The sequence below is a fragment of the Sciurus vulgaris genome (assembly GCF_902686455.1).
Source record: "Sciurus vulgaris genome assembly, chromosome: 5".
NCBI lineage: Eukaryota > Metazoa > Chordata > Mammalia > Rodentia > Sciuridae > Sciurus > Sciurus vulgaris.
In genome coordinates, this window is record NC_136465.1 from 66,339,059 (window position 1) to 66,476,227 (window position 137,169).

Here is a 137,169-nt window from a genome sequence, read left to right on the forward strand (position 1 = left end):
CTGAACCTGGCATTGAATGACAAAAACATGATATACCATGACCAAGTTGGGTTTATCCCAGGAATGAAAGGATAGTTTAAAATATTAGAAACATTTAGCCAAGCGTGGTGGTGCATGCCTGTAATCTCAGCGGCTTGGGAGACTGAGGCAGGAGGATCACAAGTTCAAAGCCAGCCTCAGCAACAAGGCACTAAGCAACTCAGTGAGACCTTGTCTCTAAATTAAATATAAAAAAGGGCTGTGGATGTGGCTCAGTGGTCAAGTGCCCTGAGTTCAATCTCCGGTACCTAAAAATAAAAAAGAAAGAAAGTAAAACGCCTGAAAGAATTTTTTAAAAAATTATATATATATATATATATATATATATATATATTAGAATTAATACAGAAGAAGAGGCTGCAGACAGGGAACCCAGGTATCCTGACAGCTGGCTGCCCACCAGCTGTCCTGGTGGCTCCATCCTTGTCCCCACTCTCCTCCTGGAATCCTTCTCTTTACAATATACCCAAATGTCAACTACTCTTGTTGAGGACCAACTCTGGCCAGGCATGGTGCAGGACACCTCTGCTTAGTCTGGAGGGGTTGGTGTCTTGCTGGGAGGGAATTTCCCACTACTGGTTGGGGTGTTGCTGATGTGGAGCATGGAATTGTCCTCAGAGTCAGGCCCTTTGATTCAGCTATAGCTGTCCTCCACTGGTGAGAGGCGTGTGGGCAGAGAAAACCTCAGAATGCAACTGCGTCAGAATTCTTGACCGGATTCTTGTTACAGCAGTGGGATTGGACACGGACCCTCCAGGTGGGGCAGGGAAGGAGCTCTGGGATTTCTGACTGTGCTCACCTCCCTCACCTGTCTGACAGGCTCTTCACACCAGACAAGCAAACTGACCCTGCCAGGGGACAGCCTGGAAGCAGAGAGAGTTGGAATGCAGAGCATCAGGGCCCAGGGCACCGACCCACCTCAACCCCACACGCCTTACCAGGCTTGGTTCCTGTCAGTTTCCCTCTGTCTTCCCCCAGCCCACATGTCCTTCCTTGGTCTCTCTGTATTGATGGCTAGTTAGCAAGTTTTTCATCCCTGTCAGATCCAATCAACACTGGTTACTTCACTGAGCAACTAAACCCGCAGGGAAGCCACATAGGCTCAGTAACCAGGGAACAGGGCATGTGAGGATAGAGGGCAGCAGGGACAGAGGCAACCAGTTCTTACCTGCCTCTGAGCAAGGAGAGGAGGGTGAGTGGGAGTCAGGAGAAGGCTCTGGAGGGGCCAGAGGAGGTAGAGATAAGGAGAAGGGCAAAAGGCTTGGGAACCAGAAAAACATGGGAGTCATCCTTCTTCCCAGCATGCTCAGAGACCCTCAGATGAGGGGCTATGCCTGCCCCTCAAAGTGGTTGCCTCTTGTACCCTGGAAGCCAAGGACAGTGTTAGTTATTTACTGCTGCTTAACACATTACTCCAAAATGTCATGGCTTAAAACCACAATATACATTTCTGATTCTTCACTTTGAACCAGGGCCCTCCTGGCTGGAGGTTTGTAGCACAGGACTTCTCATGAGGTCTCAGGCCCTATGTCAGCCAGCTACAGTCACCTGAAGGCTTGCCTGGGACCAGTGGATCCACTTTCACAGTGACTCATTCAGCTGGTCCACAAGTTGGTGATGGCCATTGGCAGGAGGCCTCAGTTCCCCCCACATGGTCCTCTCTGTGGGTTGCATGAGTGTCCACATGGATAGTTCCACTCTGGAGTCTACTCTGCCATATAGGAGCTGCTGTGGTCTGATACTTCCAATCTACCTTTGAATTTAAAGTTGGCCACCAGCCTTCTCTGGGAAAGGGAAGAGTCTGAGTGGGAAAGGGAATCATTCCAGGGTTAATGAAGTCCACACATGAACCAGACATCCAGGGACCACCACTCACAAGGTACCTGCAGCCACTGTCCTGTTTTTCCCCTCCTGCTCAAGACAGAATCTAGCTTCCGCCACTGCCCATCCAGGTTAGGAATTCAGATGCACTCGGACATGAAAGTGTAAAAAGTTCAGGTTTCACAGGAGGGAGTGGTAGAACCCGTGGCAAACCAGAGAGTGATTAAAGGCATTTATTTAAAACAATTTTCTAGGGCTGGGACTGTAGCTCAGTGGTAGAGCACTTGCTTAGCACGTGTGAGGCACTGGGTTCAATCCTTAGCATCGCATAAAAATAAATAAATAAAATAAAGGTATTGTGTCCATCTATAACTAATATATTTTTTAAAAAATTTTTTCTAAATGTTACACTGGCCAAATAAACCAGAAACTGGCCAATAACTGCCAGATTAGGCCTTTGACCACCAATCTAAAACTCAAACAGCCATAGGAGATGAGATGAAAAGAGACCCCAAATCACAACCCACAGCTGCTCCTTGTGCACACATGTGCACACACACACACACACACATACACACACCTGTATTAGTGTTCTGGCTGCTTTAAAGAGTAAAGTCATTGCTCCTTGCCCTTGCTTTTATCAAGGACTCATGATAGGTGGTTTTCCATGAGCTGTGACATTGGTCTGAAGTCCCTCCTGCTAGCTCCTGGTTCTCTCCAACTCCCTTTGAACTGGCTCAGGGAGTGCAGGAGGTAGAGGGACCAAATGTTGCAGACCCTTGCCTCCTACAGTGACATGCACAGGAACTTTCCCAGGCAGCTATGAACTTCAAACCAGAGATCTGGGGCAGCTCCACTACTGGGTGAGGGAAAATGGGTAAGGGAAATGAGTGTCTACAAAGACCCGAGACTGTGAGGGATGGAGAGAACGGGGTTCCATCCACGTGCAGAACTGCCCTTGTGGCCTACCATGAAAAGTGTAGCATTCCAAGGAGAGGCTCAAGAAGGTGGTGCAGCGGCGGGAGGCTGGCCTCTGCCCCTATCCTTACTCTCTTGGGAAGCCCACTTCCATCACTTCCCACCAGGGCCAAGGGGAGATGGACATAGGAAGCCTTTGACTTCTACAGCTTCTACAGGGAAGGATAGTCATCATCACCTTTCCTGTCTCAGCTGATCCATCGTTCTGCAAGGGAGCAGGTGGGAGTATTGTCCTGCTTGTAGGGCATGCCAGAGGGCTGGGCACAAGCAGGATGCAGCCCTACTCTCCTGTGCCACCAGGCGGCAGCAGAGAACACCATGTCAGCCTCGCAGTTGGTTTTCACAAGGACTGTGGACTCAGCAGTGGAGCATCTGGCTGGAGTAGTCTCTCCATACCCCTTTCTCTTGGACCTCCTTCTTTCCCCACTACCAGGTCCAAGAAGGATGAGTACAGGTGCACAGAGCAGGCCAGAGGAAGAGGAATGCAGAAGGGGGCTGCAAGAAGCCAGAAGCTGGGGCATCTGCTGTGCCCACTATACCAATGGACTCACCCTCTTGAACAGGAAAGCACTCACAAACCTGGGTGAAGAGTGGGGGGTGCTGTGAGGATGGCCTGGGGACTATCATGGATGGAACTCGCCCGGGCCAGACCATAGGTTATTACTCTGGCCACTAAACAGTGGCTCTGGGTGACATCTGTCTATGCATTGCTCCCCCAAGTGGCTTCCTGTGCCCCAGGACACTATCCTGAAGTGTCCCATCCAACTCCCTCTCTTCCATTCCTTTTTGAACACAGGAACATGAACTTATCCACACCCTACATTCCTACGCAAGAAGCCTCCCTGGCCAGGGAAGGAGCAGGAGTGATTAGGTAGGGGTGTGGGGAGGGGAAGGAAAGGGGGGAAGAAGGGAAGGAGCTGTGTAGGGGCAAAGAAGAGGACCCCACCATGCTCCTGTCTCAGTGAGATCCCATGACACCCTCAGGGCAGAGAACATGGAGAGCAGCAAAACGCCCTAGAGGAATCCGGTCAGTGGGTATGGGCTGGCAGAGGGGATTCCAAGGCAGGACACAGTCCAGAGAAGGGCCCTCCCTTCCTCCCTCCCAGCCCAAGGCAGCGTGACTGAGCAAATATGGGGCAAGGCAAAGAAGACCAGCGGGTGACAGAAGGTGGTCTATACATGCTTGTTAATTAAGGCAGGGCATGGAGGGAGGGACGCCGGCCTGCTCACACGGACGCCAGGTCTGAGTCATGACTCTGGCTCTAAGAAGCTGTACAAACTTGAAAGTCACTTTGCCTCTGGTCCTCAGTCTCCTCATCCGTGAAGTCGGCAGGTTGGGTCAGAAGCAGATGGCAAGCATAGCTGCCTGGAGCACTGCTGAGAGGACAGTGGGTGGCCTCCAGGTGCAGATGCCCGCAGTACCCTCAGAGGTTCTCAGCAGGACTGTGGCAGGGGTCAGAGGAGAGGGCTGTTCCCTCTGGGTGGAGGGTGGCCCTGACCTAGGCTCTGGTCACTTCCTACAAGGGGGTCTCCTTCTCCCCAGCAATGAGTCCTTCCTTCGTTAGGGAGGGCCTGCAGCCCCGGTTGGTGCCTCCATCCAGACGTGTGTGCTGCTTGGGCTGTGGCAGGCTGGAGTCCGGGGTGACAAGCTGTCGCAGGCGCTGCGGAGATAAGAAGCGGTGAGGGCATGCTTTTGGTGAGGGAGGAAAGGATGGCTCCTCCTGGGTGTACCTGGGCTCAGCACAGAGCCAGGCATTCAGGGATGAAGGAGTGTTTCGAGAGAAGAGAAGAGGCAAGAACACAGGGATGAAGAGTGCACTGCCTGGGTTCCAGTCCAGGCCCTGCTACAGCCACCTGCACAACCTTAGGCAACTCCCTTCATACCTCTGTTCACACTGTCACCTCAGTTTCCTCATCTGTAAAATGAGGATAACAGTAGGACACACCTCACGAAAGTTTCCTGGCACAGTGTAACTGTATATTTTTGTAATTATTATCACTGCTATTCTTTTTATTACTATTGTTATATGCTCAGTAAGTATCTATTGTTTTTCTTGTTATTAGTGGTATGACGGTTACTATTGCTATTGGCCCTGATACTGTTTCCTCCCTGCTTCTTGCCTTGAATGCAGATGTAATGACTGGAATCATGACTGCTTTTGTGCAACCATGAAGTGATAAACATGATGAAATGACAATGTGCTCAGGATGGAAACAAAGAAATAAAGGAAGAGTCTGGTCCCTGATGTCCTCTTTAAGCAGCCACACCAAATACCAGCAGCCCCTAGATTGATTTTCTTGATATGAAAAAGAACAAATAAACGTGTTTGCTTAAACTATTGTAGGGTGAATTTTCTATTACTTGGAGACCAGACAGACTTTGACAGATGGAATGTCTTTGTGGGTCATGGGCCACAGCCTCTTCCAGGAAGGCATATTCCAAACTCCAAATAGGGATCCTTTTTTGGTATATCTAAGCAGACTTAAGACAAGAAAAGAAGTCCGGAGCCCGTGTGTGGAGTGAACCATGCTTACCAGTTTTCTAAGAACTAGGTATCAATGCTTTTTAAGCTTTTGTGTCTGGGTCTCTCTATGTTCTTGTAACTTGGCTTCCCCTTAACCCTTTACAGTTTACCCTTGAATGATCCAGCAGAGGTCAAGAATGTTTCTGAAAGTAAAGTCATTGGACTGGTCAATATCCCTCTCTTGAAGATTCTGTGAGGCCGCAGGGCCATCCCCCACACAGAGCCCATGTGTGCTTCTGGCCCATCATCTCTCATACCTGGCACCTACCTTCTTGAAGGAACCCTGGGTTTTCAGGAGGGTGATGACAATGAAAAGTGGGACACAGGCCATGGAGGAGAAGGCCAAGAACCAGCCAATGGAGTACCCCCAGGGAGGGTACACGTAGACGTTGTTGTATTTGAGAGGCGTGTACTTGGTCAAGGAGAAGAGGAAAGTGGCCTGGAAAGAGGAAGGGGCAAACGCAGATGAGACAAAGGGCCATTCAAAGTCCCTCCCTGGCTACTTGAACAGCCCAAGACAGAAGACAAGCAAGATGCAAATGTGCATTCCAGGTGGGACAGGAAAAGCCACTGCAAATTGTGACCCGAGGCATCACTCTCAAGAACTGAGGCAGGAGGAGACAGAGAGGCGGGACAGGAGAGTGGGTATCATAAGTCAGGCATGGCCCCTCACCCCCCACAAGTCTTCTAGGGGCAGGAGAGAGGAAGGGGAAACAGAGAAGGCACATACCAGGCAAAGCCCTGGGGTCAGGAAGAGCCAGGAGATCTTCACCAGCGGCCATGGCCGGTAGCCAATCATGTCCTCAATGTTGTCATAGAAACGGTTCGCCCCTGACCAGGTAGTGTGAGGAAAGAGGATGAGAACAACTACATGGGTCTCTGGTAAAGATTGCTTGCATCCTTCCCCCACCCAGCACCCCCGGGATAGGAAACTGGAACAGCTGTGTGACTGAGATGTGCCCCTGGCACCCCAGTCACAGGGCAGGGTGAGCAGGGGCTGGTACCATCTCTGGCTTCCTGTCTAAGGATGGCATGGAGACCCCTACCATCTTCATCACACAGGAAAGTGTGAGCCTGCCTGAAATGAGCCCAGTGCTGACACAAATGCTTGTTGATCTCTGTAGCAGAAATCAATCTGACTCAGGTCAAAGCAGCAAGGAGCCCCATGCTCACACATACCATACCAAACTCAGGGTTAGAAAACCACAAGCTAATGGTCAGGATCCTGGACTCAAGGGAACCACCTCTGAGTTCCAAGGAAAGCATGATAAGGTTGGTTTATACTTAGGGAAAACACTGGTTTTGTTTTTGTTTTGTTTTGCTTTGTTTTGTTTTGTTTTGTTTTAATGTCCTTAGGTTTCTACATTTGTAGGCAGAGCTGGTCTTCACACAGGAAGAACCACTCCTTGGTAAAGCTATTTGGAGGACTCGTCTCCCCATGCCCCAGGACCTTCCACTCATCACTGTGGCATGAAATCCCACCATTAAAGAGTCATTGCTTTCACTTCCAAAAGCTGAAGTTAAAAGCCAGATGTTGTCAGGGTGGGTATAACATATTAAGGCTCATCAGGCATCTACACTTCACTGTGACTGAGTTTATCAGATCCTCTCTGAGAACAAGATTTGGAAAGAGGTAGAACAAAAACCAGAAAACATCAGAGGCTTGAAGGGAGAGGGTAAGCGACATCTCTAAGGAGAGGAAAGGACACCAAATAGGAAGAGACTTAGGGCAGCAAAATAATAAACCTTCCTGCTTGTAGTTTCACCTGTATCTTTTGACATTGGTACTGTGTCCCCAACCTGGTGCAGTGAAGCCAGCAGACCTGGGGTATGATGATGGCCCTTCCACTTTCTAACTGTGTGAGGTTAGGCAAGAGATGCAACCTCTCTGTGCCTCCCTTTCGCCTGCAAAAAACTGTTGTAGAGATTGTGAGATAGAAAGTGGCATGACCAGCACAGTGCCCAGCACAAAACATACAGCTCAATCAAAAAAGGTTTATTCTCCCGGTTGTCAGGTACGGTGATGGGAAGGCGTTAATGCAATCTGCAGCACTTCTGTTTATTCCAGGGCTAAGGGGCCCCAGGATGTTGGTGGAAATCCATGGAAGGCAGAATTCACTTCAGTACAAGAAAGAAATGTATAACACCCACAATGGAAGAGAACTGTTTCAAAAACACAAGAAAGAGCTTCCCGTCTGTGGAAGTATTCAAGCAAAATCGAGGTGACAACCTGGTTGTTGGAAAGGGACTATGGGAATTTGTGAAGGGTCAGACCAAGTGAGCCTTGGAGTCCCTTCTGATTGGGGTTCCACTGGCAAAGGCCTCGGGCAGCCTCTGCATCCAGAGCACTCTACATGGCTATTGATCATTCCTCTCTCTGTTCGAGGAAATCTGTTTTGTCTTTGTCCCAGCTCTCACTGCCCTCATGAAAGATGCCAGGTTGTCTGGCCATGGTTAACCTTCCCAAGAAAGAGGATCAGGATAGTGATGGAAAGGCTCACAGGAAGCACCCCACCTCCTGGCCCAGGCGGATCCTGTCCTTCGCTGGGCCCCTGGAATTTCCTCCCACCCAGTCCTCAGCCTCTCTGTCCTCTTACCATACACCCAGCTGATGCAGATAACTTCAAACACGGAGAGGAAGAGCAGGCATGTGCCACTGGAGGCATAGTAGTCAAACAGCTGGAAGATATACATCCCGCCCTGTGGAGAAGGGAGCAGAGCTGAGGCCTGGGGCTGCGTACTGGATGCGCACTCCACCAAGTGGCAACTCCCCACCAGGGGCGTCCTGCCCAGCCCATGGAAGTTCCTCCTTGCATCTGAAAGGATGCTGGCCCTACCTTCAGGTCCTTCATGCAACATCACAGCAGCCCATCTTCGGGGAATGGGCACCCACCTTGTTCTGTTCCTTTTGGGTTGGGGTGCACCATTCCCTGCTGCAGGCCTGAGTAAGTCATGACCCTGACCCTTGCTACACTCAGGAAAAAGCCCATTCTTTCCACTGTGGTTGGTTGGATAGGAAAAGGTAAGCTGGAAGTGGTACCAGCCTTCCTTGATATCACAGGAAGAAAACCTGCCTGAGAACAAAGTTACCAGAGGAAAGGGGAGCCAGGACATAGACTATGGCATTAGAGCAGCTAGATCCAACCATGCCTGAAACCCAAGTATCTCTAGACTTTGCGGTCACCCAACTCCATACATTCTCCTTTCTGCTTAACCCAACTTGTATTTGGTTTATGTCACCTGCAAACAAGGGAGACCTGACTAATAGAGACAGTTCCAATCAAGTAGTCCCTCCACCCAAGCCCTGCAAGGGATCTAGACAGGTGTTATGCCCCCACTCAGTAAGAGTGGCTCTGAGAGGGACCAGCAGTGAGCCCAAGTCGCCCTGTGATGAGTCTAAAGCAAGCCACCCATCCTGCTCACCTCTGTGACCAACAGGAGCCCTATCAGGTAGCATGCCGCTGCAATGGCGAGGATCAGCAGCTCGCGCCGCCTGCTCTTCCGGAGCTGCCTGGGGAACATGTCCATGGAGGCCGTCACCAGGCACTCCATGCAGACAAACTGTGGGCCAGGAGGGGAGGTGGGGTGAGGGGGTGTGTGGGAGGCCACCAGCCCCTGCCCTGGCCCCTCTCATCCCATTAGTCACACTGATGCATGAGAAGGAGTGAGACAGCCCTGCCCTTGGGCACAAGAAGGGGTCCCAGCAGGGAGAACTGGAAGGGGAGATCTATTCTGCCACCAAGGTAGGAGGCTGAGGCTGGGGCTGAGCATCTGGGAGAAGGCTGGAGGGCATTTGGGGGAGCACCTGTGTGTGGAAGGCTCCAGCCTTGAGAACAAAATGGGCAGCTGCCCCCAACACCCACACAGAAGAGGGTCTCAAGGTCTGGGGCCACCATACCAACCACAAGCATGAGCCCTGGGCAGTAGAGGAGGCCTCAGATCCATGGGTAGGAGGAAAGGAGCGAACACAGTGATGACAAGACAAGCAGAAGCTGGAAAGGGGGTCACCAGTGCAGGGCAGGGCTGGACCGGGTGACATACCTGGCTGTCCAGTCCCAGGAATATGAGCATGATGAAGAAAAGGCAGGACCACAGCTGGGATAAGGGCATCATAGTCACAGCCTTGGGGAATGCGATGAAGGCCAGACCAGGACCTGCCAGGCACAGAGCATGATCAGCAGAGCCCTCTCCCCCTGCACTGTCCTGTGTGTGTGCATGTGCATGGGCGTGGCACGCAGGCCTCATTCAAGAGGGCAGGGTGAAACCGTTATTCCACTCCCTGGGGACAAAGTCATTCCTTCATTCATGCATGCACAGGTCAGTCCATCCACTCATCTGTTCCCCACTCCCTCTTCCCTCCCATGGGCCTTGCTTTGGGCCAAGGTTCATGTCACTCAGTTTCTAGGGATCCTGCCCCCTCTCCTTCCCTCAGGTCCAAAGCAACACAGGGCACCTACCTGACTCAGCCACTTCAGAAATGGGCACCCCCTGCTCTCGGGACATGAAGCCTAGGATGGAGAAGACAACAAAGCCCGCCACAAAGCTGGTGGCACTGTTGAGGAAGCAGAGGGCGATGGAGTCCCTGTGGGAGTAGGATGATGCAGACAAAGATGGGGAGAAAGAGAGGAAGAATCCAAGAAGGGAGGAGAGGAGAGAGGACAAAGGCAGGGGGAAGCACAGAGATGAGCGATGGGAGAGAGAACAGAGAGAAAGACATAGGTCAGGTGTCAGAGGAAGAAGAGAGGAAAGTGAGAGAGGCAGTGGGGGAGAAAGAAATTTAGCCTGGCAAAGGAACCCATAGTGTCAATTTGACACAATATGCCACTCCCTGGGCCCAGGTTGGTGGGTCTTGGTCTCGAAGCCCACCTCTAGGACCATGACCCTCTTCAGCTCCCAGAGAAACAGCAGTCACTCTCTCCCTGCCCCAGCCCCAGCCCCAGGCCCACCAGTTCTCACCTGTAGCAGTTGTTGTGATACTTGTTGTAGCTGCCCAGGGCAGTGAGGCAGCCCTGGCAGATGGCAAAGGAGAAGAAGATCTGGGTGCCCGCGTCCATCCACACCTGCATGGGACCCCAAGAAAGTGGTGGAGTCGTGAGGGGGTGGCCAGGGCCTGGAGCCAGGGAAAACAGAACCCAGACCCCTGGCCCAGCACCAGCCCCGCTCAGCATCCCCGAGAATGTCACACCCATGTCCCACTTCCACTAGTGTCCTCCCTTCTCCCTCAGTGGCCTTCTCATAGGCAGGGTCCATTTTCAGTAGGCACTTAGGAAGCACAAAATACGTGTGAGTCACTTGAATTTCTCAGGTGTAATCCATAAACTCAAACTGTACCCAAGATGGGTGAGGTCCTCCTGCAGGGCAGAGCTAAGAGTCACTTGTACTCATTCAACTAGTATATATACAACATGCTTTAGGCAGCTGTGACCTGGAGCAAAGAGGCCACTTCATGAAAATAAAAAGAAAAACCACCAAGACTTCATGGATATGCAAAAATGTGCTCAGACAAGTCCTAGAGGAGGAAATGCTTGTAACCATGCAGGAGATGTCCAACCTTGTCCATAGTTCAAAGAAAAAAGTTAAATTAAAACCATAAAATAATACTGTTTGGATCTATCAAGTTACAAAAGATTAAAATAAATATTAATCAAATCTTGCAAAGGCCCTACAGGAGGAAACACTGGTAGAAGAAATCTACTTTTCTCTAAAGCCAGTACCAGCCCAAGTGCAGTGGCACACGCCTATAATCCCAGCAGCTTGGGAGGCTGAGGCAGGAGGATCACAAGTTCAAAGCCAGCCTCAGTAACTTAGTACGGCCCTAAGCAATTCAGCAAGACCTTGGCTCTAAATAAAATATTTCCCTGGTACCAAAAAAAAAAAAAAAACTCTCTAAAGCCAGTACCATTCACAGACTCAACCAACTATAGAGCAAAAATGTTCTCCCCAAAATGCACCTCTACTGAATATGAACAGATTTTTTTTCTAGTGGTTGTTTTTTAAATTTGTTTATTTGTAAGTGGACACAATATCTTTTTATGTGTTTATTTTTATGTGGTGTTGAGGATCTAACCCAGTGCCTCATACATGTGAGGCAAGTGCTATACCACTGAGCTACAGCCCCAGTCCTGGTCATTGTTTCTTAAACAATACAGCGTAACAACTAATTGTATAACACTGATGTTATATTAAGTACGTAAATTATCTAGAGATTATTTAAAGTATACAGGAAAATTGCATAGACTATATGCAAACCCTATGCCATTTTACATGACACTTAAGCATCCAAAGAATTTGGTTTCCATGGAGGTCTTTAAATCAGTATCCCATGGATACTAAGGGATGACCATATATTAAAACAGATATCACCACCAGGTGCAGTGGCACATGCCTGAAATCCCAGCAACTCAGAAGGCTGAGGCAGGAGGCTCAAAGGTTTGCAGCCAGCCTCAGCAATTTAGTTAGACCCTTCCTCAAAATAAAAATAAAAAAAAAAAAAAAGGACTGGGGATGTAGCCAGTGGTAGAGTTTCTCTGGATTCAAATCCCAGTACTGGGGGTTAAAAATAGATATCACCTAAATGTCCAAGGGTAGGGTATGAGCTCTAAGAGGGCAGAAAGGCTGATCTGTTCTCTCCACTGCCCTATGCCCAGCACTAGAACAGTACTCAGCATTTAATGAGTCCTCAGTACATTTTTGCTGAATAAATAAATAAATAATAAATGGATGAAATATTATGCAGGTGCTAAAAAGGACATTTACAGGTGAATTTAATAGCATGGAAAAGTCTCATAAGTAAAAAAGGGTATATTTAAATATAATTATCTCAACTATGTTAAAACATACACATACACCAAACAGTAAAAAAGGTTGAAAGGAAATATACCAAAATGCCAACAGAAATTATATCTGAGTGGTGGGATTATTAAGAGATTTTAAATCTTTTTCAGTTTTCTTCCAAGTTATCTAATTTTTCTCTAGTAAGCATCTATTGCTTTTTACCAAAGGAAAAGTAATAGAAGAGTTTCAACAACTGACTGGTTTGGGGTGGGAAACATCTGGGTAAAGGGTACCACATGGGGCCCACCTGGGGGTCCTTGAGGCGAAGCAGGTCTGGTCTCAGGTAGTAGATGATGCCCTCATAGGCTCCAGGAAGGGTGACACCTCGGATCAGTAGGATGATCAGCATCAGGTAGGGAAATGTGGCTGTGAAATAAACTACCTGGAGAAGAAGCAGGCCAAGGTCACTCCTGGTGGGGACCCTGCAGCCAAGAGGAGGCAGAGACTCCAGTGGTCCCCCACCCTCGGGCAGCGCCAGTCACAGGAAGCTCGCTGCCAGGCTCCAACAGCATAGAAACAGCCTGGAGGAGAGCACATGAAACTTTCCACACCTCCTCTACACATTCCAGTGGCTCTTACTCCCCAGCCCAGTATGAGATACACATCAGTAGGGCAAGAGGGGAGGAGGTAAAGAGGAGGAGGGGTACAGGCATGGGTGCAAGTTTCCTGCCCACAATCCTTCAAAGACTCATCTGAAATCCAGAAACTGATCGGCCTTAATCCCTCAACCTGGCTGCTCTCCCATGGCCCATGATGAGGGTTGGACTGCCCCTCACAGGAGAAGGAGCCATATTTGCACAGTGATTTGCAGGGAGATTCAGACTGTACTTTTCCTGGCTTAAGGGTAGGGAAGCAGCAGTGGCCTAAGCTCAGCAATCCTGGAGACACCACACAAAAGGCGTTCCACTCTGTCCCTGACCATGCTTGACTCTTCCAAGGTAACAGCCTCATCTGTGTGGTTAGGACTACTATTATTCTTATCATTAGTATTGCTTTTATTTTTACAACAACTAAGAGAAGGGGAGGCTGCTATGGGAACAGCCTAATGTAGGACTGATCGAAACAGTCAGCATCCTGCTTCCTGGCTTTAAAAAACATGAAGCAGCACCTTAGGCTCTCTGTGTTGGAAATCAAGCTCAAACCCCAATTCTCTATATATAATAAGCCCACTATTGTCCAGTTTTGACTTGAACCCCATCAGCAACTGGCAACTCACCAACCCAAAGACAGTTCTGTTCGTGACTTGTGCTAAAATTTTCTTGATGTTATTAAATTCAACAAGCAAGTCTTAAGAGTGTGTGATCCTAATTGTGCAATATATACACATAATGGATATAGACACACACCTACATACCTATGAAAAAGAACTAGGAGGCAACACAGAGAAAGTCAACAGGAATTAGCAGATCCCACTGCCATCATGCTGGTGGCTCGTACAGTGATAAGCTCCAACAGTGGGACTTTTATGGTTCTTATTTTGCTCTGAATATTGCTTATGTAAACAGGTCTTTTAAAGTCTGTTGGGGAAAAAAAGTGTTTCCTTGTATTGAGCTAAACTCTGTCTTCCTACGACTTTCCTTATTCTCACCATGCATCTCCCTTTTACTACTCTTTCAGTTCTCCAGAGGGACCCCCAAGTGTCTTGTGGACTTTGGAGGCGAACAAGAGCCAGAACATCTCACCTTGCCTGTGGACTTGATCCCCTTCCAGATGCAGAAGTAGCAGATGATCCAGGCAAGCAAGAGACACAGGGCCAACTCCCAGCGCAGGGTTCCCAGGTCATGGATGCCTGAGGTGATGCCCAGAACCCGTCTCCTAATGGATTGGGAAAAATTAAAAACCAGGTGAAAGGCTATTTGGTGATTTGCCTATCACCACATGTGCTGATTCTTAGAGCTGACCCCACAGGCCTTATATCCAGGGCTTCCTCCACTCCCAACCCTCCCCACCTCCCCTGTGGCCATGCCATGTTCCCACCTGTGATCTTTAGGCCCTGGCTGTTAGAAGACCAAATCATCATAATCCCATAGGTATCTGTGTCTTTCTAACTCATCCAGATTTCTCTGTCGTACAGAGAGAGAAAAAGAGAGCAAGGGTAGTGAGGAATGTATGAACAATACATTCATGGAGAGTAGATATTTGTATATGTAGAGTGATTGACAAGAATGTGAGTATCACAGGGAGGGGCTGAACTCTAAAGATGTGGGGCTCTGAAGATGCATATGGGCTGATAGAGATGTGGGTATGCCTGAGAGAGAACTTTGGGTAATCAAGGGCCTGCATATGAGAGGGCGTGGGCAGACACAGAATGTTGGCGAGCATGTGTGGGGTGAGGTTGGTGGGAGGGTGTAGCTGGATCTGTGAGAGAATGCAGATGGACACAGGTGGCATGGTAGAGGTGGAGGTGTGCATAATCACATGGGAAGGTGAAGGTGTGAGTGGAGGGCCTGCCCATTTCTGTAGTGTAAATACTCCCACGTTAGCCAATGTCAGGCTGCCAATGTGAATTGGTGCATACAGAGTTGGGAAGAGATGGACACAGTTGGCTCTCCTGAGGCTGTGGAGGCTGTTTCCAGAACACCATTGGACATGTGTAAGGTGGATATAAGGGAGTAGGTGGATATTCGTGAAATTTTAAATGGAAGTGGATAGAAAAATGTGAGTTTATGTGGACTCATGTGGGTTTGGGGTGAGTGTAAGGGTACAGAAGGACAAGCGTGGGTGGATGTGAGATTGTTCCCTCATCCCTCAGTGATGTGGAGTTGGGGGGTAGGAGGTACATGAGTGCTAGAAAGCATGCACAGAAAGTCTTACACTTGCACCCCAGATATCTGAATTTGCACCCCAGACTTTCAAATTTACACAATTCAGACATGTGGGCTTTCTCTGCTTAGGGGCCCCTAGCATGTGACAACCAAGCCCAGCACCTACTCCCAAAATTCCATGACAGGCGAGGTGAAATTCTCAGAATGGGTCTCTGCACTGGGGGCTCCAGAGTGGTTCAGAAAGTCCATGCAATGCTCTGTTAGAGACAAGGTGGGGTGCATGTCAGTTAGGAACATGATGGGGAGAGATGTTCCCACATCCTATTCCCTCCAGCCCTAGTGGTCCCTAACATTCTAGTCTACCTTTGAACCCCCTATTTTCCAGAGTGTGAGAGGTGGACTTCTGAGGAGGTTCTTGGGACCAGTTACTCTTCCTCGTGTGACCTGTGCTCACTGCTCTTGTTCCCAGTTAGCCTGGCCACTCATCTGGCCACTCTGCCAACCTCTGACACCATCCAGATGGAAGATGATGTGGAAGTTCACAAGGGTAACACTCCTGACTTCCTCACACTATCACCACTGTCTATAGACAAGGGACCAAGGCCAGGTGCTGCTCTTCCTGGCTTGGGATGATGCTCCCATGGTGGGCTCTTTTATTCTTCACTTCTTCCTCCCACTGTTACACAATTAACTGTCTGTTTCTTCAAACCATAATGCTTTGTCCTTGTTAAATTGCTTCTACAGCTCTACAGAAAGCTCAGAGAGGGCTGGGTCCAGGTTGCCCTGGGTTGACCTTGGATCAGTGTTTGGCACATAATAGGTGCCCAGCAAATATTTGTTAAATGATGAATGATAACCTCTTACTACAGCCCCACTTGGTTTCCACAACTGTACTCAGTTTTCCCAGGGGCTAGTCTAAGGGCCCACAGAAGGGTCAACCAGCAGAACCAAAGCCCACATGACTTGACTTTGAGGCAAGTTCTGCCATATGCTGACCATCACCAGCCACCATGTCCCAACCTCAAGGAAGAGGTTTCCCAGGGGCTGAAAGGATGGATACCTGTGTTCCAGGAATTGGTGCAGGTTGTCCACGGTAGCTCAGAGGTGAAGGAGCTGAACAGGTAGAAGAGGGCCCAAGCAAGGATGATGATGTAATAGATATTCAAATAGGACTCGATGACCACAGATGCCAGGCCAATACCTTCCAGAGTGAGTGTTGGTGGGGCGGGGAGAATCCAAGAGATAAATGTTAGCAAAAAAAAAAAAAAAGGTCACATAGATACTGCCAAATGTGGCTACAAGAGTTTTCTTAGAGTTAGGGTTATTCATTGACATGAGAAGCCATTCATAGCATTTTTTCTAAGAAAAGCAGATTACAAATCATTGTCCTATATATTCTCCCATTTTTGTAATATATATTTGAGAGTATCTATTTTTGCTTATTAGAAAACTCTGGAAAGATTTTCACCCAAAAGTTAGCAAGAAGTTCTTAAAGTGATAGGATTTGGTTTACTTTTTCAGGTGTTCTTTTTTCATTTTGCTTATTGCATTTTCCATTTTTCTGATATAATTGTGTATTACTTGTAAAATGAAAAGGACAGAGAGAATAAAAGAACAAGAAGAGGGAAATGGTAAGACTCCATTAGTAAGAAATCAACTCTGTACCTCTTACAGTCAGAGGAATGAGAAGTTATGCTCCATTTGTGTACCATGTGTCAAAATGCATTCTACTGTCATGTATAACTAATTAGAATGAATTTTTTTACAATAAATAAAAATAAATTTTAAAAAATGTTACTTTAAAAAGAGAGAAAGAAACCAGCCAGGAAGAGAGAAGTAGCCCTAGTCGAGATGTGGAGATGTGCCTAACCCCTTGTCCAGAGCCCCTCACTGCAAAAGGTGGGAACTTGAGCTTCCATTTTAACACTTGTCATGCAAGCTCCGGTTGGTGGGGTACACTTGGTCTCCTCAATGGAAACGTGCTATAGAAGTGGAATCTTGCCAGGCGTGTTGGTGCACACCTGTAATTCACTCCAGAGGCTGAGGCAGGAGGACAACAAGTTCCAAGGCCAGCCTCAGCAATTTAGTGAGGCCCTAAAGAACTTGAGGAGACTCTGTCTCAAAATAAAAAATAAAAAGGGCTGGAGATGTGGTTCAATGGTTAAGCACCCCTGGGTTCAATCCCCAGTACCCAAATAAATTAATTTAATTAAAGTGTTTCTCATAGTCATTTTAGAAGCAGCATGTTGCCAGGCAGAGTGAAAGCCCGCTGGGGAGGGGTTGGGAGTGGGGCTCCCCTAAGCCAGAGCCCACGCGCACTTTCCCCACTGGATCGAGTTCTGGTGAACAGAGGACACATCCTAGTCAATGCTGTTTAATGAAGAGCTGCGGCCTATCGAGGGCGGCTGAGAAATCAGTGCTGACTGGGAGACAAACTGCCCCTCTAGGGTAAGAGCACACTCGCGGTTGTTTTGTACCATCCTGTAAAAGGACAGTTTGCAGGCGTGGTGGTCTCCCCGCGTCTGCGGCCAGGGTGTGGCGCTGCGGGGGCTGAGGAGCCGCGGCTGCCGGTGGCCGAGGGATCCCCTGGGAGCGGTGGGCCAGCCTGTGGGATATTTCCAGCACACACAGACACCCACTCAGACAACGAAAACACAAACAAGTGGCCACTGTGCGGGCCTCCCGAACGCCCTGTGCTCCCAATGGCTTGGCGGAACCTAACAGGGCGGGGATCAGCGGGTAAACACCGTGGGCGGGAGCTAGGGGAAGGGCGGACCTGGGCGCGGGGGTGCGGGTGGTGCCAGCTGAGAGAGAAGGCCGGGCCGCAGGAGCGACCTGCGGTGAATCAGAAGCTTGAGCAGACTGGGTCGGGGGGTGTGAGCAATGGGTGTGTTTCCATGTGTCCTTTGTGCGCAAGCTGCTGGGAGCTTGGGCGGGGGGCGGGGCGGGAGGGGGAGTGGGAGGGGACAGTTAGGCAGGGAATGAGCAGGCAGTGAGCAGCTTGCACTTCCACCAGAGGAGGGGCACACACTTTGAATCAGCCTCTTACTGAGTACTCAGGCCTGGGGAAGCTCTGTAACTTGGAGGAGGGAAGGAGCAGCAGTCTCCTCTCCTACCGCATCCAATGCCCACCTGCCAGGGTACCCCCCATAAGAGTGTTCTGCAGTGGCCCGGCTCCGTTGGGGCTGCCCAGGAGCTTGTTTAGACCTGGGGATAGAACTCAGCTGGGTGGGACAGTTATTACACTACTGCTGCAGTCCAGAGCAGAACACCCGGAAACTCCTGCAGCACCCAGAACTTATGAGTAGAAACATGATAGGTCAAGCTTCACTCTGCTCTGCCCCTCACTGCAGACCCCACTGGGGTCCCCTGGATATTCTGAGAGGCACAGTATGAAACGGGTCTCACTCTCCCCCAATGTGGTCAGGCATTCAGCCTTCCCAGGAACCAAGATGTTCCCCATGACACTCACCTCTATCCAGTTTGAACTGTGCCCAGGAAACCCAAGAACGCCTAGTCCCCAGCCCTCCCTTAGGCACTGACATGAGGGAAAGAGTCTTCTCTGCATTTCAAATGTGAAAGGAACCTCTGAAGGACAGGAAGACCCCTTGGGAATCCCACTATCCCCCAGGGGACTGACCCAATCAACTAAATAGGGGTTGTTCACATTAGTGCCCACAGATATTCATTGAGAGAGGAATAGAAGCTGCTCCTGGTATAGTCAAGAGGGAAAGTGTAGGTAGACCTGAGCTCAAATTCTTTGTGAATTACCTCATTTTCTTCATCTACAAAATGAAACCAATAGTTTCTGGAGAATTAGGTAAGAAAAGTGCTTACAAGAGACCTGACACAGGGTAGGGCTCAGTAGATGCTGGATATCACCATCAGCATCATTCCTATCACTGTATATGTTGTGAGTCCATTTGGGACCATGCCATACACTCAGAAATATTCTCCATGAGGCTGATGAAGATCAAACTTCAGGGTTCCTCGCTTGCAGGGTTTCTCACTTCCAAGCTCTGCACCTAATTTGGTATTTGTAATTTTGTCTTGTTTTTCTTGAAGTATGCCCTCCTCCCCAAGCTTTATAAGCTTTGGACCCTGAAAAGCCTGATTTAGCACTTAGCACAGGATGAGAGTGGATAAGCAAATGAGGCAGTGAACAGGTAAAGGATGATGACAGTGAAGGGAGGGATGATGGAAGGATGGAGGCATGAGGATGTCCCTGTGGACTGGAAGGAGGAGGGAGAATACTCACCCTGGAAGAGGGGGCAGATCTTCCTCCAGGCAGTGACGCTCCCTTGGCTGGTGTACTGGCCCAGGGCTACCTCTAGGAAGAATACGGGGATGCCGCAGCTGAAGAAGAAGATGAAGTAGGGAACAAAGAAGGCTCCTGCAGGAGAGGAGAGGTAGGGGCTGAGCCAACTTTGCTCCCTTCAGCCTTGGGACCCTCCCAGAGAACTGTCCTCCAACACCCTCCTCCTTAGTGCCTTCCTCCCAGGGCCGGAGATGGCCTCCTTCTTTCTCATGCTGTCAGGGGTGGTGGGTAGAAATGTTCCAAACTAAACCCTTCGTGAGGTGGGCAAGAACTTTGAAAGGAAATGAATGAATTAGGATTAGGAAATCCTAATGGATGCACTATTTATTTTCTTAGTGTGCTTCATAAATTTCATCAGTGTATTTATTTTTGGAACCCAAACATGTGTTCTGTATAATTTGATATGCTTATTAAATTATCACATTTGGCACATTTCAGAGAAAAACAAACAAACAAAAACACCTTAGGAACATTATTTTCACACTAATAATTTTCAGAGTGTTCCCCCACCCCCATCAGGCTCTAGGCTGCACACAGCAAGAAAGCTATCACATGATTAGGCACTGACCAACAGGTACTGAGGGAGGCCAGGCTAAGAGAGGTTCAGCAAATTATGTGGTGGAATTGAAGACAACCCTAAACGCAGTGCCCACTTTGGTAGGAATCACCAAGGCAGCAACCTCACCTCAGAGGTTCATCTAGGGGCAAGTGGATTCTGGTTCATCACCCAATAATGACATTTATTTGGTGCTGCATGTCAGACCCTCTTCTAAATGCTTCACCAACATCAAAATCCTCACAAAAAAACTCCCATGGGGTAGGTACTGTTGCTATCCCCTTTCACAGAAGAGAAAACTAAGGCTGGGTAAAAAATGCAAAAACTGAGGCATACATGAGGAAACAGAGGTACCAACCCAGGGGTTCTGATGCTGATCTTAACCACTACATTAAAATGCCCCTAAAGTAATTTCTCTCATGAGTAGAAAAAAATTGAAAGGAAAAAGGAAAAAGCTTTGTCTATCCTTCCGGATTTCTTTTAACCACACACATTCATTTCTCCTTTGTAAAAGGAGAATCTACTATAGATTATTTGATAACCATTTTAAAAATCTTTATCATGAACCTATTCATATCAATGAATCTATCATTTGATTGGCTATGTAGTATTCCAGTCCATGGAATTCTAGAATATTTCAAGCACTTTTTTTTTTCAAGTACCTTAATGTTGAGCTTTTTGGTGTACATTAGAAAGACCACCATGGTGAAGGCCATTGTCCATAGCTTCATGCACTAATTTTCTCCTTATTACTAATTTCCAGTAGAGGAATTGCTGAGTCCAAAGATATGCTCTTTTTTTGTTTGTTTGTTTGTTTGTTTTGTTTTGTTTTAAATGTGTGTGTGTGTTAAAATACATAAAACATGAACTACTCTAACCATTTCTAAGTGCACGGTTCAGGGGCACTAAGTCCATTCACAGTGTTGTGCAACCATCATCCCATCCACCTCCAGAAACTTTTTCATCATCACAAACTGAAACTCTGCACATATTAAACAGCAACTCCCCATTCCTGTTGCTTCTCAGTGCTTAGCAACCACAATTCTACTTTCTGTTTCTATGAATATGCTTATTCTAGGTTCCTTACAGAGGTGGTATCAGAGTGTATTTATCCTTCTGTGTCTGACTGATGTCATTTAACGTTTCTTCAAGATGCATCCTGTCACAGCATGTATCACAATTTCCATCTCTATTAAGGCTAAATAATGTTCCTTGTGTGTATATGTCACACTTGGTTTATACACTTATCCATGGTTGGACATTTGGATTCTTTCCACCTTTGGGGTATGCACATTTTTTAAAGGTCTTTGACATGCATTATCATATTGCTGTCCATAACTCTTCATACCAAACTGTACACTGCCCCGCCACACACACAGTAACATGTGAGAATGAAGGAGGATTTGTGTCCTCTGAACCCTAGGGAGCCACAGCCAGCTCCTAACTCTCCACTGAGCTGCAGTCCTGTCGCCTCACATTGGCCTCCCCAGCCTGAGTGCTACTAGGGCATTGGCAAGCATGCTGCAGTGACAGCACTGGCTCAGGTTTGAGTTGCATGGATGAGCGCAGGGCCTATGAGGGGCAGGGTTCAGGAGAAGGGACATAGCTCAGGAACTCTCCCACGGGGCACTTCATAGGAGGTCTATGGGGCATGTGACCTGCAGGCCCCTTCCACCAGCTGTCAGAGTTCCTTCCCTATAATAAAGGAGATGGCTTCAGTTCTGGCCTTAGAATGTGGGCTTTGGTCCCACAGAAGCTGGGGACCCTAGAAGGGCTTCCCTCTGGATGGGTCCACCAGGTCTAGACCTTGCAGGGCAGGCAGGGAGGTTGATTTTGGTCAACAATAGGTTGATTTTGGCTTTCTCTGAGTTTCCAACACACCAGTTCTGCAAATTAGCTTATCAAACACTTGCTCATGTGGTTAACCTGGTCCTCAGTCCTCTTGGTGTCTGCCCCTCTGTAGATACGAGCAGCCTGATGGGTCTTAGCAGACAGGGTGACCTGAAGCTTGTGGCTAGTTTAAGATTCCCCCTCTGCTCTAAGTTGATCTTCCTGTCCCTCCCAAGTGCTCTTTCCTGACACAATGTCAATGATCACAATTTCATAAAGTTCTCTTTTGCAGTGAACAGTTTTTTAAGGATGACCTGGTTTAGTGGCTCCTCTCTTTTTTATAACCAAAGACCAGATTAGACCAATAATCATATCATTATTTTTCTATTATTTTGAAAGTTGTTTCTCTACAGAACCACTTATTAGCTAATAATAAATGAATTTCCCTACATATATTATTTAAAATAATATTTAACTGCCAATCAGGGCTTATGATCAGCCTGAGAAAAACATTATTACTGCAATGAGTTAGTTCAAGTGCAAACTAAAAAAATAGTTCACACTTGGGTTCATTGGTGATATCTCATTCCCGTATAAATCCACTATTAGGATGTCTGAAATAAGCAAATTAATCCTGGCCTTTCTTTATTAACTTCCCAGATCCCCAAAGTCCAGTGACCCCCAGATTGGAACCCTAGGTCTCATTTAGCCCTCTGGTGTTAAAGATGAAGGAAAGAAGATAAAGCAACAGCAATGTCTTTCCCAAGCACAGTGGGCCTGCAGACATGCCCCACCATGCCAAAATCCACAATACTCAAGTCCCTTATATAAAACAGAGCAGCATTTGCATATAACCTACACATATCCTCCCAATACCTTAAGTCATTTCTAGATTATTTATAATACCTAATACAATGTAAATACTGGGTGAAGTGTTTACTGTACTGTAGAAGGAGTAACGAAAAGAAAAAAAGACTGTACATGTTCGGTATAGGTGCAACCAAATATACATATTTGATCTACAATTTGTTGAACCCATAGATGGCAAACCCATGAATACAGAGGGTCTACTGTAGTTAGATTGTGGGCTTTGGTCCCACAGAAGCTGGGAACCCCAGATGAGCCTCCCTCAGGCTGGGTATACCAGGTCTAGACTTTGTGGGGCAGGGGAGGAGGTTGATTCCTCCATCCTAGGCTTTGTCTCTGAGTTTCCAACACACCAGTTCTGCAAATTAGCTTATCAAACCCTTGCTTGGGTGGTTTAGCAACAGAGCTAAAGTGATACAGATATAATGTCTTTCTTTGGTCCTGCCATCTTGGAGGTAATCTGGGCTCAGCCCCCAGAGACTGAGGTCCTGCCTCCTGCCCTCATGCTCTCTCTCCCACATAGTAGAGCAAGATGTGTGCAGTGAGGTAGGGCAGTCACCCCACTGCAAACATCTAACTAGCTGTGTTCTGGGGCAAGTCCTCCCCGGTGAAATGAGGGCTGGGACTAGATAACCCTCAGCTCTGACTCTAGCAACCTAGATTTGTCTATGACACTGTGTCCTGGGACAAAGAAAAAAAGCACCACCTCTCCCACTCCTGTTTCCCCTAACTTACTGGCCAGTGTCAGTCTCCCATCATACCCCTGATCCACCCAAGGAATTCTATTTCCATTTCTTTGGAGTCATTAGTTTAAGCAGTTTTAATAACAACTGTTAAGTTTTAAAACACATAGCAACATGTGTAGTGAATACTTAGTAAACATTTGTCAAATTACATAAAAATAGTACTTAGAAGGATTTCCTAAACCATGGTTCTCTTTTAATGTGAGTGTTTCTTCTTTTTACCCACCTAGAATATTTCTAATATTTAAAATAAACATATATCATTTCTATGAGAAAAATAAAGGCGCCAGGCTTGATGGTGCATGCCTGTAATCCCAACAACTTGAGAGGCTGAGACAGGATGATTGCAAGTTCAAGGTCATCCTGGACAACTTAGAGAGAACCTGTCTCAAAATAAACAATAAAAAAAAAAAAAGGCTAGAGATGTACTTCAGTGGCAAAGTGCCCCTGGGTTCAACCTCCAGTACCACAAGAAAAAGATGACTTCAAGAGGAAAAAACTAATCAGATTAGTCACAAAGGACTACATATTAAAAGGGTTCCATGTATCTGAAATATCCCAAGTAGGTAGGTCCATAGAGACAGCAGCTTATGGTTTCCAAGGACTGAAGGTGGGGAGGGGGTGAAGGAATGGGGAGTGACAGCTACTAGACATAGCTTTCTTTTTGAGATAATGAAAATGTTTTAAAATTGATTGTGGTGATGGTTGCACCCTTTTGTGAATATACTAAAATCACTGAATTGTACACTTAAAAATATATATCTGGCCCTTCCCAATCATGACTTTGTTAACTTTTACTACCAATGCTGAAAAACAATAAAATAATGTATCCTCCGCTTGAAAAAATATATATATAAGTTATCCTTTCTTCAATCAAAATACGTCATGGCTCCTATTTCACTTGGAACAAAGAATACAAGATCTGAACCCATTACTCCTCTGAGCTCATCTCCTGTTATTCTCCTTTCTAATTCAGCGCCACACTGCCTCCTCTGTGTTCCTCAAACAGGTCACTTCTTCTTTCACCCCAGGACCTTTGCGTTCACCATTCCCTCTGTTGGGAATGTTCTTTATCCCATATGCATCCATAAGAACCACACTTTCACCTTCAAATCTTTGCTCAAGTGTTGCCTTCTTGGCAAAACATTTCCTGGTCTCCCTATTTCCCATTTCAAATCCCTTTGCCTCTCCCAGTAATCCAGCATCCCCTGTCCCTTGTCCCTGCTGTAATTGTTGCCACTCTGCTCATCACCGTTTGACATATTACAGATTTTCTTGTCTGTAATCTGTCAGCCTTTATCAGAATATAACACTCAGAGAAGGCTCTGTTTTGTATCTAGAATAGTGCCTGGCACAAGACAGACCTGCAATAATATTAGTTGAGTGAATTAATGAAGTTTTTATAGAGTAATGGAGGACCCAGATTTCTTGGTCCTGCTGTTGCTTCATTTAAAAGCCACTGGAGCCCTGAAAGGTATCATCCCCATTTCACAGAGGGAGACACTGAGGCTAGAGGTGGAGCTGGAGCTCACTGCCGCCTTCCAACTCCATGACAGCCCTCCTTCCATTTTACCACACTGCCCAGGAAGGAGGGGCCCAGGTAGGCACTGCTCAGCCACAGGGCACGGCTCTCCCCACCATGCCTACCTCAGTGTGAACTCACCACCTCCATTTTTGTAGCAGAGATAGGGAAACCTCCAGACATTGCCTAGCCCAATGATCTCCCCGGCCACTGACAGCACAAACTCCATCTTGTTGTTCCATTGGCCCCGATCCTTCACCTGGTCCTCGCCTTCCTGGTCCAATGTCTCTCCCTCCTCAGGGACCCAGGAGACCACAGGAGGCCCATCCTCATGAACTGCCACATTTTTGTCCATAGCCAGATAGTGAGTTGGGAGGCCCCGTGGGATGGGGCAAGATGTCGGGAGAGGCAAAGTCTGGTGGGAGGAGAAGGAGTGAGCTGTAAAACCCCTACATAGGCCCCACCGTCCTGCCTTCCCCAGCCCAGTCTTTGCTGCTGGAATATTGCTTTTCTTCTCTATGGCACCTCTCCCTAGAGTTACACTTTGCTCTCAGAGTCATGAGACTAAGCAATGGGGAGCAAATCTTAGTTTGCTGATTTTGCTGACAGGAAAGTCAAGCCTTGATAGATGAAGTGACGCAACTTGCCCAAGACCATTCAGGAGCAGAACTACAATTACAATCCAGGCTTTGGGCATTTTATATCAAGTCTCTTTTGATCTCTGTCACCAGTCACCATCACAGCTAGGCCATCTGCCCAGATCCTCAATATTTAGAGGGTGACACTACCCAGCTTCTGGTCTCCAAGCCAGAAGGAATCAAAGGCTGCCAAGGGTGACAAGGGTCAAAGGTCAGTGTGTCCGAGGTGACAGCATTGGCCCGCCCAGTTGTGTGCTCGTTCCTGTGCCAAGATGATGGATTGACTCAGGGTAAACATGGGGCCAGCTAGCCCTGGATATGTGATTGGAAGGGCAGGAGAAGGTGGGACCTCTGAACAAAGCTGGATGGGGACTAGGATTGGCTCCAGGGCCAAGTATAGGCCTTCAGAGGAACCCCATTTCTTTTCTCTCAGTTGCATTTCCATCCTGAGAAAAGTTGGGGGGTTGGTGCCAAGAGGGATCATCAGGGCAATTGTCACTTGGTTGGTGGTCATTTCCAGATGACTCCAAGATAACCAAATGGTCTCCTCAAGAGGGAAGCCCAGAACTGGGATTGTAGCTCAGTAGCAGAGCACTTGCCTTGTACGTGTGAGGCACTGGATTCAATCCTCAGCACCACATAAAAATAAATAAATAAAATAACAGCATTAAAGAAAAAAAAGAGGAAGCCCAGTGAGAACTGTCCATCATGGCAGATGACCATCCTTTCTCCCCACCCAACTAAAGATCCTGAAACTCCCTGGATCTCCAAGAGAATGGCGTGGGCTCCTGTCAGTTTTATTTTCTTTCCCTCTCATCTGTCAATTACCAAGAGATAAATTGCAGCAGAGTTGTTTCTGGAGTCCATGTTTGCCTTCTCCTCTCTCCCACACATACAAACAATCAGTCTGAGGCCACTTCTGCCTTTATTCCCAGGAAAGAGCCAGGAGATAGTGCCCCAGACTACAGAGGAAAGCACCCATCCTGCCACCCCTCGCCTCAGAGGGGTGTTGGGGGAATCAAAGTGGGTCTATCAAGTGCTCCATGTTCCTCTGAGGCTCCAGAGAAACACAAGGGAGTCTTTTTATGAAGGAAGAGTCTGTGTTTATTTGTTGGTCCTTTTAACCCAGGCAACAGCCCAAGCCCAAGTCAGTTAGAAAGGTGTGGGCAGGAGCCATCTGAAGTTATGGAAATTTTTGAAGGTGACTTGGAGGGTACAGGTTATCCCAGGAGCAGAAAGCATGACAGGGTAAAGTTCTGGTATTGGATTTATTCAGAGGCTTCTAATGCAAGCTCAGTTCAGGAGGGAGGATGAGGTGTCACCCAGGAATTCATAGGCCTTAAACCTCAGATACAAGAAAGGAGGAAAGAAGAGAAGGAAAGAGGGCTCCAGATTTGGAGTAAGTGACCAGATCCATGGGAACTTAAAGAACCTGAGCTTCAGGTTGAAAGAAGAGGGGAGCTCAACCCCAGGGGAGAGATCCATGATGCCTGAACCCAAAAGTGACCATTTCTAATGAGTTAGAACTGGGGAGCTCTAAGGAATGGCTCCTGAATCATTATCAAACTAATGAACAAATAAATGAATGAAAACTTGGAAACACACTAAAGCATCAGAGAAGAAACCTGAGATCTTTCCAGCTTTTGCTAATTACAATAACAATAAAAGGTTAACATTTGAGTAAGCACTATGCTAAAAATATACGAATCTGTATGCACATTATTAAATCTCTTCCTCATAAGTCTCTGAAGTAGATATTACTATTAGCTCCATTTTATGAGGAAGTGAAGCTCAGAAATTAGAGAACAGTAGCTGGCACCTAGCAGGTGCTCAGTAAAACTGTTTTTGAAGAGTGGAATAAACTTACCAAGACAATAAGTTGTGGAGCTGGGTCTTGCTCTGTGACCTAAGGCAACTCACACCTCCTCTTTGAGCTTTAAATCTTCCTGGAAAAGAGAATGAATCCCTGCTCAACAGGGGTATTGAAAGAGTGGGAGGATAACAATAAGATCCATAATAAGAAATTACTGTCTTTGCTTGCTAAGCCATCGGTTAGCTGAGCTCAGGGCAAGGGTCCCCAAGGGAGTGTTCAGCAGAAAAACCTTACTATTCCCAGACCTAATAGGGGCACCTATTTCAAGACCCAGATGTTCTCAATAGGTGTAGACCTGATAGAGAAAAGGAGTAAATGAAGGGATGAATGAAGGGAAAGCTGAAGGAGAGCAGGGACAGAATCAGTTTGTGCCAAGGATTTGGGTTGCGTCAAGGATAGTGGAGGAGAGAAAGGGGAACATGATCTGACATGGGATAATAATTTTTTTGAAATAAAAATAGTATTGGAAGAAGCATAATTTAAGGGTAAGAATGAAAAATCAGAAAGGCAGATTGAAAGCAAGAGCAAGTGAAAAGGAAAGCTGGCCCGGAGCCATGGTAAGTCAAGGGGAAACAGACTGAAATTGCAGCAAAAGAGATTTAAGTTAGACTCAGGGGAGAAATATTCTGCAGGACATTAAACATAAAAACAAACTATACGTGACTCTCCTTTTGGGGTTACTTTTAAAAGTGAAAAGGATAGCATATCCTACCCCCACAATGCCTTTCTACCTCTAGCCTGTTAAGAATGGTTTAACCATGTTGTCCACAGCGAAGATAACTTCTGAAGATCTGCTTCCCAAGAATTCACCCAAGCTCTGTCCCCTCTGCAGCCCCCAGTGTCTCCTCCCCAAGCTGTCTCCCGGCTTTGTTAAACTAGGGCAGAAGACGGGGATGGGAGATGGTCCTCACCATACTTCAGTACCCTCCAGAAACAAAGACACCATTGTGCACACTGGACTCTAGTCTTTAAGAGACTAGAAAGTACAAATTAATTCTGTTTTGGGTGCTGGGCATGTACAGAAGTCTAGCAGGGCTCTAGCAGGCGAAGTCCAGAAATGCTGCTGCCCGCGTGCTGCCAGGGTACCGGCTCAGTCTCCTTCACACCCATCCAGCGCAGGCTGCAGCCAACACCCACATACCAATACCCATTCCTACACACACACTGGTGCCTCCCGTCACGTCCTTTTGCACACACATACCTGTGTGCATGGCCCCAAAGCCTGGTTCTGTCTGTAGTCCTTCACACCCCGTGGGCAGCTTGGCTCTGCTGGTGGCTGCCCACGACGTCCCTCAGCTCCCTCACCCCCCACCACCTCAGACACAAACACGCCCCTGCTGCACCCCCAGAACCAGGGCTGCTTCCTTCTTTTGGGAGTCGCTTAGCTTCTGGCTCACCAGCAGCCCTGAGAGGGGAGGACAATAGCCCCTCACCTGTGATTGTTAATTCCCACCTCACTGGGCACTGTCCTCCTCCCCTCCCTCTCAGTCAGCTGATTCCCTCTTCCACCCACTGCCCAGGGCCAGCTCCCGTCATAGACTCTCCTGCTGCACAGGTTTATTCCTGAGTAACCCAGTGCTGTGGATGTTGAGGGACACTCGAGTGGTGCCCATTGCCCTAGCAAGCATTCCAAATACCAGATCTTGTCACTGGCCCAGGGAATTGCCTGCCCCTGCTTCCCACCGAGACACACATGGTTCTATAATGTATAAGCCCTCATGTCTTACCCCCCAGCCCCAAGACCAAGCCAACCGTACACCTCCTGCTCACCTCAGTGCCCTGCAGCCAGCTCAGCTCCATACATGGGTCAGTCCCAGGCACCTCCACATTCACTCCTGTTCTTCCCAGTATGGAATCCCATCCAAGTTGTCCTGGGACTCACAGACAGAAAGCCACTCTGTCTCTGTGTGTGAGACAGAGAGAGACAAAGTATTGGGAAGTGAAGGGACAGAAATACCAGAAGCAACAGGAGGGATTGAGGCCAAAAGTCTACGAATCAGGATTACAACATCCAACCTCAGGAAGCCAAGCCCTCTGTCCCTGCCCCCACACTCATTACACTCCCACGGTAGCCCCCTCCCTCCTGGCCCTTGCCCTCCCACTGGCACTGTCCCAAGACGCCCCCTCCAGAGCTGGGCTGAGCTGCTCCCTTTGACAGGGGAAGGGGCTTAGACCCTCATAACCTGCCTTCATCCCCCCTCTTGTTCCTTGCCCCTTCCCTTTCTCCCCTTGCCCCCCACCACAATTCCGTCCTCTTCTTAGGCAAGGTACAGCCCTCTCTTACCAGAGCAGTAGGATGGGAGCCACCAACTCCCAGGCTGGAGGCTGAAAACTCGGGGAGGGGAGTTGGCCTCACTGATGAGGGCACGGGAGGAGGGTGAATCACACACTGGAGTTTTCCACCAAGTACCTGCCCTCTGTGGCTTCCAGGCAGAGCTTTACAGGCACTACCCTCTCCTTGGGATTTTCCTAGAGAAAGCACCCAGAGTGTGTGTATCTCAAGACACGTGATGCAGAGAGGACACAGGTCTGCAGCCAGACAGGGCTGACTTTCCACCCCTCCTCTATCATCTACCAGTCTGGTGAGTTAGGTGAGGATCTGAGCCTCAGTTTCCCACACTGGAAAAGTTAATAACATAGTTTGCAGGGTCGCTGCAATAGTTAAAGAAAACTTGGTAATTACCTAGTCTAGCCCAAGTTCTTAGGGAGAGTTGTTGGTGTTCATTGTGAGTCCTCTGTAAGCAGAGGCTGGGATCATGAAGGGTCTGGTCCTAAGCAGCATCTCTTGGCACTTATGCACATAGCTAGGATTCCTCTGGAATAGCCTGCAGCTGGCAGTGGTTAAGGGCATGAGTTGAATATGTGTGCCCTGTGCTGCACGCCCAGTGGGCTTCTCCAGAGCAAGGCCCTCGTCACCTCTCTTAAGCATTCTCTCCTGGCACTGAGGACAGGACTGCCCCACGGCCCTTCATTTAGAAGGGACTGTGCTTTCCTTCAAGACAAAGATGTTTCTTCAGCTACAGGTGGTGTGGAGGGAGAGGAAGTTGTGGGGAGAAGGGGAAATTTCCCTTTACATGTGCTTCCTCTTTGTCTTTTAGAACTTCCCAGCAGCGGACGGGTGTGAAGTGAGAATCTCAGTCTGTAATTTTCCATCAAGTACCCACACTCAACATCTCTCAGGTCCCTCGCAGCCTCTTCCGTGGGGTTCCTTATCAAGAGAAAGTCAGAGTGAGTCTAAGTTCTCAGATCCTTTGCTTCCGTGAAATTAGAAGTCAGACTGAAGGTCACCTCTGGCAGAGGAGGACACGGCCCAGACAGAATCCATACTTTTGTTACCCCTATGCTCAATTGTCATGGTGCAATCTGCATTGTTGTATCTGCCCTGTCTGAATATTGGGTCCATCATGTATTGATCATAGAGCTTTTTTCAAAGGGATTACTAGAGTCCATAAAACTACCTAGTTACAGCTATCAGAAAACAAAATATCCAGCAACTCCAAATTGACCCTCTTGCCTAACCTCATTCTCTTTCCCCTCCTTCCCTAGGGAGCAGAGCTTGAATTTTCCTAAAAAGAACTGCCCCATTCCTCCCTGTCCTTACCTGTCTCTGGTCTTAGTCTCATTGTCTTAACTTTGAGCCATCCTTAATCCCCCAGCTATTCAGACCAACTGGAAAATTCTGGAGGCCAGAAACCTTGTCTTTGCAAAAAGTAAGAACCTTAGAGATTCTAGCTAAGACTGGACTATTTCCATTCTGGGAAGGTCCTGATTTGAGAGGAAATACAGCCAAGGGAGTTGTGATCTCACCACAGTTAAGAACAATTGTACCCCATAGAATGTTCTCACCACCATCATCTTCTAACTCCATGCATGCTTTTAGAGGACCTGGAATGCAACATGAGCATCTAACTCAGGCTAGGTGCTTTATATGTTACCTCATGAAATTCCCTTAGAAATCTTGAAATGCAGGCATTATTAGCCTCATTTTACAGAAAAGAACACTAGGGAGAATAGAAGCTAAGTGATTTGTCCCATGCCATGCATTAGTCAGTGATGGGACTGGGATTTGAATCTGGGTCTCTTGGTTCCAAAAATCTATGCAGTATGCAGAATATTGTTTACCAGAACATAAGTATCTAAAGGGTAGGGGTCTCATTTCATAATTTTTTGTTTCTGCCACTAGCACTTAATACAGCACTGCCTCACAGTAGGCACTTGGTTTTTACTGGTTGCATGGATGTATAGATGAACTGAGGGACTGATAGACAGATGAATGCAACTTGATGGGGAAAACATGATCCCCATCTTCCCTATCCTAGGAATGCTTTGCTCTCCCAGCACCAGGGAATAGGCCAAGGTATAGAGGCTCAGGTCCTGCTTTTTTTGGTCAATACTGCTATACTGAGCAGGACCATTGGGCCACAGGATGAATGATTATTTTAGGACAGCTTCTCCCTTGCCTCCTAACAAATAGGTTTAACTCAATAAATGTGTAACCTTCATGGAACCCAGTGCAACCTAAAGTCTGGGGCTGGTGAAGCTAGGAAACAGCAAAATGTCTCAACTTGTCCTGGGCTTTTCTGTTATACTGATAGTCCAACGTGGGGTAAATATGAGAGATTTGCTTGAGTGTCCCCAGGGCAGCTCTCGCTATACTCTCTACTGGACTCCAATGATTTCTATGATGTAAATAGTATCTTTCCATTTGCAGAGAAGAAATTAAGGATCCAGAAGTTTACCTTGCCCGAGTTCCCACAGCTAGTAAGATCTAAGTCAGGACTGCAAGACTCTGTGAAGGAGTGTGCTCAGCTGACTGTGGTGCCTCTGACTTTGTGCACATGTGCACATTTGTCTCAGGATAGTGAGATACTGTGTATACATACATGTATGAATTATAGACCTAAGTATATCTGTTTGCAAGGTCTAAAACATGAGTCTGAGACCCCAAGGCAGCCTGGTAAGCCAAGTAGCCAAGTGCTTCCTACTTCCATGGGCCTCATTTTGGAAATCTCCAGTTACCCATGCTTCTTCTCTCTGCTATCACCTGCCCAAGACTCACCCTACCTGCCTTCTCTAACAGGGGTAGCCTTCAGACAGGGAGGGTTCCCTTCCTGTTGTGCTCTCTTCCTCCAAAAATTGTAGGATCCAGTCTGCCATTCCAGGCACAGAAAGCAGATGGGAACTGAAAGAACCCTCTTCCACCCCCACTCCTATCTTGTCCACTCCCTTGACCAAATTCAAGTGCAGGAACTGCTGCTCCCAACCCTGACCCAAACCAGCAGCATTTCTCATATAAGTACCTGTCAGCCCCCTCCTGGATGGTCAGAGAATCTCTCCCCCATACCCCAACTGTTTAGTGAGTGACCTCACACCCACTGGCATCAAAAGAATGAAAGGACACTCACACCCATGGCCTCATTTGAGCCCTACAACACACCCGTGTAGGTGCAGTGCACGGTGCATCTGAAAAAGAAATATGAATTCCAAGGAGCTTCCACAAAGACATCCAATAACTTAGAGACAGGAAAGGACCAGAATTCTAGCTCCTAATTCTTGTGCCAGTTAGTGATTTTCACACCATATTCCACCATTCACGAATTTCCTGAAAGGGACTCAAATTACCATCACTGAACTGCCTACATCCCATCCTGGTTTCAGCAGATTCTTGCAACTCTGACCAGATGGGTGGAGAGAGACCAATGCTATATCCTCAGAATGGCCTTCCCAGAACCCCTGGCCTAAGCCCACAGGTTCCTTCCCACACCCCAAGTATGCCCTCTCACAACACCTTCCTCTTTCATTTCATAGAACTTGCCATAATCTGTTTAAGAAATTGTATCTGGGTTCACCCATCATATATGAGGATGGCCCAGCCAAGCAGAGTAGGTGTTCTGTTGGATGAAGACACCGGGTATGTGATATCTTAAGTGTTGGCATGTTTGTCCAGTAGATTTATTTCTCCCACTGGAGAACTGCGAACGTGTCTGGTATACCTGGAGAATGTCCAGCCAGTCCCTTCAGGAAGGAGTGGCCACAGCCAACACACCAGAGGGCGGCTATTATTAATTTTTATAGTCTTTCAACATCAAGAAAGCAAAACTTGAAGACTAGAAATATTTCAGTGCATTCCCCCACAAACAGACATGAGAAAAAAAAAAAAAAAAAAACCTAAGAAAACCACCCAGGAACCCTGGGCATCTTCAGATGGCAGCTCTGAGAGTCAAGGGACGCTCATTCCAAACAGCATCATATGATCAGAGGAGTGAGTGGGCACAGGCAGACTCAAGCTTACAGGCATGGAGAAATGCAGTTGCTTCCACAGACACACAGCAGCAATCTGAGCTCCACACAACCCCTCAGAGGGAAGGATAGCGAACCCAGGGAACTTCCTGAGACAGGGCAGGCCTGTTGACTGGGAAGGACTTTGCTTTCCACCTGGGCCCTCTTTGCAGCCTAATCCTAGGGACTCATCTCTACAGCTTAGGCCCTGACAGTGAAGTGGAGGTCATGGCAGGGCCACTCCCTTGTGGCCACATCTAATATCGCATACTCTTGGAAACATAAAAGGAGCAAGGCGATCCTGGGGCGGTGGGGTCCCTCTGCTGGCAGAAATGAAGTAGTGCCCTCCTCTGCCAAAGCTCTCCTTACCCTCCTCCTCCCACGGGCAATGACAAGGTCTGCTGGTCTTCTCTTAACGTCTCCAGCACCAGGCCTTGGGTGCTGACTAAGTGCAGGGACAGGTAAGGGCACAACAAGGGGAATTCAGGCAAAAAGCAGCTGCAACTAGGCTTTTACTCTCCTCTAGTTAGTGCCCAGGGCTCGGGGCTTCTCCATCCTTCCCTCCATCTCCTTTTTATCCTTTTTATTCTGCCCAGCAAAGGAAGAGGGGAAAGGAAGCACAGGGAGAGGTGTGGCTGGTTCCTCTGGTCCAAATGTCTGATGATGGAGGGTTGTGGCTTGGCCCTGTCACCCTCCCACCACAGCAATACCTTCTGCTACATGGTTCACAAGGAAAACTCGCTGAGGGAAGGCAAGGTGAGGAAGAGCAAGGGTCCCACAGCCACAACTTCAAAGGAGGAAGGTGGCCAAGGCACAAGGCAGAGGCAGAAACCAGACAGAACCACAAGAGTCAGTGGGAAGATGAATTTAATGGAATGAAGGGTAGGAGTGCCAGAGGCCAGCCATGCTCTCACTCCCGCCAGCCCTCACCCAGCTTCCCAGGCTGTCTCAAAGGGGTCCTCTTGATACTGGCATCTCACATCTGTTCAGACCACCCCTGGAGCAGGGAAGTTGGAGTGGAAGCCCCCCAGTTCAGAAGGCAGATTCTGAAGTTTATTTCAGATATTTTTGGCAAATTCCCAAATATCCCCTTTTGTCTTGTCTGCCCCAGGTGGGGAGCAGAGAAGAATAGAGGGGCTGCATTTGCCCTCTGCCCCTGCAGTTGGCCCCACACCCAAGCTCACAGGCACCAACTGTGAGAGTCCGCCCCCTAGCAGTGAGACTCCAGTTCTGTGAGTTTGAGAAGTGATGTTGTGTGTGTGGCAAGGGCAGGGGCTCCTTCTTGGTTCCGTTGGGGCAGGTCCTCAGCTGGGCATGCGAGCTGGCGGATTCTCTGCAAGGACAGTGAAGGTAGCTGTCGCATGGTAGAGTCAGGGGCTGTCTGCCAGCACCCCTTATCAAAGTCTGCCTGCAGCCCAATAAACTTGACTCCAGGTCCCAGGCCTATAATCACAGCCCAGGGCTTGCAGTTAACCAGTTCTTTTCTGAGACTGCTAAGCACTCACTTTGTCCCTCCCTGACACCCACACCAGACTTGCTGAACCTTCTGTGTACCAGCTCCTGCCCTAGCACCAGCCCACCATCATCCATGGGCCTACCTCACCCACCAAGGCAACTACCCCTGGCTGCATTCCTCCATACCTCTCTGAAGGGGCCCTTCAGGGTGCTGAGTTTGTAGAAGCTCCAGGCAGGAATGCACACCATGGAGGACAGAGCCAGGAGCCAGCCCAGGGCATCACCCCACCATGGGTATGTGTACTTCTTGTTGTAGGTCAGGGGCGTATACTTGATCAGGGAGAACAGGAAGGTGGCCTGGGGAAGGAGAGAAAGAGAAAGAGGATTACAGGGGAGGCAGTGCCTTCAGCTCTCATCCCCCTCCCCCAACAGCTGGCCTGGTAGGATTTGCATCCAGGCTTATCTGGACTAGTCTCCTATCTCCACCCACATTCTGCTCAAAATCCACACCCCAAATCTGTATTTCCAGGGCACACTTCTGTCACTCCAGGGTCCCTGTGTCCCTGGGCGCCTTTAGGATGTGATTGTGCCTGCTGGGTGCTTTAGGGTGTTTACATCTCCCACTCAGGAGTTTGGGCTGTGAGTACTTCCTGGTAGTGATCATGCCTCCTTCTCCCCTTTCCTCATTTATATTGTGCACACAATGCGGGCTCTGGCAACTGCTGACAGAAGCAAAGGAAGCCAGAGGGAGCACCACATCATGGTTTAAGGCTTAAACTCTGGAGTCAGGTTGCCTGGGTTTGAATCCTATCCCTCTATGACTTTCTGGTTTGAGTAAGTTGCTTCACCCTTTAACTTCAGTTTCATCTGTAAAATGAGTATCATGGTTGGTGGGGTTCTTGTGTGAAGCACTTTGTGGCGGGCACAAAATAAGAGCTCTACAACTGCTGCTATTATGACTGCTATGGTTATCAGCATTATTCTGAGCAGCCCAACTCTTGGGCTTCAGTTCCACCTGTGACTTTAGACTCACACTTGGCTGTAGGTCAAACCGTCTGACAGCCTGGACCTCAGTTTATCCCTCTGTGAAATGGAAAGGAAGAATCTATCTTGCTGTAGTTTTCTAGGCTCCAACAGGAAAAGAAGTGAAAATCTAAGGTGATTGTCAACTCCTAGGAAAAAGTCCACTCAAGAGCTAATGACCTCCACCCTGCAGCCACCACCATCTCTCCCTCCCTTCATCTGTCTTTACCCCTTGAGGACTACCTTACCATGCACACAGCTGGTGTGAAAAAGAGCCAACAATATTTGATAAGAGGCCATGGCCTGTACCCAATCATATCTTCAATGTTGTCATAGAAGCGCCTGGCTCCTACCACCGAGAAGAGAAGAAGGAAGGGGGAGAAAGGGCATTCTCCAGCATCTGAAGAGTTAGGAAAGGGGCCACAGACTAGGATGGTCATGGACCAATAAATAAAAGATATTATGGTAGCAGCCAGTAGAACTTGGCTTAGGGAAAGGTGACAATTCCTGATTATTAAGATTGTTAAAAGATGTAAAGGGGCTGGGGAGACAGCTCAGTTGATAGAGTGCTTGCCTTGTATGCATAAGGTCCCAGGTTCAATCCTCAGCACCATTAAAAAAAAAAAAAAAAAAGACAAAAGGGCTGGGATAAGACAGGATGTGGACCCACCTGAAGTGATCTATGACAGGTGTGTAGGCAAGGCCCTTCCAATGGTAGCACTTAGGAATGAGAATTTTTGAGGTCAGGTAGGGTGGAGTTTGGGAAAAGATGGTGTGAGCAATAAATGTCTCCCTTTTGTCTAAGGTCCCTGGGGTGGAGGAGAGCACTGGAGATGGAGTTGGGACCCAGGGGGAAAAGTCACTCACCATAAACCCAAGCCACACAGAGAGACTCAAAGATGGCCACGAACAGCAGGCAAATGCCACTAGCTGCATAGTAGTCAAAGAGCTGAAACACGTACATGCCACCCTGGAAAGGAGGAGATTATTCAGAGGAAATAATGGACTTACCCCCATACCCCTCAGCCTCACACCTTTGGAGCACAGAGCAGCATTGGTGAGGATCACAAGAGATAAGAGGAAATACAATATATAAACTGTAAAGCACTAGGTGGATATGGACAATAATTGTTTTTTATCATTGTTTTCAGGTGGAAGACAGACGAAATCACACAGCTATTGTTAGGTTGTCCCTGAGGACATTTAGGGATTAATTCAGAAGCCTAAGGCATGATGTATACTTTTTTGAGAAAGAATCAGGATATGGGTTGTCTAGTATTGTCAAACTGACAAGCTCTGTTGCCCTCCTTCACCCCAAGACATTAATCAGAATGCACCCATCCCAGGGCTCCCTTCTCCCTTTGAGGTCCTTCACTGAACTTGGTTCAAGGACCTGGAAAATCATACCATCTTGCTGGAGAGGCAGCTCTTCCCAGTCCACAATTACCCAACCATCCTTTCCATACATCTTCACTTACCATGGAGCCAAGTTACCCCTCAGCCATCCTTTCTGAGGTTGGAAGATAGATAGGGGGTGAAGAGGTGCCCTGACTCCCAGAAGGCCTTCCCTGTTACCTGGAACTACAGCAGCATGCCCCACCTGACAGAAGCAGTTGTCCTCTTGGCTCCTCCTCCTCATAGGTTCCCCCCCTCCAGCCTTCCAGACCCTCACCTCTGTGAGCATGACCAGCCCAACAAGGAAGGAGATGACAGACACTGCAAGGATGAGGATCTCCCTCCGGTTCTTCTTGCGGAACATCCGGGGGTACATGTCCACCAGCGCCGTCACCAGGCTTTCTACGCACACAAACTGGATGAGAGGGCAAAAGAATTGGAGGGAAGGAGAGCTCCCACCATAAGCCTGTCAGCCAACTCTGGCTTCTTATTCCTAGGGTTGGTCCTGCCAGCTTCCCTGTCTCCAGTGTCCAGAGCTGCGCTCTTTGTATGGTCAGGTGTGGACCCACCCTATAAGCTCCTCTGGGTCCACTTCTGGTATTCACCAAGTCCCCAACTATTTTAAGGTCCTTTGGGGAATAAAGCTCAACTTCATTCTCTCTGTGCCCCCTGCCCCAGCCCCCACATACCCATTCATCTCTCAGGCTCTGAGTGACCACCTCTTGATACCTGGCTATCTAGTCCCAGAAGAACGACCATGAAGAAGAAACAGCAGGCCCAGAGGGGAGAGAAGGGCAGCATCACCACAGCCCGAGGGTAGGCGATGAAGGCCAAGCCAGGGCCTACAACAAAAGCAGAGCAACAAAGCTCCAGGCCTCTGTGTCCCAGGGCTTCCCAAAAAGAGAGCTGGAGGCAACTTTACCCCCAAAGTTACCATCATCACCACTGTCCTGGCCCAGGACAAGCCAGCCAAACCTCTACCTGGTCCCTGAATTTCCAGAGCACCACCCACTGCATTCTAGCTAGCAAGAATAGAACCTAGAGACCCTAGATATAAAGGACTTTTTCTAAAAGGGCAATGAGCCTACAGATCTACTGTCCCCAACCAGAGGTTTCAAACTTGGAATGAGTTCAGGAGCCAGCAGGCCACATAAATTTGTGAAGCTAATTCACTGTAAAATAAGAGGAAGTTGTAGGTAGGGCCTGATGAGAACAGGAGCAATCATGGTCCAGCTGAGGGCAATCACAGTGTGTTTATGAAGCAGATGGTACCAAAGAAAACACCTCTAGAGCTAGATTTGGCCCAGGGCCTCTCACTCTGTAGAGTGAGTGAGTAAATTGGCATTAATTTTAGAATACCATTTATACACATCCTCTCAAATACATGAAGGTTGTTCTCAGTTGACTCAAATGACAAGAACAAATTCATATGCCAGAGCCCAGTTTGTCCATAGGAAACTTGCTCTGAAAAATAAAAAGTACCACCATGATCTTGGACCATCATCTGCTTCTTCAAGTGTCAGTTCCCATACTGGTGTACCAGGGATAGTACTGGTACCTGCCTCGCAGGTTTACATCACATACTTCATGCAAATGCCCCACACAGTGCTTGACATATGCAGGTTGAGCATTCCTTACATGAAATACTAGGAACCAGAAGTGCTTTGGATTTTAGAATATTTACATAAGCTTGACCAGTTGAATATCCCTAATTTGAATATCTAAAATCCAAAATGCTCCCAAATCTGAAACTTTTTAGCCATCACTTTGCCAAAGTTTCAAACCAGGCTCACAGAATTCAGTGCCCTTAACGCTTCCCAGCAACACTCACCTGACTCAGCAACCTCAGAAATAGGCACCCCCTGCTCCTGAGACATGAAGCCCAGGATGGAGAAGATGGCAAACCCGGCCACAAAACTGGTGCCACTGTTGAGGAAGCAGAGGGCGATGCAGTCCCTGTGTGGGGCAGGTGGCAGAAGGAGGAAACAGGCCAGGTCAGAAAGGGGCTACCAACATCTCAATCTGCAACAAGAACTCCAGGGAAGTACAGCCCCTCCTGGCAGACACCCTGACACCTTCACAGAGGCCAGGGGCAGGGTCCCTAACTGAATTCAGATGACACCCTCACCCCCTTCACCGCCCCCACCCCCAGCTCAGCTCAAATGTAGTCAAGGTGGTCTGCTATCATTTGGATATGAAGTATTCCCCAAAGAATCATGTATTAAAGCCTTGGTCCCCCGTGCAGCAATGTTCAAAGGAGGGGTTTGGGGGAAGTGACTGCATCTTGAGGGCTCTGACCTCATCAGTGGATCCATTAATAGCTGAATGGACAACAGGGTGGTGATGGAAACTATAGGCAAATGAGGCATGGTTGGAGGAAGTAGGTCACTGGGGGTATACCCTTGGGGGCTATAGCTTGTCCCTGGTAATTCCTCTCACCCCCACACTCCCACTTTCTCTGCTTCCTGGCTGCCATGAGCGACAGCTTTCCTCTGCTCAGTGCCCCCTTGCCATGATGTTCTGCCTCACCTCAGACACAAAGCAATGGAGGCTGCAAACCACCAACTGAAACCTCTGAAACCACAAACCAAAATAAATCTTTCCTCATCTAAGTTGTTTTTCTCAGGTATTTGTCACAGCAATAAAAAGCTAACTAACATGTTGTCCTAAAAGAATGATGCTCTAAGGAAGTTAAATGTAAATCAAAATATTACCAACTGCCATGCAGCCTCCCCTCCCTGTCATATTGCTACCACACTTCTGGAGGTATTGCCACTCTGATATAATTCCTTCTGACATGCACATGGATTATTCCAAAAAAACAAATAATTCTTAGGCATTTAGGTTTGATTTTGAAATGCATTATAGGAGTTGTTTTTTTGCTATATTACAACTAAACTAAAATTGGCTTAAATTCTCTGAGCATGAACCAGGTATCCAGGAAGGAACATTGGGGAAAGGACATAAAGTTAGGGAGGGGCCTATGGGAAAAATACCTAAGAGATGAAGTGAAAATGGGTATTGATTCAGTGTCTGCTGGGGCAAATCAAGCAGGCAAGACCAGGGCTCCAATGTATGACAATGCTTCTCAGTCTTGCTTAACTGTAACTCCAGATCCCACTGACCTATGAATCAGCCAGGTAGCTGGGTCCCTCCTTTGGTCTCCCTCTGCTATTTCACCTTTTTCAGAAGCAATCTCTCTCTATATCCTAAAGTTCTCCACAGCCCTGCAGTGTTGAAAAATGGGGGTACAGACAGGGCAAATGCAGGAGCTGATGCGGCTCACCCCTGGTCTAGCATGGCTAGGGAGAGAGCAGGAATGCGGGTATGTGTTTCAGGTCCCACTCTCCCAATCACCTGTAGCAGTTGTTGTGATACTTGTTATAGCTGCCCAGGGCTGTGAGGCAGCCCAGACAGATGGCAAAGGAGAAGAAGATCTGGGTGCCCGCGTCCATCCATACCTGCAAAGGTAAAAGGCAAGAAAACTGAACTCCAGGAGAGCCAGGCCACTGGGCCTCCAAGGGAGGACACAGACATGAACCAGGTGCTGCCTAGAGATAGTGAGAACCTGCTCTAAGCCACTGCAGGCACGCTCTGCCACTCCTACAGACCCAATGGCTCTCATCCCGGGCCCCTGAATGGAGTGTCCTGAGAATCATCAGTATGGAACAGGAATTGAAAGGACAAGACCAGAGGACCTGTGGTGGAAGTCATGGCGGGGCAGGGCAAAGCTCTAGAGCAAAGCCAGGTCTGGGGTCAAGTGTTCTATCATGGGAAACAAAGCCTAGGTTCTTCCCCACTTTCTCCTATTCCAGGTTCTCATAGCATTGTGACCAGCAGGGAAGGGATCCAGGTGCAGGCTACCTAGGGATGTGTGTCCTGGACATCAGGGCTACCTCGAGCATGTAGCTTTGCTCCTCCTGTCTCAGAATCCTCTGTTTAAAAACGGGGAGAATGATCTTCCACTCACAAGAAGTCTAGAGGAACAGAAATGCGTATGGAAAATACCTCTCCAGCTAAGCCTAGGCAGTTATTGCTATTGTTATTGCAGCTGGCTGACCCCACCTTGCATGTTGTGATTTAGATCTAACAGCTAGAATAACATCCCAAAGAGAAAGAATACCAAGGCAACAGGAGTAAGCAACTCTTCAGAGCTGCAGGACATGGGGTCCTGTGACTCCAGAGGATTCTGCCTTCAGCGGACAGTGCACCACCAGAGAACACCAAGCTGTGGTACAGACATTGCCCAGGCAGGTGTCCTTACAGAAGGGGCACTGGACAGTCCTATCTATGCCTTCGGTCTAGCCCACTCAGGACCCCCAAATCCTCCAGCCCCCATGGTTTCTCTCCACTAAGCAGCCTACAATTTCCCCATACACCAATGCTCCACCATACACCAATGCTCCACAGTCCCTTTCCCTGCCTCTCTCCCTGCCCTTTAACCATCACCTCCACCTTGCTCTCCCTTATCACACTCAGTCATACCCAAGTGCCCATTTTCCTCTACAATGTAAGGTCTCGGGGTCCCATAGGCAGACAAACTACCCCAGAATCCCAGATTCCTCAGTCAGCACCCCCAATTGAGACAGAATCTTGAGGACTGGAGGAGAACCCAGAAACTGTACCATTTTCAAAGCTTCCTGGTGGTCCTAATGAACAGCAGCCAGGTGAGGGATCACAGCCCTATAGCCCTGAGAACTGGCATCAGGGACACACCCAGGACACTCCTCTTGTTACACGTTCATTTCTGCAGGAATGGGGATCAAGCACAGAAAGATAGAGGAAAGGCGAGAATGTCTCCCATCTTCTGTCCCTTTACTCACTGGGAATCCCATCCCTGGTGTTCCCTGAGGCAGGAGTTGCCACCAAGGAAAGGAGATCATGCAAGAAGCACAAAAGAAATAATAAGGGAAAGCGTGACTTGGTGGTTCACCTCACCCAGCAGGGGTGGGAGGTGGAGGGGGCAGGCTGAGAATGAGTTGGGAAGAGAGATTAATGAGAACAGAGAAACCTGCAGGAGGTTGCAGCGTTCTGTTGCCTTTGACCAAAGACCTCTCACTGGGGGGTTGGCAAGCCCAGCTCTCCACACAGCCACCGCTTGACGAACCTGCTGGGGTGGGAGATCTGAATGGGGTCAGAAGGAAGCTGAAGGAACACACAGAGCAAACTGTTCTGTTCCCCACCACAGGTGACATACTCCCTTCTGCCCATTGCAGGAGCCCCAGTTTCCAGAACAAAACTCTGGTGTGTCTTTGTCTGAGGCAGAAGACAGATCAAGAAAAAAACAAGATTGAAAAACGCTTGTTGGAATGTGGACGAAATGAGGCTGTTCACACGAGAGAAGAACAGAGAAACCTTTAGAAGATCCAGTAAAGATGTTTTCAACCTTAAGTCCTGCCCCCCAGGATTATGACTATCTATCTAGTGTGAAATAGAAAAGCATGGTCAGATGGATTCAGCTTTAATTCCCAACTCTATTAATTACTGGTTGTGTGATTAAGAGTTACTTAACCTCTCAGAATCTCCCTTTTCTCATCAGAAAAGTGGGTATAAATATAACAAATAATGTGTACAAAATGTTTAACACATAAATAAACATTAGTTTCCTATCCCCTTCTTTAGAAAACGGCCTTATTTATTTATTTTTTTAATTTGGTACTGGGGATTGAACTCCGGGGTGCTTACCCATTGAGCCACATCCCCAGCCCTTGATTTATTTATTTATTTATTTTATTTTAGACAGGGTCTTACTAAGCTGCTTAGAGCTGTGCTAAATTGCTGAGGCTGGCCTTGAACTTGCAGTCCTCCTCCCTCAGCCTCTTGAGTAGCTGGGATTACAGGCATACACTACTACACCCAGCTTAGAAAACAGTCTTTAAAACTTTCAAATAGTTCATATCCTTTGGAAAAGATCTATCACGTGATTAAGACAGTAGACTCCAAAAGACTATTTGGGAGGAAACCCAAACTCCCTCACACGCTAGTTTTGTGGTTCTAGGCAAGAATCTTGAGTTTTCTAAGTGTGTCTTTATTTATAAAATGATGCTAACCTCTGACTCACAGGGTTGGTGTGAAGATTAAATTTTGTCAAGCACTCATGCAAGCTTTTGCTGCTGTTCATGGTTGCTACTATTTTACAGAGCAACTCGCCTCTCAGTGATAATGAGAAGTTATTAATTTCAGGGTTCTATGCTAAATAAAACTAGTTCTGATCCATGATTTCAACCTTCTCCCTAGACAAACCCTTCATCAAAATTACTTAACACAGGAATTTAAAAGGTTCAACAGGGCTCTTTGGACACTCTACTTCCCTCCCCCTGCCCTCATCCATCTACCAAAGTTCAGAAGAATGAAAGTCAGGATGAGGAAAGAAACGTGCCACTTAAATGAAACATACATTGCATGGGAACCCCCAGGGGCCATTCAGTGTAAAAGGGAGGAGCCCTGGAGACCAGGAAAGGCAGCAACTCCCCCAATGCACAGCAAGCCTGGCAGAGAAAAGGCGGAAACAAGAGGAACACAGCATTGACTCTGCCTGGCTCCAGGCCCCCAGCCTCCGTGCTTGGCAGAGAGAAATGTCTTTGGTCTTTGTGTTGGCTAACAGGGATTTTGCACCTTTCTCAAGTGCCAGGCAAGTGCCAGTTGGAATTATCACACTTCCTGCAGAGTGCCAAATAGATTCAATTAGGGATCTGGCAGGGCATCCCACCCTGCAGGTGCTGGTCTGCTCACTGATGACAAAGGCCTGGCTTCAGCATGGGACCAGGACCAGGCTGCTCTTGAAACAGGTCCCCCCACCTACAGCCTCAAAGCACTTGGAAGACATATGCTCCCTGCACAGCCTTCAGTTGGCTGGGGTTAGAAGGATGGTATCCAAAGTGCAGATTAAAATAAGTCTTATTCCCTATAGTAACCCAGACACAGGCACATGGCCTTGTTAATTCTCAGAGTTGAAGGCTACCTGGCCCACTTTCATGTTGGCTGGAAGCTATTATACACCAAACACCGTACTTAGAACAGCCCTGACACATAATAGATGCTTAACACATTTTTGCTGAATGAGTGAGCTTGTGAGAAAAACAAAGATGAGCAGATAGGGTCCTTGCTTTCAAGAGGAGATCACCAAAGTATGTGGGATTTATCATTATTCAGACCTGATTCCAGTTGCAGGTGTGAAGATCAAAAATCCTTTAAGCCCTCTAGGCCTCAATTTCTTTATCTGTAAAATGGAGATACCTCATTGATCTGTTGTGAGGATTAGCTGAAATAATGCATGTAAACCTCTTACCAGTGCCAGGTTCATAGTAAGCCCTCACCACTTGTTAACTATAAATAGCTGAACAGGACAAAGCTATAAATACTGGACCCCTCTTTCCTTTTTCTCTTTCAGTCTACCTGAATATCTCCCTGCCTAGTTCCCCTTCCTCTTAACCCAGCCCTATCTGCAAGGAAAGCTGAGTTTTAGCCACTGGTTCACAGCTCTACTGCTCTAGAAACCACAATGCTTCCTCTTGCATGGCAAACCCACACCAGACTCTTCACGTGGTCTTCAAAGTCTTCCCTCAAATCTACTGCACCCACAACCTCCTGCTTGATACCTACTCTCCATCACAGCCCTTGGTTTCATATAAATCAAAAGGGCTTATGATTCAGGAAACAAAATACACCTTTGCATTGCCTGCTACTTTTGCCCTGGATTCACAGTTTATTCATTTATGCGATGAGGAGGCTGCATTAGATGATCTCTGAGGATCCTTTAACTTCAACCCCTCTGTCTCTATAGTTTGGCTCCACGACTGGATTGCAGCCTGCACAGAAATGAGGAAATAGCAGTCTGCATTTCTATAATGTGTAAGAAATGGAAGAAGCCAGAATACACCTGTAATCCTAGTGACTGGGGAGGTTGAAGCAGGATTGCAAGTTAAGGCCACAATTTAGTGACACACTGTTGAAAAAAAGACTGACGGAAGGAAGGAAGGAAGGAAGGAAGGAAGGAAGGAAGGAAGGAAGGAAGGAAGGAAGGAAGGAAGGAAGGAAGGAAGGAAGGAAGGAAGGAAGGATAAATGAAATGGAAGAGCAGAAGGATAAGGTCACATCCTACTGGAAGACCATTGAGAAATATCCAGAACCAAGATTACTCAATTCTGTGGGGAGAGTTCTGAGTAGGGCTGGTCATCTAGCTGCTTCTTAGAAACACAGCAGTTCCAGGAGAAGTCAAGAGGAAAGCCTCACAACTCTGTCAGGGGAGGCTAGGAGATTTGAGGGTGTTTTAGCTTGTGGATCACCCCAAATTCTCCCAAGGGGAGCTATTGCTTCTGGAGGAACCAAGTTCCTGGGGCTTGAGAAAGAACTCTGGAGCCCTTGTCTCTCACTCCCTCTCAGTGATTTCAGTGACTGTGCTGGTGCTGTACTATTTGAAAGGTCTGGAAGGCCATCGAATAGTCTTGTAAGCCTTGAGAGTCATCTGCCCTTGAGTCTCTTGGGAACCCTTGCACAGTCACAGGGAGCCTTGGACAATCAAGAGGAGCATCTCTGAATTATACATATACCCCACTCTGTGCTAAGGAGGCAGAGCAGAGGAGAGACATGGCACTGAACTGAGTAACACAATCTGGGAGGTTCTGGGGTGGAGCTTACCCATGCTCCCATTGGCTTTGCCAGCTTTCAAAATGGCTGCCAAGAGGAGAAAATAAAACACCTGTCAGGGACAGGGGCTTCTTACTTCAGGCCTTGCTTTACACATCCACCAATCTGCAAACAGCAGCACAGCCCCCTCCCTGTGAAGCCATAATGAAACTGGTTGTCTCTGGAGGAGTGTGGACAATGAAGGAAGAACAGGAGGGGAGGAAAAAAGACCCAGAGGTTCCAGACAACTCACAGGAAACTTAACACCAACTCAGCTGGTGTCAGGAGGGACTGAGGAACTGGGAAAGGGTCATGTGGGTGGAAGGCAGGCACTGGATGGTGATAGGCTGAGGGACAAGAAATAGAGAGGAAGTTTGGGAGAAGGAAATTGGGAGAGAAAATGCAAACATGAGAAAAATGCGTAGACATGAGGAAAGGGGCATAGCTCATGAGAAAGTTGTTCGGTGACTGACATATTTGAAGTACCTGAGAAATATAGCTAGGGCTTCAGGCCCCCTGGGTTCCCTGGAAGATGTGGACCAAGAAGGGGCAGTGTCAGATACCTGTAACCACAGACCACTGCTAACAGATGTTTTCAGAAGGAAGGGTGCACCCCACCATCTCCAGGGATGCCCTGGGGATGGGTCAGGAGCAGGGACTCCACCAAGAACAAAGCTTCCAGAGCCCCTATCTGTGGCTTCTTACCTGGGGATCCCACAGACGTGTGAGGTTGGGATACAGATAAAACTGAATTCCTTGGGCTGCCCCAGGCAGTGTCACCCCTCGAATTAACAGGACGACCAGCATGAGGTAAGGGAATGTGGCTGTGAAGTACACCACCTAGTCAAGGGCAGATGAGTGACAAGGAACTTGTAAGTTAAGAAGGAGGGGCCCCAAGACTCAGCAGCAGGACAGGAGGCAGGAGCTCCCACCCCACCAAAAAGGGCATAGGAGTTCCTCTCCTGCTCCCTCCTTCAACTGTGCAGCTGTTCAGTTCCATCTCCCTGAAGCCTAAGGCTGCTACCTCCCTCCCCGCCTCCTCCCTCCAGTTTAAGCATTTGCCCTCCCCAGCACATATTCAGTAAATAGTTGTCAAGTGACTGAATGAATTTAGGCATACTTCCAACAAGAGTGCTTGGAATTATGGCAAGGGTTGTCAGGTATGAAAAGATCTGTAACATGTGATCTCTTCCTCACAAGAGTTTACGAGCTTAGCACAACCAGGCAGCCAAATTAGGGAGGAAGCCTTGTTGAAACCTCCAGGGCAAGAGTCCAGCTCAGCATACCCTCTAGCACCTTGGATGCTGTAGGACGAAAAGACCACCAAATTCTTGAATTGGTTGAGAACATTTGGAGGTGAATATTCCCAATCAAATTTATTATCCACAGAACTGTTATATATGAAGCAAGAAGCCATGAACTGTGTTTAGTATGCACTGTGCTCACACACATGGAAAATTCCAAGATGAAACTCCTCTGGAGGTATATTTCCTGCCTTTGTTTCTCCTGTTTCATTTTCCAGAATTACATGGTATTGATTCCAGAAGAGACACAGAATCAAGGAAGGAAAGCACATAAAAACCTTTGCTGGGTCATTCCTTCCTGTCCCAGACTAGACCACAACAGAGGGCACTCTTGGGTGACAGTTCCCAGACTAGGGCACGGAGTCCCAGGATGGGGGAGGGAGCTATCTAACACAGACCTTGCCTGTGGACTTGACTCCCTTCCAGATGCAGAAGTAGCAGATGACCCATGCGAGCAGGAGACATAAAACCAACTCCCAGCGCAGGGCCCCCAGGTGCTGGATACCATCGGAGATCTTCAGGACCCGCCTCCTGAAGAGAGAAGGGTGAGTCTAGTTCCACTTCATATGTCAGCCTCAGATCTCTCTCTCTCTTTCTCTCTTTCTCTCTATCTCCCCCGCTTCCTTCTCTTTCCTTCCTTCTTTTCTTCCTTCACTCCTTCCTCCCCTCCTTTCTTTCCTCCTTTTTCTTTTTCTTTTTTTCAGGGGTTCATGGTGGAACCCAAGGCCTCACATATGCTAGTCAAGCACTTCACCACTGAGCTGCACCCCAGCCCTGATTCTCAGTTTTGTTCCTGTGGGTCTTGCAGAGCCCTGCCTCCAGGCTCTTGTCTAAAGGTCGGTCAACTCTTTTTACTAGGATCATGAGGCTCTCCTTTGCCTGGAGATGTAGCTAGATATAAAGGGTGGCAAATAGAAACTGTGCCTGTGGAAGTTTGCTCTGAGTACTAATTTAACACAAGGAAAGAGGTATGAGCATGCATTTTATCAACCAGGATTTTAGGCTGTTTGATATCAGGGATCACACCCGATGAATATCAACATTATGGGGAATGGGCTGGATACGAGGCAACACACAGCAGTCAAAGAGAGGAGGGTGGTTAGTAGAATGAACACATATGCATGTACCCTCTCTGACTGGAGGGAAGGGCCAGCACAGCCTGAGAAGAATTGCAGAATTCTTATTTCTGAAACCAGTTCTGCAATAACGACAAATACAGACCCCAAGACAGAAAAAGGCCATCTAGGTGACAGGACCAGGAAAGAAGAAACTCTTCCCCTGCTGTCCACTGATTACTGTACCCTCTACCCTTCTGTGGAATACACCTCCCATGTTCACATGGGGAAATGGCCTCCCACTTACTCCCAGAACTCGATGACAGGGGAGGTGGCATTCTCGGTGGTCACATTCAGGGATCCATTGGTCTTCTGGAACTCCACACAGTTCTCTACCCGTGGGTCCCAGGGAAGGAAGAAAGAGAAAGGTTGTCAGCCAACATTTGGCAAAACTAGAGAGAATGAGAAGGCATTTTAGGAGAATGAAAGTGAGGTATCTGGAAATAACTGAGTTACAGTTCTACAGAACTCCTCATCCTCAAAAACCCACCTCACCTTTCCCACACACATTTACTATTGGCTTATAAATGTTTGCATGGATATTCTCCATAAAGCATGATCAGAAAGCATTAGGAAAGATGCTCTGCATGCCAACTGCTTCAGAATATACACTCATTCCCAGGAAGTCATCCTGTGTAAAGTCACAGCCTTTGAGGAATGGTATGAATGCCTTCTAGAAAGTAATATAGCACAGAGGACAAGAGTTCAGGTACCAGGAGCTCAGAAAGCTCTGGCTTGCATCCTGATGCTCTGGGTATCTGCTGTGTGACCTTGTACAAGTGACAGCTCTATGCTCTAAGTGTCACTCCCCTGATCTCTAAAATGTAGACATTCATGTCCCTCTTGTAGGATTGATAGGGGGATTAAATGAAAATAAAAATCTAAAGTGCTCAATAAATTGTGGCTCTTTATTATTTGTATGTCACTTTGGAGTTTCACATAGAGAGTTGGCATTCTTTTTAATATTTTATCAGTATAATAATCCCAGGAAATATTAAGACAGATACTGTTTCCCCATTGTACATATGAATAAAATGAATCTTCTTAGAAATTGCCTGTGAGGATTCATAAATGATCAAATGTGGGCTGGAATCAAGGTAAACAAACTGTCTAGGTTCTACCTTTAAAATACCTAGACTCTGATCCTTCTTGTTATCTCCACTACCACCCGGTACAGGTCACCATCAATTTCAGAGCTCCTAGTTGGCTTCTACCTTCGTTTGCCTTATAAAATCTCCATACAGCAGCCAAGATGATTATGTTAAACCTCATCTCAAACCCTCCAATGGGTATCCCATCCCACTCAGAGAAAAAAAACAAACTCCTTCAGCAGACTTTAAGGCCCTCTTCCCTCTGTCCCTCAACATCTCTGACCTCATCTCCCACTTCCACTCCCCCTGTTTCAGTCACACTGGCCCCAGGTTCCTACCTGTATGTTTTGGGCACTGTGCACTGCAAAGCCTTTGTATTTACTGCCCCACTAACTAGAGTGGTTGTCCAATCTTAACAGCTTATTCCCTCTCCTCCTTCAAATTAAAGTGCAACCTCAGTAAGGCCTTTCCTGATTGCCCTATTTAAAATCCCTGACCCCTAAAATCCCAATCCCACTCCCTGTTTTATTTTTCTCCATAGCATTTCTTCTAACAGAATATATATATATATATATATATATATATATATATATATATTTCTATCATAATACATATGACTTACTTATTTTGTTCATGGTCTATCTCCCCCCACTAGAATGACAGTTCTAGGAAATACATTACCATATCCCCAGTGCTTAGAATAGAGCTGAAAGACTGATTGCCTGTGGAAGGCTCTCTCCACTACACCATATCATTCTCCTTGAAGAAAAGCATTATTTCAACAGGATGGCCTATGCCATTCAAGAGGCCAGGCTCTGGGTGAAACCAGACCCATTAAGAGAGGGGACAAAAAATATGTCTGAAAACAAAAGATCCAGGTATTCAGTTTGCCTCAGAATTATCTCAGAGACCCCAAAGATGGATAGGCTTACTAATGTTCTGAAACAAAAGCTCTTAGCCACCAAAATTTCACCAAATTTTTTTCAAGAGGCACTCTGCTGGAATCTGGATGAAATGGTTACTATCTGACAAGTTGGTTGTCAAGGGTGATTCAGTGTACAAAGACACACAAAAAAGAAAAGGAAATAGTAGAATGAAAAAGATTTTTAAACCTTGCTTTCAACAAATCTTTCTTGAAAGCTAGCCAGCTGTGCTAGACACAAAGGCTATAGAGATAGAGTATTTTCTGCCTTGCAATCTTGTGGACTAGTGGAAAAATCAAGCCACGAAACACAAAAAATGAGGTAAGTACCACAGTAGGGCCAGGGCTCAGTACACATACCACCAAATACATCTGAGAGGAGTCTAATGCAATCTTGGAGTGTCAGGGGAGGCACCCACAATTTGACTTCTCAATAGACAAATGATAGTAAAATAAAGGTGGTGGAAGAGATGGGCAAGGAACTGCCTAGAAAGGAAGTGTGAAGTATGAGAATGGTAATGGTGAGACTGGGGGTGTAACTCCATGGTAGAACACTTGCTTACCATGTGCAAGACCCTGGGTTCAATCCTCAGCACTGGTGCGGGGGGGAAGGCAGGGGCAAGATCATAAGTCAATGAAAAATACCATACTAAACCCTGCAAAATGTTTTTCCTTGGCAAGTAAAGAATTTAAACTCCAGTTCTCACTGAATAACTTATCTGCACAAGAAAGAATTGACTGTCTGTTATGGTTTGGACCTGGAATGTCCCCTAAAGGCTCATGTGTTGAAGTCTTGGTCCCCAGTGCAGCAATGTCAAAAAGAAGTGGGGCTTTTGGGGAGGTGATTGGATCATGAGGGCTCTGATCTCATCAGCGGGTTAATTCATTGAGGTATTCATAGCTGAATGGACTCTTGGGAGGTGATAGAAACTTTAGGAGGCTGGGCCTGGTTGGAGGAAGTAGGTTTCTGGGGGTATGCCCTGGGTGTCTATATCTTGTTCCTGCACCTTCCTCACCCTTTCTCTGCTTCCTGGCTACCAAGAGCTGAGCATTTTTCCTCTACCATGCCCTTCTCATTGATGTTCTGCTTCACCTCAGGACTGAAGCAACGGAACCAGCCAACCACAAACTGAAACCTCTGAAACCATGTGCCCAAAGTTTTAGGTTGTTTTTCTCAGGTATTCTGTCACAGTGATGAAAAGCTGACTAACAAAATGCCATTCCCATTTCAAAAGGAGAGGTCTCATGGACAAGTCCTGAAAAATATTTGGACAATCAAAGCATGGTGTGTGACAAGAAACCAAGCAGAGCAATGTCAACATGCTCCCCATCTGTGCTCTCCAAAAGGGTAGCACTAGTTCACATAGGTATTTAAATTAAAATTAAGTAAAAATTTAAAAATTCTATTCCTCAAATGTACTGGGCCCATTTTAGATGCTGGATAGACACATGTAATTTTGCTATTGTATTGAACAGTGTGGAGAATACTTTCATCCTCACAGACAATTCCTTTGGACATTCTTAACCTAGATTTTTGTTGTTGCTGTTATTTTTAATATATCAGATTCAGTGATTCTATTGGCATAGGTGGCTCACATTGTGTTGGAAGCACAGGAGTTAATTGCTAGTATAAATTTTATTGGTGACCTACAAAACAGCTCATTCCCTAGTTAAGCCCAAATAAATTATAAGTTTGAAGTAGTATCAAAAAGAAGACATGAAAAATAAATAAATTAACAAATAATAGACACATACATCAAAACTGTATTTCACATTGAAATAAATAAATGGCTAAATTATATTTTAAAGAAGTCAGTTCTATTTGCATAATACATTAATTGAATACATGAATTTATTTTTTAAAGCCTATGACATTTTTCTTGTGATGCTGGTAAATCTTATTTATTTATTTATTTATTTATTTATTTATATAGGCAGTGTTGGGACTACATTGCCTATACTAGGCAAGTGCTCTACCACTGAGCTACAACCTCAGCCCCATGTGCTTATTCTTTTTATTTTTTAATTTTTTATTTGTTCTTTTTAGTTACACATGAGAGTAGAATGTATTTTGACATATCATACATACATGGACTATAACTAACCATTCTTGTGGTTGTATGTGATATGGAGTTATACGGGTCATGTGTTCCATATATGAACATAGGAAAATTATGTCCGATTCATTCTACTGTCTTTCCCATTCCCATCCCCCCTCCCTTTCCTTCATTCCTAACGAATGAAGCCCTTGCATTACTTTTGATGTGAGTTTTCCATGATCTATTTGACTGAGTTCTGTGAGTCCTGAGTTAAGACTGAGGATTGGGTTGCCTGAGATATTGGGACAATCCCATCGTTGGTGGATGTGGAGAGCAGGAGAAAGAAGGGGACACTACAGTGGTGACCTTACCTGTATTCCATTCATGGTGGCAGCTTCCCCAGGGGAGGTCGGTGGTGAAGCTGCTGAAGAGGTAGAAGAGGGCCCAGGCCAGGACAATGATATAATAGATGTTAAGGAGGATGACAATCATCTGGGAGGCATAGCCAATACCTGGGAAATAGGATCTGCAGATTAGGATGGGGATGGTACCCAGATTCTTCACATACCACCCACCACTGTATAGGAAAGAGCTTGCACTCCACTGTCAGTCCCCTAAAGCAGAAAGTGATGCAGTGAAGACTCCAGGCCCAACTCTACCACTCCAGCCCCAAAATGAAATTTCTGGACTCCAACAGCCCTCCAGGGCAGACCAGGACTTTTCTCCTGTCTTCTGCTGCAGTAGGCATGCTTCCTATGCCCTTTCATTTCATCTTCCATCATTTTTGGGTTGTTTTTTTTTTTTTTTTTTCTTTTTTTTCCTGTTTTAAGGATTGAACCCAGAGCATTGAGCATGACAGACAAGGGCTCTATCACTGAGCTACATTCCCAGCCCTTTCTAATTTTATTTTGAGACAGGCTTTCAATAAGTTGCGCAGGCTAGCATCAAACTTGTGATCCTTTTGCCTCAATCTCTTGAGTCACTGAGATTACAGGCTTGTGCCACCATGTCTGGTCAATTTCATCACATTCTCAAAGTTCATGAAATTAGTTAGTTTTAAAATGTGTAAGACTAACTTCATGATACTAATAGTTATTGTTCCCCAGAATTATTCTGATGTTTCTGAAAAATAAAAGCACAAGTTAAATGCAGGAAAATACATTTTACATAAGGAGAAATACAAATAGTGAATGAATACTTTTAAAATATGTTCATTCTTTCTAATAATTGCAGGTGTATAAAATGAAACATTAATTCTACAGCTACAACCTTATTGCAAGTTTTTACAAAAGATGTTAACACGGTGGTTTCCATACTTGTCTGTATATTAGAATGACCTTGGAATATTTACAAAATTCCAAGCCCAGGATAGACCTCAGACCATTTAAATCACAACCTCTAGGATTGGGCACAGGCCACAGGATATGTCAAAGGTGCTCAACTGATCCCAGTTTGGGAACCACTGATAAAATTAAGGGTTGTTCAAGATATAGACAAAGATGTCTATTCACATCTAGTGACACTCTCGGTTAACATTTTCCTAGAACAATTTAATAAATCTTATCAAGAAATATCAACCTAAGGGCTGGGGTTGTATCTCAGTGATAGAGCACTTGCCTAGCACGTGTGAGGCACTGGGTTTGTTTCTTAGCACTGCATATAAATAAAGGTTTATCAACAACTAAAAAATTTTTTTAAAAACCCAGAAGCTTGATTTTTTAAAAAATAGAAAATAAAATGAACTGAAGAGAACATACGTTGTGCACATTCCATGTTAATAAATTATAAATTATATAGAAAGAGAAAGGAAATTTGAAATAAAGCCACAAAACTGAAAACAACCCAAATGCTTCTCAGCAAATGAATGGTTAAACAAACTGTGATACATCCATACCAAGGAATACCACTCAGCAATGAAAAGGAAAAACACTATGGATGCACAGAACAACCTACATGATCCAGGGTTTTAAAGGGCATCATGCTTAGTGACAAAGCCAGACACAAGATCACATACTGCATGAGCCCATTCACATGATGGTCTCAAAATTACCAAATTACAGAGAAAGAGAACAGAACAGGGGAAGCCAGAAGTTAGAGAATGGGTAAGTGTGGTCATAAGTGGGCAGCATAGAGACCACTGTGTTGATAGAACAGTGGATGTCTTGATGGTGGTTACATAAACCTACGTGTGTGATAAAATTACACAAACATACACAAAAGAAGGTGTGGAAAACTGCTGGAATCTGGATAAGGATAGTACCAATATCAATATCAATATCAATATCTGGATAGTACCAATGTCAGTGTCCAGATTTTGCTATTATTACATCAAGGGAAACTGAATGAAGGGTACACAAACCCCTTAGTACTATTTTTGTAACTTCCTGTGAATGTATAATCATTTCAAAATAAAAACTTAAAGAAAATCCTATACAGAGAGAAAAATAATAAAACACACCTTTTTTTTTTTTTTTGGTACCAAGGATTGAACCCAGGGGCACTTAACCACTGAGTCATATCCCCAGCCCTTTTTATTTTTCATTTTGAGGCAGGGTCTCACTAAGTTGCTAAGGCTGGCCTCAAAAACTTTTAATCCTCCTGCCTCAGCTTCTGAGCCACTGGAATTACATGTGTGCATCACCATACCCAGCACAAAACATCCTAAATTTTAAAGTTATTATGTCAAGATTATAGAACTATTACTTTAAGAATTTTTCTTATTTAAAATTCTTTTTAAATGTTTTTAATTAATTAAATGTCTTTTTTAATTAATTAATTTAATTAATTAAAAGAACAAAATCATGGCTATATTTTTAAAATATAATTATTGTTATATATTTAAAATACACATAGCTAAAATAACTGCACTCATTTAACCTAAAGCCTTTGCTGCATCTTATCCCAATTTTTTCCTCATCCTCTGATGGATCAGGTGACCAGTTCAGTGTTCAGTCCACAAAACAAAGGTCTAACATGTGTTTATCTTAATCCCAAAACTGTTGCTCTTTACTCAGTCATCCCAAATAAGGTTTATAACCAACTAGAGAAGATACTTGGGAATCAGGCACAGAGTCACTCACCCTCAAAGATGGGACAGATCTTCCTCCAGGCTGTGATACCTCCCTGGCTAGTGTACTGACCCAGTGCTGTCTCCAAGAGGAAGACAGGAATGCCACAGGTAAAGAGGAAGATGAGGTAGGGGATGAAGAAGGCACCTGTGGGAAGAAAACAGGCTATTCATTATCTGTCAATATCCTCTTCATGATCCACATATATGTCCTCCTCCTACCACCCCACATTGCCAGTCATAATCCTGGGGGTTAGGAGCATACACACTGCAGGAGACATCTGTCTAGATGTCCACAACCACCACAGGAATCAAGAATCACCAAGTTACTTAGGACCTGCCATGTCCAGGCCTTTTTCACTGTGTGCTTTCAATCTATATCTGTACTCTGCTAAACACCAATCACTCCCTAATGTAACTTGAGGCAATAATAAAGAGTTCACTGAATAACAAATAACCAGGAGTATTAGCACAGCCCACAGTCTATAATTCTTTTCAAAAAAATATTGTTCTTAAGGTCAGGTAGGGGCTTTAAGCAGGCTGAACTCAGATTCCTCTTTAGTAATCTTTCTGCTTCTGTTTTCATTACCACTGACTGAGACCAACTATGAATATCAGAAATGCTGTTTTTTGTTTTTTGTGTTTTTTTTTTTTTTTTTTTTTTCACTATGAACCTACATCTGCTGCCAAAATGAATAGGGAAGTTCACAGGAAAGAATACCAGAAAAGGGTGCACAGAGAAGGAAACCCAGATATCTTCACGGGGTCCTCTCAAGCCCTTAACTCAGTCCTGGTCAGAACATATGTGTGAAGACACTAACTGAGACAAGGGAAAGAACTATTCAAAAAGGTTAAAAGTGCCGGGCAAGGTGGTGCATGCCTGTAATCCCAGCAGTTCAGGAGGCTGAGGCAGGAGGATCTCGAGTTAAAAAATAGCTTCATCAACTTAGCAAGGCCCTAAGAAACTCAGTGATACTCCGTCTCTAAATAAAGTACAAAAAAGGGCTGGGGATATACCTCAGTGTTTAAGTGCCCCTGGGTTCAATTTTCGGTACCAAAAAAAAAAGTTAAAAGTAATGTTGCTGATATGGTACCTATTCTCCCCAGCCATGCTGAATAATCTCAAGAATCACCTGGTATTAATAGAGTATGCAGAAGACCATTTTCTCAGTCATGGGGAATAATTAGCCTTGGACTGAACAAAACTCTCAGACCTACCTAACAATCTTAAAAGCAAGATTCAAAAGGATCAAGAGGTTTCTCTGGTCTCAAAAGAATTCAGGAATATCTGTAGACTAGTTTTATGTTTAGCAACCAATAAAGCAAAAATTTCACCAGGCCTGGAATCCAGTTTCTTTGCTGCAGAGCAAAGAAGTAAGAAAACATTACTCATAACAAGTAGATAAATCAATTGATTATCTATAAGTAGATAAATTGATCAATTTAACCTGATCCATAATTTAAGCAGGTGTTAGAATTAGCAGATGATGGCATTTTAAAATTTATCATGCCAGATGTAGTAATGCACACCTGTAATCCCAGCAACTTGGAAGGCTGGGGCAGCAATTTAGTGAAGCTGAGTAACTTAGCAAGACCCTATCTCAAAACAAATATATAAAGGGCTAGGGATATAGCTTAAAGGCTAAGCATCCCTGGTTCAATCCACAGTACCAAATAAATAAATACATACATACATAAAACTTATAACTACTGCATATGTTTTTTAAAGTTAAAGAAATGAAAGATATTTTAAAAGACCCAAGTAAAACTACAACATATGAAATAAAAAGTATACTGGGTAGGTATAGTAAAAGAAAAGATTAGTGGAGGAGCTGCAATCTGGGGATGTGGCTCAGTGTTTATCATGGGTAAAGTTCTAGGTTTGATCCCCAGCAGAAAATAATAATAATAATAAATTGGAGAAAAGATTAGTTTGTTTTCCAGATGCACCTGTAATCCTAGCTACTTAGGAGGCTGAGGCAAGAGGGTTGCTTGAACTCAGGCATTCAAAGTCAGCTTGGTCAATACAGCAAGACTCTGTCTCAAAAAAAAAAAAAAAAAAAAAAGAATGAATGAAAAGAAAATTAATGGTTTGAAGCATAGCAAAAACTATCCAAAATAAAACACAGAGAAAAATGAGAGTTTTTTTTTTTTTTTTTTTTTTTTTTTTTTTTTTTTTTTTTTTTTAAAGATCAGGTGTCAGTGAGCTGTGGGACAACTTTAAAAAGACTAATATACTTGTAGTTAGAGCCTGTAATGGAAGCAAAAGGGAAGAAGTGTCAGAAAAGGTTTGAAGAAATAAAGACAGAATTTTTCGAATTTGGTGAAAAAGTATATAGATGCAAGAAGCTCACAAACACCAAGAGAAGAAACATGAAGCAACATAAACCAAGGCACATCATAATCACATTATTTAAACAGTGATAAGAGATTTTAAGGGAAAAATCTTTAAAGTAACTAGAAGAAAAAGATACATATGTTCAGACAAATAAAGGCAAGGATAGCAACAAATTGATCATTGAAAACAATGCAAACAAGTAATAGAGGAGCACATTTGTTAAAGTAACGACTGGTGGCAGGTGGCGGGGGTCGACCTGGAATTCTATACCAACAAAAATACTGTTCAAAAAGGAAAGTGAAATAAAAGCTGTTTAAGACTTGCAAAACCTGAAAGAATCCATCACCAGCAGGCCCATACTACAAGAAATGTTAAAGAATTTCCTTCAGGCAGAGGGAAATGATAATGCCAGAAAGAAATACACACCCACAAAGGAATGAAGAATTTTAGAAACAGTAACTTTGTGAGTAAACATATAAGACTTGTTTTCTTATTATTCAAATCTCTTTAAAAGATAGTTGACTAGTTAAACAAAAATAACAACAATGGAATGAGTTTATAACAAGTGGAAAAATAAAATGTGTAACAAGAGCACAAAGGTCAAGAGGATAGAAATTTAATTGTAGTATAAAGTTCTTATATACAAATTGGTACAATATCACTTGAAGATAAACTGTGATGTTAAAGATGTATACTACAAAGTCTAAAGTAACCACTAAAGTAATACAACAAAGAATTCTGACTTATAAGCCAGCAAAGGAAAAAGCTAATAATGGAATAATTTAAAAATTCAATTAATCCAAAGAAGACAGGAGAACAAAGAAGAATGAATAGGACAAATGCAAAACATGTACAAGATGATGGATTTAAACCTAATCATGTAGATAAATGTATTAAATATAATGGTCTAAATATCACAGTTAAAAGAGATGGTTGGATTGATTTACAAAAAAAAAAAAAAAAAAAAACAACTACCAAGACTCAACTATTTGCTCCCTAAAAGAAATGTACTTCAAATAAAAAAGACATTTAAAGGTTAAAAATAAAAGTATATATATATATATATATATATTTTTTTTTTTTTTTTTTTTTTAAAGAATATAAAAAGATTTATCATGAGGTGTGTTGGCTCAAGCCTGTAATCCGAGCAACTCAGGAAGACTGCAAGTTCAAGACCAGTCTCAATTTATTAAGACCCCGCCTCAAAGTAAAAAAGGGTGGGGAGGTGGCTCAGTATTGTAAAAAACCCTGGGTTAAATTCCCAGCACCCACCCTAAAAAAAGAAGATATTCATGCTAATAATAATCAAAAGGAAGATGGAATGTTTACCTTAATTATCACATGAAGCAAATTCAGAACAAAGTATAAAGAAGGCCATTTCGGTAATGACAAAGGAGTCAATTCATCAAGAAGACATCATATCTTAAACTCATATTCTCCTAAAAACAGAACTTTAAAATACATGAAGCAACTACTAATAGAACTGCAAGGATAAATAAATTACTCATTAAGGGCTGTGGAGATAGCTCAGTTGGTAGAGTGCTTGCCTTGCAAGCATAAGGCCCTGGGTTCAATCCCCAACACCACCAAAAAAAAAAAAAAAAAAATTACTCATCAAAGTCAAAGATTTTTTTAATATAATATCTGCCTATCAATAGTTTATAGGACAAGATGACAGAAAATCAATATGAATAAAAATGAATTGAAAACTGTATCAACCAACTTGACTTACATAACATTTACAGAACATTCTAACCAACAACAGTAGAATATAAATTATTTTCAAGTGTACATGAAATATTTACTAAAATAAACTATATCCTGGTCCACAAAACAAATTTCAACAAGGTAAAAAGGATTCAAATCATACAAAATATGTTCTCTGACAAAATTAGAAATCAATGAGATAAAGACCTTGGAAACTTCCCACATATTTAGAAATTGGGTAACACCCTTCTAAATAACACAAGGATCAAATAAAAAAAGAGAAATTAGAAAGTATCTTGAGTGAAATGAAATAAAATACAACATATCCAAATTTGTGGATGCTGCTAAAGTAGTATTTACAGAGAAATGTATAGTATTAGATGACTATTACTATAAAAGAAGACAAAGTTCAAAATCAATTACCTCAGCTTCCACCTTAAGAAGTGAGAAAAATGAGGACAAATGAAACCCAATGTAAGTCAAGGAAATAGTGAAAATCAATGAAATAGAAAACAATAGAGAAAATCAATGAAACCAAAAGCTGGTTCCTTGAGAAAATATAATTTATATACTCTTAGATGATATAAATTATCAGTCTGATGAATGAGAGACATGTCATTAATACACATTCTATAGTTATTAAAAGGATAATATGAACAACATATATGAACAACTTTATGCCAATAACTGCAACAATTTAGGTGAGGTAGACAAATTCCTTGAAAAATGCAAACTACCGAAACTTACTCAAGAAGAAAGAGACCATCTGAATTGCTCTATAACTATTTTAAAAATCGATTTTTTGTGTGTGGGGGGGGGGATAAAAAACATGAAGAAAACTGCAGTCCCAAATGACTTCACTGTTGAATTTTCTAAACAAAGAAATAATGCCAATTCTACAAAAATTGATAAACTGTTTTAGAACATTGTGGGGCAGGTGGGGGAGGCTTTCCAACTCATTCTTTGAAACCAGCATTATTGTGATAACAAAAGCAGACTAAAAACACTAAAAGAAAAGAAAATAAAGACCAACATCATTCATGAACATAGAACCAAAAATTTTGCATATTATATTAGCAAATCAATCCACAAAAATTATGTAAAAAGGATAATATATTACATAGTAGAGTTTATCAGAGATATATAAGATGGGTTTAAATTTTTTAAAAAAATCTATGTAGGACTGGAGTGTAGCTCAGTAGTAGTGTGTTTACCTAGTATGGGTAAGACCCTGGGTCCAATCCCCAGTACCACAAAATACAAACAAACAAATCAACGTAATTTTTAATATTAACAAATTAAAAAGGAAGAATCATACGAGCATTATATAGATGAAGAAAAAGTATTTGACTGAACACAACAGTCATTCCTGATAAAACTCTGAGAAAATGAATAGAAGAGAATTCCCTCAACCTGGTAAAGGGTATCTACAAACACCATACAATAGCAAACAATAGTGAAAGACTGCTAAGACTGAGAAGAAGACAAGGGTGTCTTTCTCTTTTGTACCAGGGATGAACACAAAAGTGTTTCACATCTGAGACACATCCCCAGTCCTTTTTATTTTTTATTTTGAGACAGGGTCTCACTAAGTTGTTGAGGCTGGCCTTGAATTTGTGATTTGCCTGCATCTGCCTCTGTAATCACTGGCATTGCAGGTATATACCACCACACTTGACAAGGGTGTCTATTTTTTACCACTTGTATTCAACACTGTGCTTAAGACTTAGCCAGGGAAATAAGATAAGTCCGGGAATTAAAGACTATTTACATTGAAAAAATAAAAATAAAACTGCTTTATTTGTAGATGACAGGATGATATTCTATGCTGAAAATCCTCTGGAATGTACACAAATAAATCTATTAGAACCAATAAGTGAATTCAGCAAGGTTGCAGGATACAAGATCAGAATACAAAAATCAATTGTACTTCTAGATATTAGGAACAAATAATCACAAGAAATGACACAATCACAATAGCATTAAAAATATGAAAAACAATAAATCTGACCAAAGTCATAAAAAGTGTGTGCAGTCACAACTACGAAACATTGCTGAAAAAAATTAAAGACCTAAATAAATGGAGAGACATACCATGTTCATGGGTCAGAAGAGTCAATATTCTTTTTTCCCCCCAGTAGTATTCAGCTTAATCACATTGTAGTGTATCCAATCTCCAGAACTTTTTTAGCTTGCAAGACTGAACCTCTACATCCATTAAACCACTTCACATTCCACACCCAATCTTCAATCCCCTTCAACCCTCTGGCAATCACCATTGTACTTTCCACTTCTATCAATTTGACTACTTTAGATACCTTGTACAAATGGAATTATGCAATATTTGTCTTTTGGTGACTGGCTTCTTTTACTTACCATAATGTCTTGGAGGTCCATTCATGTTGCAGCATGTGACAGGATGTCTCTCCTTTTCAAGGCTAACTAATATTCCATTGTATGCATATAACATATGTCTATGTCTATCCAATCATACATCCATGGTCATTTGGGTTGCTTCCACCTCTTGGCTATTTTGAACAATGCTATTACAGATGGGATGTGCAAATATCTCTTTGAGACCTGTTTCAATATTCTTAAGATGTCATTTCTTCCTAAATTGATTGATAGACTATAATCCCAATCATAATCTGAGTGGAATTTTTGATAGAAATTGACAAAATGATTCTAAAATTCTAGCCAAACAACTTCAAAAAAGAAGAAATTTTAGTCTCCATTCAACTTTCGTATTTACATTATTATAAAGCTCCAGAAATTAAGATGGTATGTTATTGGTGTTAAACAAATAGATAAATGGCACAGAAGAGAGTTCAACCTCAGGCTCACACATATAGGGACAAATTTTTTTTTTTTTTTTTTTTTTTGTGGTGCTGGGATTGAACCCAGGGCCTTGTGCTTTCAAGGCAAGCACTCTACCAACTGAGCTATCTCCCCAGCCCAGGGGACAATTTATTTTTTACAAAGACATTAAGGGAATTCATTGGAAAAAGGATAGCTTTTCAGCAAATGATGCAGGAACAAGTGAACATCCATACACTGAAACAAAACTTCAATTCAAAACTTCACTGTATTAAAGAAATCAACTCAAAATAAATCATAGACCAAAATGTAAAACCTTAAATCGTAAAATTGTCTGGAAGAAAATATAAGGCTATATGTTGGACAAGATTTTTTATGTGATACCAAAAGTAGTTCATAAAGAACAGTGATAAACTGGATCTCATGAAAACTTAGAATGCCTGCTCTTCAAAAGACTGCCAAGAAAAGGAAAAAGACAAGACTTAGAATGAGAAAAAATATTTGTAAAAGGTATATTTGATAAAAGACTGTGCCTTGAATATATAAAGAAGTCTCAATAGCAAGGTATGAACTACTGACACAAGAAAACTATGGATGAATCTCAAAATGATTATGATGAATGAAAGAAACTAAATAAAGAAAAGTACACAGTTACGCTTACATTTATATAAAATTCCAAGCAAAACAAACTAATGTGTGATGACAGAAAACAGATCAGTGGTTACATTGGGATGCCATAGCAGCGGGTGGAAGGGTGTTAGGAGGGGATAGGAGAAAACTTGGGGGCGTAATGGATATGTTCATTATCTTGATTGTGGCAGTGGTTTTGTGAGTGTACATGTAAGTCACTTTAACAAATTGTACACTTAAATATGTGTAGTTATATTAAAGGGGAACAGACTTCTCATATTCTTCACCTTCTAAATCTTCTTCCAAATCTCTAGTTTGGAAGTAGTCTACACATCCATAATTCAAGTACCACGGGGGCACTTGATTACTGTGAGGGTGAAGAAATAAAGGTTGTAAACAATTCATCCTAATAAGTCCATAAATTGATCTGATGTGTTGGATAAGCAGGAAACATTAGGGAAGACAGAACCTGTCAGTAGCTGATATGAACATATTGGCTGAGAGACCCAATCACGCCAGAAAGGCTTATCAGCTCATCTCAAGCCCTTCCCCTTGTCTCTGCTGCCTGCTGTTTCCCAACAAACCAAGACAATGTTTAACTGCATGGGTCCCTTGGTCAGCTCTGCTCTCCTCCTCCTCTGCCTCATCAGCATCAGGCAGCCTGCCTCCAGGGACGGAGTCCCACACCTGCCAGGAGGGAACTATTGGCTCTAGGAGCATAGAAGGGACCAGAGGTGAGATGGAACCCAAGAGGGACCCAGGCGCAGTCAGAGAGTCCTGAAGGGCACTCCTCCTCTTTCACTCCCTCAGGCTTCACTATCAAAAGATGGAGTTAGTCCTGGAGATGAAGAATGGAGTTCACATTACCCATACTCCCATATCATCAAGCTAATCTCCTCAAAATTCTAAAATCTGCTTACTTTCCTCCCATGAGATAGGACAGACCACACTCCATCCTAGAAAGGAATTGTTCAGTTGGTTACTCCTCTCAAAAGGAGTGTCACTGTAACGTCCCAGCTACTTTTTAAAGATATTTTTTAATATCCTACATGAGCAACAAGAGAGAGCCTCCATGAACATTTATGTGCTCTAATCGACAATAGCTTGACCAATAGTGGTCATTGAATAATTCACTAAAATGGTAAACAATTGTCAAGTACTACTAAAATATTGCCTATGCTTTTCTAAGAAGAAAAGTCTCATTTCTCTTTATTCTTTGGTACCTACAAACAGCCTCAAGGCTATGGTTTTCACTTAGTCCTCTTTACATTGCTGCCCCTATTCATCTTCTCCTCTCTCTCCTTGTAGTCTAAAGCTAAGGTTCATTTTATTACTGCCCTTCCCCTCCAAGATGCCTCTTTCTGAGAAGTCCAGCTGTCATACATTCTGCAGTGACTTCACCTGGCCAGGTCATGGTCCCAGGTATTCTGCTGGAGAGGTCCCAGCTAAGGGCTGTAGTCTCACAATGGCCAGCAAGGCCCCACCTGGTCTGTGCCCCCATGCTGCATTTACTTTTTTTTTTAAGTTGTTGATGGACCTTTATTTTATTCATTTATTATACATGGTGCTGACAATCGAACCCAGTGCCTCATACATGCTAGGCAAGCGCTCTGCCACTGAGCCACAATCCCAATCCCATTACTTCTTAACCACATCTTCTATTCACTCCTCCTGCTCCAGGCTCACTGGCCCCTTTGGGGCTTCTCAAACAAGACCTTCAACCTCTTGTTTAGGACCATTAACCTTTTTTTTCCTTTGTCTGGAAACTTTCACCCTCCTATATCCTAAGGCCAACTCTCTCACTCCTGGAAAGACTTTGCTCAGACATTCTCAATGAAGCCCCCTCTGACCAGCTTTTTACAATTGCCACCACCCACACCACCCACTCCTGATCCCTCTTACCTAACTCTATTTGGTCTTTCCCCATAGCACTCTTTGACTTCTGATATAAAGTCTATGATACTTGTTTACTATGCTAATTGTTTATTTCCCATCTCCCTCCTCTATAATGTAAGTCCCACAATGCTAGGCCTTGGTCTATTGTTTATAGATACATCCCCTAGAATTCATACCTCAATGGATATTTGTTGTTTAATGACTGTGAAAGTCAGGGCTTGGTTGGCTGTGTGCTTCTTCAAGTGACAGACTGAAAGCCTTTAGGGTGAGGCAGGTACGTGGGGGTAGATGGGGGTCCTGGACACTGGGAGGAGTGTTTACCTAGGAGATGACTGAGGTGGGCATCTCTCCACCAATGTCCCTGAAAAATCCTACTGGTGCTTTTGATCTTGAGATGGGCTTCTTATAATACTCTCTCAACTTCCCCATTTTTCAACAGCCCCTTCCCCTGCTCTGGAACTCATATCAAATTAGATCTACCAAATGATAAAGCTGAAAAAAAACCAAAAAGACATCACCTATATTTTTAGTATGGAACTAAAACTGCTTTAGGACTTTTGTTTTTTTTATCCCTGACGTTCTCACTGAACAAATACTATTACTAATAAAGTTCCCCCAAGTACAAAAGTGACTGTGTGAATCTGTCACACAGAAGGATCCAGATCAAGATCCCAGAAGGAGGTTGGTAGAATACATTTTCTAGGCTTGGTACATCCCTGGAGTATCCCAGCATCCTTCCCAGGACTTGTTCAGAACATCCCCATGAACCCAAACCACAGTCTTGGAACTATGAGCTTAATAAAATCACTAAACCGGAGCAAAGGGGTCAAACAATCTAATGCTGTCCATTGTCTTAACGCTTTCTACCCCAAATCAGCAGCAAAAGATCTCTTCAGGAAAGAGACCTCAATCTCTTTTGACAAAAAGATGACAAATTGAATTGCTCAGGTCCATTTTCTGTAGGAGCTTGTTTTCCTTGGAGTTGAGGGGAGTTAATTGGTAACTAAAGGAACATCAAAAATCAGAAAAAATAGGCAGGTCTAATTTCCCCTAAAGACCATACATTTCTTGATCAATCCTCGCAAAGGAGCCTTTTCATTAATTCACCCAGTAGCCCTGGATGACTCATGCCCTTCAGAACAAACTTGGGCACTAACCTGTAGCTCCAAAGTCCTTCACAATACTTCTCTCCAGCTGCTGTCATCCATCAGCAAATAGAGAGGAGGCATGCTAAGGCCTCATGCTGGATCAGGGGATGAAATTTTGTGAGTGGTGGCCTAAGGGTTAAATAAAGAACCTGACTAAATCTGAGGAACCCTAACAATGATTTAACTATCTGTTGGGATCAGTGTATAAAAGGCAGGCTCTTTTCAGGGGAGGAAGAAACCTCAGCAGCCACCCTACTAATTGCCTCCACCTTCCCACACAAGCACCCACTGGAGAAACCAAAGGCCACAGGTAATCTTTTCTTCCTGTCCCTGAATTTTGATGCAAGATAGAGCCAGCATATTCTCAGGCCTGCACAAACTTACCATAAAACCCTGTTGCAGAACTTGGACCCCAAAGTTTCCAGACAAACAAAGCTGCTCCTGTCACTGCTCCAGTTTACTGCCCCTTCTTCAGCCTAGTGGTTTTGCTTTAAACCTGTACATCACTATTTCCCATCTCTTCATGCCATTCCTACTAATTCCCAGGCCAATCCTTACCCAATTCCAGAGAGGCTTTGGGGAAAGCTGCTCACCTCCTAATCTTTCTGCCACATGAGGAGCTAAGCTGGTTACTAAGTTCCAGATACAGAGTCCCATTGCCCAGCTTAGTCACCAACTCCTGCATGTGCCCTGGGCCAACCTCATCCCTCCACTGAATTCTCTAAAGGGAAGGTGCTCTGGCCCAAATTCCTCAACAAACATCTGTCCAGGGCTACAGAAGTTTGAAGACTCCCTCCTTCCCTCACAGTGCAGACTGAACAAAGTCCTGTGATTTCAGGCCACTGGCCAGAAATTCCTAGGGAGAAAGAACATCTTAGTCATTCCCACACTCTGAAAAAACACAAGTTAAATTTCAACCTCAGGTTCAATCCCCAATTGCCACAAACCTGGGAATAAGACTCTATGGTCTCAGAACATATCTCTTGTGTTCTCCCTCAGAACTTCCACCTCCACACTAGCATGGTGCTTTCTTTCTCTAAAATCTCTGGGAGAATCAATCTTGATGGGTTTGGAGGCATCTACTCCCCTGAAAAAAGGGTGGGTGTTGCATTAGAGTACCCTCTAATCCTTGTGGCCTATGAAATGCCCACTCCTATAGGCTGCAGCCTCGCTACAAAACCAGTACCAGAATTCGCAACCCCTTCCTTGTAAGCTTTACCCATCAACAGGAGATCTTCCTAACCACACTGATTATCCAAAACTCTTAAGTATCTGGGAAATACCTCTGGATCTTCCCACAGGAATGTGAAATTCCCTGAAAGTGGGTTGGCTATAGCAGAATGACCTCCACTGCTCTGGGGATGACAGAGTTACTCCAAGAGGCTGAACTGGAAGTCAGTGAGGAGCCAATATGCATACATGCATGTACACACACGATTACAGTGAGAAAATTTTTAAAGAGCCACTGAGGTCAAAAGTTATATACCGGTGGCTGTTGAACAATGGATAGCTTAAGGAATATCATGATGCCTGATGAGTAGGGAGAAGCCACAAGACCAAGACTGAGGAATCTCAAGACTACAGGTCAGTTTGGTATCAACATCATCATCAATGTAGCTACTATTTATTAAACACTTTACATACATTAACTCTATCCTTACAACAACCTTGAAAAGCAGGTATTTATAGTAGCATCCACTGAGGTTCTGAGAGTTTTAAGCAACTTTCTCAAGATCACACAGAAAGTAGCAGAGCCAGAATCCAAATCTTGATCCATCTTGTTCCAAGCCTGTCTTCATACTTCTATGAGGCCATGCTATAAAAAAGAGCCCTAGAACACTCACATAATTGTTTTAGGTCTGTTTCCTGCAGGATGTCCTCAATGACCTCTCAGGGTCCTTCCAGTTTCAGCATTCTATGCACCTATGGGACTCCCCAAAGTGGCAATGAGTGCAGGAGATGGAATCATCCTCCTTCTGGGAGTGGGTGGGGTGGCGCAGTGGTTCTCACCTCCCCATTTTTGTAGCAGAGATAGGGAAACCTCCAGACGTTGCCTAAGCCAATGATCTCCCCAGCCACTGACAGCACAAACTCCATCTTGTTGTTCCAGTGCCCCCGCTCCAGGGTGCCATCTTCCTCCGCCTTTTCCATGACTGGATACACTGGTTTTGTCTCTCCATTACTGGTTGTGCCTGAGACCCTGCTATCCATCCCACCTGGAAAACAAGTGGGAGGTTCTGTTACTGTTGGAAACCCCAAAGGAAAGCCTCCTCCCTGCACCAGAAAATGTCCAAAAGAATAAATGCACTGGAAGAGGGTAAATTCCTTGTCTTTGTATGTAGACCCATGTTCTCTCATTGATAGAATTGGGTAACAACTACTGAGATATATTCATTTCTCATTTTAGCAAGAAAGCATTGATACTGAAGGACAGTTTTTTCTTCCATGACACAGGCTCTCTTGGGTTTGGGCTTTGGAGCACAGAAGGAATCACAGCCTCTGGCTAGCTTAGTTCTCACTATCGCCCTACCCCTGCCACAGCTGGATTAGCTTGTGCTTCAGTTTCTTTATTCTGTATTCTGGAGACCATTGAAAGGGTGAGATTTTACATATCCTCAAAGCCATTAATTTTCCTTGCACTTACCCTAAGGAAGTAATAGTGACTGTGGGTAAAAGATTTGGTATCTAGCATGTTCATTTTTTGTAACAGCAAAAAATTAGAAAATATATAAATGTTCAAAAACAGCAGATGGGTTAATAAATTGACAGATAATACAATGAACTACTTTATAATTATTAGAAACTTTGTTGCAAAAAGTATATTGAAACAAAAAGGTACCAGCAGCCAGGAGTATTGAAATTTCAAAGCCAGCCTCAGCAAAAGCGAGGAACTAAGCAACCCAGTGAGACCCTGTATCTAAATAAAATACAGAAAAATAGGGCTGAGGATGTGGCTCAGTAGTTGAGTGCCCCTGGTTCAATCCCTATACCCCAAAAAACAAAAACAAAAAAAAATAAAAATAATAAAAGGGTATTTACACTATATGAAGTAAAAACAGTATTTATGACATAATTATTTTTGACAAATATTTTATAAAGTATTTACATGAATTGAACAATTAGGATATACACTAAAATGTTTCTCTCTTAGGGGATGGATTATAATAATATTTTGCTTATCTACATTTTTTAGTTTCATCAAAGAACATGTTTTATTGAGTTACACCAGTGACTTTGAACAAGATAAGCTGAGCTATCCAGGTTCTTAATCCTCCATTTCTCTCTGAAAAATAAACTAAGGATTTATTTTTGTTTGTTTTGGTGATGACAAATGTAGGAATCTGTATAGATAGAAGCAGCAAAAATGAATAAAGAGTCATAGTTCTAAGTTTTCACAGCCAGAAATGTCCTAGATTGCTATTGGGATCAAGGTTAAGATTGGATCTTGCTCACTTTAGTGAGCAACTACTATAAAAAAATAGGCACTTTACATACTTCTCACGGGTAGCATGCTACAGTTGAAAGGACAGGAGCCATAGAGCCAGGGGAGCCTAGTTCCAACCCTTAGCTTTTAGTCTCATACCACTGCCTGACTTCAGAAAAGTTAATGAATATAGCTCAACCTTGGTCTGCTCATTTGTGAAAGTAGGAATGATGTGACATACATAGCTGCAAGGATTAAATAAGGATGAATTTCACCAAATGATAATTTCATTCTCACAACAACCCTGAGATGTAAGTATTAATACTGCCACTTTATAATTAAGGAAGCTGCTGCTCAGAGAAGTTAAATAATGTGCAGAGCATGGTGGCATACAACTGTAATCCCAGCAACTCAGGAAGCTGAGGAACAAGGATCACAAGTTCAAAGCCAGTCTCAGGAACTTAGCAAGGCCATTAGCAAATAGCAAGACCCTGTCTCAAAATAAAAAATTAAAAAGGGATGGGGATGTGGCTCAGTGGCTAAGCACCCCTAGGTTCAACCTAGGTTCAATCCCTAGGACAGAGAGAGAGAGAGAGAGAGGGAGAGAGAGAAATAATGTGACGGTCGCCAAATAGCCAGCAAATTGCACTGCTATGACTTAAACCCACTCTGTCCCTCCTGCTCTTCCAATTACACTCTTGAATTACACTGGCTGCCTAAGTTTATCAGCATGTCTGATGTATCTTCTAATGACGTCCCCACCCTGATTTGATGCAGTGGCCCCTCTTGTAGAGAAGTGGTCAGGTGGACTTTTTCATAAGCCTCAGAAAGAGTTCATGTTAACAGAACTTTCCCAGCAGGAGCTCCTTCAGTCCATAGTTCTGCTCTGGCTTTTCCTCCTCAGTGAAGCTACCTAAGGGATCCAAAATGTCAGAGAGAAGGTCAGGGAACAGAAGTAACCTTGCTCATTTGATAAATTAGGAATGGGCTCCAAAGATTGTTTGTGGATTAAGAAGACTCTAGCAACTGTCCCTAAGAGAGTTCCTCAGTCCTTTTGAGACAGTTCACAAAAGCCTTGTGCTGATGCTGGGCCTCCCTTACCAGCTATCTGGTGGATGTCTTCCAGTGATGGAAAGCCATCTCCCTTTACTTCTTCACCCTCCCAGGCCCTAGGAGAAACAGTAGTCCTTTCTCTTGTCCTCAGTGCAGTTCTTCCCAGGGGTAGCATGCTACAGTTGAAAGGACATGAGTGTAGAATCAGAGGAACCTGGTTTCAACTCTTAGTTTTTTCTCATACCACTGACTTCAGAGAAGTTAATGAATAACTCAGCCTTAGTCTGCATCTGTAGAAGTGAGAATGATGTGACATACGTAGCTATAAGGATTAAATAAGGAGATATTTCTTCATGTAGTAAAATATCAGGCACTCAATTTTATTTTATTTTTAAAATTTTCTCTCAATTCTGTTGAAGAGTTGACCATTATCTCATTTCACAGAGAAGAAGACCTTCATTTTCTGGGAATTGAACCCAAAAGTCTTTCCTCTCAATCTAGCATTCTCTTTTTCCAACTTACATTGTCCCTTTTAAGTTATCAGCCACCCAAATTTCAGAAAGTCAAGAAAATAGCATACAGTCTGCATATGCCTACCTAAGTGTCAGAAACATTTTCTAGGAGAAAATAAAAAATTCTTTGGTCATAGGTCCTATGGATTCCACTAAACTGCCTTCTGAGACCCAAAAACAGAAAAAAAAGAAGAAAAGAAAACATTCCAAACCTTAGTGAAGTCGCTGCCAGAAGTCCAGTCAGGGGAGAAGAATTATCTAGGGGGAAGGGGAAGGTGCTGGCTATTTAAAGTGTGGGACTTGTAATCCTAAACTTGGCCCAGCCCACATTCCGCCCTGCTGCCTCCCGCCACCCATGTTCTCCCCTCCCCAGGCCACCAGACAATCCACACGAGTGATTTCACAGCCTGGGGACTGTGTGCAACCCTGCAGGTCAAGCCAGTTGCTTGTGAGTTTATCATACACTGTGTCTCTTCCCCGTAGCTCACGTGCCTTCCCCTTTTAGTGACTTTGGAATCTCTCTAGAGGGATCTGGCCTTCCAAGTCCCCTCCCCAACACAGGTGCTCCTCTAAATTCATCAAGAATAAGTGCTTTTTGGGTCAAGTGCAGCATGGATTAATTTAAAAGTACATTTATCTTATTCTTTTACGTCTAACAATCTGGAATGGACAATGATTTAGAAAAAGGAGACACCAACTGCAGAACTCTGGTAAGTCAGAAGAACTTCCTAAACATAGACACACACACACACACATTTAAATACATATAGAAAAAGTCTGAAAAAAATTCACTCAATGGTTAACTATTAACCATTCAGTTTTATTCATAGTATTGGATCAGGAGAGTAAAGGAAACTTTTTACTTCCAATTTTTAAAGTTTCAATATTGTGTGAATTTTGAAATTATAAACTAGAATTTTTTTTTTTTTTTTTGTACTGGGAATTGAACCCAGTGGTACTCAACCACTGAGCCACATCCCCAGCCCTTCTTATTTTATTGTACTTAGAGACAGGGTCTTGCTAAGTTGTTGAGGCTGGCTTTGAACCCACAGTCCTCCTGCCTCAGCCTACCAAGCCCCTGGGATTACAGGTGTAAACCACCACCCAGCAATATATATATACTAGAATTTTTAAAAAAATAAACACAGAAAAGGAAATGCCAAGGTTTAAAGCCAAAGCAAAGTCCTGTCCCAAAAGGAATTGGTGGCAAGCCTGAGGTGGACAGAGCTAACTACCGGAACTTCAATTTTAGGCAGGAACAGCCCAAGGAGGCAGCCATAGAGAGTAAGCATCATATTCTGGGCATGGTGCTGAGGGATCAGGGTAGATCCTTTGTTGGAAAATTGCTTAGGCTTCCACACCAGCCAAATACACGGCCGGAGAGCTGCTTCTATCTCTTTGTAGGTCAGGGTCTTAAGCAAGGTGTCCAACTCTTTTGTGTTTTGTTTTGTTTCATTTTGTTTTCATTATGAGGCATCCGACTTCTGAGTCTCCTTTTCTCATTTATAAAATGTGGAGAATTTTCCTTATCTTGAAAAATTGCGTGACATTTCAGGAAACAATGAGCATTAGCAAGTCACTAAATAGTACCGTTATTGATGCTTGAGGAATTATTCAATGTGAGCAGGAACTTCACTTGAAGTTGATGGAATAGAGATCTCTGAGCAAAGCTGAGTTCTGGTCAGACTGCAAGTGTGAGTTCCTATAGGATGAGGGCTTACAGTGGATGATGGCATGAGGTCATAGAAATATGACTGCCCTGAAAGAGAGGAGTGAAAAGGAAGGAAAAATCAGAGATCCTAAGGGTCTAGCTAAATTGCTGAGGCTGGCTTTGAACTTGCAATCCTCCTGCCTCAGGCTCCCAAACCGCTGGGATTATAGGTATGCATCACCATGCCCAGCTGTTTCTTCAATTTTTTTTTTGGGGCTGGGGATTGAACCCAAGGCCTTGTGCTTGTAAGGCGAGCACTCTACCAACTGAGCTATCTCCCCAGTCCCTTGTTTCTTTGATTTCTGATCCACCTCTAGGATATGGGATGGGCAGGGAAGCATGTCATGATAATTCCTTCATGGAGCTTCATGGAGCTTCAGACAGCTTATTATTCGTATGTTTTAGCTGCCCCATTTCCTCTTCCCATCCATCTCTCTGATTTAATTGTATAAAGTAAAAGACTAAAAGGGTTCTTGAGAGAGGCTGCAAACTCAACATGAAAACGCTTACCTTCAAAGCAATGCTGTTGACTTCAGTTTTTACTTATCATTGAGTGGTAGTTATTAATGGTCTACTAATTGAACTATTAAGCATTATAAACGTGAGCATTTGTAATCTAAAATCACCAGATAACTGGAGTTTATTTAGTACTCAAATTCACTACTTTAAGAAACCAGGACATTGGTTTCTTAGGCAATGTTACTCAGCCTCTCTGTGTTGGTAGGCATGCAAACAATTGGAGCTTACAGGAAAGACTCCCAGTGATCAGGTCATCATCAAAGTTATCTAGAGTTGGTCTTGAGTTGCTGTCCTATCCTTTGGTGTGTAACTTCTGCCCTATTACCATTTTGATTACTATTTTGTTCCTTTCCAAATTTTGTTATCCACAATTTCTTTTTTTCCTCTATGAATACAATAGATATTTTACCCTGCTTAGGTTGACCAAGGTGAAAGTGAAGGTGTAGAGGAAGAGGAAGAGAATAAAAGGAAGAATAAAGTAGAAGTTGTTTGAGAACCATTGGTAGATAGGTGTTAGTGACAGACCCTTACTACTGCCTGGCTGGGGTTCTGCACATACCAGGCAGGACAAGTTCTGCATCTATCTCATGTTTCTATCATCCTCTGGTCTTCTGGGCACAAGATCAAGAAACATGGAAACAGGCAATACCAGAATCAGTATTCAAGAGTTCTTACTCAAGAGGCTGCATCCCAGGGGCTGAGGAGGCTGAGGCAGGAGTATCCTAAGTTCAAACGCCTCAGCAACTAGATGAGGGCCCAAGCAATTTAGCAAGACCCTGTCTCAAAATAAAAAATAGGGCTGGGGATGTAACTCCATTGTAGTGGTTAAGCACCCCTGGGTTCAAACCCTGGTACCAAAAAAAAAAAAAAAAAAAAGAGAGAGAGAGAGAGAGAGAGAGATTGCATAAATTTGAAGACTCAGTAGAGATTGATGTTGAGCATAACTGAATTCTATACTTCCTGAAACAGGATTACTTGAAACAAAGTGAGTCATGGAAAAAGCAGACCTGGTAGATCTTGGTTTGTATTAAAATTGATCCTGGGCATATTTAAATGCCAATATGCCCAGATACACTCTTAAAAATATTTTGTCTCCATTAGGAATTGAACAAGAACAAATACATTTTAAAAGAAGCACAATTTCTTTCAAAAATAACATTCTGAGCAGGATCAATTTCAACTCTAGAATGGAGGTAAAGGAAGTGGTGGTTATCTTCTTTGGAGACCTTTAAATTAGGAGATACAGTCCTTTTTTTTTTTTTTTTTTTTTTTTTGATACCAGGGTTTGAATTCGGGGGTACTCAATCAGTGAGCCACATCCCCAGTTCATTTGTATTTTATTTAGAGACAGGGTCTCACTGAGTTGCTAAGTGCCTTGCTTTTGCTGAGGCTGATTTTGAACTTGTGATCCTCCTGCCTCAGCTTCCCAAGCTGCTGGGATTACAGGAGTATGCCAACGCACTTGGCAAGAGAGATAGTTCTTTTTAACAAGAGAAGTGAGGAACCTATTGACTTTTTGGATCCCTTTTCAAATACTGCAATGAAAGAAAAGAAAGGAACAAGTGGAATAAACTAAACAACAAGTTATGACTTGCTAGAACTGAAACAATTTGAGCAACAAAATGAATAATTATAGTATTGGATTATGACTCAAATTCATATTAATAACAAATTAAATAAAAAATGATGGAAAAAAGAACAGCTCTTCCTTATAGAATTCTAATTCATAAATGTAGAAGAAAAAATAGAACTAGAAAATCACCATTAGGCAAACAGCACTATAATAATTGTTGCAGATAAGATTCACTAATTAATATTAAAATTATTAAGTTTTAGTTTGAGGAGGAACAGAACTTAAAAGTTTCAAAGCATCTCCCCCAAGATATTTATTAACTACAAAGGGAACTATAGTAACTTTATAATAGAAAAACAAAGTGACCAAGGTCAGTTTTTCTGGAAAAAGACAATACCAGTAATAAGATATCAATAAGATATCAATATCCATATCATGAACCATGAGATATGATGTACAAAAGACACAGCAACATTGATGTGGTATCCTTGCCAAAAATGCAGTTCAATCATGAGAAAACATGACAAACCCAAAGTGAGGGACAGTCAACAAATAATTGATTGTTGCTCTTCACTGTCCAAGTTATGAATGACAATGGAAAACTCAGAATCTGTTCAGGCTGCAGAAGACTAAGGAAAATTAACAAATGAAGGCAACATGGGAATCCTACATAAGATTGTAGAAAGGAGCCTGGAATAGAAATGGACATCAGTGTAAAAACCTAAGCAGCATCTCTTGGCACTTATGCACATAGCTAGGATTCCTCTGGAATAGCCTGCAGCTGGCAGTGGTTAAGGGCATGAGTTGAATATGTGTGCCCTGTGCTGCACGCCCAGTGGGCTTCTCCAGAGCAAGGCCCTCGTCACCTCTCTTAAGCATTCTCTCCTGGCACTGAGGACAGGACTGCCCCACGGCCCTTCATTTAGAAGGGACTGTGCTTTCCTTCAAGACAAAGATGTTTCTTCAGCTACAGGTGGTGTGGAGGGAGAGGAAGTTGTGGGGAGAAGGGGAAATTTCCCTTTACATGTGCTTCCTCTTTGTCTTTTAGAACTTCCCAGCAGCGGACGGGTGTGAAGTGAGAATCTCAGTCTGTAATTTTCCATCAAGTACCCACACTCAACATCTCTCAGGTCCCTCGCAGCCTCTTCCGTGGGGTTCCTTATCAAGAGAAAGTCAGAGTGAGTCTAAGTTCTCAGATCCTTTGCTTCCGTGAAATTAGAAGTCAGACTGAAGGTCACCTCTGGCAGAGGAGGACACGGCCCAGACAGAATCCATACTTTTGTTACCCCTATGCTCAATTGTCATGGTGCAATCTGCATTGTTGTATCTGCCCTGTCTGAATATTGGGTCCATATTGATCATAGAGCTTTTTCAAAGGGATTACTAGAGTCCATAAAACTACCTAGTTACAGCTATCAGAAAACAAAATATCCAGCAACTCCAAATTGACCCTCTTGCCTAACCTCATTCTCTTCCCCTCCTTCCCTAGGGAGCAGAGCTTGAATTTTCCTAAAAAGAACTGCCCCATTCCTCCCTGTCCTTACCTGTCTCTGGTCTTAGTCTCATTGTCTTAACTTTGAGCCATCCTTAATCCCCCAGCTATTCAGACCAACTGGAAAATTCTGGAGGCCAGAAACCTTGTCTTTGCAAAAAGTAAGAACCTTAGAGATTCTAGCTAAGACTGGACTATTTCCATTCTGGGAAGGTCCTGATTTGAGAGGAAATACAGCCAAGGGAGTTGTGATCTCACCACAGTTAAGAACAATTGTACCCCATAGAATGTTCTCACCACCATCATCTTCTAACTCCATGCATGCTTTTAGAGGACCTGGAATGCAACATGAGCATCTAACTCAGGCTAGGTGCTTTATATGTTACCTCATGAAATTCCCTTAGAAATCTTGAAATGCAGGCATTATTAGCCTCATTTTACAGAAAAGAACACTAGGGAGAATAGAAGCTAAGTGATTTGTCCCATGCCATGCATTAGTCAGTGATGGGACTGGGATTTGAATCTGGGTCTCTTGGTTCCAAAAATCTATGCAGTATGCAGAATATGTTTACCAGAACATAAGTATCTAAAGGGTAGGGGTCTCATTTCATAATTTTTTGTTTCTGCCACTAGCACTTAATACAGCACTGCCTCACAGTAGGCACTTGGTTTTTACTGGTTGCATGGATGTATAGATGAACTGAGGGACTGATAGACAGATGAATGCAACTTGATGGGGAAAACATGATCCCCATCTTCCCTATCCTAGGAATGCTTTGCTCTCCCAGCACCAGGGAATAGGCCAAGGTATAGAGGCTCAGGTCCTGCTTTTTTTGGACAATACTGCTATACTGAGCAGGACCATTGGGCCACAGGATGAATGATTATTTTAGGACAGCTTCTCCCTTGCCTCCTAACAAATAGGTTTAACTCAATAAATGTGTAACCTTCATGGAACCCAGTGCAACCTAAAGTCTGGGGCTGGTGAAGCTAGGAAACAGCAAAATGTCTCAACTTGTCCTGGGCTTTTCTGTTATACTGATAGTCCAACGTGGGGTAAATATGAGAGATTTGCTTGAGTGTCCCCAGGGCAGCTCTCGCTATACTCTCTACTGGACTCCAATGATTTCTATGATGTAAATAGTATCTTTCCATTTGCAGAGAAGAAATTAAGGATCCAGAAGTTTACCTTGCCCGAGTTCCCACAGCTAGTAAGATCTAAGTCAGGACTGCAAGACTCTGTGAAGGAGTGTGCTCAGCTGACTGTGGTGCCTCTGACTTTGTGCACATGTGCACATTTGTCTCAGGATAGTGAGATACTGTGTATACATACATGTATGAATTATAGACCTAAGTATATCTGTTTGCAAGGTCTAAAACATGAGTCTGAGACCCCAAGGCAGCCTGGTAAGCCAAGTAGCCAAGTGCTTCCTACTTCCATGGGCCTCATTTTGGAAATCTCCAGTTACCCATGCTTCTTCTCTCTGCTATCACCTGCCCAAGACTCACCCTACCTGCCTTCTCTAACAGGGGTAGCCTTCAGACAGGGAGGGTTCCCTTCCTGTTGTGCTCTCTTCCTCCAAAAATTGTAGGATCCAGTCTGCCATTCCAGGCACAGAAAGCAGATGGGAACTGAAAGAACCCTCTTCCACCCCCACTCCTATCTTGTCCACTCCCTTGACCAAATTCAAGTGCAGGAACTGCTGCTCCCAACCCTGACCCAAACCAGCAGCATTTCTCATATAAGTACCTGTCAGCCCCCTCCTGGATGGTCAGAGAATCTCTCCCCCATACCCCAACTGTTTAGTGAGTGACCTCACACCCACTGGCATCAAAAGAATGAAAGGACACTCACACCCATGGCCTCATTTGAGCCCTACAACACACCCGTGTAGGTGCAGTGCACGGTGCATCTGAAAAAGAAATATGAATTCCAAGGAGCTTCCACAAAGACATCCAATAACTTAGAGACAGGAAAGGACCAGAATTCTAGCTCCTAATTCTTGTGCCAGTTAGTGATTTTCACACCATATTCCACCATTCACGAATTTCCTGAAAGGGACTCAAATTACCATCACTGAACTGCCTACATCCCATCCTGGTTTCAGCAGATTCTTGCAACTCTGACCAGATGGGTGGAGAGAGACCAATGCTATATCCTCAGAATGGCCTTCCCAGAACCCCTGGCCTAAGCCCACAGGTTCCTTCCCACACCCCAAGTATGCCCTCTCACAACACCTTCCTCTTTCATTTCATAGAACTTGCCATAATCTGTTTAAGAAATTGTATCTGGGTTCACCCATCATATATGAGGATGGCCCAGCCAAGCAGAGTAGGTGTTCTGTTGGATGAAGACACCGGGTATGTGATATCTTAAGTGTTGGCATGTTTGTCCAGTAGATTTATTTCTCCCACTGGAGAACTGCGAACGTGTCTGGTATACCTGGAGAATGTCCAGCCAGTCCCTTCAGGAAGGAGTGGCCACAGCCAACACACCAGAGGGCGGCTATTATTAATTTTTATAGTCTTTCAACATCAAGAAAGCAAAACTTGAAGACTAGAAATATTTCAGTGCATTCCCCCACAAACAGACATGAGAAAAAAAAAAAAAAAAAACCTAAGAAAACCACCCAGGAACCCTGGGCATCTTCAGATGGCAGCTCTGAGAGTCAAGGGACGCTCATTCCAAACAGCATCATATGATCAGAGGAGTGAGTGGGCACAGGCAGACTCAAGCTTACAGGCATGGAGAAATGCAGTTGCTTCCACAGACACACAGCAGCAATCTGAGCTCCACACAACCCCTCAGAGGGAAGGATAGCGAACCCAGGGAACTTCCTGAGACAGGGCAGGCCTGTTGACTGGGAAGGACTTTGCTTTCCACCTGGGCCCTCTTTGCAGCCTAATCCTAGGGACTCATCTCTACAGCTTAGGCCCTGACAGTGAAGTGGAGGTCATGGCAGGGCCACTCCCTTGTGGCCATCTAATATCGCATACTCTTGGAAACATAAAAGGAGCAAGGCGATCCTGGGGCGGTGGGGTCCCTCTGCTGGCAGAAATGAAGTAGTGCCCTCCTCTGCCAAAGCTCTCCTTACCCTCCTCCTCCCACGGGCAATGACAAGGTCTGCTGGTCTTCTCTTAACGTCTCCAGCACCAGGCCTTGGGTGCTGACTAAGTGCAGGGACAGGTAAGGGCACAACAAGGGGAATTCAGGCAAAAAGCAGCTGCAACTAGGCTTTTACTCTCCTCTAGTTAGTGCCCAGGGCTCGGGGCTTCTCCATCCTTCCCTCCATCTCCTTTTTATCCTTTTTATTCTGCCCAGCAAAGGAAGAGGGGAAAGGAAGCACAGGGAGAGGTGTGGCTGGTTCCTCTGGTCCAAATGTCTGATGATGGAGGGTTGTGGCTTGGCCCTGTCACCCTCCCACCACAGCAATACCTTCTGCTACATGGTTCACAAGGAAAACTCGCTGAGGGAAGGCAAGGTGAGGAAGAGCAAGGGTCCCACAGCCACAACTTCAAAGGAGGAAGGTGGCCAAGGCACAAGGCAGAGGCAGAAACCAGACAGAACCACAAGAGTCAGTGGGAAGATGAATTTAATGGAATGAAGGGTAGGAGTGCCAGAGGCCAGCCATGCTCTCACTCCCGCCAGCCCTCACCCAGCTTCCCAGGCTGTCTCAAAGGGGTCCTCTTGATACTGGCATCTCACATCTGTTCAGACCACCCCTGGAGCAGGGAAGTTGGAGTGGAAGCCCCCCAGTTCAGAAGGCAGATTCTGAAGTTTATTTCAGATATTTTTGGCAAATTCCCAAATATCCCCTTTTGTCTTGTCTGCCCCAGGTGGGGAGCAGAGAAGAATAGAGGGGCTGCATTTGCCCTCTGCCCCTGCAGTTGGCCCCACACCCAAGCTCACAGGCACCAACTGTGAGAGTCCGCCCCCTAGCAGTGAGACTCCAGTTCTGTGAGTTTGAGAAGTGATGTTGTGTGTGTGGCAAGGGCAGGGGCTCCTTCTTGGTTCCGTTGGGGCAGGTCCTCAGCTGGGCATGCGAGCTGGCGGATTCTCTGCAAGGACAGTGAAGGTAGCTGTCGCATGGTAGAGTCAGGGGCTGTCTGCCAGCACCCCTTATCAAAGTCTGCCTGCAGCCCAATAAACTTGACTCCAGGTCCCAGGCCTATAATCACAGCCCAGGGCTTGCAGTTAACCAGTTCTTTTCTGAGACTGCTAAGCACTCACTTTGTCCCTCCCTGACACCCACACCAGACTTGCTGAACCTTCTGTGTACCAGCTCCTGCCCTAGCACCAGCCCACCATCATCCATGGGCCTACCTCACCCACCAAGGCAACTACCCCTGGCTGCATTCCTCCATACCTCTCTGAAGGGGCCCTTCAGGGTGCTGAGTTTGTAGAAGCTCCAGGCAGGAATGCACACCATGGAGGACAGAGCCAGGAGCCAGCCCAGGGCATCACCCCACCATGGGTATGTGTACTTCTTGTTGTAGGTCAGGGGCGTATACTTGATCAGGGAGAACAGGAAGGTGGCCTGGGGAAGGAGAGAAAGAGAAAGAGGATTACAGGGGAGGCAGTGCCTTCAGCTCTCATCCCCCTCCCCCAACAGCTGGCCTGGTAGGATTTGCATCCAGGCTTATCTGGACTAGTCTCCTATCTCCACCCACATTCTGCTCAAAATCCACACCCCAAATCTGTATTTCCAGGGCACACTTCTGTCACTCCAGGGTCCCTGTGTCCCTGGGCGCCTTTAGGATGTGATTGTGCCTGCTGGGTGCTTTAGGGTGTTTACATCTCCCACTCAGGAGTTTGGGCTGTGAGTACTTCCTGGTAGTGATCATGCCTCCTTCTCCCCTTTCCTCATTTATATTGTGCACACAATGCGGGCTCTGGCAACTGCTGACAGAAGCAAAGGAAGCCAGAGGGAGCACCACATCATGGTTTAAGGCTTAAACTCTGGAGTCAGGTTGCCTGGGTTTGAATCCTATCCCTCTATGACTTTCTGGTTTGAGTAAGTTGCTTCACCCTTTAACTTCAGTTTCATCTGTAAAATGAGTATCATGGTTGGTGGGGTTCTTGTGTGAAGCACTTTGTGGCGGGCACAAAATAAGAGCTCTACAACTGCTGCTATTATGACTGCTATGGTTATCAGCATTATTCTGAGCAGCCCAACTCTTGGGCTTCAGTTCCACCTGTGACTTTAGACTCACACTTGGCTGTAGGTCAAACCGTCTGACAGCCTGGACCTCAGTTTATCCCTCTGTGAAATGGAAAGGAAGAATCTATCTTGCTGTAGTTTTCTAGGCTCCAACAGGAAAAGAAGTGAAAATCTAAGGTGATTGTCAACTCCTAGGAAAAGTCCACTCAAGAGCTAATGACCTCCACCCTGCAGCCACCACCATCTCTCCCTCCCTTCATCTGTCTTTACCCCTTGAGGACTACCTTACCATGCACACAGCTGGTGTGAAAAAGAGCCAACAATATTTGATAAGAGGCCATGGCCTGTACCCAATCATATCTTCAATGTTGTCATAGAAGCGCCTGGCTCCTACCACCGAGAAGAGAAGAAGGAAGGGGGAGAAAGGGCATTCTCCAGCATCTGAAGAGTTAGGAAAGGGGCCACAGACTAGGATGGTCATGGACCAATAAATAAAAGATATTATGGTAGCAGCCAGTAGAACTTGGCTTAGGGAAAGGTGACAATTCCTGATTATTAAGATTGTTAAAAGATGTAAAGGGGCTGGGGAGACAGCTCAGTTGATAGAGTGCTTGCCTTGTATGCATAAGGTCCCAGGTTCAATCCTCAGCACCATTAAAAAAAAAAAAAAAAAGACAAAAGGGCTGGGATAAGACAGGATGTGGACCCACCTGAAGTGATCTATGACAGGTGTGTAGGCAAGGCCCTTCCAATGGTAGCACTTAGGAATGAGAATTTTTGAGGTCAGGTAGGGTGGAGTTTGGGAAAAGATGGTGTGAGCAATAAATGTCTCCCTTTTGTCTAAGGTCCCTGGGGTGGAGGAGAGCACTGGAGATGGAGTTGGGACCCAGGGGGAAAAGTCACTCACCATAAACCCAAGCCACACAGAGAGACTCAAAGATGGCCACGAACAGCAGGCAAATGCCACTAGCTGCATAGTAGTCAAAGAGCTGAAACACGTACATGCCACCCTGGAAAGGAGGAGATTATTCAGAGGAAATAATGGACTTACCCCCATACCCCTCAGCCTCACACCTTTGGAGCACAGAGCAGCATTGGTGAGGATCACAAGAGATAAGAGGAAATACAATATATAAACTGTAAAGCACTAGGTGGATATGGACAATAATTGTTTTTTATCATTGTTTTCAGGTGGAAGACAGACGAAATCACACAGCTATTGTTAGGTTGTCCCTGAGGACATTTAGGGATTAATTCAGAAGCCTAAGGCATGATGTATACTTTTTTGAGAAAGAATCAGGATATGGGTTGTCTAGTATTGTCAAACTGACAAGCTCTGTTGCCCTCCTTCACCCCAAGACATTAATCAGAATGCACCCATCCCAGGGCTCCCTTCTCCCTTTGAGGTCCTTCACTGAACTTGGTTCAAGGACCTGGAAAATCATACCATCTTGCTGGAGAGGCAGCTCTTCCCAGTCCACAATTACCCAACCATCCTTTCCATACATCTTCACTTACCATGGAGCCAAGTTACCCCTCAGCCATCCTTTCTGAGGTTGGAAGATAGATAGGGGGTGAAGAGGTGCCCTGACTCCCAGAAGGCCTTCCCTGTTACCTGGAACTACAGCAGCATGCCCCACCTGACAGAAGCAGTTGTCCTCTTGGCTCCTCCTCCTCATAGGTTCCCCCCCTCCAGCCTTCCAGACCCTCACCTCTGTGAGCATGACCAGCCCAACAAGGAAGGAGATGACAGACACTGCAAGGATGAGGATCTCCCTCCGGTTCTTCTTGCGGAACATCCGGGGGTACATGTCCACCAGCGCCGTCACCAGGCTTTCTACGCACAAAACTGGATGAGAGGGCAAAAGAATTGGAGGGAAGGAGAGCTCCCACCATAAGCCTGTCAGCCAACTCTGGCTTCTTATTCCTAGGGTTGGTCCTGCCAGCTTCCCTGTCTCCAGTGTCCAGAGCTGCGCTCTTTGTATGGTCAGGTGTGGACCCACCCTAAAGCTCCTCTGGGTCCACTTCTGGTATTCACCAAGTCCCCAACTATTTTAAGGTCCTTTGGGGAATAAAGCTCAACTTCATTCTCTCTGTGCCCCCTGCCCCAGCCCCCACATACCCATTCATCTCTCAGGCTCTGAGTGACCACCTCTTGATACCTGGCTATCTAGTCCCAGAAGAACGACCATGAAGAAGAAACAGCAGGCCCAGAGGGGAGAGAAGGGCAGCATCACCACAGCCCGAGGGTAGGCGATGAAGGCCAAGCCAGGGCCTACAACAAAAGCAGAGCAACAAAGCTCCAGGCCTCTGTGTCCCAGGGCTTCCCAAAAAGAGAGCTGGAGGCAACTTTACCCCCAAAGTTACCATCATCACCACTGTCCTGGCCCAGGACAAGCCAGCCAAACCTCTACCTGGTCCCTGAATTTCCAGAGCACCACCCACTGCATTCTAGCTAGCAAGAATAGAACCTAGAGACCCTATATAAAGGACTTTTTCTAAAAGGGCAATGAGCCTACAGATCTACTGTCCCCAACCAGAGGTTTCAAACTTGGAATGAGTTCAGGAGCCAGCAGGCCACATAAATTTGTGAAGCTAATTCACTGTAAAATAAGAGGAAGTTGTAGGTAGGGCCTGATGAGAACAGGAGCAATCATGGTCCAGCTGAGGGCAATCACAGTGTGTTTATGAAGCAGATGGTACCAAAGAAAACACCTCTAGAGCTAGATTTGGCCCAGGGCCTCTCACTCTGTAGAGTGAGTGAGTAAATTGGCATTAATTTTAGAATACCATTTATACACATCCTCTCAAATACATGAAGGTTGTTCTCAGTTGACTCAAATGACAAGAACAAATTCATATGCCAGAGCCCAGTTTGTCCATAGGAAACTTGCTCTGAAAAATAAAAAGTACCACCATGATCTTGGACCATCATCTGCTTCTTCAAGTGTCAGTTCCCATACTGGTGTACCAGGGATAGTACTGGTACCTGCCTCGCAGGTTTACATCACATACTTCATGCAAATGCCCCACACAGTGCTTGACATATGCAGGTTGAGCATTCCTTACATGAAATACTAGGAACCAGAAGTGCTTTGGATTTTAGAATATTTACATAAGCTTGACCAGTTGAATATCCCTAATTTGAATATCTAAAATCCAAAATGCTCCCAAATCTGAAACTTTTTAGCCATCACTTTGCCAAAGTTTCAAACCAGGCTCACAGAATTCAGTGCCCTTAACGCTTCCCAGCAACACTCACCTGACTCAGCAACCTCAGAAATAGGCACCCCCTGCTCCTGAGACATGAAGCCCAGGATGGAGAAGATGGCAAACCCGGCCACAAAACTGGTGCCACTGTTGAGGAAGCAGAGGGCGATGCAGTCCCTGTGTGGGGCAGGTGGCAGAAGGAGGAAACAGGCCAGGTCAGAAAGGGGCTACCAACATCTCAATCTGCAACAAGAACTCCAGGGAAGTACAGCCCCTCCTGGCAGACACCCTGACACCTTCACAGAGGCCAGGGGCAGGGTCCCTAACTGAATTCAGATGACACCCTCACCCCCTTCACCGCCCCCACCCCCAGCTCAGCTCAAATGTAGTCAAGGTGGTCTGCTATCATTTGGATATGAAGTATTCCCCAAAGAATCATGTATTAAAGCCTTGGTCCCCCGTGCAGCAATGTTCAAAGGAGGGGTTTGGGGGAAGTGACTGCATCTTGAGGGCTCTGACCTCATCAGTGGATCCATTAATAGCTGAATGGACAACAGGGTGGTGATGGAAACTATAGGCAAATGAGGCATGGTTGGAGGAAGTAGGTCACTGGGGGTATACCCTTGGGGGCTATAGCTTGTCCCTGGTAATTCCTCTCACCCCACACTCCCACTTTCTCTGCTTCCTGGCTGCCATGAGCGACAGCTTTCCTCTGCTCAGTGCCCCCTTGCCATGATGTTCTGCCTCACCTCAGACACAAAGCAATGGAGGCTGCAAACCACCAACTGAAACCTCTGAAACCACAAACCAAAATAATCTTTCCTCATCTAAGTTGTTTTTCTCAGGTATTTGTCACAGCAATAAAAGCTAACTAACATGTTGTCCTAAAAGAATGATGCTCTAAGGAAGTAAATGTAAATCAAAATATTACCAACTGCCATGCAGCCTCCCCTCCCTGTATTGCTACCACACTTCTGGAGGTATTGCCACTCTGATATAATTCCTTCTGACATGCACATGGATTATTCCAAAAAAACAAATAATTCTTAGGCATTTAGGTTTGATTTTGAAATGCATTATAGGAGTGTTTTTTTGCTATATTACAACTAAACTAAAATTGGCTTAAATTCTCTGAGCATGAACCAGGTATCCAGGAAGGAACATTGGGGAAAGGACATAAAGTTAGGGAGGGGCCTATGGGAAAAATACCTAAGAGATGAAGTGAAAATGGGTATTGATTCAGTGTCTGCTGGGGCAAATCAAGCAGGCAAGACCAGGGCTCCAATGTATGACAATGCTTCTCAGTCTTGCTTAACTGTAACTCCAGATCCCACTGACCTATGAATCAGCCAGGTAGCTGGGTCCCTCCTTTGGTCTCCCTCTGCTATTTCACCTTTTTCAGAAGCAATCTCTCTCTATATCCTAAAGTTCTCCACAGCCCTGCAGTGTTGAAAAATGGGGGTACAGACAGGGCAAATGCAGGAGCTGATGCGGCTCACCCCTGGTCTAGCATGGCTAGGGAGAGAGCAGGAATGCGGGTATGTGTTTCAGGTCCCACTCTCCCAATCACCTGTAGCAGTTGTTGTGATACTTGTTATAGCTGCCCAGGGCTGTGAGGCAGCCCAGACAGATGGCAAAGGAGAAGAAGATCTGGGTGCCCGCGTCCATCCATACCTGCAAAGGTAAAAGGCAAGAAAACTGAACTCCAGGAGAGCCAGGCCACTGGGCCTCCAAGGGAGGACACAGACATGAACCAGGTGCTGCCTAGAGATAGTGAGAACCTGCTCTAAGCCACTGCAGGCACGCTCTGCCACTCCTACAGACCCAATGGCTCTCATCCCGGGCCCCTGAATGGAGTGTCCTGAGAATCATCAGTATGGAACAGGAATTGAAAGGACAAGACCAGAGGACCTGTGGTGGAAGTCATGGCGGGGCAGGGCAAAGCTCTAGAGCAAAGCCAGGTCTGGGGTCAAGTGTTCTATCATGGGAAACAAAGCCTAGGTTCTTCCCCACTTTCTCCTATTCCAGGTTCTCATAGCATTGTGACCAGCAGGGAAGGGATCCAGGTGCAGGCTACCTAGGGATGTGTGTCCTGGACATCAGGGCTACCTCGAGCATGTAGCTTTGCTCCTCCTGTCTCAGAATCCTCTGTTTAAAAACGGGGAGAATGATCTTCCACTCACAAGAAGTCTAGAGGAACAGAAATGCGTATGGAAAATACCTCTCCAGCTAAGCCTAGGCAGTTATTGCTATTGTTATTGCAGCTGGCTGACCCCACCTTGCATGTTGTGATTTAGATCTAACAGCTAGAATAACATCCCAAAGAGAAAGAATACCAAGGCAACAGGAGTAAGCAACTCTTCAGAGCTGCAGGACATGGGGTCCTGTGACTCCAGAGGATTCTGCCTTCAGCGGACAGTGCACCACCAGAGAACACCAAGCTGTGGTACAGACATTGCCCAGGCAGGTGTCCTTACAGAAGGGGCACTGGACAGTCCTATCTATGCCTTCGGTCTAGCCCACTCAGGACCCCCAAATCCTCCAGCCCCCATGGTTTCTCTCCACTAAGCAGCCTACAATTTCCCCATACACCAATGCTCCACCATACACCAATGCTCCACAGTCCCTTTCCCTGCCTCTCTCCCTGCCCTTTAACCATCACCTCCACCTTGCTCTCCCTTATCACACTCAGTCATACCCAAGTGCCCATTTTCCTCTACAATGTAAGGTCTCGGGGTCCCATAGGCAGACAAACTACCCCAGAATCCCAGATTCCTCAGTCAGCACCCCCAATTGAGACAGAATCTTGAGGACTGGAGGAGAACCCAGAAACTGTACCATTTTCAAAGCTTCCTGGTGGTCCTAATGAACAGCAGCCAGGTGTGGGATCACAGCCCTATAGCCCTGAGAACTGGCATCAGGGACACACCCAGGACACTCCTCTTGTTACACGTTCATTTCTGCAGGAATGGGGATCAAGCACAGAAAGATAGAGGAAAGGCGAGAATGTCTCCCATCTTCTGTCCCTTTACTCACTGGGAATCCCATCCCTGGTGTTCCCTGAGGCAGGAGTTGCCACCAAGGAAAGGAGATCATGCAAGAAGCACAAAAGAAATAATAAGGGAAAGCGTGACTTGGTGGTTCACCTCACCCAGCAGGGGTGGGAGGTGGAGGGGGCAGGCTGAGAATGAGTTGGGAAGAGAGATTAATGAGAACAGAGAAACCTGCAGGAGGTTGCAGCGTTCTGTTGCCTTTGACCAAAGACCTCTCACTGGGGGGTTGGCAAGCCCAGCTCTCCACACAGCCACCGCTTGACGAACCTGCTGGGGTGGGAGATCTGAATGGGGTCAGAAGGAAGATGAAGGAAACACACAGAGCAAACTGTTCTGTTCCCCACACAGGTGACCTACTCCCTTCTGCCCATGCAGGAGCCCCAGTTTCCAGAACAAAACTCTGGTGTGTCTTTGTCTGAGGCAGAAGACAGATCAAGAAAAAAAAAAGATTGAAAAACGCTTGTTGGAATTTGGACGAATGAGGCTGTTCACCGAGAGAAGACAGAGAAACCTTAGAAGATCCAGTAAAGATGTTTTCAACCTTAAGTCCTGCCCCCCCAGGATTATGAACTATCTATCCTAGTGTGAAATAGAAAAGCATGGTCAGATGGATTCAGCTTTAATTCCCAACTCTATTAATTACTGGTTGTGTGATTAAGAGTTACTTAACCTCTCAGAATCTCCCTTTTCTCATCAGAAAAGTGGGTATAAATATAACAAATAATGTGTACAAAATGTTTAACACATAAATAAACATTAGTTTCCTATCCCCTTCTTTAGAAAACGGCCTTATTTATTTATTTTTTTAATTTGGTACTGGGGATTGAACTCCGGGGTGCTTACCCATTGAGCCACATCCCCAGCCCTTGATTTATTTATTTATTTATTTTATTTTAGACAGGGTCTTACTAAGCTGCTTAGAGCTGTGCTAAATTGCTGAGGCTGGCCTTGAACTTGCAGTCCTCCTCCCTCAGCCTCTTGAGTAGCTGGGATTACAGGCATACACTACTACACCCAGCTTAGAAAACAGTCTTTAAAACTTTCAAATAGTTCATATCCTTTGGAAAAGATCTATCACGTGATTAAGACAGTAGACTCCAAAAGACTATTTGGGAGGAAACCCAAACTCCCTCACACGCTAGTTTTGTGGTTCTAGGCAAGAATCTTGAGTTTTCTAAGTGTGTTTTTTATAAAATGATGCTAACCTCTGACTCACAGGGTTGGTGTGAAGATTAAATTTTGTCAAGCACTCATGCAAGCTTTTGCTGCTGTTCATGGTTGCTACTATTTTACAGAGCAACTCGCCTCTCAGTGATAATGAGAAGTTATTAATTTCAGGGTTCTATGCTAAATAAAACTAGTTCTGATCCATGTTTCAACCTTCTCCCTAGACAAACCCTTCATCAAAATTACTTAACACAGGAATTTAAAAGGTTCAACAGGGCTCTTTGGACACTCTACTTCCCTCCCCCTGCCCTCATCCATCTACCAAAGTTCAGAAGAATGAAAGTCAGGATGAGGAAAGAAACGTGCCACTTAAATGAAACATACATTGCATGGGAACCCCCAGGGGCCATTCAGTGTAAAAGGGAGGAGCCCTGGAGACCAGGAAAGGCAGCAACTCCCCCAATGCACAGCAAGCCTGGCAGAGAAAAGGCGGAAACAAGAGGAACACAGCATTGACTCTGCCTGGCTCCAGGCCCCCAGCCTCCGTGCTTGGCAGAGAGAAATGTCTTTGGTCTTTGTGTTGGCTAACAGGGATTTTGCACCTTTCTCAAGTGCCAGGCAAGTGCCAGTTGGAATCATCACACTTCCTGCAGAGTGCCAAATAGATTCAATTAGGGATCTGGCAGGGCATCCCACCCTGCAGGTGCTGGTCTGCTCACTGATGACAAAGGCCTGGCTTCAGCATGGGACCAGGACCAGGCTGCTCTTGAAACAGGTCCCCCCACCTACAGCCTCAAAGCACTTGGAAGACATATGCTCCCTGCACAGCCTTCAGTTGGCTGGGGTTAGAAGGATGGTATCCAAAGTGCAGATTAAAATAAGTCTTATTCCCTATAGTAACCCAGACACAGGCACATGGCCTTGTTAATTCTCAGAGTTGAAGGCTACCTGGCCCACTTTCATGTTGGCTGGAAGCTATTATACACCAAACACCGTACTTAGAACAGCCCTGACACATAATAGATGCTTAACACATTTTTGCTGAATGAGTGAGCTTGTGAGAAAAACAAAGATGAGCAGATAGGGTCCTTGCTTCAAGAGGAGATCACCAAAGTATGTGGGATTTATCATTATTCAGACCTGATTCCAGTTGCAGGTGTGAAGATCAAAAATCCTTTAAGCCCTCTAGGCCTCAATTTCTTTATCTGTAAAATGGAGATACCTCATTGATCTGTTGTGAGGATTAGCTGAAATAATGCATGTAAACCTCTTACCAGTGCCAGGTTCATAGTAAGCCCTCACCACTTGTTAACTATAAATAGCTGAACAGGACAAAGCTATAAATACTGGACCCCTCTTTCCTTTTTCTCTTTCAGTCTACCTGAATATCTCCCTGCCTAGTTCCCCTTCCTCTTAACCCAGCCCTATCTGCAAGGAAAGCTGAGTTTTAGCCACTGGTTCACAGCTCTACTGCTCTAGAAACCACAATGCTTCCTCTTGCATGGCAAACCCACACCAGACTCTTCACGTGGTCTTCAAAGTCTTCCCTCAAATCTACTGCACCCACAACCTCCTGCTTGATACCTACTCTCCATCACAGCCCTTGGTTTCATATAAATCAAAAGGGCTTATGATTCAGGAAACAAAATACACCTTTGCATTGCCTGCTACTTTTGCCCTGGATTCACAGTTTATTCATTTATGCGATGAGGAGGCTGCATTAGATGATCTCTGAGGATCCTTTAACTTCAACCCCTCTGTCTCTATAGTTTGGCTCCACGACTGGATTGCAGCCTGCACAGAAATGAGGAAATAGCAGTCTGCATTTCTATAATGTGTAAGAAATGGAAGAAGCCAGAATACACCTGTAATCCTAGTGACTGGGGAGGTTGAAGCAGGATTGCAAGTTAAGGCCACAATTTAGTGACACACTGTTGAAAAAAAGACTGACGGAAGGAAGGAAGGAAGGAAGGAAGGAAGGAAGGAAGGAAGGAAGGAAGGAAGGAAGGAAGGAGGAAGGAAGGAAGGAAGGAAGGAAGGAAGGATAAATGAAATGGAAGAGCAGAAGGATAAGGTCACATCCTACTGGAAGACCATTGAGAAATATCCAGAACCAAGATTATTCAATTCTGTGGGGAGAGTTCTGAGTAGGGCTGGTCATCTAGCTGCTTCTTAGAAACACAGCAGTTCCAGGAGAAGTCAATGAGGAAAGCTCACAACTCTGTCAGGGGAGGCTAGGAGATTGAGGGTGTTTTAGCTTGTGGATCACCCAAATTCTCCCAAGGGGAGCTATTGCTTCTGAGGAACCAAGTTCCTGGGGCTTGAGAAAGAACTCTGGAGCCCCTTGTCTCTCACTCCACCTCCAGTGATTCAGTGACTGTGCTGGTGCCTGTACTATTTGAAAGGTCTGGAAGGCCAAGCGAATAGTCTTGTAAGCCCTTGAGAGTCATCTGCCCTCTGAGTCTCTTGGGAACCCTTGCACAGTCACAGGGAGCCTTGGACAATCAAGAGGAGCCATCTCTGAATATACATATATACCCCCACTCTGTGCTAAGGAGGCAGAGCAGAGGAGAGACATGGCACTGAACCTGGAGTAACAACCAATCTGGGAGGTTCTGGTGGTGGAGCTTACCATGCTCCCATGGCTTTGCCAGCTTTCAAAATGGCCTGCCAAGAGGAGGCAAAATTCAAACCACCCTGTCAGGGACAGGGGCTTTCTACTCAGGCCTGCTTTACACATCCACCAATCTGCAAACAGCAGCACAGCCCCCTCCCTGTGAAAGCAATATGAAAACTGGTTGTCTCTGGAGGAGTGTGGACAATGAAGGAAGAACAGGAGGGGAGGAAAAAACAGACCCAGAGGTTCCAGACAACTCACAGGAACTTAACACAACTCAGCTGGTGTCAGGAGGGACTGAGGAACTGGGAAAGGGTCATGTGGGTGGAAGGCAGGCACTGGATGGTGATAGGCTGAGGGACAAGCAATAGAGAGAGGAAGTGGGAGAAGGAAATTGGGAGAGAAAATGCAAACATGAGAAAACTGCGTAGACATGAGGAAAGGGGCATAGCTCATGAGAAAGTTGTTCGGTGACTGACATATTGAAGTACCTGAGAAATATAGCTAGGCTTCAGGCCCCCTGGGTTCCCTGGAAGATGTGGACCAAGAAGGGGCAGTGTCAGATACCTGTAACACAGACCACTGCTAACAGATGTTCAGAAGGAAGGGGTGCACCCCACCATCTCCAGGGATGCCCTGGGACTGGGTTCAGGAGCAGGGACTCCACCAAGAACAAAGCTTCCAGAGCCCCCTATCTGTGGCTTTCTTACCTGGGGATCCCAACAGACGTGTGAGGTTGGGATACAGATAAAACTGAATTCTTGGGCTGCCCCAGGCAGTGTCACCCCTCGAATTAACAGGACGACCAGCATGAGGTAAGGGAATGTGGCTGTGAAGTTACACCACCTAGTCAAGGGCAGATGAGTGACAAGGAACTTGTAAGTTAAGAAGGAGGGGCCCCAAGACTCAGCAGCAGGACAGGAGCAGGAGCTCCCACCCCACCAAAAAGGGCATAGGAGTTCCTCTCCTGCTCCCTCCTTCAACTGTGCAGCTGTTCAGTTCCATCTCCCTGAAGCCTAAGGTGCTACCTCCCTCCCCGCACTCCTCCCTCCAGTTTAAGCATTTGCCCCTCCCCAGCACATATTCAGTAAAATAGTTTCAAGTGACTGAATGAATTTAGGCATACTTCCACAAGAGTGCTTGGAATATGCAAGGGTTGTCAGGTATGAAAAGATCTGTAACATGTGATCTCTTCCTCACAAGAGTTTACGAGCTTAGCACAAACCAGGCAGCCAAATTAGGGAGGAAGCCTTGTTGAACCTCCAGGGCAAGAGTCCCAGCTCAGCATACCCTCTAGCACCTTGGATGCTGTAGGACGAAAAAGACCACCAAATTCTTGAATTGGTTGAGAACATTTGGAGGTGAATATTCCAATCAAATTTATTACCACAGAACTGTTATATATGAAGCAAGAAGCACATGAACTGTGTTTAGTATGCCCTGTGCTCACACACATGGAAATTCCAAGATGAAACTCCTCTGGAGGGTATATTTCTGCCTTTGTTTCTCCTGTTTCATTTTCCCAGAATTACATGGTATTGATTCCAGAAGAGACACAGAATCAAGGAAGGAAAGCACATAAAAACCTTTGCTGGGTTCATTCCTTCCTGTCCCAGACTAGACCACAAACAGAGGGCCACTCTTGGGTGACAGTTCCCAGACTAGGGCACGGAAGTCCCAGGATGGGGGAGGGCAAGCTATCTAACACAGACCTTGCCTGTGGACTTGACTCCCTTCCAGATTGCAGAAGTAGCAGATGACCCATGCGAGCAGGAGACATAAAACCAACTCCCGCGCAGGGCCACCAGGTGCTGGATACCATCGGAGATCTCAGGACCCGCCTCCTGAAGAGAGAAGGGTGAGTCTTAGTTCCACTTCATATGTCAGCCTCAGATCTCTCTCTCTCTTTTCTCTCTTTCTCTCTATCTCCCCCGCTTCCTTCTCTTTCCTTCCTTCCTTTTCTTCCTTCACTCTTCCTCCCTCCTTCTTTCCTCCTTTTTCTTTTTCTTTTTTTTCAGGGGTTCATGGTGGAACCCAAGGCCTACATATGTAGTCAAGCACTTCACCACTGAGCTGCACCCCAGCCCTGATTCTCAGTTTTGTTCCTGTGGGTCTTGCAGAGCCCCTGCCTCCAGGCTCTGTCTAAAGGTCGGTCAACTCTCTTACTAGGATCATGAGGCTCTCCTTTGCCTGGAGATGTAGCTAGATATAAAGGGTGGCAAATAGAAACTGTGCCTGTGGAAGTTTGCTCCTGAGTACTAATTTAACACAAGGAAAGAGGTATGAGCCATGCATTTCTCAACCAGGATTTTAGGCTGTTTGATATCAGGGATCACACCCGATGAATATCAACAATTATGGGGAATGGGCTGGATACGAGGCAACACACAGCAGTCAAAGAGAGGAGGGTGGTTAGTAGAATGAACACATATGCATGTACCCTCTCTGACTGGAGGGAAGGGCCAGCACAGCCTGAGAAGAATTGCAGAATTCTTATTTCTGAAACCAGTTCGCAATAACGACAAATACAGACCCCAAGACAGAAAAGGCCATCTAGGTGACAGGACCAGGAAGAAGAACTCTTCCCCTGCTGTCCACTGATTACTGTACCCTCTACCCTTCTGTGGAATACACCTCCCATGTTCACATGGGGAAATGGCCTCCCACTTACTCCAGAACTCGATGACAGGGGACGGTGGCATTCTCGGTGGTCACATTCAGGGATCCATTGGTCTTCTGGAACTCCACACAGTTCTCTACCCGTGGGTCCCAGGGAAGGAAGAAAGAGAAAGGTTGTCAGCCAACATTTGGCAAACTAGAGGAGAATGAGAAGGCATTTTAGGAGAATGAAAGTGAGGTATCTGGAAATAACTGAGTTACAGTTCTACAGAACTCCTCATCCTCAAAAACCCACCTCACCTTTCCCACACACATTTACTATTGGCTTATAAATGTTTTGCATGGATATTCTCCATAAAGCATGATCAGAAAGCATTAGGAAAGATGCTCTGCATGCCAACTGCTTCAGAATATACACTCATTCCCAGGAAGTCAATCCTGTGTAAAGTCACAGCCTTTGAGGAATGGTATGAATGCCTTCTAGAAAGTAATATAGCACAGAGGACAAGAGTTCAGGTACCAGGAGCTCAGAAAGCTCTGGCTTGCATCCTGATGCTCTGGGTATCTGCTGTGTGACCTGTACAAGTGACAGCTCTATGCTCTAAGTGTCACTCCCCTGATCTCTAAAATGTAGACATTCATGTCCCTCTTGTAGGATTGATAGGGGGATTAAATGAAAATAAAAATCTAAAGTGCTCAATAAATTGTGGCTCTTATTATTTGTATGTCACTTTGGAGTTTCACATAGAGAGTTGGCATTCTTTTTAATATTTTATCAGTATAATAATCCCAGGAAATTATTAAGACAGATACTGTTTTCCCCATTGTACATATGAATAAAATGAATCTTCTTAGAAATTGCCTGTGAGGATTCATAAATGATCAAATGTGGGCTGGAATCAAGGTAAACAAACTGTCTAGGTTCTACCTTTAAATACCTAGACTCTGATCCTTCTTGTTATCTCCACTACCACCCGGTACAGGTCACCATCAATTTCAGAGCTCCTAGTTGGCTTCTACCTTCGTTTGCCTTATAACATCTCCATACAGCAGCCAAGATGATTATGTTAAACCTCATCTCAAACCCTCCAATGGGTATCCATCCCACTCAGAGAAAAAAACAAACTCCTTCAGCAGACTTTAAGGCCCTCTTCCTCTGTCCCTCAACATCTCTGACCTCATCTCCCACTTCCACTCCCCCTGTTTCAGTCACACTGGCCCCAGGTTCCTACCTGTATGTTTTGGGCACTGTGCACTGCAAAGCCTTTGTATTTACTGCCCCACTAACTAGAGTGGTTGTCCAATCTTAACAGCTTATTCCCTCTCCTCCTTCAAATTAAAGTGCAACCTCAGTAAGGCCTTTCCTGATTGCCCTATTTAAAATCCCTGACCCCTAAAATCCCAATCCCACTCCCTGTTTTATTTTTCTCCATAGCATTTCTTCTAACAGAATATATATATATATAATATATATATATATATATATATATTTCTATCATAATATATATGATTTACTTATTTTGTTCATGGTCTATCTCCCCCCACTAGAATGACAGTTCTAGGAAATACATTACCATATCCCCAGTGCTTAGAATAGAGCTGAAAGACTGATTGCCTGTGGAAGGCTCTCTCCACTACACCATATCATTCTCCTTGAAGAAAAGCATTATTTCAACAGGATGGCCTATGCCATTCAAGAGGCCAGGCTCTGGGTGAAACCAGACCCATTAAGAGAGGGGACAAAAAATATGTCTGAAAACAAAAGATCCAGGTATTCAGTTTGCCTCAGAATTATCTCAGAGACCCCAAAGATGGATAGGCTTACTAATGTTCTGAAACAAAAGCTCTTAGCCACCAAAATTTCACCAAATTTTTTTCAAGAGGCACTCTGCTGGAATCTGGATGAAATGGTTACTATCTGACAAGTTGGTTGTCAAGGGTGATTCAGTGTACAAAGACACACAAAAAAGAAAAGGAAATAGTAGAATGAAAAAGATTTTTAAACCTTGCTTTCAACAAATCTTTCTTGAAAGCTAGCCAGCTGTGCTAGACACAAAGGGCTATAGAGATAGAGTATTTTCTGCCTTGCAATCTTGTGGACTAGTGGAAAAATCAAGCCACGAAACACAAAAAATGAGGTAAGTACCACAGTAGGGCCAGGGCTCAGTACACATACCACCAAATACATCTGAGAGGAGTCTAATGCAATCTTGGAGTGTCAGGGAGGCACCCACAATTTGACTTCTCAATAGACAAATGATAGTAAAATAAAGGTGTGGAAGAGATGGGCAAGGAACTGCCTAGAAAGGAAGTGTGAAGTATGAGAATGGTAATGGTGAGACTGGGGGTGTAACTCCATGGTAGACACTTGCTTACCATGTGCAAGACCCTGGGTTCAATCCTCAGCACTGGTGCGGGGGGGAAGGCAGGGGCAAGATCATAAGTCAATGAAAAATACCATACTAAACCCTGCAAATGTTTTTCCTTGGCAAGTAAAGAATTTAAACTCCAGTTCTCACTGAATAACTTATCTGCACAAGAAAGAATTGACTGTCTGTTATGGTTTGGACCTGGAATGTCCCCTAAAGGCTCATGTGTTGAAGTCTTGGTCCCCAGTGCAGCAATGTCAAAAAGAAGTGGGGCTTTTGGGGAGGTGATTGGATCATGAGGGCTCTGATCTCATCAGCGGGTTAATTCATTGAGGTATTCATAGCTGAATGGACTCTTGGGAGGTGATAGAAACTTTAGGAGGCTGGGCCTGGTTGGAGGAAGTAGGTTTCTGGGGGTATGCCCTGGGTGTCTATATCTTGTTCCTGCACCTTCCTCACCCTTTCTCTGCTTCCTGGCTACCAAGAGCTGAGCATTTTTTCCTCTACCATGCCCTTCTCATTGATGTTCTGCTTCACCTCAGGACTGAAGCAACGGAACCAGCCAACCACAAACTGAAACCTCTGAACCATGTGCCCAAAGTTTTAGGTTGTTTTTCTCAGGTATTCTGTCACAGTGATGAAAAGCTGACTAACAAAATGCCATTCCCATTTCAAAAGGAGAGGTCTCATGGACAAGTCCTGAAAATATTTGGACAATCAAAGCATGGTGTGTGACAAGAAACCAAGCAGAGCAATGTCAACATGCTCCCCATCTGTGCTCTCCAAAAGGGTAGCACTAGTTCACATAGGTATTTAAATTAAAATTAAGTAAAATTTAAAAATTCTATTCCTCAAATGTACTGGGCCCATTTTAGATGCTGGATAGACACATGTAATTTTGCTATTGTATTGAACAGTGTGGAGAATACTTTCATCCTCACAGACAATTCCTTTGGACATTCTTAACCTAGATTTTTGTTGTTGCTGTTATTTTTAATATATCAGATTCAGTGATTCTATTGGCATAGGTGGCTCACATTGTGTTGGAAGCACAGGAGTTAATTGCTAGTATAAATTTTATTGGTGACCTACAAAACAGCTCATTCCCTAGTTAAGCCCAAATAAATTATAAGTTTGAAGTAGTATCAAAAAGAAGACATGAAAAATAAATAAATTAACAAATAATAGACACATACATCAAACTGTATTTCACATTGAAATAAATAAATGGCTAAATTATATTTTAAAGAAGTCAGTTCTATTTGCATAATACATTAATTGAATACATGAATTTATTTTTTAAAGCCTATGACATTTTTCTTGTGATGCTGGTAAATCTTATTTATTTATTTATTTATTTATTTATTTATATAGGCAGTGTTGGGACTACATTGCCTATACTAGGCAAGTGCTCTACCACTGAGCTACAACCTCAGCCCCATGTGCTTATTCTTTTTATTTTTTAATTTTTTATTTGTTCTTTTTAGTTACACATGAGAGTAGAATGTATTTTGACATATCATACATACATGGACTATAACTAACCATTCTTGTGGTTGTATGTGATATGGAGTTATACGGGTCATGTGTTCCATATATGAACATAGGAAAATTATGTCCGATTCATTCTACTGTCTTTCCCATTCCCATCCCCCCTCCCTTTCCTTCATTCCTAACGAATGAAGCCCTTGCATTACTTTTGATGTGAGTTTTCCATGATCTATTTGACTGAGTTCTGTGAGTCCTGAGTTAAGACTGAGGATTGGGTTGCCTGAGATATTGGGACAATCCCATCGTTGGTGGATGTGGAGAGCAGGAGAAAGAAGGGGACACTACAGTGGTGACCTTACCTGTATTCCATTCATGGTGGCAGCTTCCCCAGGGGAGGTCGGTGGTGAAGCTGCTGAAGAGGTAGAAGAGGGCCCAGGCCAGGACAATGATATAATAGATGTTAAGGAGGATGACAATCATCTGGGAGGCATAGCCAATACCTGGAAATAGGATCTGCAGATTAGGATGGGGATGGTACCCAGATTCTTCACATACCACCCACCACTGTATAGGAAAGAGCTTGCACTCCACTGTCAGTCCCCTAAAGCAGAAAGTGATGCAGTGAAGACTCCAGGCCCAACTCTACCACTCCAGCCCCAAAATGAAATTTCTGGACTCCAACAGCCCTCCAGGGCAGACCAGGACTTTTCTCCTGTCTTCTGCTGCAGTAGGCATGCTTCCTATGCCCTTTCATTTCATCTTCCATCATTTTTTGGGTTGTTTTTTTTTTTTTTTTCTTTTTTTTCCTGTTTTAAGGATTGAACCCAGAGCATTGAGCATGACAGACAAGGGCTCTATCACTGAGCTACATTCCCAGCCCTTTCTAATTTTATTTTGAGACAGGCTTTCAATAAGTTGCGCAGGCTAGCATCAAACTTGTGATCCTTTTGCCTCAATCTCTTGAGTCACTGAGATTACAGGCTTGTGCCACCATGTCTGGTCAATTTCATCACATTCTCAAAGTTCATGAAATTAGTTAGTTTTAAAATGTGTAAGACTAACTTCATGATACTAATAGTTATTGTTCCCCAGAATTATTCTGATGTTTCTGAAAAATAAAAGCACAAGTTAAATGCAGGAAAATACATTTTACATAAGGAGAAATACAAATAGTGAATGAATACTTTTAAAATATGTTCATTCTTTCTAATAATTACAGGTGTATAAAATGAAACATTAATTCTACAGCTACAACCTTATTGCAAGTTTTTACAAAAGATGTTAACACGGTGGTTTCCATACTTGTCTGTATATTAGAATGACCTTGGAATATTTACAAAATTCCAAGCCCAGGATAGACCTCAGACCATTTAAATCACAACCTCTAGGATTGGGCACAGGCCACAGGATATGTCAAAGGTGCTCAACTGATCCCAGTTTGGGAACCACTGATAAAATTAAGGGTTGTTCAAGATATAGACAAAGATGTCTATTCACATCTAGTGACACTCTCGGTTAACATTTTCCTAGAACAATTTAATAAATCTTATCAAGAAATATCAACCTAAGGGCTGGGGTTGTATCTCAGTGATAGAGCACTTGCCTAGCACGTGTGAGGCACTGGGTTTGTTTCTTAGCACTGCATATAAATAAAGGTTTATCAACAACTAAAAAATTTTTTTAAAACCCAGAAGCTTGATTTTTTAAAAAATAGAAAATAAAATGAACTGAAGAGAACATACGTTGTGCACATTCCATGTTAATAAATTATAAATTATATAGAAAGAGAAAGGAAATTTGAAATAAAGCCACAAAACTGAAAACAACCCAAATGCTTCTCAGCAAATGAATGGTTAAACAAACTGTGATACATCCATACCAAGGAATACCACTCAGCAATGAAAAGGAAAAACACTATGGATGCACAGAACAACCTACATGATCCAGGGTTTTAAAGGGCATCATGCTTAGTGACAAAGCCAGACACAAGATCACATACTGCATGAGCCCATTCACATGATGGTCTCAAAATTACCAAATTACAGAGAAAGAGAACAGAACAGGGGAAGCCAGAAGTTAGAGAATGGGTAAGTGTGGTCATAAGTGGGCAGCATAGAGACCACTGTGTTGATAGAACAGTGGATGTCTTGATGGTGGTTACATAAACCTACGTGTGTGATAAAATTACACAAACATACACAAAAGAAGGTGTGGAAAACTGCTGGAATCTGGATAAGGATAGTACTAATATCAATATCAATATCAATATCTGGATAGTACCAATGTCAGTGTCCAGATTTTGCTATTATTACATCAAGGGAAACTGAATGAAGGGTACACAAACCCCTTAGTACTATTTTTGTAACTTCCTGTGAATGTATAATCATTTCAAAATAAAAACTTAAAGAAAATCCTATACAGAGAGAAAAATAATAAAACACACCTTTTTTTTTTTTTTTTTTTTTTTTGGTACCAAGGATTGAACCCAGGGGCACTTAACCACTGAGTCATATCCCCAGCCCTTTTTATTTTTCATTTTGAGGCAGGGTCTCACTAAGTTGCTAAGGCTGGCCTCAAAAACTTTTAATCCTCCTGCCTCAGCTTCTGAGCCACTGGAATTACATGTGTGCATCACCATACCCAGCACAAAACATCCTAAATTTTAAAGTTATTATGTCAAGATTATAGAACTATTACTTTAAGAATTTTTCTTATTTAAAATTCTTTTTAAATGTTTTTAATTAATTAAATGTCTTTTTTAATTAATTAATTTAATTAATTAAAAGAACAAAATCATGGCTATATTTTTAAAATATAATTATTGTTATATATTTAAAATACACATAGCTAAAATAACTGCACTCATTTAACCTAAAGCCTTTGCTGCATCTTATCCCAATTTTTTCCTCATCCTCTGATGGATCAGGTGACCAGTTCAGTGTTCAGTCCACAAACAAAGGTCTAACATGTGTTTATCTTAATCCCAAAACTGTTGCTCTTTACTCAGTCATCCCAAATAAGGTTTATAACCAACTAGAGAAGATACTTGGGAATCAGGCACAGAGTCACTCACCCTCAAAGATGGGACAGATCTTCCTCCAGGCTGTGATACCTCCCTGGCTAGTGTACTGACCCAGTGCTGTCTCCAAGAGGAAGACAGGAATGCCACAGGTAAAGAGGAAGATGAGGTAGGGGATGAAGAAGGCACCTGTGGGAAGAAAACAGGCTATTCATTATCTGTCAATATCCTCTTCATGATCCACATATATGTCCTCCTCCTACCACCCCACATTGCCAGTCATAATCCTGGGGGTTAGGAGCATACACACTGCAGGAGACATCTGTCTAGATGTCCACAACCACCACAGGAATCAAGAATCACCAAGTACTTAGGACCTGCCATGTCCAGGCCTTTTTCACTGTGTGCTTTCAATCTATATCTGTACTCTGCTAAACACCAATCACTCCCTAATGTAACTTGAGGCAATAATAAAGAGTTCACTGAATAACAAATAACCAGGAGTATTAGCACAGCCCACAGTCTATAATTCTTTTCAAAAAAATATTGTTCTTAAGGTCAGGTAGGGGCTTTAAGCAGGCTGAACTCAGATTCCTCTTTAGTAATCTTTCTGCTTCTGTTTTCATTACCACTGACTGAGACCAACTATGAATATCAGAAATGCTGTTTTTTGTTTTTTGTGTTTTTTTTTTTTTTTTTTTTCACTATGAACCTACATCTGCTGCCAAAATGAATAGGGAAGTTCACAGGAAAGAATACCAGAAAAGGGTGCACAGAGAAGGAAACCCAGATATCTTCACGGGGTCCTCTCAAGCCCTTAACTCAGTCCTGGTCAGAACATATGTGTGAAGACACTAACTGAGACAAGGGAAAGAACTATTCAAAAAGGTTAAAAGTGCCGGGCAAGGTGGTGCATGCCTGTAATCCCAGCAGTTCAGGAGGCTGAGGCAGGAGGATCTCGAGGTTAAAAATAGCTTCATCAACTTAGCAAGGCCCTAAGAAACTCAGTGATACTCCGTCTCTAAATAAAGTACAAAAAAGGGCTGGGGATATACCTCAGTGTTTTAAGTGCCCCTGGGTTCAATTTTCGGTACCAAAAAAAAAAGTTAAAAGTAATGTTGCTGATATGGTACCTATTCTCCCCAGCCATGCTGAATAATCTCAAGAATCACCTGGTATTAATAGAGTATGCAGAAGACCATTTTCTCAGTCATGGGGAATAATTAGCCTTGGACTGAACAAAACTCTCAGACCTACCTAACAATCTTAAAAGCAAGATTCAAAAGGATCAAGAGGTTTCTCTGGTCTCAAAAGAATTCAGGAATATCTGTAGACTAGTTTTATGTTTAGCAACCAATAAAGCAAAAATTTCACCAGGCCTGGAATCCAGTTTCTTTGCTGCAGAGCAAAGAAGTAAGAAACATTACTCATAACAAGTAGATAAATCAATTGATTATCTATAAGTAGATAAATTGATCAATTTAACCTGATCCATAATTTAAGCAGGTGTTAGAATTAGCAGATGATGGCATTTTAAAATTTATCATGCCAGATGTAGTAATGCACACCTGTAATCCCAGCAACTTGGAAGGCTGGGGCAGCAATTTAGTGAAGCTGAGTAACTTAGCAAGACCCTATCTCAAAACAAATATATAAAGGGCTAGGGATATAGCTTAAAGGCTAAGCATCCCTGGTTCAATCCACAGTACCAAATAAATAAATACATACATACATAAAACTTATAACTACTGCATATGTTTTTTAAAAGTTAAAGAAATGAAAGATATTTTAAAAGACCCAAGTAAAACTACAACATATGAAATAAAAAGTATACTGGGTAGGTATAGTAAAAGAAAAGATTAGTGGAGGAGCTGCAATCTGGGGATGTGGCTCAGTGTTTATCATGGGTAAAGTTCTAGGTTTGATCCCCAGCAGAAAATAATAATAATAATAAATTGGAGAAAAGATTAGTTTGTTTTCCAGATGCACCTGTAATCCTAGCTACTTAGGAGGCTGAGGCAAGAGGGTTGCTTGAACTCAGGCATTCAAAGTCAGCTTGGTCAATACAGCAAGACTCTGTCTCAAAAAAAAAAAAAAAAAAAAAAAGAATGAATGAAAAGAAAATTAATGGTTTGAAGCATAGCAAAAACTATCCAAAATAAAACACAGAGAAAAATGAGAGTTTTTTTTTTTTTTTTTTTTTAAAGATCAGGTGTCAGTGAGCTGTGGGACAACTTTAAAAAGACTAATATACTTGTAGTTAGAGCCTGTAATGGAAGCAAAAGGGAAGAAGTGTCAGAAAAGGTTTGAAGAAATAAAGACAGAATTTTTCGAATTTGGTGAAAAAGTATATAGATGCAAGAAGCTCACAAACACCAAGAGAAGAAACATGAAGCAACATAAACCAAGGCACATCATAATCACATTATTTAAACAGTGATAAGAGATTTTAAGGGAAAAATCTTTTAAAGTAACTAGAAGAAAAAGATACATATGTTCAGACAAATAAAGGCAAGGATAGCAACAAATTGATCATTGAAAACAATGCAAACAAGTAATAGAGGAGCACATTTGTTAAAGTAACGACTGGTGGCAGGTGGCGGGGGTCGACCTGGAATTCTATACCAACAAAAATACTGTTCAAAAAGGAAAGTGAAATAAAAGCTGTTTAAGACTTGCAAAACCTGAAAGAATCCATCACCAGCAGGCCCATACTACAAGAAATGTTAAAGAATTTCCTTCAGGCAGAGGGAAATGATAATGCCAGAAAGAAATACACACCCACAAAGGAATGAAGAATTTTAGAAACAGTAACTTTGTGAGTAAACATATAAGACTTGTTTTCTTATTATTCAAATCTCTTTAAAAGATAGTTGACTAGTTAAACAAAATAACAACAATGGAATGAGTTTATAACAAGTGGAAAAATAAAATGTGTAACAAGAGCACAAAGGTCAAGAGGATAGAAATTTAATTGTAGTATAAAGTTCTTATATACAAATTGGTACAATATCACTTGAAGATAAACTGTGATGTTAAAGATGTATACTACAAAGTCTAAAGTAACCACTAAAGTAATACAACAAAGAATTCTGACTTATAAGCCAGCAAAGGAAAAAGCTAATAATGGAATAATTTAAAAATTCAATTAATCCAAAGAAGACAGGAGAACAAAGAAGAATGAATAGGACAAATGCAAAACATGTACAAGATGATGGATTTAAACCTAATCATGTAGATAAATGTATTAAATATAATGGTCTAAATATCACAGTTAAAAGAGATGGTTGGATTGATTTACAAAAAAAAAAAAAAAAAAACAACTACCAAGACTCAACTATTTGCTCCCTAAAAGAAATGTACTTCAAATAAAAAAGACATTTAAAGGTTAAAAATAAAAGTATATATATATATATATATATATATTTTTTTTTTTTTTTTTTTTTAAAGAATATAAAAAGATTTATCATGAGGTGTGTTGGCTCAAGCCTGTAATCCGAGCAACTCAGGAAGACTGCAAGTTCAAGACCAGTCTCAATTTATTAAGACCCCGCCTCAAAGTAAAAAAGGGTGGGGAGGTGGCTCAGTATTGTAAAAAACCCTGGGTTAAATTCCCAGCACCCACCCTAAAAAAAGAAGATATTCATGCTAATAATAATCAAAAGGAAGATGGAATGTTTACCTTAATTATCACATGAAGCAAATTCAGAACAAAGTATAAAGAAGGCCATTTCGGTAATGACAAAGGAGTCAATTCATCAAGAAGACATCATATCTTAAACTCATATTCTCCTAAAAACAGAACTTTAAAATACATGAAGCAACTACTAATAGAACTGCAAGGATAAATAAATTACTCATTAAGGGCTGTGGAGATAGCTCAGTTGGTAGAGTGCTTGCCTTGCAAGCATAAGGCCCTGGGTTCAATCCCCAACACCACCAAAAAAAAAAAAAAAAAATTACTCATCAAAGTCAAAGATTTTTTTAATATAATATCTGCCTATCAATAGTTTATAGGACAAGATGACAGAAAATCAATATGAATAAAATGAATTGAAAACTGTATCAACCAACTTGACTTACATAACATTTACAGAACATTCTAACCAACAACAGTAGAATATAAATTATTTTCAAGTGTACATGAAATATTTACTAAAATAAACTATATCCTGGTCCACAAAACAAATTTCAACAAGGTAAAAAGGATTCAAATCATACAAAATATGTTCTCTGACAAAATTAGAAATCAATGAGATAAAGACCTTGGAAACTTCCCACATATTTAGAAATTGGGTAACACCCTTCTAAATAACACAAGGATCAAATAAAAAAAGAGAAATTAGAAAGTATCTTGAGTGAAATGAAATAAAATACAACATATCCAAATTTGTGGATGCTGCTAAAGTAGTATTTACAGAGAAATGTATAGTATTAGATGACTATTACTATAAAAGAAGACAAAGTTCAAATCAATTACCTCAGCTTCCACCTTAAGAAGTGAGAAAAATGAGGACAAATGAAACCCAATGTAAGTCAAGGAAATAGTGAAAATCAATGAAATAGAAAACAATAGAGAAAATCAATGAAACCAAAAGCTGGTTCCTTGAGAAAATATAATTTATATACTCTTAGATGATATAAATTATCAGTCTGATGAATGAGAGACATGTCATTAATACACATTCTATAGTTATTAAAAGGATAATATGAACAACATATATGAACAACTTTATGCCAATAACTGCAACAATTTAGGTGAGGTAGACAAATTCCTTGAAAAATGCAAACTACCGAAACTTACTCAAGAAGAAAGAGACCATCTGAATTGCTCTATAACTATTTTAAAAATCGATTTTTTTTGTGTGTGGGGGGGGGATAAAAAACATGAAGAAAACTGCAGTCCCAAATGACTTCACTGTTGAATTTTCTAAACAAAGAAATAATGCCAATTCTACAAAAATTGATAAACTGTTTTAGAACATTGTGGGGCAGGTGGGGGAGGCTTTCCAACTCATTCTTTGAAACCAGCATTATTGTGATAACAAAAGCAGACTAAAAACACTAAAAGAAAAGAAAATAAAGACCAACATCATTCATGAACATAGAACCAAAAATTTTGCATATTATATTAGCAAATCAATCCACAAAAATTATGTAAAAAGGATAATATATTACATAGTAGAGTTTATCAGAGATATATAAGATGGGTTTAAATTTTTTAAAAAAATCTATGTAGGACTGGAGTGTAGCTCAGTAGTAGTGTGTTTACCTAGTATGGGTAAGACCCTGGGTCCAATCCCCAGTACCACAAAATACAAACAAACAAATCAACGTAATTTTTAATATTAACAAATTAAAAAGGAAGAATCATACGAGCATTATATAGATGAAGAAAAAGTATTTGACTGAACACAACAGTCATTCCTGATAAAACTCTGAGAAAATGAATAGAAGAGAATTCCCTCAACCTGGTAAAGGGTATCTACAAACACCATACAATAGCAAACAATAGTGAAAGACTGCTAAGACTGAGAAGAAGACAAGGGTGTCTTTCTCTTTTGTACCAGGGATTGAACACAAAAGTGTTTCACATCTGAGACACATCCCCAGTCCTTTTTATTTTTTATTTTGAGACAGGGTCTCACTAAGTTGTTGAGGCTGGCCTTGAATTTGTGATTTGCCTGCATCTGCCTCTGTAATCACTGGCATTGCAGGTATATACCACCACACTTGACAAGGGTGTCTATTTTTACCACTTGTATTCAACACTGTGCTTAAGACTTTAGCCAGGGAAATAAGATAAGTCCGGGAATTAAAGACTATTTACATTGAAAAATAAAAAATAAAACTGCTTTATTTGTAGATGACAGGATGATATTCTATGCTGAAAATCCTCTGGAATGTACACAAATAAATCTATTAGAACCAATAAGTGAATTCAGCAAGGTTGCAGGATACAAGATCAGAATACAAAAATCAATTGTACTTCTAGATATTAGGAACAAATAATCACAAGAAATGACACAATCACAATAGCATTAAAAATATGAAAAACAATAAATCTGACCAAAGTCATAAAAAGTGTGTGCAGTCACAACTACGAAACATTGCTGAAAAAAATTAAAGACCTAAATAAATGGAGAGACATACCATGTTCATGGGTCAGAAGAGTCAATATTCTTTTTTCCCCCCAGTAGTATTCAGCTTAATCACATTGTAGTGTATCCAATCTCCAGAACTTTTTTAGCTTGCAAGACTGAACCTCTACATCCATTAAACCACTTCACATTCCACACCCAATCTTCAATCCCCTTCAACCCTCTGGCAATCACCATTGTACTTTCCACTTCTATCAATTTGACTACTTTAGATACCTTGTACAAATGGAATTATGCAATATTTGTCTTTTGGTGACTGGCTTCTTTTACTTACCATAATGTCTTGGAGGTCCATTCATGTTGCAGCATGTGACAGGATGTCTCTCCTTTTCAAGGCTAACTAATATTCCATTGTATGCATATAACATATGTCTATGTCTATCCAATCATACATCCATGGTCATTTGGGTTGCTTCCACCTCTTGGCTATTTTGAACAATGCTATTACAGATGGGATGTGCAAATATCTCTTTGAGACCTGTTTCAATATTCTTAAGATGTCATTTCTTCCTAAATTGATTGATAGACTATAATCCCAATCATAATCTGAGTGGAATTTTTGATAGAAATTGACAAAATGATTCTAAAATTCTAGCCAAACAACTTCAAAAAAGAAGAAATTTTAGTCTCCATTCAACTTTCGTATTTACATTATTATAAAGCTCCAGAAATTAAGATGGTATGTTATTGGTGTTAAACAAATAGATAAATGGCACAGAAGAGAGTTCAACCTCAGGCTCACACATATAGGGACAAATTTTTTTTTTTTTTTTTTTTTTTGTGGTGCTGGGGATTGAACCCAGGGCCTTGTGCTTTCAAGGCAAGCACTCTACCAACTGAGCTATCTCCCCAGCCCAGGGGACAATTTATTTTTTACAAAGACATTAAGGGAATTCATTGGAAAAAGGATAGCTTTTTCAGCAAATGATGCAGGAACAAGTGAACATCCATACACTGAAACAAAACTTCAATTCAAAACTTCACTGTATTAAAGAAATCAACTCAAAATAAATCATAGACCAAAATGTAAAACCTTAAATCGTAAAATTTCTGGAAGAAAATATAAGGCTATATGTTGGACAAGATTTTTTTATGTGATACCAAAAGTAGTTCATAAAGAACAGTGATAAACTGGATCTCATGAAAACTTAGAATGCCTGCTCTTCAAAAGACTGCCAAGAAAAGGAAAAAGACAAGACTTAGAATGAGAAAAAATATTTGTAAAAGGTATATTTGATAAAAGACTGTGCCTTGAATATATAAAGAAGTCTCAATAGCAAGGTATGAACTACTGACACAAGAAAACTATGGATGAATCTCAAAATGATTATGATGAATGAAAGAAACTAAATAAAGAAAAGTACACAGTTAACGCTTACATTTATATAAAATTCCAAGCAAAACAAACTAATGTGTGATGACAGAAAACAGATCAGTGGTTACATTGGGATGCCATAGCAGCGGGTGGAAGGGTGTTAGGAGGGGATAGGAGAAAACTTGGGGGCGTAATGGATATGTTCATTATCTTGATTGTGGCAGTGGTTTTGTGAGTGTACATGTAAGTCACTTTAACAAATTGTACACTTTAAATATGTGTAGTTTATATTAAAGGGGAACAGACTTCTCATATTCTTCACCTTCTAAATCTTCTTCCAAATCTCTAGTTTGGAAGTAGTCTACACATCCATAATTCAAGTACCACGGGGGCACTTGATTACTGTGAGGGTGAAGAAATAAAGGTTGTAAACAATTCATCCTAATAAGTCCATAAATTGATCTGATGTGTTGGATAAGCAGGAAACATTAGGGAAGACAGAACCTGTCAGTAGCTGATATGAACATATTGGCTGAGAGACCCAATCACGCCAGAAAGGCTTATCAGCTCATCTCAAGCCCTTCCCCTTGTCTCTGCTGCCTGCTGTTTCCCAACAAACCAAGACAATGTTTAACTGCATGGGTCCCTTGGTCAGCTCTGCTCTCCTCCTCCTCTGCCTCATCAGCATCAGGCAGCCTGCCTCCAGGGACGGAGTCCACACCTGCCAGGAGGAACTATTGGCTCTAGGAGCATAGAAGGGACCAGAGGTGAGATGGAACCCAAGAGGGACCCAGGCGCAGTCCAGAGAGTCCTGAAGGGCACTCCTCCTCTTTCACTCCCTCAGGCTTCACTATCAAAAGATGGAGTTAGTCCTGGAGATGAAGAATGGAGTTCACATTACCCATACTCCCATATCATCCAAGCTAATCTCCTCAAAATTCTAAAATCTGCTTACTTTCCTCCCATGAGATAGGACAGACCACACTCCCATCCTAGAAAGGAATTGTTCAGTTGGTTACTCCTCTCAAAAGGAGTGTCACTGTAACGTCCCAGCTACTTTTTAAAGATATTTTTTAATATCCTACATGAGCAACAAGAGAGAGCCTCCATGAACATTTATGTGCTCTAATCGACAATAGCTTGACCAATAGTGGTCATTGAATAATTCACTAAAAATGGTAACAATTGTCAAGTACTACTAAAATATTGCCTATTGCTTTTCTAAGAAGAAAAGTCTCATTTCTCTTTATTCTTTGGTACCTACAAACAGCCTCAAGGCTATGGTTTTCACTTAGTCCTCTTTACATTGCTGCCCCTATTCATCTTCTCCTCTCTCTCCTTGTAGTCTAAAGCTAAGGTTCATTTTATTACTGCCCTTCCCCTCCAAGATGCCTCTTTCTGAGAAGTCCAGCTGTCATACATTCTGCAGTGACTTCACCTGGCCAGGTCATGGTCCCAGGTATTCTGCTGGAGAGGTCCCAGCTAAGGGCTGTAGTCTCACAATGGCCAGCAAGGCCCCACCTGGTCTGTGCCCCCATGCTGCATTTACTTTTTTTTTTAAGTTGTTGATGGACCTTTATTTTATTCATTTATTTATACATGGTGCTGACAATCGAACCCAGTGCCTCATACATGCTAGGCAAGCGCTCTGCCACTGAGCCACAATCCCAATCCCATTACTTCTTAACCACATCTTCTATTCACTCCTCCTGCTCCAGGCTCACTGGCCCCTTTGGGGCTTCTCAAACAAGACCTTCAACCTCTTGTTTAGGACCATTAAACCTTTATTTTCCTTTGTCTGGAAACTTTCACCTCCTATATCCTAAGGCCAACTCTCTCACTCCTGGAAAGACTTTGCTCAGACATTCTCAATGAAGCCCCCTCTGACCAAGCTTTTTACAATTGCCACCACCCACACCCCCACTCCTGATCCCTCTTACCTAACTCTATTTGGTCTTTCCCCATAGCACTCTTTGACTTCTGATATAAAGTCTATGATACTTGTTTACTATGCTAATTGTTTATTTCCCATCTCCCTCCTCTATAATGTAAGTCCCACAATGACTAGGCCTTGGTCTATTGTTTATAGATACATCCCCTAGAATTCATACCTCAATGGATATTTGTTGTTTAATGACTGTGAAAGTCAGGGCTTGGTTGGCTGTGTGCTTCTTCAAGTGACAGACTGAAAGCCTTTAGGGTGAGGCAGGTACGTGGGGGTAGATGGGGGTCCTGGACACTGGGAGAGTGTTTACCTAGGAGATGACTGAGGTGGGCATCTCTCCACCAATGTCCCTGAAAAATCCTACTGGTTGCTTTTGATCTGAGATGGGCTTCTTATAATACTCTCTCAACTTCCCCATTTTTCAACAGCCCCTTCCCTGCTCTGGAACTCATATCAAATTAGATCTACCAAATGATAAAGCTGAAAAAAACCAAAAAGACATCACCTATATTTTTAGTATGGAACTAAAACTTGCTTTAGGACTTTTTTTTTTTTATCCCTGACGTTCTCACTGAACAAATACTATTACTAATAAAGTTCCCCCAAGTACAAAAGTGACTGTGTGAATCTGTTCACACAGAAGGATCCCAGATCAAGATCCCAGAAGGAGGTTGGTAGAATACATTTTCTAGGCTTGGTACATCCCTGGAGTATCCCAGCATCCTTCCCCAGGACTTGTTCAGAACATCCCCATGAACCCAAACCACAGTCTTGGAACTATGAGCTTAAATAAAATCACTAAACCAGGAGCAAAGGGGTCAAACCAATCTAATGCTGTCCATTGTCTTAACGCTTCTACCCCAAATCAGCAGCAAAAGATTCTCTCAGAAAGAGACCTCAATCTCTTTTTGACAAAAAGATGACAAATTGAATTGCTCAGGTCCATTTTCTGTAGGAGCTTGTTTTCCTTGGGAGTTGAGGGGAGTTAATTGGTAACTAAAAGGAACATCAAAAATCAGAAAAATAGGCAGGTCTAATTTCCCCTAAAGACCATACATATTCTTGATCAATCCTCGGCAAAGGAGCCTTTTCATTAATTCACCCAGTAGCCCTGGATGACTCATGCCCTTCAGAACAAACTTGGGCACTAACCTGTAGCTCCAAAGTCCTTCACAATACTTCTCTCCAGCTGCTGTCATCCATCAGCAAATAGAGAGGAGGCATGCTAAGGCCTCATGCTGGATCAGGGGATGAAATTTTGTGAGTGGTGGCCTAAGGGTTAAATAAAGAACCTGACTAAATCTGAGGAACCCTAACAATGATTTAACTATCTGTTGGGATCAGTGTATAAAAGGCAGGCTCTTTTCAGGGGAGGAAGAAACCTCAGCAGCCACCCTACTAATTGCCTCCACCTTCCCACACAAGCACCCACTGGAGAAACCAAAGGCCACAGGTAATCTTTTCTTCCTGTCCCTGAATTTTGATGCAAGATAGAGCCAGCATATTCTCAGGCCTGCACAAACTTACCATAAAACCCTGTTGCAGAACTTGGACCCCAAAGTTTCCAGACAAACAAAGCTGCTCCTGTCACTGCTCCAGTTTACTGCCCCTTCTTCAGCCTAGTGGTTTTGCTTTAAACCTGTACATCACTATTTCCCATCTCTTCATGCCATTCCTACTAATTCCCAGGCCAATCCTTACCCAATTCCAGAGAGGCTTTGGGGAAAGCTGCTCACCTCCTAATCTTTCTGCCACATGAGGAGCTAAGCTGGTTACTAAGTTCCAGATACAGAGTCCCATTGCCCAGCTTAGTCACCAACTCCTGCATGTGCCCTGGGCCAACCTCATCCCTCCACTGAATTCTCTAAAGGGAAGGTGCTCTGGCCCAAATTCCTCAACAAACATCTGTCCAGGGCTACAGAAGTTTGAAGACTCCCTCCTTCCCTCACAGTGCAGACTGAACAAAGTCCTGTGATTTCAGGCCACTGGCCAGAAATTCCTAGGGAGAAAGAACATCTTAGTCATTCCCACACTCTGAAAAAACACAAGTTAAATTTCAACCTCAGGTTCAATCCCCAATTGCCACAAACCTGGGAATAAGACTCTATGGTCTCAGAACATATCTCTTGTGTTCTCCCTCAGAACTTCCACCTCCACACTAGCATGGTGCTTTCTTTCTCTAAAATCTCTGGGAGAATCAATCTTGATGGGTTTGGAGGCATCTACTCCCCTGAAAAAAGGGTGGGTGTTGCATTAGAGTACCCTCTAATCCTTGTGGCCTATGAAATGCCCACTCCTATAGGCTGCAGCCTCGCTACAAAACCAGTACCAGAATTCGCAACCCCTTCCTTGTAAGCTTTACCCATCAACAGGAGATCTTCCTAACCACACTGATTATCCAAAACTCTTAAGTATCTGGGAAATACCTCTGGATCTTCCCACAGGAATGTGAAATTCCCTGAAAGTGGGTTGGCTATAGCAGAATGACCTCCACTGCTCTGGGGATGACAGAGTTACTCCAAGAGGCTGAACTGGAAGTCAGTGAGGAGCCAATATGCATACATGCATGTACACACACGATTACAGTGAGAAAATTTTTAAAGAGCCACTGAGGTCAAAAGTTATATACCGGTGGCTGTTGAACAATGGATAGCTTAAGGAATATCATGATGCCTGATGAGTAGGGAGAAGCCACAAGACCAAGACTGAGGAATCTCAAGACTACAGGTCAGTTTGGTATCAACATCATCATCAATGTAGCTACTATTTATTAAACACTTTACATACATTAACTCTATCCTTACAACAACCTTGAAAAGCAGGTATTTATAGTAGCATCCACTGAGGTTCTGAGAGTTTTAAGCAACTTTCTCAAGATCACACAGAAAGTAGCAGAGCCAGAATCCAAATCTTGATCCATCTTGTTCCAAGCCTGTCTTCATACTTCTATGAGGCCATGCTATAAAAAAGAGCCCTAGAACACTCACATAATTGTTTTAGGTCTGTTTCCTGCAGGATGTCCTCAATGACCTCTCAGGGTCCTTCCAGTTTCAGCATTCTATGCACCTATGGGACTCCCCAAAGTGGCAATGAGTGCAGGAGATGGAATCATCCTCCTTCTGGGAGTGGGTGGGGTGGCGCAGTGGTTCTCACCTCCCCCATTTTTGTAGCAGAGATAGGGAAACCTCCAGACGTTGCCTAAGCCAATGATCTCCCCAGCCACTGACAGCACAAACTCCATCTTGTTGTTCCAGTGCCCCCGCTCCAGGGTGCCATCTTCCTCCGCCTTTTCCATGACTGGATACACTGGTTTTGTCTCTCCATTACTGGTTGTGCCTGAGACCCTGCTATCCATCCCACCTGGAAAACAAGTGGGAGGTTCTGTTACTGTTGGAAACCCCAAAGGAAAGCCTCCTCCCTGCACCAGAAAATGTCCAAAAGAATAAATGCACTGGAAGAGGGTAAATTCCTTGTCTTTGTATGTAGACCCATGTTCTCTCATTGATAGAATTGGGTAACAACTACTGAGATATATTCATTTCTCATTTTAGCAAGAAAGCATTGATACTGAAGGACAGTTTTTTCTTCCATGACACAGGCTCTCTTGGGTTTGGGCTTTGGAGCACAGAAGGAATCACAGCCTCTGGCTAGCTTAGTTCTCACTATCGCCCTACCCCTGCCACAGCTGGATTAGCTTGTGCTTCAGTTTCTTTATTCTGTATTCTGGAGACCATTGAAAGGGTGAGATTTTACATATCCTCAAAGCCATTAATTTTCCTTGCACTTACCCTAAGGAAGTAATAGTGACTGTGGGTAAAAGATTTGGTATCTAGCATGTTCATTTTTTGTAACAGCAAAAAAATTAGAAAATATATAAATGTTCAAAAACAGCAGATGGGTTAATAAATTGACAGATATATACAATGAACTACTTTATAATTATTAGAAACTTTGTTGCAAAAAGTATATTGAAACAAAAAGGTACCAGCAGCCAGGAGTATTGAAATTTCAAAGCCAGCCTCAGCAAAAGCGAGGAACTAAGCAACCCAGTGAGACCCTGTATCTAAATAAAATACAGAAAAATAGGGCTGAGGATGTGGCTCAGTAGTTGAGTGCCCCTGGTTCAATCCCTATACCCCAAAAAACAAAAACAAAAAAAAATAAAAATAATAAAAGGGTATTTACACTATATGAAGTAAAAACAGTATTTATGACATAATTATTTTTGACAAATATTTTATAAAGTATTTACATGAATTGAACAATTAGGATATACACTAAAATGTTTCTCTCTTAGGGGATGGATTATAATAATATTTTGCTTATCTACATTTTTTAGTTTCATCAAAGAACATGTTTTATTGAGTTACACCAGTGACTTTGAACAAGATAAGCTGAGCTATCCAGGTTCTTAATCCTCCATTTCTCTCTGAAAAATAAACTAAGGATTTATTTTTGTTTGTTTTGGTGATGACAAATGTAGGAATCTGTTATAGTATAGAAGACAGCAAAAATGAATAAAGAGTCATAGTTCTAAGTTTTCACAGCCAGAAATGTCCTAGATTGCTATTGGGATCAAGGTTAAGATTGGATCTTGCTCACTTTAGTGAGCAACTACTATAAAAAAATAGGCACTTTACATACTTCTCACGGGTAGCATGCTACAGTTGAAAGGACAGGAGCCATAGAGCCAGGGGAGCCTAGTTCCAACCCTTAGCTTTTAGTCTCATACCACTGCCTGACTTCAGAAAAGTTAATGAATATAGCTCAACCTTGGTCTGCTCATTTGTGAAAGTAGGAATGATGTGACATACATAGCTGCAAGGATTAAATAAGGATGAATTTCACCAAATGATAATTTCATTCTCACAACAACCCTGAGATGTAAGTATTAATACTGCCACTTTATAATTAAGGAAGCTGCTGCTCAGAGAAGTTAAATAATGTGCAGAGCATGGTGGCATACAACTGTAATCCCAGCAACTCAGGAAGCTGAGGAACAAGGATCACAAGTTCAAAGCCAGTCTCAGGAACTTAGCAAGGCCATTAGCAAATAGCAAGACCCTGTCTCAAAATAAAAAATTAAAAAGGGATGGGGATGTGGCTCAGTGGCTAAGCACCCCTAGGTTCAACCTAGGTTCAATCCCTAGGACAGAGAGAGAGAGAGAAGAGAGAGGGAGAGAGAGAAATAATGTGACGGTCGCCAAATAGCCAGCAAATTGCACTGCTATGACTTAAACCCACTCTGTCCCTCCTGCTCTTCCAATTACACTCTTGAATTACACTGGCTGCCTAAGTTTATCAGCATGTCTGATGTATCTTCTAATGACGTCCCCACCCTGATTTGATGCAGTGGCCCCTCTTGTAGAGAAGTGGTCAGGTGGACTTTTTCATAAGCCTCAGAAAGAGTTCATGTTAACAGAACTTTCCCAGCAGGAGCTCCTTCAGTCCATAGTTCTGCTCTGGCTTTTCCTCCTCAGTGAAGCTACCTAAGGGATCCAAAATGTCAGAGAGAAGGTCAGGGAACAGAAGTAACCTTGCTCATTTGATAAATTAGGAATGGGCTCCAAAGATTGTTTGTGGATTAAGAAGACTCTAGCAACTGTCCCTAAGAGAGTTCCTCAGTCCTTTTGAGACAGTTCACAAAAGCCTTGTGCTGATGCTGGGCCTCCCTTACCAGCTATCTGGTGGATGTCTTCCAGTGATGGAAAGCCATCTCCCTTTACTTCTTCACCCTCCCAGGCCCTAGGAGAAACAGTAGTCCTTTCTCTTGTCCTCAGTGCAGTTCTTCCCAGGGGTAGCATGCTACAGTTGAAAGGACATGAGTGTAGAATCAGAGGAACCTGGTTTCAACTCTTAGTTTTTTCTCATACCACTGCATGACTTCAGAGAAGTTAATGAATAACTCAGCCTTAGTCTGCTCATCTGTAGAAGTGAGAATGATGTGACATACGTAGCTATAAGGATTAAATAAGGAGATATTTCTTCATGTAGTAAAATATCAGGCACTCAATTTTATTTTATTTTTAAAATTTTCTCTCAATTCTGTTGAAGAGTTGACCATTATCTCATTTCACAGAGAAGAAGACCTTCATTTTCTGGGAATTGAACCCAAAAGTCTTTCCTCTCAATCTAGCATTCTCTTTTTCCAACTTACATTGTCCCTTTTAAGTTATCAGCCACCCAAATTTCAGAAAGTCAAGAAAATAGCATACAGTCTGCATATGCCTACCTAAGTGTCAGAAACATTTTCTAGGAGAAAATAAAAAATTCTTTGGTCATAGGTCCTATGGATTCCACTAAACTGCCTTCTGAGACCCAAAAACAGAAAAAAAGAAGAAAAGAAAACATTCCAAACCTTAGTGAAGTCGCTGCCAGAAGTCCAGTCAGGGGAGAAGAATTATCTAGGGGGAAGGGGAAGGTGCTGGCTATTTAAAGTGTGGGACTTGTAATCCTAAACTTGGCCCAGCCCACATTCCGCCCTGCTGCCTCCCGCCACCCATGTTCTCCCCTCCCCAGGCCACCAGACAATCCACACGAGTGATTTCACAGCCTGGGGACTGTGTGCAACCCTGCAGGTCAAGCCAGTTGCTTGTGAGTTTATCATACACTGTGTCTCTTCCCCGTAGCTCACGTGCCTTCCCCTTTTAGTGACTTTGGAATCTCTCTAGAGGGATCTGGCCTTCCAAGTCCCCTCCCCAACACAGGTGCTCCTCTAAATTCATCAAGAATAAGTGCTTTTTGGGTCAAGTGCAGCATGGATTAATTTAAAAGTACATTTATCTTATTCTTTTACGTCTAACAATCTGGAATGGACAATGATTTAGAAAAAGGAGACACCAACTGCAGAACTCTGGTAAGTCAGAAGAACTTCCTAAACATAGACACACACACACACACACATTTAAATACATATAGAAAAAGTCTGAAAAAAATTCACTCAATGGTTAACTATTAACCATTCAGTTTTATTCATAGTATTGGATCAGGAGAGTAAAGGAAACTTTTTACTTCCAATTTTTAAAGTTTCAATATTGTGTGAATTTTGAAATTATAAACTAGAATTTTTTTTTTTTTTTTTTGTACTGGGAATTGAACCCAGTGGTACTCAACCACTGAGCCACATCCCCAGCCCTTCTTATTTTATTGTACTTAGAGACAGGGTCTTGCTAAGTTGTTGAGGCTGGCTTTGAACCCACAGTCCTCCTGCCTCAGCCTACCAAGCCCCTGGGATTACAGGTGTAAACCACCACCCAGCAATATATATATACTAGAATTTTAAAAAAAAATAAACACAGAAAAGGAAATGCCAAGGTTTAAAGCCAAAGCAAAGTCCTGTCCCAAAAGGAATTGGTGGCAAGCCTGAGGTGGACAGAGCTAACTACCGGAACTTCAATTTTAGGCAGGAACAGCCCAAGGAGGCAGCCATAGAGAGTAAGCATCATATTCTGGGCATGGTGCTGAGGGATCAGGGTAGATCCTTTGTTGGAAAATTGCTTAGGCTTCCACACCAGCCAAATACACGGCCGGAGAGCTGCTTCTATCTCTTTGTAGGTCAGGGTCTTAAGCAAGGTGTCCAACTTCTTTTGTGTTTTGTTTTGTTTCATTTTGTTTTCATTATGAGGCATCCGACTTCTGAGTCTCCTTTTCTCATTTATAAAATGTGGAGAATTTTCCTTATCTTGAAAAATTGCGTGACATTTCAGGAAACAATGAGCATTAGCAAGTCACTAAATAGTACCGTTATTGATGCTTGAGGAATTATTCAATGTGAGCAGGAACTTCACTTGAAGTTGATGGAATAGAGATCTCTGAGCAAAGCTGAGTTCTGGTCAGACTGCAAGTGTGAGTTCCTATAGGATGAGGGCTTACAGTGGATGATGGCATGAGGTCATAGAAATATGACTGCCCTGAAAGAGAGGAGTGAAAAGGAAGGAAAAATCAGAGATCCTAAGGGTCTAGCTAAATTGCTGAGGCTGGCTTTGAACTTGCAATCCTCCTGCCTCAGGCTCCCAAACCACTGGGATTATAGGTATGCATCACCATGCCCAGCTGTTTCTTCAATTTTTTTTTTGGCATGCTGGGGATTGAACCCAAGGCCTTGTGCTTGTAAGGCGAGCACTCTACCAACTGAGCTATCTCCCCAGTCCCTTGTTTCTTTGATTTCTGATCCACCTCTAGGATATGGGATGGGCAGGGAAGCATGTCATGATAATTCCTTCATGGAGCTTCATGGAGCTTCAGACAGCTTATTATTCGTATGTTTTAGCTGCCCCATTTCCTCTTCCCATCCATCTCTCTGATTTAATTGTATAAAGTAAAAGACTAAAAGGGTTCTTGAGAGAGGCTGCAAACTCAACATGAAAACGCTTACCTTCAAAGCAATGCTGTTGACTTCAGTTTTTACTTATCATTGAGTGGTAGTTATTAATGGTCTACTAATTGAACTATTAAGCATTATAAACGTGAGCATTTGTAATCTAAAATCACCAGATAACTGGAGTTTATTTAGTACTCAAATTCACTACTTTAAGAAACCAGGACATTGGTTTCTTAGGCAATGTTACTCAGCCTCTCTGTGTTGGTAGGCATGCAAACAATTGGAGCTTACAGGAAAGACTCCCAGTGATCAGGTCATCATCAAAGTTATCTAGAGTTGGTCTTGAGTTGCTGTCCTATCCTTTGGTGTGTAACTTCTGCCCTATTACCATTTTGATTACTATTTTGTTCCTTTCCAAATTTTGTTATCCACAATTTCTTTTTTTCCTCTATGAATACAATAGATATTTTACCCTGCTTAGGTTGACCAAGGTGAAAGTGAAGGTGTAGAGGAAGAGGAAGAGAATAAAAGGAAGAATAAAGTAGAAGTTGTTTGAGAACCATTGGTAGATAGGTGTTAGTGACAGACCCTTACTACTGCCTGGCTGGGGTTCTGCACATACCAGGCAGGACAAGTTCTGCATCTATCTCATGTTTCTATCATCCTCTGGTCTTCTGGGCACAAGATCAAGAAACATGGAAACAGGCAATACCAGAATCAGTATTCAAGAGTTCTTACTCAAGAGGCTGCATCCCAGGGGCTGAGGAGGCTGAGGCAGGAGTATCCTAAGTTCAAACGCCTCAGCAACTAGATGAGCAATTTAGCAAGACCCTGTCTCAAAATAAAAAATAGGGCTGGGGATGTAACTCCATTGTAGTGGTTAAGCACCCCTGGGTTCAAACCCTGGTACCAAAAAAAAAAAAAAAAAAAAAAAAAAAAAGAGAGAGAGAGAGAGAGATTGCATAAATTTGAAGACTCAGTAGAGATTGATGTTGAGCATAACTGAATTCTATACTTCCTGAAACAGGATTACTTGAAACAAAGTGAGTCATGGAAAAAGCAGACCTGGTAGATCTTGGTTTGTATTAAAATTGATCCTGGGCATATTTAAATGCCAATATGCCCAGATACACTCTTAAAAATATTTTGTCTCCATTAGGAATTGAACAAGAACAAATACATTTTAAAAGAAGCACAATTTCTTTCAAAAATAACATTCTGAGCAGGATCAATTTCAACTCTAGAATGGAGGTAAAGGAAGTGGTGGTTATCTTCTTTGGAGACCTTTAAATTAGGAGATACAGTCCTTTTTTTTTTTTTTTTTTTTTTTTTTTTTGATACCAGGGTTTGAATTCGGGGGTACTCAATCAGTGAGCCACATCCCCAGTTCATTTGTATTTTATTTAGAGACAGGGTCTCACTGAGTTGCTAAGTGCCTTGCTTTTGCTGAGGCTGATTTTGAACTTGTGATCCTCCTGCCTCAGCTTCCCAAGCTGCTGGGATTACAGGAGTATGCCAACGCACTTGGCAAGAGAGATAGTTCTTTTTAACAAGAGAAGTGAGGAACCTATTGACTTTTTGGATCCCTTTTCAAATACTGCAATGAAAGAAAAGAAAGGAACAAGTGGAATAAACTAAACAACAAGTTATGACTTGCTAGAACTGAAACAATTTGAGCAACAAAATGAATAATTATAGTATTGGATTATGACTCAAAATTCATATTAATAACAAATTAAATAAATAAATGATGGAAAAAAGAACAGCTCTTCCTTATAGAATTCTAATTCATAAATGTAGAAGAAAAAAATAGAACTAGAAAATCACCATTAGGCAAACAGCACTATAATAATTGTTGCAGATAAGATTCACTAATTAATATTAAAATTATTAAGTTTTAGTTTGAGGAGGAACAGAACTTAAAAGTTTCAAAGCATCTCCCCCAAGATATTTATTAACTACAAAGGGAACTATAGTAACTTTATAATAGAAAAACAAAGTGACCAAGGTCAGTTTTTCTGGAAAAAGACAATACCAGTCATAAGATATCAATAAGATATCAATATCCATATCATGAACCATGAGATATGATGTACAAAAGACACAGCAACATTGATGTGGTATCCTTGCCAAAAATGCAGTTCAATCATGAGAAAACATGACAAACCCAAAGTGAGGGACAGTCAACAAATAATTGATTGTTGCTCTTCACTGTCCAAGTTATGAATGACAATGGAAAACTCAGAATCTGTTCAGGCTGCAGAAGACTAAGGAAAATTAACAAATGAAGGCAACATGGGAATCCTACATAAGATTGTAGAAAGGAGCCTGGAATAGAAATGGACATCAGTGTAAAAACTGGTGAAATATGAATAAGTCCTTTAATAGTACTCTACCAATATTAATATCCTAGTTCTAATAATGCACTATGAGTATATAAAATGTTAACATTAGGGAAAGGTGGATAAAGGATATGTGGAAACTATTATTTCTGCAAGTTTTCTGTAAGTCCAAAATTAGTTTAAAATTTAAGGTTTGAAGGGGTTTTGTTGCTGTTCTTAAGCAGGAGGATTTTGCCTCAGCAAAAGCCAGGCGCTAAACAACTCAGAGGGATCCTGTCTCTAAATAAAAATACAAATTAGGGCTGGGGATGTGACTCAGTGGTCGAGTGCCCCTGAGTTCAATACCCAGTACAAAAAAAAAAAAAAAAAAAAAAAGATTATGTTTTACTATTATGACCATCTTAGTCATAGAGATGACTTACAGAGACTTGGAGAGAATTAAATGACATGTTCAATATCACACAGAGCCAGGATTTGAATTCAGATTTGTAGGATTTCTAAAGTTCATGGCTTATAAATGCCATGCTACCTTTAACTGTAATGGGGAAAAGACAAGAAAAAGACTAAAACTCTAGAGCTGCGTTTACTTTGGGAAGGAGGTGAGTAGAGAAAATGCAAGAAAAATGTTTCTTTCAATAAAAATTTCATCAGTCTTGAAGAATAGTTTAAAAATTGAATGAGAAGACTCTTTCCTATACCAATGTATTCTGCTATCCTCCCCCCACCACTCTGCCCTCCTCTTTAATTTCATAAAAGTAATTGTAATTATTTCCTAATTGTTTCTTCCAATCCCTGTTTCTCTGATTTCTTGTCTGATTCTCAGAGTACAGAGTTTGCAACATTTATGTAACTAGTCTCAGCAGGAAGTTCTTGGCTGATTAACAGTGAGCAGGGGCTCTAAGTGAATGGGGAAATCTCAGCACAGCTCCATGCCCTGCACTACTGAGCCAGGGTAAAGGATTAGGGCAGGGTGACAACATTGCAAAAGAGCAACTTCAGTTGCTGGACAGCCTTTTATCCTAAACATTTTTGAGCATCACCTTAGGAGTTAATTTGTGATGAGTGAGAAAATATATTGATGTGCTGGATCACTTAGCTGACTGATGTGGAACACAAAGTGTAGCTTGAGTCTTATCTCTCACTGTTCATGGGTCTTTTCCAGTCCAGAGGGAGAGAAGACTTAGAAGTAGGAACATGAGTACTTTAGTCTGTTAATCAGCTATTCCTGTGAGAAAATACCAGAGAAAATCAATTTAAAAGCTCACATTTTCAGAGGTTTTCAGTCCATGGTCTCTTGGCCACTTGGCTTTGTGTCTGTGACAAGGCAGAATATCATGGTGGGGAGCAAATGGCAGAGCAAAGCTGTTCACCTCATGGCAGCTGGGAAGCAAAGAGAGGAAGGAGCTGGAATCCCAATATACCCTTCAAGGGCACACTCCCAATGACCAACTTCCTGCAACTAGGCCCTACCTCCTAAAGTTTCCATCACCTCCCATTAGCACCATCAACTAGGGACCAAGCCTTTAACACATGAGCCTTTAGGGACATTTAAGAGTCAAACCATAACAGGATCTCATCTGCTCTAGTTTCTCCAAACCAGAGGAAAATAGGGTATGTTCAAATTATGCGGAGCCAATATCCATGAGTCAAAGACCACGGGGACATGCCTATAGTTAATCAAGTTGGGTTTATTGCTCATTGCAATGATGAAGGATGCACAAGAAAGGAACCACACAGTAACAGGGTACTGGTATGAATTAATTACAGGATGAGCTTATGTTAGACAATTCCAAGGAGGGTTCAGTAAGCAGGGTTTTGCTCTAGATTGAATGTTTTTAGGAAGCACGGCTAGTTTTATGATTGGGTTTGTTGTTGTTGTTTTGGTACCAGGGATTGAACCCAGGGACATTTAACCACTTAGCCACATCCCTAGTCCTTTTTATTTTTTTATTTTGAAACAAGGTCTCACTCTCTAAGTTGCTGAGGCTGGCTTGGAACTTGAGATCCTCCTGCCTCAGCCTCCAGAGCCACCAGGATTACAGATGTGCACGGCCATGCCCAGCTATGATTGGATTTCTTAATGAATCTTACCTAGAAACAAGAAGAATAAAGTGAAGTTAAAAGCTTTGGTTGGTAAAAAATAAAAGTAGCAGTCATTCATGTTAGCCTAAGGGGGTATTTGGACACTTTTTGTGATTTGGACAATGTTCATTTTTTTTTGTCTTTGTTCAAAAATGATCACAGAGTAGTGTTATTTGTGTCTTGATCTATCCTGCTAACAAAGTGGCCTTGTCTGATGTTTGTGTCCAATAGAGCACAAGACCCAGTTATGTGGGCCCAACTGCTGGCAATACCAAGGCCTAACTGATAGTGTCCAGGTCTCAGCTGACAGGGACTTCTATTCTTTCTCAACCATAGTAGCCACAGAGAGAGAGAAAAAAGTGAAATATAAAAAAGGGATGTGGCTCAGTGGTTAAGTGACCCTGGGTTCAATCCCCAAAATGAGAAAAAAGAGAGAAGGAGAAGGAGAAATGAACTGAGAAAATAGAAGGGAGAGGAAGGATCCTTAAGCTTGCTTATTCTCAAGCCTTGGCCATAGGTTTCTACTTCCTCTTCCCTATATTTTCTATCCTTCAAAATAAGTCCATCCCCAACTTTCCTCACTCTTATATTTTACCCCTACTCACTCAATTTAAAAAAATGGTATATTTTCCTAGCCTAGATTGACATCATCTGGCCATTTTCCTCCCAATTCTTTCATAAGATTAAATTTTAAAAAAAATATTTTTTATATGTATATGTAGTGCTGAAAATCAAACCCAGTGCCTCACACATGCTAGGCAAGCACCTACACTGAGCCACAACCCCAACCCAGATTAAATTTTTTAATATTGAGAATCAGAAGTCCCAAAGCATCAACTAGGAGTCTGAAGGAAGCCTGTTTCACTGGGCCTTTGTCAAGTGGGAATGAAAAGATTTCAGTGACATGTTGCTGATCCTTCTTTTACACTATCTCACCTGTCCCAGTAAATTGCCTACTTTGTTAAGGATTTTAGATTATGGCTAATGACCAAGCACAATAACTGGCCCCTTCTACCCCTCTGGACTGGACTTCCTTCTACTCTCCCACATGTTCCTTCTCTCTAGCCAAACTCTTTTCCTCAAGGTTTCCCAAAGATATCCTATTTGTTCCTGTCTCACCTGGTATGCCCTCCTTCATTTGCTTTCTTTTTGAATCCTACTGTTCCTCAAGACCCAGTTCAAACCCCACACTTTCCATGAAGTCTTCGCCAGTCATTTCAGCCCTTGCTGACTTCCCTTTCAATGGAATTTCTGTGAAAATCTGTACAAAACACATTGTCTTTCTTGTGTTTTTCTCTAATTGGTCCCAATGCAGGAGTTTGTGAACTTTTTTTTTTTTTTTTTTGCGGTACTGGGGATTGAACCCAGGGCCTTGTGCTTGCGAGGCAAACACTCTACCAACTGAGCTACATCCCCAGCCCTGTGAACTTTCCAAGGGATACAATCATATTGAACACATAAGGAGATGCTTAATACGTGTTTGCTGATTGATTTGTGTTAGATTTCTGCCTTAGGTTATCATGAGTGTGCATACTATGAAAGGAGAAAAATAAAGGTGAATATACATTTCTTCCTAAACATTCCACTCATAATGTTTTTTAAGACAAAGTAAACCCTGTCAAATCTGCAATGCTGGCTGGGGGTGAGGGGTAAGGGGATGGGAATAGGAAAGACAGAATGAATTGGACTTAACTTTTCTTACATTCATATGTGAATACATCACCAGTGAAACTCCAAATCACGTACAACCACAAGAATGGGATCCTAATTAGAATAAGTTATACTCCATGTACATGTAATATGTCAAAAACCATTCTACTGTCATGTATATCTAAAAAGAACAAATAAAAAAAGAAAAATCTGCAACACCTTTCAGAGTAGATGTTAGTGAGTGGAGCAACTTATCTAGAAAATCAGTATATGACCCTTTCCTACTCATGATTCCCAACACCAACAGTATGTCAGAATCACCTCTAAAGCTATAGATAGATAGATAGATAGATAGATAGATAGATAGATAGATAAATTTATATCTAACTATATCTATTTATACATATTACATATAATTTAAGTATACATTTATTTACTGTATATTAAATGTACATTAAGTGGTCTGGGCCCCACCTAAGAGATTTGGATTCTATATCTGAGTGGGCTCCAGAAAGCTACATATTTTTAAAATTCCACAGGAGATTCTGATCTAGGACTAGAACTACTGCAGCTAAAGGAGGCTGCCATACCAAAATCTGCTTCTAAAGAAGCCCTGTCCTAAATACCCCAAGAAGCTAAGAGTTGAGCATGCACTGCAACCATTTCCAAGTAGGAAGATCATACAGCCCACTCTGACTTCTATAGCTTGGCTCTTGTATGTTTCCCAAATACCCATGTATTGAAGACTTGGTGCTCAGCCCAACGTGAGAGCAGGAGCCAGAAATAAGATATGCTAGACAGAATGGAGCCCTCCATTGCAATAGTTCCATGTTACTTATCCCTGCATACCCAACATCAAGTACAAAGTATCTGATGAGCCAGATAGCACATGATCAAGCATTCTGATTAGAAGGGGGCACAGGATCACCAGGTGTCTCATTCTGATTGAATGTAAAAACTCCCCTCCCTAAAAGTCATTAGCCAATAGCTTTGAAGTAATTATCCGAAGTTGCAGTTTGGACACTGAGACTTTTTTTTTAAAAAGCTCCCTGGATAGCTCTAATGGGTGGCTAAGTTTGAAAACCTCTGCAGCCTAAAGCTTCTTGCTGCCTTAGCTAATTTCTCTCTGTAGCCTCAGGAAGATGTTCTACAGCTGGTTTCTTTTTCAAAGCCACCTCAGCTGCCTCTTCTCCAAAATAAATACTCCCAAATCCTTTCATCTTTCCTAAGAGTTCTTATTTCTCACCCCCACCTCCCAGTGTTTTAATTGCTCTTCTCTGGATGCTCTCCAGGTTCTTAACATCTCTGTCCAGCTGCAGTGTCAAAACTTCCTCAGGCTTCCTTCACATTGCTTTCTTGTTGACTGACTAATGGGGTCTTGGCTTTAGCAATGGCTCTGCATTGCCAACTGAATTCTTGGTTTCCTTCAGTCAAGAAATTCAGCAACTGAGAGAACTCTACCTACACACTGGGAGGCTAAAAGAAGACTAAAGAAGGTCAAATAGTTAATTAGAATAGGGTGACCTTCCACATGTTTTTCAAGATGGCCAAAGTGGGGTGGGGATTGAAAGAAAAGGGCATGTAGAATAATATGAAAGTAAATTTCGGTGTGAAAAATAAAAGGAAAATTGGAAAGCAAAATTCTAAAATTCTAATCCTAGACATAGCCCTAAATGAACACATAACCTTGGGTGACTCATTTCACCTTTCTAGGCCCCAGTTTCTCATATGTAAAATGAGAAAGTAAGACTGGATCATCTCTAGGTTTCCTTTTTTTTTTTTTTTTTTCATTATCTTTTTTGACACTGATTTTTTAAAAACTTTTTCATACAAGTATATAGGCTAATAATGTCTGTCTTAATCTACCATCTTTCCCATCTCCACCTGCCCCACCCCTCCCCTCACTCCTCTCTGTACAATCCAAAGTTCCTTCATTCTTCCCTACCCACACCCCACTATGGATCAACATCTGCTTATCAGAGAAAAACATTTGGCCTCTGGTTATTTGGGATTGGCTTATTTCACTAGCATGATCTTCTCCAGTTTCATCCATTTACCTGCAAATGCCATAATTTCATTCTTCATTAAGGCCAATATTCCATTGTGTATATGTACCACATTTTCTTTATTCATTCATCTGTTGAAGGGCATCTAGGTTGGTTCCATAGTTTTGCTACCGTGAATTGAGCTGCTATAAACATTGATGTGGCTGCATCACTGTAGTATACTGATTTTAAGTCCTTTGGTATAAACCAAGGAGTGGGATAGCTGGGTCAAAGGGTGGTTCCATTCCAAGTTTTCTTAGGAATCTCCAGTGCTTTCCAAAGTGGTTGCACAAATCTGCACTCCCACCAGCAATGTATGAGTGTTCCTTTTTTCCCACATCCTTGCTTGTATTTTTGACAACTGCCATTCTGACTAGAATGAGATGAAATCTTAAGAGCATAGGTTTCCCTTCAACTCTGGGTCTTCCATACCTCCTGATCTCAGACTCTGACAGAGAAGAGAGAGAACTGATCTAATTCTCTCCTTTCTATTCTCTCTACCCACAATTCTTTCTCCAAGCAACATAGTCATTTCCAAGAGTTATTATTTTCCCATTTCCCATAATCAATAATTATAGCTCAGATCTAATACCACTATATTATAAGCTTCTTGAAGACAGTGTAATGTTATCTTGTGAATATAGATAAATCTAGGAGCACTTAGAAGATAATTGAAAGATTTAATCAAGTTAAAGGTTATTTTCTCTTGACCTCTGTCGTGAAGGGGCTCTGACCTAGGAAACAAATTCAGGGTTTGGCAGGTACAAGAAGATTCGAGGCACAGTGAGAATATTGGTCATACTTTATTCAGAGACAGTCATAGCCATTAGCCAGCCCCCCAAGTCATTTTCACAGGCCCTTTTTATATACAGCTCAAACAAAGAAGGCACTGCCAACAGGTTACATATGGGACCGGGGGCACATACTCACAAGTTAATGCTTATGACCTTAAGCCATAAACATTGAATCACAGTGTTTCTGGCCTTCACTAACCATAACATAGCTAGTTCCCAGCCCTGGCTACACACTGAAAACATAACACAGAAGTCTCGACAAGGGAACCTTCCTATAGCCATTTGGGGCCTGCCCCAACAACCTCCAAAATTAGAGCTCTAAACAATAATGACCAAGATGATTGGTAATCAATTTCCATCAATAACCATACTTACCAAAAGTCAGCACCACATAGTGTCATCAATATTAGTATGGAACTGTACTAGGCACCTTCACATACATTCTCTCACTTTCAGTCTTCAGTAATAACCCGTAAATACTGGCATTATCCATCCCTACTTCATAGATAAGAAATTGAGCTTCAGAGAGGAAAACTTAATTGTTCAAGATTTCAAAGCTACCAAGTAACACAGTATTTAGCAGATCCTTCTACTTCACCCAACAGAAGTCCCATTTACCTTGAAGTTAATAAAGTATAAGCTCCAAGGCCCCTTACTCACATGTGTGCCTTCTGGTCTACTGTTTCTAGTTTCAAATTCTTAAGTTTGTGCTATTATTCATAGAGAGCCCACCACAATTGTCTAAACTTCAAGGCCTATGAAACCTAGATCCACTCCTGAACTCAACTTCCCAGATTAACAAACACTACTATTTTGTTTAGTAATTTTAGTCTAAAGATCTATTTCAAACATGAAGTTAAGAAGAATTCTCTAGGAACCTAGAATGGTATCCATTCTTTCCCCACTTATTTTGTACCAATGTACTCTTCTCCCAAGTCAGGCCCTGGAGTGCTCCCTCCCTCCTGACAGGCCTTAGCTGGTCTAATTTCATCCTGTACCTTGTGCTTCCATTCTGATTCTCAGATCACCTCACTCTGCACTGAATGTGCAGGCTCTGTTCTATCCCTCCTGCTGCCTCTTTCACAGTCTGCTCTTTGGACCAGAGCCTGCAGCTGCTCTGGTCCTGGGCCCCAGCTGCCTTTTGTAACCAACAAAGCAGTGCTGTTGTTCACTTGGAAAGGAATAACTTTAAAAGGGGGAGAAAGAGGGAGTCTTTTATATCTCAATTTCTGTTCTATAGGCCCTAATTCCAGAATTCGTATTTCATTTGAGCTTCTTCATATAGCTCTTAATTCCACCCATCAAAATACTCTAACTCCATTTTTTACCTACCATTCCTTCCCTTCATCTTCACCTTAGTTACTGGATCTCTGTTCTTTAGTTTATATACAACAAATCCTGTTATGCGTATATATGTATATGAGGTGTACAAATGTTATGGGATATGGGAAGATAATAAAACGGTTACTATAGTGAAGCAGATTAACATATCTATCATCTCACATCTTCGGATTTTATATGTACAAAGTGTCTCTGCAAACCAGAGAGGATGCAGATACAACTTTAGAAAAACACAGCAAAGAAATAAATACCTGGGAAGTTGGAAATTTCAGTGAACTCTGCACATCATTTTCTTCTTTTTCTATTCTGTCCATTAGCCATCTCCCAATCTCAATACCACCCACATAGCAGCAACTACCTCACAAATGAGAAAATATGCTCAGTAAACAAATATTTTAAAATGCAATGGTAGATTAATTAATAGTATTAGGAAAAAAGGCATTGGAAATAGCTATTATACATAATATTTCCCAGACACATTTTTTTTCATGCAGGTGTTAGGAATCTTTTAGGAATGGTTTAGATATGTTCCTAAATGTGGATGGTTTAGATCCTAGACATAGCAGAAACAAAGGAAAATTCACATGTTAAAATGCCATGAACCTAGATCAGTTGGAATATTAAATATGTCCCAGAAAAGAACTGCAAAGCAAACATGCAAAGCCAGCACTGCACATGCTTTCGATGAGGTGTAAATAAGTCTGTCAGCAAAAGGTACACACAGGAATTACTTAGCAGTATCAGAACTGGCAATTTTATCTTGAAAAGGTATTGTTTATTAATGTACAAACTTGGGATGAGGTATTTTAAAACTCTGAAATTTGCTCTTGGTTTCTATTGCCTTCTATACCAAATATACTATGTGCCAAGAAATCAATTTTTTTCAATCCTCAATTGACTTGTCCTTAGGAACAAAATAGAAACTCTCATGATGCACAGGAAAGATAAGAGACTAATATCAAATCTGAGAGAATCCTCACATTTCTGTACGTATGAATGAAAAAGTGATTTTTGCTGACAGGTCCAAAAACACCTAGGCTACAGAAGAAAAAAAAAAAAAACCTGTATGTAGAGGAAACAAACTTGCAAATACTTATAACCATGCATACTGTGACTTCTATGAATTTTTAAAGCCAAGGAGATGAGTCCTTCATCCACAGTTGTAGTTTGAAGACTAAAATAATGCTTTGCTTTGATATTTAAAAGGTTATGAACAATTTGGTGTTCAGAAGAGAACCACCACTAGAATTAAGGAACTCAGAACATGTAGAAATAGATTTGAGATTTGGAGATTTCTATTTTTCTAAAAAGTAGAAAAGACTTTTCTATTGAGTACAGGGGACTGACCAAAGGGCAGTTATAAATGCTCCGAACTGTACAGTATTATACAATTTTAGCCCGTTGGAAAAGGTACTGCTTTTCTTCTCATGAACATTAGAAAAACAAAGACATGCTGGGCATGGTGGCTCATGCTTATAATTCCAGAAGCTCAGGAGACTGAAGTAGGAGGAAGATCACAAGTTCAAGGTCAGCCTCAGCAACTTAATAAGAGCTTGTTCCAAAAGTGTAAAGCACCCCTTGGTTCAATTCTCAATACCCACCCACCCACCCACCCCAAAAAAAAAAAAAAAAAAAGGCATTACACTTTTCTTTTCCAATCTAACTTCAATAGGAAAATAAAGACAGAGGGAGTTTTAAGCCTAAGGAAGTTAATTTCTTTTCTCAGGCACTTGTTTTAATGTGATATGGTATATTTCTCATACTATGTGAATGTGGCAGAAAAAGTTTAAGTTGGCCTCCCATGACCTCTGCCTCCTGGTATCTACCATCTTCTGTGATCTCCTCTTAGTATGAGAAGAACCTGTGACTTTCCTTTAACCAACAGAATATGGCAAAGGTGACAGAGTATGTGACTACTACACATGATTACAATACTTAAGCTCACAACATCTGTCTTGCTTGCTTTGAAGACATGTTTGGGACAACTCAGGAGCCAAGAAATTGAAGTTGACCTCTGTTAGCTAGCTAAAAACTGACACCCTCAGTCCAACAATCTTCAGGGAGGTAAATGCTGCCATCAACCACATGAGCTTGAAAGCACATTCTTCCCCAGTCCAACTTCAGATACAACCATAACTTCAAACACAACATTGATTAAACCTTGTGAGACCCTGGAGCAAAGTACCCAGCAAATTTGTCTTGATTCTTGACCCACAGAAATTGAGAGGTAAGAAGGGCATGTTGTTTTAGGCTGTTTATGGTGGTGCTGTTATATAGCAATTGATAACACTGCTGGGTATACACACATGTCTACACACATGTTAAGTGCTTGCATTAGAGGTTTTGAAATGATTATATGTACACATGCATAGAAATGCAAAGCATATGCCAAATTTATTACATTTCTTCCAGTAAATAAGTATGCTGGGATAAACATAAGAAATGTAGCAAGGAAAGAAATAATCTAAAGAAATTTGGCATTCTTTACACCTTAATTCAAGATAGAACAAAGATTTAATATAAAGAATAAAACTGTAAAAATATTAAGCAACATCATGTAGGTATTTTTATTATCTTGTAAAGGGGAGGTCATTCTAAGCCTATCAGGAAAATCAAGAATTATAAAATTAATGAAGTTTATATCCTAAAGCTTAATAATTTCTATAAAGAAACCAGTTATAAATAAGGTTGAAAGACTAGTAATAAGATGGTCAAAATTTGCAACACAAAGAAATAATGTCCTCAATAAATGTAGCTCTTAAAAATCATTAATATTCTATATAATGCTAACCTTCATATCCATTTAAAAAGATACATGTGTATTGTGATATTGTAAAAGTTGGATAGGAGAATCCCATCTTCACCATAGACTAATTGTGTTATCACTGGCCAAATTATTTTATTTCTCTGTGTCAGTTTCTTCCTTTGTAAAAGAATAATAAAAATAATACTAATGGACAAAAAGATACAAATTGGTGTTTATCATCATGTGCAAATGTTGTCAATATTAAGCAAGAAAGTTATAAAGCAGTACATGGAGTATGACCTCACTTAGGTAAAGGTATACATATTTTTATATATGCATAAATAAATATGTACAGAAAGTTGCCTCAAAATAAATTCAGTCAAATCTTAACAGTGATCATCTTTGGGTGAAAGATGATTTTCTATTATTTTAGGTTTTTTTTAAACTAATGTGCATGCATTATATTTTTAACAAAGAAATATATATATATATATATGTTTTTTTTTGGGGGGGGGGTGCTGGGGATTGAACTCAGGGCCTTGTGCTTACAAGGCAAGCACTCTGCCGACTGAGCTACCTCCCCAGCCCCAAGAAATATATTTTTAAAGTTTTGAAAATAGTTGCATATATATGAAGCAAACATCTATTATTTGGCAGATAAGTTAATCAGCAATGAAACAGACTACACAGAGCTTTGGCATATCTTTGGTTTCCACTGTACACCTCCAACTATACAAATTGAATGCTAGCTCTATTCTTTTGTGAATTCTGTCTTGTTGGGGGTGATTATGCTGACAGTTCCTTTATTCAGAAGTTTGAAAACCAAAATAATGATCTGCATATATATTTAAGATGGATATGAAATTGGAATCTGCTCAATGAGTAAGGTGAAGGAGTTCAAAGTCATAGCACATGAGAAAGAATAATGATATTAATTAATGATATTAATTCAGGAGTTGAGGATGAGGGCTGGGGTGGGGTAGAGATAATGACTATCCTCAAATATAGAAAGGCTATCAGGAACTTGAATTAGTTGTTCCCATCCTTACAAGAACTTGGATGGATGAGGCTTCAAGACAATGGATTTTAGGTCTTTGTAATAATCTTGTTCTAGGCACTGTCCTGGAGATATGTGTTACTATACTCTTGTGGTTCTCCAACTTTATTATCAGCAGGTATCACAATCACCTGGAGGGCTTGTTGAAATGCAGTTTGTTGGCACCACTCCCAGTTTTTGAGTTAAAGATGTCTGGAGTAGGGTTCAATGATGTGTATTTCTAACAAACTATCCTGTTGTACTGATGCTGCTAATTCAGAAACCACACTTTGAGAGCCATTATATATTCTAAATGCTGTCAGAGCTCTAGGAAAAGACATCTAGATCACAGTAGGAGAAGAGTAACCTACAAGACTTCTTAGAAGAGTTTGGGGATAAGCCGGATTTTGAAGGAGGTAGTAGGTGAGGGTATAGCAGTACAAACATAACAGAAAAGGCCAGGTGTGGTGACACACACCTATAATCCAAGCCACTCAGGAGTCTGGGGTAGAAGGATCACAAGTTTGAGGCCAGCTTGGCAATTTAGTGAGACCCTCAACAACTTAGGGAGACCCTATCTTGAAATAGAAATAAGTAGAAAGGACTTAAGTAGCCCAGAGGTAAAGTCCTCCTGAGTTCAATTCCTAGTACTAAATGAAAAACAAAAATTAGAAAAGGACAATAATATTTATTAAGGAACAAAGGCACAAACCAACATTCATTCAGTAGTTATTAAATGTTTACTATATGCAGAGTATTGTTCTAGTTACTAGGTAAAGAGAGATAAAGGAAAGTAAGGCCCCTGTTCTCATAAATATATTGCACATTACAAAGTCCTACAAAAGAACAGAACAGGTTATTGTGAGAGAATAAAAGGGTCTCTGAAGAGATAGCATTTAGTGAAGGCATTACAGAAAGTAAGCCTAGTAGCCTGGTACATGTAAAGTGAAAATCCATGACTGAAGCACAGTAACAGAGGGTGTGTGTAGAAAATGAATTTAGAAGAGAGGTAAACAGGGCAGATTCCATAGGACAAAGAAAGTAATGAACAGATTGGTTCTTTGGGCAATTTGTTCTGGTAGTAATTTGAAAAATAAACTAGTCACAAGAATGAAGGCTTGTAAAGAATGTCATGTGAAAAGTGATGGGGGTTTAAACTAGTACATCACAAGGGCATCAGAGGAGATGGAGATGAAAGGTAAGTGAATAGAAAGGATTTAGTGGCATCTAATTGCATACAAAAAAATGAGTGAGAAGAAATAATAATAGGATGGTTCAAAGGGTATTGCCTGGGCAAATAGCCATTTTTTTTTTTTTAAACAGAATAAAGGGGGCAGGAAGGAGGTAAGTTCAGTTTTTGACAATGAATTTGGATTGAATAAAACAAATACAAGTGGAAATGTTTGCTGCAGTTGATTAAAGAACTTATTAAAAAAAAGCATGGGCTGGTGATAGAGACTTGGGAATCATCTGAGTAATAGTAGTAATTGGGAGAGAGCTAGGGTAGCCACAGTGTATAACGAAGGGTCCCTGATGACATACATTGCTTTAAGCATTAAAGAAGAAAAGACATATTTTAAAAATAATGACCAAGAAGCCAATAAAGGAGTGAACAATGTCAAATTTGAAGAGGTGAAAAAAGCATCCACTAGACTTAGTAATATGGAGTTCATTGGTGACTTTAGTAGGAATAATTTCAATGAAATATTGAAGGTAAAATCCGGATTACAATCAAATGAGTGATGTGAAATAGAACAGATGGGCTTGGCTATAAAGGAAAGATAAAGACCAAGAGAAAGAGGGAAACAGGTTAAATGGAGAGTATCACTACAGAAGATACCTGAGCATGTTTATTTACTAAAATGGGAGACGCTGAAGAGGGACTAGTTGAAGGAACTAGGGATGGGATCCACTGAAAAGCTGTCACATATATATGTTCATAGTGTTGACACCTCTTCTGGGATAGATGAAGATGCTGATGGTATTTATAACAAAGGAAGCTTAGAGTTCTCATTGGTTTCAACTTCTGCAGTGTAAGGTGGGCCTAGCAGGCCTCTGCTGAGGGAGAAGAAATAAATGTTTGTGTATTTGACAAGAGATGAAAGTCTGAAATGCCTTTTAAGAATTGGAGAGGTTGCCAGCTCCTTAAGGACCCCCTTGCCTAAATGCTTTTGAGTCTTACCCACCTGAATCAATGTGTGGTGCCCCCAATCAATGGTGTGTAGTAAGCAGACACAGCAACCATGAAAGCAGTCAGATAGCTAAATTGACCCAAGGATAAGGTTCTGCAGAGCCAGACCGACAGCACAACAACAGACCATGAGTGACAAGCCATAGTCTAAACTAAAATAGAGGAGTGAAGCCTGAGTGAACTGACAGATTGAAGAAAAAAAGTGGTTAGGGAATTGGAGGTTGCTTGAAGTCAAATGCTTTGTGAAAGGGATCAAAGGACAAAGCATCAAAATTAGAGTTGTATAAAGAGGATCCTACAATTTAATATTTCAGAAATAAGCTTTTGACAAGAGTCCAAGGTGTGGCCTTGGAATTGGTTTAATAAATGGAGTGAATGCTATTGGAGGTGGAGGTCTAGAAATTTAAGGTCACCTGTGATCAATGAAATTGCCCAAAATGATGGCAGAGCTGGAGATAAAGGGATCCACAAACCATGGAAGTCCCTCAATGGATTGTGGAGGAGGAAGGAGATAACAGCAACGAGGACAGATGATAACAGCTGTGTAGCAGAGACCTCAGAGTGAAAAACAAAATCAAAACTCAGTGGTATAATAATGGCAGTCAAGAACACAGGAGTAAAAGACCCTATATCCTACCCATTCCCACCAATTTATTCACAGTCAAGTGAATGAGCATTTTCCACATGAAATAGCCCTAAGGTAAATGTAGCTCAGGGAGAGCCAATTTCCAGTTAGGAAGTAGTAAAATCTATTCTCTACTTCTTAGAACAATGAAGGAAGATCTCTTAAATGCAAAGAACTGGCAGGGAGGAAAGCAGTAACAGTCCTAGGATATGACCAAGTATTGATGACTGGATGGGCTTCTATTTTAGATGGCAGCAACACATAGTGATGAGAAGCAAAGTGAATTAAACCAGCCTCAATGTTCTAACTGGAACTCTAGAGTGAAGATGGTTCTATGACAAAAACAGAAGCATGGGGCAATGACCAAGACTAGAAGTGCTTTAATTGTTGTGTTGGATTCCCAAAAAACTACTAGTGATAAGCTATTTTGAGTCTCAACAAAGCTTAGCCCCAATTAAAGAGGATGGCAGGGAAAGGTCAAAAAGACTAAATTTAAGTGCCCAAGAGGCCTACTGGTTTCAGCACAGCAGCATAGTTTACAGAAGCGAGAGACCCAAGTCCTGGTTTGGGGAGCAGGGAAAGAGTAGTAATTACTTACTAAGGTTAGGTACCAATTCAGAATGGGCAATGACATTGTTAGATCTCTCAAAATGTCTTTCACTCTCACCTTACCTCCAGAGAGATGCAGAACATTCTGGTTTGGGGATATACATGGAATTGCTTGACGAACTCTCCAAAATTCAGACCTAAGTGGAGGGAAGACTACAACGTAAGTTTAAGGCTGAGTTTGTGACTCTATTAAGATTTGTGTGTATGTGTGTGGTACTGGGAATTGAAACGAGAAGCATTCTACCACTGAGTTACATTCCCAGTCCTTATTTCTTACAGGGTCTCACTACCTCATCCAGGCTATATAACTTGTGATCCTCCTGCCTCAACCTCCCAAGTAGCTGGGATTACCGGCACCCAGTAACAGATCTTTTGAAAATAGGATAGTCAGTATAGGTTATAGGTTATATGTTCCCTCCTCAGGAATATTGAATAATTTTTTTAATCATTAAGGGGGTACTTGGACTACATAATCTCTACCATCTTAAATTCTGTAACTACTGAGGAAGAAACATCCTTAAAAACTGTCCATGTTTACTCTGTTAAGCAGAGTGGCTATGAATTAAATTTTTTTAGATCCATGTGAATTAACCTGAGATGGTAGGAAACCAAGGCCCCAATAGCTAACTAACAGTAACATACACAGAGTAGAAATTCAGTGTTCTTCACACCATGTAATTCTAGAGTTCTCATTTAGGCCTCTGGAGAGAAAAACTTTTTTAATATACAGAACACTTTGACTTCATCTTTCTTACTTCATCCCTGTCTGCAGCAGGAACCAACTAGCCACTTCAAGGCTTCTTGTGCTGGTCCTTT

The 137,169-nt window shown here is 43.0% G+C and overlaps 2 protein-coding genes and 1 pseudogene across 5 annotated transcripts; all 3 read right to left on the reverse strand.

The window, feature by feature from the left end:
* Positions 1 to 405: 405 nt before the first annotated feature.
* On the reverse strand, positions 406 to 29,746 carry SLC6A12 (solute carrier family 6 member 12). 3 transcript variants are annotated; one of them, XM_079141297.1, is made up of 17 exons: positions 29,594 to 29,746; positions 29,080 to 29,210; positions 27,304 to 27,382; positions 24,940 to 25,213; positions 19,221 to 19,355; positions 16,023 to 16,163; positions 15,129 to 15,219; positions 13,880 to 14,012; positions 12,445 to 12,579; positions 10,320 to 10,423; positions 9,821 to 9,945; positions 9,405 to 9,517; positions 8,787 to 8,924; positions 7,961 to 8,063; positions 6,094 to 6,194; positions 5,632 to 5,802; positions 406 to 4,499 (listed from the first exon to the last, which is right to left on the reverse strand). In XM_079141297.1, exons 4-17 carry the CDS (start codon positions 25,151 to 25,153, stop codon positions 4,356 to 4,358), a joined length of 1,848 nt encoding a protein of 615 aa, XP_078997423.1. In that variant the 5' UTR covers positions 25,154 to 25,213; positions 27,304 to 27,382; positions 29,080 to 29,210; positions 29,594 to 29,746; the 3' UTR covers positions 406 to 4,355. The 3 variants fall into 3 exon arrangements, with proteins under 3 accessions (XP_078997423.1, XP_078997424.1, XP_078997425.1); XM_079141298.1 differs by having other exon boundaries at positions 29,080 to 29,130; positions 29,594 to 29,703; XM_079141299.1 differs by lacking the exons at positions 29,080 to 29,210; positions 29,594 to 29,746 and adding an exon at positions 28,511 to 28,529.
* A 4,680-nt stretch (positions 29,747 to 34,426) lies between these two features.
* On the reverse strand, positions 34,427 to 70,869 carry LOC306661943 (sodium- and chloride-dependent GABA transporter 2-like). The gene is given in 18 exon segments (XM_079141300.1): positions 34,427 to 34,921; positions 35,230 to 35,400; positions 36,077 to 36,111; positions 36,114 to 36,126; positions 36,315 to 36,415; positions 36,934 to 37,036; positions 37,739 to 37,876; positions 38,191 to 38,303; positions 39,293 to 39,417; positions 40,819 to 40,922; positions 46,792 to 46,926; positions 47,789 to 47,921; positions 48,753 to 48,837; positions 52,929 to 53,069; positions 55,638 to 55,772; positions 68,171 to 68,176; positions 68,179 to 68,376; positions 70,686 to 70,869. Coding segments are annotated over 18 exon segments (1,986 nt in total). The 5' UTR covers positions 70,813 to 70,869; the 3' UTR covers positions 34,427 to 34,798.
* An 8,632-nt stretch (positions 70,870 to 79,501) lies between these two features.
* Positions 79,502 to 116,891, reverse strand: LOC306661944 (sodium- and chloride-dependent GABA transporter 2-like; annotated as a pseudogene). Its single transcript, XR_013766652.1, has 15 exons — positions 116,250 to 116,891; positions 113,726 to 113,932; positions 101,206 to 101,340; positions 98,492 to 98,632; positions 94,321 to 94,409; positions 93,366 to 93,497; positions 92,364 to 92,499; positions 86,387 to 86,490; positions 84,869 to 84,993; positions 83,756 to 83,881; positions 83,319 to 83,443; positions 82,514 to 82,616; positions 81,896 to 81,996; positions 80,812 to 80,982; positions 79,502 to 80,503 (listed from the first exon to the last, which is right to left on the reverse strand). The product of XR_013766652.1 is annotated as a sodium- and chloride-dependent GABA transporter 2-like (transcript).
* Between the last annotated feature and the right edge of the window lie 20,278 nt (positions 116,892 to 137,169).

Excerpts from the sequence above, each read along its gene's own strand:
- SLC6A12 (XM_079141297.1), bottom strand. The coding sequence starts at position 25,153 with ATGGACAAAAATGTGGCAGTTCATGAGGATGGGCCTCCTGTGGTCTCC. Across the intron at positions 10,424-12,444 it reads TTCGCCTCAAGGACCCCCAG|GTGTGGATGGACGCGGGCAC; the intron begins GTGGGCCCCATG and ends GGTCCCATGCAG. Across the intron at positions 6,195-7,960 it reads CTGCATCAGCTGGGTGTATG|GGGCGAACCGTTTCTATGAC; the intron begins GTAAGAGGACAG and ends CTACCTGGTCAG.